This window comes from Choloepus didactylus, chromosome 16 (genome assembly GCF_015220235.1).
Source record: "Choloepus didactylus isolate mChoDid1 chromosome 16, mChoDid1.pri, whole genome shotgun sequence".
Classification (NCBI taxonomy): Eukaryota; Metazoa; Chordata; class Mammalia; order Pilosa; family Megalonychidae; genus Choloepus; species Choloepus didactylus.
The window spans coordinates 25,366,949-25,511,127 of NC_051322.1; the positions used below are offsets into that span (position 1 = coordinate 25,366,949).

The 144,179-nt window shown below is 38.1% G+C and overlaps 2 protein-coding genes and 1 non-coding gene across 7 annotated transcripts in view; 1 reads left to right on the plus strand and 2 right to left on the minus strand.

Moving 5' to 3' along the window:
• Positions 1 to 18,712: 18,712 nt before the first annotated feature.
• On the minus strand, positions 18,713 to 18,818 carry LOC119511925. The gene has a single exon (XR_005212271.1). It is a non-coding gene; the product is annotated as a U6 spliceosomal RNA (small nuclear RNA).
• A 3,851-nt stretch (positions 18,819 to 22,669) lies between these two features.
• CCDC68 (coiled-coil domain containing 68) lies at positions 22,670 to 74,842 on the plus strand. Of its 2 annotated transcripts, none has more exons than XM_037805966.1 (11): positions 22,670 to 22,805; positions 36,945 to 37,082; positions 38,231 to 38,317; positions 41,024 to 41,164; positions 42,001 to 42,126; positions 43,282 to 43,410; positions 48,199 to 48,281; positions 61,660 to 61,765; positions 63,046 to 63,129; positions 71,407 to 71,483; positions 74,675 to 74,842. In XM_037805966.1, exons 2-11 carry the CDS (start codon positions 36,966 to 36,968, stop codon positions 74,730 to 74,732), a joined length of 1,008 nt encoding a protein of 335 aa, XP_037661894.1. In that variant the 5' UTR covers positions 22,670 to 22,805; positions 36,945 to 36,965; the 3' UTR covers positions 74,733 to 74,842. The 2 variants fall into 2 exon arrangements, with proteins under 2 accessions (XP_037661894.1, XP_037661895.1); XM_037805967.1 differs by having other exon boundaries at positions 22,732 to 22,805; positions 36,949 to 37,082.
• Positions 74,843 to 92,465: 17,623 nt separating this feature from the next.
• RAB27B (RAB27B, member RAS oncogene family) overlaps positions 92,466 to 144,179 on the minus strand; it is a 54,716-nt gene continuing 3,002 nt past the window's right edge. Inside the window, exons 1-7 of one of the 4 annotated variants that reach the window (XM_037806242.1) lie at positions 125,787 to 125,937; positions 118,290 to 118,423; positions 105,667 to 105,838; positions 103,950 to 104,035; positions 99,352 to 99,455; positions 96,577 to 96,700; positions 92,466 to 94,889 (exon numbers count right to left, since the gene is read on the minus strand). In XM_037806242.1, coding sequence (XP_037662170.1) covers positions 94,700 to 94,889; positions 96,577 to 96,700; positions 99,352 to 99,455; positions 103,950 to 104,035; positions 105,667 to 105,838; positions 118,290 to 118,423; positions 125,787 to 125,894 — 918 coding nt within the window. In that variant the 5' untranslated portion in view covers positions 125,895 to 125,937 and the 3' untranslated portion in view covers positions 92,466 to 94,699. Of the gene's footprint in view, positions 94,890 to 96,576; positions 96,701 to 99,351; positions 99,456 to 103,949; positions 104,036 to 105,666; positions 105,839 to 118,289; positions 118,424 to 125,786; positions 125,938 to 144,179 lie in introns of those variants that run through there. The other 3 variants (XM_037806243.1, XM_037806244.1, XM_037806245.1) reach the window with 3 other exon arrangements.

The following is a 144,179-nucleotide window of genomic DNA, read 5'->3' on the forward strand; positions in this document are numbered from 1 at the left end:
CTACTACACGTCTATTAGAATGACAAAAATGGAAAACATTCACCATACCAAGTGTTGGCCAGAATGTGGAAAGTTGGAACTGAAACTGCTGGTGGGAATGTAAAATACAACCACTTTGTAGAACAGTCTGGCAGTTTCTTAGAAAGTTAAACATATACCCACTGCATGAGTCAGCCATTCCACTCCTAGGTATTCACTGAGGAGAAATGAAAGTAAATGTCTGAACAAATACCTGTACGTGAATGTACATAGTAGCTTTACTTGTAATAGTCAAAGATTGGAAACAATCTAAATATCCTTCAACAGATGAATGGAGAAACAAAACTGATGCATCCCTACAATGGAATACTTATAGCTGGTGATAAAAAGGATAAACATGAATGGGTTTTAAATTATTATGTTGAGTCAAAGAAGCCAGGCAAAAAGAGCACATGCAGTATGATTCTACATATAAAATTCTAGAAAACACAAACCAGTCTATGGTGCAGAAAGCACCTGGGGACGGTGGCGGGAGGAAAGGTAGGAAGAGGTTACAAAGGAGCACAAGGGAACATTGATGTTTCACTGGTGCACGCATATGTCACAATGTATCCAATTGTGACTTTAAATATTTGTAGCTTATCGTATGCTAATTATACCTTCATAAAGCTGTTAAAGTATTTAAAAAATTTAAAGTGAGCAGCATTACAGACTGTTCTTCAATCCTTTGGCGAGGAAGCAGACGGAATGGATATTTCCGTTTCATGCTAGGAGGGCGTACCCATGTTCAAGAATAGCTTCTAAATAGACAGTAGGTAAAAGAAGGGCAGTTTTAATCCTAACCCAGCTACTTTTATCACTATATTGATCATTTAAAATGATTTCTAATGGGCTGTTTATTGGCAATCATTGAGAAAAAAGGCAAAGGGATAATAATCTATCTAGGCTCTTCTTCCCACTTCGGATGTCAGGCTGAGCATCACCAGCTCAAGAATGGATGTGACTGGTGATGGGAGCCCTCTGGGACCATTCAAAGTGCCTGCCTGGAAAGAAGCACCCCTCATGTTGGATCTGTGGACACCATCCAAGGAGCAACCACTGCACTCAAACTTCCAGATCCAGACTCAGCCTCTGACAGTGCTCCCGTCTCTCTCCTGTCCATGCCAGCCAAGCAGCGCCTGACTGCGCCTTCTCACCCACAGCCAGAGCTAGTTCCCATCAGCTGACCCACTTGGAGAGAAGCTATACCTACAGGGGGAGAGAGAATGTAATCAGTGTTGAGAATCCTACCATTTCTATGTTCAAGTGTTGCTGGCCAGAACAGAGTGAGAGATGATCCACATTCTATTAAAAAAAATCTACGCCAACATTACAGGCATGCTCTTACTCCCCTCAGTTATCAAGGTGAGAATATCATAAACAGTATACCATAACAATGTCCCTGGAACAAGCTGTATTCATTCTCTTCACCTCCCTAGGCAACAAATAGAATTTTAAGGATTCTTCTAAAAAGTCTGTGTCTAATCTCTGCTCAGACACAAAGTGGCCGTATGAGCTTGGGCAAGTCAACAATTTGCCAGGCCTCAATTTCCCCAGCTCTAGAAATGAAAAGATTTTAAAGAATGATCTGAAGGTTCACATTCAATTCTATGCAGACACATGTATTCCCAGGCCTTAGCGGATTTACTATCTAGCAGGAAAAGAAGATTAACTTTCCTGAAAGAAGTAGAAAGCATTACTAGTAGAAATACAATTACATTTAATTATATGGTGCAGATTCTGAGTGTTCTAAGAGTTTAGTGCATACTGGTTCTTGAGTGTGGGATTGGAAGTCAAGGCTTCCTGGAGAAGTGGTGGTTTTAGCTGGGTCTTAACATGATTTGTTAGCACTGTAATTCCAAAATCCAATAGGGCAGTGGTTAATTTTCAGGGCAGGGACTGTGTCTTCTAATCGTTATACTTCCCTCCCAGAGCTCCTTGTCTGCACCATTGGATTTAGCTCCAGAACAGTCTATCTTGTCCTGTTTACTGTGGACGCATGTGTGTTAGTCCAACTACTTTGGAAGTTCTTTAAGATGTAGGCCACTGGCTTACATTTCTGCATCCAAACTCATCAATTCCATGGTTCAATATGAGGATAAATCATACTCTTTATGACACAGCCCTTCCCAAACTCTTTTTATAGAATTGAAATAAATTTAAAGTGTGCAAAAAGGGCAGGTTTCAAAGAAAAAGAAGTTATTAAAGAAAAAGCTGAGGAGACTGGAGAGGGAAGGGTGGCATTGGTGGATGTTTGTGTGAAGCAGAGGATAGGATATGTATATATACACACACATATGTCATGGGCTGACTGCAAGAATAAGAGCCTCAAGTTTGGTTTTGCTGTTTGGGTTTACTATGTCCTACCCTGTTTCCTGTCTTTTAAAATCCTTCTTTGACACTTTGGAATTTGAGTACCCCATGCTTAGGTCCTTAGAAAATTGTAGTATAGTTATAACATGTCTGTATCCCTCCCACGGCCTCTAGTGTGGAGCTGGGCAAAGGGTGACGCTTTATAAAATATGTTTCTTCCTCTGTTTACTGATCTTTTAAAATTCTTTTACCTTAGGTAATTGAAATGCTATTTTTTAATTACATTACAATTGTAGCAAACTTCTGAGCATGGTTATTACTGACACATATTGGTGGGGGTAGAAACCCCACTGGACCTAGATGTGCCTGAAGACTGTAGAATTTTGGACATGATGGTTTAGGAGACGCTACCGTGGAGCTTGAGCATGGCTCACCATTGGGACCTGTGTAGAGTATCATCCAGAAAGGAGGTAGCAGAATATATTCATGGCTCCAGTTCCCTCCCTGAACTCACATCCTCTGCCATATGATTTTGTAGTTCCTCTCAGTAAAGACATGAATTCTGTTTTCCCTCCCCTTGAGTCTGGGCTTATCCTGATGACTTGCTTTGGCTAACTGAATATGGTAGAAGTAACAGTGTGCCAGTTCCAGGCATAGGCCTTGGGGGACTGGGCATGTTTCTGCTTGCGCTCTCTTGATCCCCTACCATGGCACAAGTACATGCTCAGATGAACTCGCTAAAAGCTTAAGGAACAAAGCTGAGTTACCCCATCATCCCAGCCAAGGCCAAAGTAAATATAGAACCCCAAACATGTGAGTAAACCCACCAAGATCAGCTGAGCCCAGTCGTGTCAGCTGAAACTTGCAAACATGTGAGCCAAAGAAATGCTTATTATTGTACACCATTGAGGTTGTATGTTACAGAGCATTATTTTGGCCATAGATAAGTGATACAGAGGGCTTCACTGTGGCCATGGAAAGTGGCTGATTCTTGTAGTCAAATCTAACACACCATTCCTGGGATGTTGTCAGGCTTTGTATTACTCAGATGGTCCAACTTCTTGACCTGTCATTTGGAAGCAGAGCTGACCTCTTTTGGACTGATGGTGTTTAAGAGTCCAAACCCTTAAGTGAAGGGTACAAAAGTGCTTAAGATGAAGATACAATACTTCCTACCAAAAAAGAGGGGTGCTTTTTAGGGATCAAGCAATTAATTAGAAAAAAATAAAAGAGCTATGAGCATGTCTTATAAATATTTATATTTACAAATATAGTAAAAATATTACTATATTTTTAGATACCTGGGGAGAGATAAAACAAACAACAAAAGATACTACAATTCCTTCTTGAGAAATGGTGACATTTGGATCTATTTAAATTTCCTGAATGGATGGACTAATCATTCGTTCATGCAACAAATATTTATCAAGCACCTACTATGCATCATCTACTATTTTAGGTATTGGAGTTATATCAGTAAACAAAACAGACAAAAAAATTTCCCCCTCTTGTGGAGCTTATGTCCTAGTGGAGGGAGAGAGATAATAATCTACAAACATAATAAGTAAATCATGTAATATATTGGAAGGTGACACCTTACGGAAAGAGGAAAATGAAAAAGCAAGGTAAGTGGGGTTGGGAGGGTTGGGGGGCACTTATAATCGAAAAGGCATGGTTGGAGTAGGTCCCACTGAGAGGGTGGCACTTAAGCAAAGGCTTAGAGGTGAGAAAGTGAGGTGTGTGGAGAGCTGAGGAAGTGGGTCCAGCTGCTAGTACAAGGTCCTGAAGTGGAATGTTGCCTCATGTCTAAAGAATAGTCAAGAGCCCCCAATGGGATTCCTTAATAAGGAGCAGAGAGGGGGTGAGTGTGTGTGTGTGTGTGTGTGTGTGTGTGTGTGTGTGTGTGTGTAGGAGTAACAAAAAAAGGTTAGAGGAGTAACAGCGGGCAAATTTGTGTAGAGACCTGAAGACCATTATGGGGAATTTGATTGATTCCTTGGAAGAAAATGGTAGCCCTTGGAGGGTTTTGAGCGGGAGGAGGTCATGGGCTGACTTAGCTGTCTTCTGTCTGGGGACAGGCTGCTGTGGGGAAGGGGAGACATGGGGCTGAGACCACTGCAATAATCCAGGTGCCAGGTGTTAGCTTGGGCATGAGCACTCAAGGTGAAGGGGTGGGGGAAGTTCTGGAATGTATGAAAAGGTAGAGCCCAGAAGATGCACTGATGGATGGGATGTGAGGCATGAGAGAAAGGATAACTCTAAGGCTTTTGACCTGAGAAACAAGAAGAATGGAGTGGGCTTCTCAAGAAATCTCCCCAGAGCACAGCTGCTCTTTTCACTCCAGCCCAGGACACACTGGTTTGGGTCCCCTTGCGTTATTTTCTGGAAGCCTAGAGCCCCTTCCAAGTATCTTCATTATTCAATAAACAACATGAAACAACCCCCTAAAACGCCGTAGTTTAAAAACGAGGTCCAGTCCAAGTCTTAGCCCGTGATACACTGAGGGCGTCACCAGTTCCACGCGGACCTGGGCGGTGCAGGCAGGCAGGATGCGCGCAGAGCGCAGCGCCACCGCGCGGTGGTGAGCGACTCCGGAAGAGTTGCTTAATTGTCCTCTGCCCTGGTTTCTTACAAAGGGGAATTATAACAGTACTTATTTCATAGGATTGCTTCCAGGATCATATGAAAGAATCCAGGTAAAGCTTTTAGCCCAGTGCCTGGCACAAAGTGGGTGCTCAGGAAACATTACATTTTTTTTTTTTCCCCCAAACTTTGATCCTTGATATTAAAATTCAAATTTTGATGAGTCTAGAGCCGAGGCTGCTTATGTGTGAAACAGAAGAGCTGTGTAGGACCGTATCTAAGGCCCCCATAAGTCATTTTTTATAATCCTAAGTATACATATTATTGCATCAGGAAACTGGGTGTCTAGACATTTTATGAAATGTCCACTAGGTGGCAACATGTTGTTGTATTTACTGTATTCACTGTCAAATATGTAAAAGAAATCCTGGGAGACCACCTTCACGGCTTCCAATATTAAGAATTCTTTCATCACAAACAAAAAGGGTTTGGCTCCAGTCATTATTAAAAAAAGAAAGGAAAACACCAATTATGGCTTCTTGCTTAAATAATAAAATATTTGTTATTTATATGTTTGAACAGTTTAACCTTATATAACTTATATATATGAGTGAGTACATTACTGGATGTGCTTCGAATATGCGTGACACATTTTATTGCTTGTTTACTCTTACTGAAAAACCTATTTACTCCCACTGATAAATTGGGGGTGGGGAGGGATATTTTATATGAACAAATGAAACAAAACAAGTGCTACCTATGGGCATTCCTTCTGAAACCCCACTGCCTATAACAAACCAAAAGTATGCTAATCCTTTTTTTTTTTTTTTTACAACTATTAATGATCTAATTATTGCCTGGAAAGTAACCTCCAACCTATCATAAAGTTAGCATTCCCAAACTGGTATTTTTAAAGCAACATTTAAAAATTAATTTTATTTTTATTGTTGGGGTTTGACTCATGGTGGAAACTGAAGTATGTTGATTACATTACATATTATTGAGGAAGGGTCATCCATGACATAAACCTCCAATTTTATTGAAAACCCTCCCTGTGGTAATATACAAATATCTGTAGATGTTGTATGGTAGGATTTTATCTGGTTGTTTTGCAAATAACACCACCAGTTTATGAATAGTTTAGAATTATCTGAAGTTGTAGTTGATTAAAACTAGAAACTTGGAATTAGCAAGGACAAAGCATATCATTCTCCATTAAACAAATCTTGGACTTTCTCCTATGAGCCTTGGGAATTCCATGGTATAGAAGTAGTCTCTCCCTCATAAAGCTTGCTCGTAGATTCTAACAGGAAAATGGACACATAAACAATTGGAATATATGTAATGATGATGGAAAAGTAGGCTGGTAAAAATCTGAAATAAAAGAAGTAAGTTTATCCAAAGGTATAGATTGGTATTTGCTTGCTAAAATTAATAACCTATACATGTAGAACAAACAAAACCTATGTTGTTTAACATAATTAATCGATGCTCTTTCAAATGAGGAGTTAAACATATTACTTTGCTAGTTTCTTGGTATCCCACTATCCTGGAAGCTAGCACAGAATTTACAAGAGAAACTTTTTATCTGATCCCCACTTAATTGACTTTAAAATAGAGTGTCCATTCCATTTATACAATTTATGAGTAAAGCTCATAACCTTCTGAATACAATCAGCCAGTAAGTTAACTTCTTAGAACCCTCAGATGTTCTACTCACACCAGTGAGTTTCAGTCTTATGAAATATCAATTATTTTTTCAAACCTGTTTATGACAGTTCTACTCTACATTTTAGATTTGTAATTTATTTAAATCTTATATGAATTGATGAAATAGTGCAAAAGAAGAGTCGTTTTTATGAAAATCAATTTGAATGCTTTGAAGAGACTCAGAGGTGAGTTATTAAAAAAAATTGCTTTCAAAATAGGCTAGCCTACTGCTTCCAGTCTGCCCTATATGTTATTGCCAGCTTACATGCCCTGAAGTCCATTTGTGTTCAGGTCATCCAAGCCTTGCTTGACAGGTCTGTGGGGCCTTGCAGGAATAGGTTTGATGAAGGTGGGTGGGAAGGGGAGAGGAGCATGGCAATGGGGGTGCAATGAAGGGGTTCCAGAGCCCAGTTGTATGGACCATGTAAACCAGGACAACAGAGTTAGCAGATGACTCTAGATTGTGGTTGAAGGGGAGACAGGGTCACAGGTGAGAAAACTGTACCATATGTGGGGATTGAAGAGTGAAATTCAGGGAAGAAACAGGATGGGAAATGGGATTGGAAGACAGGGAGATGAAATACAGTTTCTAATATGGTCTTAATGACAAGAAAGGAATAACAAGAGGGAGTGCTGGGGTTTGCTTCCTCTGAGCTACTGGGTGTGTGGTTTGGGATTGGGGTCAAGTTGAGGAGCTGTGGTGCCTGCCAAGTCCTACACCTCTCTTTGGGGGCCCCTTGGAGAACTATCTGTCCACACTGCATGCATTCTGTGAGACCAGTGACCAAGCTGTGTTTCCCAACCTTGACCAAATGCTGAATAGTTGACACATATAGACCAATAAGACCCTCCTTCTCTGAAATTTGAATCTTGAGAGGAGAGAACAAAAACAGTAGGAGTTGACTCAGTCAGCAGCAGCACCTTGAAGAGCATACTATTTGCTCCTGCCCATTGATTCCTAGTCCAGTAGAGCTGTTGGGTTTCTAGTCTTCCTGAGACCTGGTTGTTGAGCTTTCCCTATGGTTCCATGAACTCCCCCAGATCCTTCTGATTAATTCCATTTGGGGCACAGTTTCTGTTGTTTGCTACCTGAGAGCACTGACTCATTCTTGAGCTTTAAGAATTATCCTGGCCTATGCATATGAGGATTTTCTCTTCCAGACATTCAATGGTTTCTTATGCCCTGCCAAATTAAGTGCACATTCCTGACCATGGAGCTTCAGGTCTACCAAAATATAATGGCAATCTACTTGTGCTGGTTTGAAGCTGTTATGTACCCCAGAAAAGGCCATATTCTTTTAATCCACTCCTGTGGGGCAGACCTATTATGGGTGGGACCTTTTGACTAGGTTGTTTCAATTGAGATGTGACTCTACCCATTCAAAGTGGGTCTTAATCCTTTACTGGAGTCCTTTATGAGAATAAAAGAAAGAAAAGGCCCAGAGAGCTCAGAGAGAAACACCCAGCAAAGTTTGGAGAGAGCTTAGAGAGAAAGGCACCAGAGATGCTAAGAGAGGGCCCACAGAAACTCAGAGAGGAGGCCACTAGAAACAGAAGCTGAAAGCAACGAGATCCAGGTGTGAAGGACCAGCAGACACTGGTCATGTGCCTTGCTATCTGACAGAGGGACCCCAGATGCCAGTGGCCTTTCTTCAGAGAAGGTATCATCTTGTTGATGTCTCAATGGGGACATTTTCATGGCCTTAGAACTGTAAATTTGTAAATTAATAAATCCACATTGCAAAAGTCAATCCGTTTCTTGTGTATTACATTTTGGCAGCTTTAGCAAACCAAAAGATTACTTTTCCAGTTACATTTCCTACCATTTCCTGACTTATATCCGGCTCTCTAGTCAATACATTACCTGATGCTACCCATCTGAGACAGATTGTTATAGTAAAGGCTTCCAATGAGTCATGTCTTCTGATATCCATGGCTTTGTGTGGTCCTTCCTGCACTGACTCTAGGCTTGGCCACGTGACTTGCTTTGACCAATGGGACATTAGTAAATATGACAGATACAGAAGCTTGAAAAGTGCTCGTGCATTGGAACTTGCCCTCTTGGAACCTTGCTGCCACCTTGTAAGAAAGCCTGGTCTAGTTTGGACAGTGTGGAGGAGCATATGATGAAAGAGGCCCAGTGTCCCAACTCTCAGTCAACTGTCTAGCTGAAGTCTTATGCGACAAGCCCAGGCAACCCACAGAATCACATCATGAGAATTGATCAATCACTGCTATTTTAAGCTACTAAATGTTGGGGTGGTTTGTTACCCAACAATAGCTATCTGGAACAGAAATTGGTCCCCTCCCTTTAGTCAGAGCCATCAGTTCATTAGGTACATTTTTACCTTTCAAATTATCTTCCAGGCCAACTGTTTCACTGCTACAAAACATGGGTCCAGCTCACCGTATTTCCAGCTTCTAACAGCAGTTTCCTCACAGCTTTTCTGGAATCCACTAACAGTCTCCTGGCTGGTTCTCTAGCCTCTGTCTGCTCTGTGAGCACAAAATCAATATGACATGCTTTTGTGTTTTCTTAGGACAGCACCCAAATTCTAGGTACCAATTTCTGTCTCTATTGTGAAATATTGAGGTCATGTTTTTTAATGTAACACATCATGTTTTAAGGACACCCTAAATGCCACTTCTTCTGTGAAGCCTTCCTTCATTTCCAGATATGAGTTCTCCCTCTTGAAACCTTCACACTATTTGAACCTCCCTCATGGTTCTTATGTTTGTATCATATTCTTTCCTCCCTTGCAGTTGCCTTCTGTGTGTTCTCCTGAGACGCATTTTATCAGATATTAGAGCAGTCATCTCTGCCTCCCGTATGCTTTGCTACTCAAAATGTGGTCTCCAGATCAGAAGCAATAACATAACTTGGGTGTTTGTTAGAAATGCTTACTCTCATGTCCCAATGCAGATCTACTGGACCAGAATCTGCATTTTAACAAGATTCTCAGGTAATCTGAATGCACACTAAAATTTGAAAGTCACTATCATGTTATGCAGCTACACATTCAAATAATTTGGGGGCTTAAAAAATATATCCCAGTGCCTGGGAACCATGCCAGATGAATAAATCAGAATGTCTGGGGCTGGGGTTCTATCATTGGTAGGAGTAAAAATACACCCAGGTATTCTAATTTACAGTTAGGCTGAGACCCATTGCTCTAATGATAGTTGCCAGATTTAGCAAGTAAAAATACAGAACACAAAGTTAAATTTGTATGTCAGATAAACAGAAAAAAAAATTTAGTATAAGTATGTCCCATGCAACATTTAGGATATACTTATACTAAAGACAAATGGTTGCTTATTTAAATTTATATTTAACTGAGCACCCTTAAGTCAAATCCTAATCCAGAGCAAGGTACTAATTCTCTTTAATTCTGTGAGGACTGAGAGAGGTGAGGAAGCTGCAGAAGAAAAGTTTGAAGCTAGCAGGGGCTGGTTCATGAGGTTTAAGGAAAGAAGCCATCTCCTTAACATAAAAGGGCAAGATGAAGCAGCAAGTGCTGATGTAGAAGCTGCAGCAAGATATCCAGAAGACCTAGCTAAGATAACTTATGAAGGTGACTACACTAAACCACAGATTTTCAGTGTACACAAAACAGCCTTTTAATGGAAGACGATGTCATCTAGGACTTTCACAGTTAGAGGGGAGAAGTCAATGCTGGCTTCAAATCTTCAAAGCACAGGCCGATTTTTTTGTTAGGGGCTAATGCAGCTGGCAACTTTAAGTTGAAGCAAATGTTCATTTACCATTCCTAAAATCCTAGGGCCTTTAAGAATTAATCTCAATCTATTCTTCCTGTGCTCTATAAATGGAACAACAAAGCCTGGATGACAGCACATTTGTTTACAGCATGGTTTATTGACTATTTTAAGCCCACTCCTGAGACCTACTGCTGAGAAAAAAAGATTCCTTTCAAAATATGACTGCTCATTGACAATGCACCTGGTCACCCAGGAGCTCTGATGAAGATAAGTACAATAAGATTAATGTTGTTTTCATGCCTGGTAACAAAACATGCATTCTGCAGCCCATGGACCAAGAATCATTTCAACTTTCAAGTCTAATTATTTAAGAAATACATTTTGTAAAGCTATAGCTGCTATAGATACTGATTCCTCTGATGGATCTTGGCAAAGTAAATTGAAAACCTTCTGGAAGGGATTTACCATTCTAGATGCCATTAAGAACATTCGTGAGTGATGGGAGGAGGTCAAAATATCAACATTAAGAAGAGTTTGGAAGAAGTTGATTCCAACACACATAGATGACTTTGAGGGTTTCAAGATTTCAGTGGAGGAAGTAACTGCAGATGTGGTGGAAATAGCAAGAAAACTAGAATTAGAAGTAGAGCCTGAAGATGTGACTGAATTGTTGCAATCTCATGATAAAACTTTTGTGGATGAGGAGAGGAGTTGCTTCTTATGCATGAGCAAAGTGTCTTTTGTTTTGTTTTGTTTTTTGAGATGGATTCTTCTGGTGAAGACACGATGTGGATATTATTGCAATGATAAAGAATTTGGAAAATTATACAAACTTATTTGATAAACAGCAGCAGAATTTGAGAGGAATTACTCTAATTTTGAAACAATTCTACTAGGAGTAAAATGCAATAAAACAGCACCACATGCCTCAGAGAAATCTTTTGTGAAAGGAAGAGTCAATTGATGCAGCAAACTTCATTGTTGTCTTACTTAAAGAAATTGCCACAGCCACACCAACCTTCACCAACCACCCATTCTGATCAGTCAGCAACCATCAACAGTGAGGCAAGATCAGCAAAAAGATTAGGACTTGTAGGAGGCTCAGATGATGGTTAGTATTTTTTAGCAATAAAGTATTTTTAAAAATTAAAGTGGGTACATTTTTTTTAGACAAAATGCTATTGCACACAATAGACTACAGTATAGAGAAAAGATAATTCTTATGTGCATTGGGAAACCAAAAATTTCCTATGACTCTCTTATTTCAAACTCACTTGATTGTGGTGGTATGGATTGAACCTGCAATATCTCTGAAGTATGCCCATACTTTGGACAGATTTTTCCATCTTACAAAGGAGACTTAAACAAAAACTCAGCCCAAGATGTCTCTTGGAAGCATTTGTTTAACCTTGTTTGAAATTCATAATTGTAAGTGAAACTAACATTTCCCTAGGATAGCTGTCTTGAATCCTATGGCTTTCATTTCTGAGGAAATTGGCCCCATTTAAAAACCAGAAGTAAAAGAGAAAAGGTATCAGTGATAGGCTGAAGTATCAGGTTCTTGAATAAAAATTAAACAGGGTTCTATAACTGAAACCATCATTTATGCTTTTTTACAGATTGGTGCCATGTTTATGCCAACATTGACTTTTTTAGTTATAAAGGTGTCAAATAGTTAAGCAATTTTACAGTTAAAAGCAGAAAAGAAATTCTTTATCAAACTCACTACTAATTGAGACAGAAAAGAAATATTCACAGACTTTTTGTATAATAGCTCTATTTTCATGGTCTAGGAAGGTGAAGATAAAGTCTCAGCGATGGGCCAGAGGCTCTGCCATGTTAGGCTTAGCTATTTTAATAGAGAGGCAGAGAAGCACATGCTGCATTCTAAAGCTATGATCGCTCTGGAGATCTGGAATTATGTTTGAGGTCCTCAGACATGGGTTAAATTTAACTTAGATCATTAACTAAATGAATTTTAGGCTAGGATTTCAGCTGTAAACAATCTGACAGGGTGATTGGCAGCCTCTCATTATAGAGGCGTAGTGATTAATTAACACAGAGCTTAATTAATTTTGTAAGGCAAGGAACAGTATTTCTTTGCAGTAAAAATCAGTATTTGAATACTTGGAGCCCCTTCTCTGGGCTAATTTCACCCAGATATTAAGCTCACTTTAAATTCTCAGTTCTTAGTAAATGTTATATGCTAAGATAATTGGGAATATTTATGATATTCTACCTCAAGTTATTTTCGGAAGAAGGTGAAATGTAAATTAATACAATATTTTATCCTTGTTTCAATGTCTAAAGCATATGTATTATCCTGGTCAGGATGTTAAAGTTACATGGTAAAGGCAAAGATGTATATAGAGCTGTGGAGAATATTTGCCCCCCTGCTTTTGATAAGAATTATCTCAATATTGTGCTCAATGCACATTTAAATCATTTTGCTTTTGCAGAGCCTGAAGGACTGTTTCCTTAAATATTAGAGTAAGTCTTAAGGACTCCAGGGAAACAAGTTCAATTCTCTTGGTGTATGACTTAGCAATAATCTCTATTCTGCAAATAGACCTAGCATGGGTGATTTTCTACAGACTGGAAAAGTAATTTACTGGGTGGATCCAAAGAGAGTTCAGAAGTTGGAAAGGGAAAAGGCTGGGATTCTTGCTCCGGCTGCAAAAGGGAGGTGATACCATACTGAGAGACTCAAGATGAAGACAAAGCTCCATGGTGGTCACTCAGAGCATCTGAAGTCTGAGATCAGAACAACAAATGAAGATACCCCGCTTCCCTGAGGAAGCCATGGGTATGGCAGACCAGCTGCACAGCACAGAAACACAGAGAGAGACGGGCCAGTGGGAGGTGGGCTTCATGACTGCAGGTGCCATAGGTCCTTCCTGGAGGAGGGAGCAAGAACTCGCTACAAGACCAGAAGTCGAAGAAGGACTCAGGGTATCTTCGTGAGCTAGAGCAAAGCATGAGGCACCCTAGAAAGACAGAGAGTAGGAAGCAGGAAGCAGGAAGCAGCTGGTGTTCTGGAAAGGCCAGAGAGGACTTGGGGAATTGATTAGGAGACAGTTTCCAGAGCTAACTGAGAATCCTGCTACACCTAAATTTCATGACATCCTAAATTTACCTTGGTTAGAACTCGTATATTTTGGTTTAGCTTTTAGAACAATTGCAAAACTTCTCCAAAATAATTTGGTCATAGTTTATTTGTTTACTTAGGTTTTTGAGTAATTATTACTCCTTTAGAGTCTCTATAAGGTTGTCGAAAGGGGAGCTGCATCTCCTTGGGACACAGGTATGGGATGTCAGTGTGCCTACAGCCAGGGAGAATCAGTGATGTGCGGTAGGAGGAGGAGGGTAAGGTACCGGAGGGAGAACGGAGGGTCAGCTGGTGGACACTTGAGACCATGACTGCCTTCTGATCCCGAAGCCAGCTGAAATGCTACTCCCCAGGCATCTGTGGCAGCATGACATGGTACATAAAAATCTTGGCTCACAAAAGGGACATTTATTTTCTAGTCAAGATAAGCGGTAACCTTTGATTATTATCAGTTTTCAGGAACAGGATGCAAATTAGATTTCTTTCCAGGTTTAAAATGGATTCACCTGTTTGGGCTGTTCTAAATATCTTCCTTTTTATGCTTAATAAATTATTATTTCACAGATCATCATCATGAATAACATATATTAGCTTTAAATGGTTACATATCATCTCATTAATTAATTGATTAATTGGACTTCTAACTGGATTCATTTTTATAGTGTCAGGGAGTTTACAAAGAAACATGAGACTTCAAAACTACCTCAATCTAGTTTTTCTCCCAACTCATTGACTATTTTTTCTCTAACTTCTTTGCTACATTGTCCTCCTATTTTTGTTCTCTAAATATTTCCTAACTACACTTACTACCTAACTTATTTCATCCAGTCCTACATTTTTCCTATATCTTTAATGATTCATATCTACCTATCTTATCTATCTATCTAAATCAATCAATCAGTCAATTAATCTATCCAGCTATCTAATCTCCAGTTTTGAACTTCAAACTCATACATTCAACTACCTGGATATCAGATAGGCACCTTTCCAGAAAATTTTTGAAACAAAATACTCGATTTTCTTCTAAAAGCTGTTCTTCTTTGAATTATTCCAAATAGATAATCTTATGAGGGCTCCAGAGGTGAGTAGTTCTTACTGCCATCTAAGCTAATGACAATAGTTTAGGCCAAGGAAGTTAGGGTTTCCAAGAACTTTGATAATTCCTGTTACAGAATTTGATTAGCTCTCTTTATTTTTCCTGAAATCTGTCGATGCTATAGACAGTGGAGTAAAAAGTAAAGTTTTAGAGAGTTCTTTCATAACAGTAGCAGTGAAGTGTGTATCTTGATTACTGGAGAGATAAAGTGGGATTCTCCAAGTTGGAAATATGTAATCAAGCAAACATATTTTATGAAAAAGTCTCAACCTTCCCTGAGAGTAGGGGCACAGTAACTAGAACATACGTACAGCTTATTTCTGGGGACATTTATATAAAACTCATTTAGAGGTATTCCAAGGACCCTGAGGCTTTGGTTCCTGTCCATATCCTTCCTTTATAGTCTTAGTGGAATTATATAAGAGGACGTGCACTGGAAACATCCGTGCCCTTAAAATGACCTCACCAATGTTGGTGCAACACCTACGCTAATTTAGCTCTGTTAATTTGGGTAATATCATAAAGTGTTTTTGCCAATTTTCACTTTTTTGTATGCTTACCTCCTTCAATAACTGTAAAGCATCTGAAAGTTTTTTTTCACTCACTCTTCATGTTATAGGGATTCTGGGAGGGGTCAGGAAATTCCTTTGGGTCCAAGCCATTTCGAAAGTCATAAACTAACCTCAAAACATACCCACTATAACTATACATACTTGCTCTTTTATCTTTTGTCAGTTGGCATGTCTGGGCAAGGGCAATTAATTTAACTGTTTTAATTTAATTTCTGGGTGAAGTGAATATTTGAAAGATAAGTTCACATTGGTGATAGCATAATCTGCTTGGAAAGTTTTAGTTTTTCTCTTTGAGTATGAACCATCACCCAACAAAATTTAATCAGGGCTTAAATCTGATTTAAAAGAGTCTCTCGGTCTGTACAGGATATGGATAGTTTCCTCACAGAGGGAAGCAATCATGGGCTTCTTTGGGGGGGAGGAGGAGAGTGGTTGGGTTCAGGGTATTGCAGTAATGGAGAGTGATGTGTGGAGAGAAAGAGACAATATTTCACAGGAGGTCAAGTAACTAGCTATAAATGGCTGGGTGTTTTCAGTCAGTAAAGAAGCCTGTAAAGCATGGGGAACCATGAATTTAGCGGTAGCCCTAGGACTAAGGCGACTGAAGCTTTCACAGGTTCTGCGATGGCTGCTATTGCTTTCAGAGAAGGTGAATTTGTCACAGTTTCTGGACACGTAATGAAAAACTAACAGAAGCAATAAGTCTTTGATGATTTCCATGTAAAGAAGTCAGGGCCTCTTGTGCTTATTTAGACTCTTCATGAACCAAAAGAGAAAAGGATTTGTGAATATAGAATCTTGGAAACAAATATCTCAGTAGACAGTTATTGTCCCAGTCTTTGTGCTTAAACATGAGTTTGCTTTAATTAACTTAAAAAGTATATAATTATTAAAATATATTTTATTAGCATATATGTGTTATGTATTATTAACCTGGGAAAATAAACTCTCATTTTTTATTTTGTCAGTTATTTTTAATTATCGTAAAATTGGTAAACAAAAGAGCTTGCATGACAATTTTGAATTAAATAAAATTTGGGGAATTTTAGTTAAGCCTAATTATTCCTGTTGTCCTTCCTTTCATAGGTGAAGAAACAAATCTTTATGTTACTAATGTCCATTTTAGGAAATGAAAATGTGTAGGCATAAAAGACTTTACAGTTCTATTATTCTGAATTTGGGAAAAGCAAAATCAAGAATAGTCATTACAGAAGACAAGGTATAAGTTACATTTGTCTAAAGAGAAGAAATCTTTACAGGTAACACTGTAAAAATACACAGCAATATACATTAATGATCATAAGAACTTTTTTTTTCCAAAAGTAAGAAATCTTTTAAAAAATTTAAGACTATGTCAAAGAGCAGCAAAACCAACAGACTATTTTGGTAACAGTGAGGAATCTCTGCTAATCTAGGCATAAAATAACTTAGTAATTTTTCAAGAAAAATACCCAAATTTTAATTTTGTTGCTTTTATGCATTAATGTAAGAGTTTATTAATATGTTCATATATATATGCATGTGAATTTTGACATACATATATATATATAAATATGCAGCTAAGCAATAAATTTGAAGTTTCTAACTACAAGTAAGAAAGAGAAATATAGCTCTCAATGGCTACAGCTGAGAGTTGGTTGTAGTTTTTATTTTTGTTTCTTCCCTGGCCCCCCACCTTGGTGATTTTCCAAAGCTCTGTCCAAGTCTGTTTCCAGGTGCCACCTGTCCACACCCTCCCCAAGCTGAATTTTTCAGCCTCAATCCTTGGGTATCTTCTTTTTGCTGGAAGTGTCAATCATGGTGCTGACAACCCTAGTTTCCATTCTATGGGCCTCTGTCATGCTCAGTGTTCCTGGTGAAGGAGGACTCTGGGCAGCAGCGTGTTCTCCATCATGGGGCAAGGATGACACGCAATGGGTCCCCATCCCAATGGCGGCCAGTCCATAGGATGGCCATTGGCTTTTGAGGTGACCTGTTACAAATATCTCGTCCTAAAGAGGAATAAATGGGTTTCATCAGAGCCTCACTCCAGGGAATTGGAATCAAGAAGAAAACGAATCTGGCAGAAAGCAGCAGAAGCTGAAATTGAAAAGATTTACAAAAGTTAGGGCCCATTTTACAGAAACTTAAGTCCAGAAAGGTAATGTAACTTGCTTATGGCCAGCTAGCTTACCAAAAAGGTGCTTCAAACTGTTCCTCCTGGCCACTGAAGACTGACAGAAATGGGGTAATGAAGCCACTTGATAGTGGGAAGAGAAAGGAGAGGGCTTCTCAGAGAATCAGAGACCTGGAAAGCAGCTGAGTCACATTCCTGCCGGGTAGAGCACCAGGATGGACATCCCCAGGCTCTCGCCGTGAAATCCTAAAGCTGCCTGGGACCCAGGTCCAGTCCCAGCCTTTGTACGGTTCCCGCACTTAGACTCTGAGGCGCTCTCCATCTCCCTTCTTGCCACGTGGCCCCTGACGTTAACTCCCACCTTATTTGAGCTAACTGGAGGAAATGCTCAACCAAAACAACAACAACAAAAATTACAGTGACCTTCCCACATCCTTATTCTTGTCTTCATATCCCTCCTCCAATTTTAGAAATACGTAGATAAAGTATTTTAAAATGGACATCTCAGCTCTCACACCCGCTCCCCCACCCCCACCATGATTACTTCATTTGGGGCAAAGGGCTCCCAAAGCAGAGGAAAGTGACATTTATCACTCCAGCTACTGCTGAGGCAGGGTGACTCACAGAAACAAACACTAGAAAAAGCAGAACTTACTAAGTCCCAAGGAATATACCTGACCATGTGCTCTGAAAAGGACATCTAGTTTTGCTAAGAGAGCACCAGTTTTAAATAATGGTGCCCGGGGCTGACCTTCAGCTGGTTGACCTTGGTCTGTCCCGACCACTTGTTGGTGGCCGACAGCTTTTTTGATTGCTTGGTGCCATGTTGAACCAGTGCTTACAAAGTTTGCATATTACTGCTGGTTGTGTCATGGTTTCTATATCCATCACGTGGAAGGAGTCTTAGAAAAGATCCATGTGTTTAGCCAGACTTGTATATACTAGTAGACAATCACATATTGCTCATGAGTATTTGCACATTGTTTTACTAATGGATGCATAACAACAGCCAGGGTTTTAGTTCCTACAATAATTTTATTCTTCTCTTTGTAGTGATGGACAAGAATGTATTTCCCGATCTTTTGTCTGTTACTCAAGGTTTCCTCCCAGCTTGATGCTTTCTCTCCAACTAGTCTCTTGTGACCCAGCCGGTTTGGTCTACTCAAAGCTCCCAAATCTGCCTGAACACTTATTTGTTTCTGTGCCTTTGCCTGTGTCTGACCTTGAAAGGCCTCCGTCCTCTCCCAGTATTAACCTGGTACTTTAGGTCCAGCTTCCATCTTCCCTCCTCTAGAGACCTTCCCTGGGACTTGAACTAAAGTCAACATGCTCTATCTTCTAGTACTTATTAAGTACTCATGATGATTTATTGTTTGGGAATGTTTTAATTTATCAGGTAATTGTCTCTGTAGTTCTTTCCATGTGCAGATGTATTACCTACCCACTTAGAGTGCAACCTCATTGGAACTTTTTTTAAAAATATGGAACGCTTCACGAATTTGCATGTCATCCTTGCGCAGGGCCATGCTAATCTTCTCTCTGTCATTCCAATTTCAGTAAATGTGCTGCCAAAGTGAGCCCTCATTGGAATTTAAAATGATAAAAATGTATGCAAATCCTCAGCATAGCAACTTGCATAGAGCAGATGCTTAATAAATGACTGAGAATGGCATGTTGTCCTAAGCTGGCTAGAGATGTTAGACATGCTGCATTTCCCCTCGCAACCCAGAATGTGGGCTCAGAGCTCAGTCTGCAGGACATAGGGGACCCACAGAGTTAAATTCCATGAAGATCAAATGCCTTAATGTCCATATTGGCATTCTCTTCTCCAGCCAACAAGTCCTAGAAAACCCAAGAAGGCTGCTAGTATCGGGGAGGGGGAAGCACTTGGGAAATTTCCCATAATCAGGCATCCCTTAGTGTGGCATTATGGGCTGCCAAGGGAAGGGTCTCTGGGCTTCCTCTTGAGCTGAGAGGAAAGCAGTGGAAGGCTGGTGGAAGTTTTGCTGAGGATTTTAAATTTGGTGCCTTAAACATGAAATATTTAGCAGTGAAGCATAATTATTGTCTGAATTATGAAGTGATTTAGGAGCACAGCTCTGGTGGGGAATAGTGGATCCCAAAGATGTACATATCCTAATCCCAAGGTACTGGGAATCTGTTCCCTGATCTGGAAAAAGAGATAGTGCAGCTGCGATTAAATTAAGGATCTTGAAACGGGGGGAGCAATCTGGATTATCTGGGTAGAGCCAATGTCATCATAGGGTCCTCGTAAGTGGAAAAGGGGGGAATCGGAGGGAGATTTGAAGATGCTGCTAGTTTTGAAGACAGAGGAAGGGGCCATGAGCCAAGGAGAGCAGGCAGCTGCTAGGAGCTGGAAAAGGCAAGGAACAGATTTACCCCTGGAGTCTCCAGAAAGAAACTCAGTCCTTCTGACATCTTGATTTTAACCTGGTGAGACCCATATTTGACTTCTATCCTACAGAACTGTAAGATTACAAAGGTATATTCTTTTAAGCCACCAAGTTTGTGATAAGCAGCAATAGGAAACTAGAACAATAGCAAATGCAACATATCAACTATTTTATGCTAAGACATAAGTGGAACAACCAATGTAAACTGGAGAGCTCAGGAAAGATTTCCCCAGGGAAGGCTTGGGGTTTAACACAGGGGTAATGGCGAGGCATGGAAGGGTTTTTTAAAATGGTGTGTGTATGTGTGCGTGTGTGTGTGGTGACATGGTAATAGTTGTATTTAAAATTTCTTCTCACATTTTTATTTTCCTGTTAGCACATAAACCTCACACAGAAAAAAATAATAGCGAATTAAAATAGGGGCCCCAACTGAATGTCGTAGGGGTAGCAGCTCTGAATGTGGGTGTTTCATTTGCAATCAGACCCTCTTTCAAGGTGGGCAACACTTTACAGTGTGCACCTGGTGCTTTTTTCTGTGTGCTAAATTCCTCCTTGTTTTTAGTGTCTCCCCCCAAGCCCATCAGGAATAGCAGGGATTTATTCAGTGGGGGTGTCGAGGGTGGTTTAGGGATGCTTTAGACTCCACATAATCATTATCAGACCCAACCCAAGTCATTTCCCAAAACATATAATAATAATAATTTTCCTTAATATGTATAATCTTATGTAAAATGTGAATACAAGCAGCTTTTTAATTTGGCTATTTCAAATGTTTTCTACAAAAAAAAATCAGAAAAATAGCAATCAAATGCTGTGACTCTGAGAAGTCCATAAACCTTGATCCATCCCCTTGTCCCAATTTCTGATTTCTAAGAAAAAGCTAGCTTTATTTCTTTAAGGATGGTTTATGGAGTATCTTGACCAGCACTATGGAGGTAGCTAATATTTCATAATTCTACATTCACAGTAATCCCAAGTCATTTCCTGCTCCTCTCCAGACAGGTTTATTAAAATTACATAGGTAATAATAGTACATTTGCAGAATTAAGGAATAGAATCAGTATTTTGTACTGATTAAAATTATTAATTTCAGTTGAACTCTCCTATCTCCTTCCCCCCCCCAAAAGGCATTAAAACTTTCACTGTCACCTCCAATCTTGTCAATATCTTCTGGGATATGGTGGAACTTAAATTCAAAATGTTTTCCTTTAATGACTACTATTTTTAGTAACTGTCAAAAGTACCTGAAGTTAGAAAATCGTTTCATTCTGTGGTGCCTGAATGCTCACTGAGACACAACAAGCTGGAAAAACCTGAACAAATGAAATAGAGTTCCCTCTCCCAGAAGGATTCAGACAGGAAGGAGAGGTGGGAGGGTCTCAGACAGCAGGGCAGCTCAAATGCTGAGCAAGATCCAAGCTCAGAAGTAGGAAATGTGGTGTTTATGGAACCAACTTGCAAATGCAAACATGAGCAAGCCAAAGCAATGTAACAAAGGATCCTCAACTGCTGATGTCTTCAAAGTTTAAACTGGCAATAAACATCGACTGCTATTTTTGGAACATATGTTTTTAAATTTGCATACATATATCTAATAGAACCACAAGTACTAATTAACCAAAAGTTACCTAAGAACAATCAATTTTCACTTCTTCAATTGGGTCCCCATCCACAAGTTCATCTTTGGGGGCAAAAAAACAAAAAGCCCTTCTTGATCCTTCCTCTGTGTTGGGAATAACTAATTATAGTGTTCCTGTGAAGATTCTGAACAGCCCCCAGATATTGGGGACATCATTTAATCTCTTTGGGCTGCGGTTTCCCACATTTGTTAAATGTGAGAGGACGAGACCAGATGATTAGTGAGGTTTCTTTCCCCGCCCTTAAAGATTATGAAGTTTCAAAGGGACAAAGGAACCAACCTGAAAGCTGGAACAATTTGAGCAATGAAATAAATAATGTATTATAGAATTATAACCCAAAGTATAAAATAGATATTCATGAGTTCATACTGATATAAATAAATGATTGAATAAATAAATAAATGGGAGAGAAGAAACATATCTTTCTTAAAGAATAATTTCAAATTAGATATGGAGATACTCCCTCTTCCAGGAAGTAGAGCTGAATTTGCTCCCAGCTCCACTGAGTGTGGACTGAAGTTACTGACTCCCATCCAAAGAAGAGAATAAGGAAAGATAAAAATAGTAACTTTACAGGGACAAACCTGGCAGACACTACTTTACCCCAGGTGACCAAGGCTAACATCAACAGTGGTGTTATGTTGACATCATGTTTCCCCCGAAAGGATGCGCTGAGAAAAGCATTACACCTCTGGGTTATTCTTCCCCCAAACCCCAAACCATAAAAAAAATCAGACAAAACCAAATGAGGGCTACCTACAAAATACCTTACCAGAACTCTTCAAAACTATGAAGGTCAAGAAAAACAAGAAAAGACCGAGAAACTGTCACAGACCACGGGAAACTAAGGAGACATGACACTAAATGCAATGTGGCATCCTGGACAAGAAAAAGATAGTGGAAAAACCAGGGAAATCTGAATAAAGCCTGGCATTTAGTTACTAGTCATAAACCGATGTTAATTTCTTAGTTTATTACCATCACCACCGTAATGTAAGATGTGACTCATGGGGAACACTGGGTGAGGGATCTACAACTCTCTGTATCACTTTTGCAACTTTTCTGTATATCTAAAATTATCCCAAAATTAAAATAAAAGTTAATTTAAAACAACAAAAGACAGACCAAACCAAAATTTCATTAACCCGGAATGCAAATAGAACCTTCTTCAAAAGCAGCAGCAAATCTCTCTTTAGACGGTTCTACTGAGAGCTGCGCACGGGCGGGCGTTTCGTGCTGGTGTGTCTTAGGGCGCAGGGAGGGAGCCCCGGGGTGCGCGAGGCAGGGCGGGCAGGCTCCGGGCGTGGCGGGAGCCCAGGCTCCTCCCCCGCAGCCTCCGGGGCGCCGGACTGTGACCCAGGCGCCGCGCCCCGCCGGGCGGAGCCGAATGAGCGGACGGCGGCGGGCGGGAGCACCGCCCAGAGAAGCACACCAGGCCGGGAGGCCAGAAAGCCCAGCGGAGGAGCCACGCCGGAGCCGCGCCGGAACCCTGCGCTCGCTGAGCGATCCCCAAGGTACGTGAGCCCTGGCGACCTGCCGCGCGCCGTCACCCTCGCCAGGTGGTTGGAAGGTCCAGGTGACTTAGGAGATGGTTTCTGCAGCGCAGCTCGGCGCACCGGGGCGTTTGCCCTCGGTGAGGAGGGGAGTCCTGCCTGGGAACCTCAGTTCTGGGCTCTGAACCCTGGGCGAGAAGTTTCCTCTCCTGGAAGAGAGGGGTTGCCTTTGCGCTCCTTAGTCCTGATTATTTATTTAAGTGGCCGTTACGCAATCCCTTTTCCAGGGGTCCTAGCGCTTTCGGCCCGCGACTTTCAGGGGTCGTGAAGAAGAGCCTTCGGGAACACAGCTGCCACTGTTAACCCGAACGTGGCGGTTGTCACAGGTCACTGCGCCGGGAGAGCACAAATGAATGAAGGGGCTTGTTTTACCTCTCATTCATACGTGCTAGCTTCCAGCGCTGCAGGTGTACCAAAAGGAGAACAGCCTATTTCTGACAAGTTTTTAAGTTTTCCTTTGAGTGGGCACCATGGAATTTTAGAAATAAAAGTTACAGCGCTCTAGGCAGTTTTGCAAAGGAGTAGCATCATCTTACTAAAAGAATAGTACCAGAACAGTGTAAATGTATTTTTAGGTTTGGATGATGATATTGTTGTGAATTTTCACCTGTCTTAGAAAGGGGGAGGGGGGGGAGAGGTCGAATATAGGGTTAGAAAAAGCAACTAGCCCCGAATATAACTGAAACTGTCTCTGAAAGTGTCTGGTCACTATTATACTGTAATTGTTAATATTGTTTTATTTTAGGAATTAATACTTCGTTTGCTCTCTTGGTATATATAAGCTAGGTGAAATGTCCAGATACAAAAGGGAATTATTCTGCATTCGCAGTAGGGAAAAGATAATCAGTCCTTTTGATTTCACCTAATGCTATTAAATATTCAGCTTTGCAGAAGTCTGGTTTTCCAGAAATTTGACCTGGGCTGGAGTCTCAGGTACCCAGGCAGACACAATTGGTGCTGTGTCACACTTGCTGGGCGGCCAGCTCCCCCTCCCACACACACTCCCAGTTTGAGAGGGAGGCCCCGGACTGAGGAATTCATGCCTAAGGCAAGGAAAACCTGGGCTTGCTGGTCCACTCCTCACGGAAAGAATGTAAGGGGGTTATTTCCTGGGGCTCAGGCAAACTTTCTAAGAAGGTTCCACCCGTATTATTCATAGAATAAATTGATCCCCTGTGCTAACTAAAGAGGGACTTTTGAAATAAAGAAGGTATTTCAGTTGTATTATTTACCTTTATGATTTTATGAATCAATAATGCCTATTATTATAAATAAATAATGTTTATCCACTTATTTATTTACAATTTGCTCAATGGTGGGCTTGAGCTGTAATCTAAGTGTTGGCCAAAGCTGAAAAATGAGGTGTGTATTTGTTTGGGATTATGACTGAAAAAGGAAAGAATTGAAGATTTTGAAGGGAATTTAGAAGTCTTTTAAAACAGTTGCGTCAAAGCTTTTGAACTGATATGTTTACATCAAAATTATATGGGCATCTATTTAATTCTTTTACTGTACATTGAAAAAGTTCATATGATTAAGAGCACATGTAAATGAATTTACAGTTTACTGAGCATCTACATAGATTTAAACATCAACTAACAATGGTATATATGTGTGTGTTGATACATTCCATTTTAGAAAATATTACTTGGTGGACCTCTGGATTTTTGGGCCCTTCACTGAACCACTATTTATTGAGTGCCTGTTGTTCAGGGCCCTTTGTTCTGTGTTGCTGTTACTGGGAGATACAGCCCAGTGGAAATCAGACACATTCTTGTCCTCCAGGAATTTACCCAGCATGGAAGCCCTCCAGGGCACAGATCAGGAACAATCTAATGGCCTTTTGTCAATTTTGACAGTCACTGAAGCTATATGAGTTAGAAACACATACTTCCATACATTGATTTAAATCACCAAATCTAAAAATTGTAGGAGAACTTAAATGTTATCCAGGTCAGTGGTTTTCTCTCTTTTGTTGGGTTAAGGCAGAACTTAGAAATCATGTGTTTTGGGTTTAATACGATGTAATATCGAAATATTAAACCTAAAATAGCTAAATGGAAATTTCATGCAAATGAAATACAAATTAAACTTGTGGTAATGGTTGCCAAAAATTTAAGGGAAAAAATCAGTGAAAGAAAAATTGAGAACATTTTATTCATTGAATAATTTCTTTCCTGTAAATTAGAAAAATATGACTGCAATTAAATTTTTCTCCCCAAGGAAAAGAATAACTTTATCCAAGATATTCGTACTTTTTTTTTTGCTTTTTTTTTAACAATCCACCTCTTACTTGATGCTTTAATTCTTCTGTATGATAATTCCATCATATTGTCCTCCAACTCTGTCGCTTCCCAAATTTTAATCATCTAGAGATCTTGTTAAAGTGCAGAATCTGATTCAATGGGTCTGGGATAGATTCCAAGATGCTGGGGCATTTTTCACCAGCTCTCTGGCGATTCCTGCACTGCTAGTCTGTGAACTGCACATTTCTGGCTAGATTCTGACTTTTCTTTGATGAATGGGAATAACTGGGGATGGCTTGTACTCTCAAGAATTGCTTCTTTCGTGTTAGATGGTATTGCTATATATTTTAATGACTTTTTTAATTATAAAAATACATCGCTGTCATCAGAAAATTTGGAAAATCATAAAATATCAGAACAAAGAAAAAAATGCAATTTCTAATTTCACTATCCAGAGATAACCACTGCTAATATTTATTGCCTCTTGTATACACACACTCTCACCTGTTTGAGATCTCAATGTATAGTCAGCTTGCATCTTGTTGGCTTTTCACCTTATAAAGTGAACAATTCTCCAGTTTCCCCATATCATTATACGGTCTTTAGAACATGATTATTTAGTAACGGCATAATATTGCTTTATATTTCAAACTATATTTTATTTTTGAATATTCCTATCGATGGAGGTTTTAGTTGATTTTCACTTTTGACGATTATAAAGGATACTACAAAGAACAACCTTATGTATAAACTTTGTACCTTTGATATTATTCCTGAAAAAATATTCAGAAATAGATTATTAGAAATGAAACTTGTGTATAAAAATGTTTGGTTATTTTTTTGCACACTACCAAATTACCCCTCAGAGTAGTAGTACTGAGCTTTAATCCCACCAGCTGTGATTAGGTAAGTTCATGTGTTTGTGCTAGTTTCTGTGCTTTCTCATAACTTTAGTCAAATTAAAAGAAAAATTAAGTGACAGGGAAAAATAATAATAATTTCTTTAATAAGTGGAATTAGGTGTCTGCTTTATGTGTTAATTTGGCGTATTTTATTTCTCTTGTAAATTTTTGGGGGTTGAGTATTTTACTTATGGACACAGATTATTTATGTATCATTGAAGTAAATCTTTTCTTCTTTATATTTATGAAAAATATATTATTGATTTGGATTGCTAATATTTCCTGAAACAATGAATTTTATATTCTTGTCATGAAGAGACATAAGTTTTAGAAATTTTACTCTTTTACTTGTCCCCAATGCTCCAAAAGAAAAAGGATTATCTCACAACCCTGGAGAATTATGTTACCACTGGAATAATGAATGATTATTTCCATGACACTTTACTATTAAAAACATTTTCAGCTGTCTCATTTAATAGCATAAAAATTATTATTTAGTGACTTATTTCATAAATCCAACCAGTAAACTGGCTTGGGCCCTGGAAATGAGACTTTGAAATCCAATCAGAATGCAGCAGGAGGCAAAGTGGAAAATTGGAAAGAGCCAGCAGACATGGGTTTGGGCCGCTGACCATCATTAACTAGCTGTCTTCTTTAGTCTTATTTAAGTCTTGCATCCTCATCTGTAAAATGAGAATAATGGCACTGTCCTCTCAGGGTGTATGTAAGAATTATTGCAGGCAGCATACTCTACCCTCCATATGGTAGACATTTAACAGAACCTTGTCCCTCCTCCTCACTTTTCCCCAAATGTGATGGGATCATGTGATTTGCAACTCTTTCTAGTAGAGTTACCTACTGAGCCTTGGGTAGAACCTTCAGCTGTTTTTCAAAGATTCAAGATTATACCAATGAACTATGAAGGTAGACTATATCTTTACAAAGTTATCTGGATTTGGGCTCAGCCTATGTGGGTCCAAGTGCAGAGGTCAATTTATGACCTGGAAAAATTTAATGCCCCTTCTCTATGTCTTAGTCCCATTATCTATATATGGAAGATAATAATAACAGCAACACAGCGTGTTGTTAAGATTGGTAAATGGCACATTGCTCTTTCAATAGTAGATGTTTATGTCTTGTGTTTATACCAATACTTCAATCCTTTTTTTCCCCAAAATAAATGACTTTCATTTTTTACCTAAAAGTTTTCTATAAGACTGGCTCTAATATAGACATATTTGTGTATACAAGTGGTTGAATAACATTAATTCTCCTTAAAAGAATCTTATATTACTACCTGAAAACATGGCATGGGTTCAGTTTTAACATGCATGTCTTTTGCTATATTGGGCATTATTTTCAGGTAAACTGCAAAGTCACCTGAGATTTAGCCAGCTGACACTGGATGTCACCCTTGTCCCGCATAATGTAGCTGAAGACCAGGTGTGCTATTTAATAGTCAGTACATGATTTGTCCCTTCAAAGGTTTGGAGATAACGTTATTTTTCCCCCTCATATTAGGTTTAATTATCCTTATGGCACTTTTGTTATAACTTTCTTTTTCAATTTCTAATATCTAATTCCTATATAATAGTTACCAAGAACAATTAATACTGTTAGCTCAGAACCAAGAAACTGAAAACACAAAAACTGCTAAAACCTGCCGGGGCTCTTGGTTACACATCAGAGTGATTGACTCTGGCTGACTTAAGCAGAAAAGGAATGTATTGGAAGGATATAGAGCTGCTTCCAGAATTGATGGAAAACTAGGTCTGGAAAATGGGCATGTTAATTGTGCTGGTAGCACAGCAAAGGTCAGACCTTCTGTCATAGCCATTGGATCACTGGATAGCACTTTTTTTCATTGTCATTGGTCATTGGATACCACCTCTGTCATTGCCATTGGTCACTGGATTCCAACTCTGTTGTTGACCTTGGTCACTGGATTCCACCTTTGTCATTGGCATTGGTTACTGGATACCCCCTTTTGTCATTGCCCTTGGCCACTGGATTCTACCTCTATCATTGCCCTTGGTCACTGGATTCCACCTCTGTCATTGCCATTGGTCACTGGATTCCAACTCTGTTTGACCTTGGTCACTGGATTCTATCTCTGTCATTATCACTAGTCACTGGATTCCACCTCTGTCATTTCTGTTGTCACTGGTCATGGTCATTTTTGTTGGATGCTATCATTGGCATTCCTGCTGCTGGACGTGAAGTGTCAGACTTCTTCCTTCCCTGCATAATAACTGGGTTGTCACTGCCTTTCACACCAGTGTGCCAGATAGCTGGTCCCTGAGTCTCATTTCCAGGTGGGAGCACTCAGCTGCCTGGGTTTTGGTACCTGAGCTCCTGCTCCAGGGAGTGAGGAGAAACAAGTAAAGGATCTTTCCAGCAAGAGTCATTCAGATGATAATTCTACATGGTTGGGAAGGGGGTTCAGGTGCTGGACAGCTATACATGCCACATGCCCACTGTGGTGCTTGCCAGAGAAGTGAGTTCAGAACCCCTCTGCGCAATCAGCCAGACTTCACTGCCCCTCATCTGGCTGACTTCCAGCCAGTTGCCTGGGCCTTGTGGCACCTGACAGTTCTGCAAACAGTGTTGTGCCCTGTATCTCTTCAACCTTGAGGAAGCCCTATTGGCAAGGGTTAGATCTATCTTAAGATGGCTAAAGAGTCAACTCCTTAAGAAAATTGGAAGTCTCAACAAGTTTCAGTCTACTAATAAATAAATAAATAAATCAAGCTGTGCTACATTACAAGGAAATTTAAAAACTTCATAGAAAATCCATAATAATGGAAATAGAGCCAAGATAATTTACGATAAAGTAATTCTTGAAACGGAAAAAAATAAAAATAATTTAAAACATGCTCATTCCCACTTTCTGGTGTTAATACTGTTATACAGCAATCAGGGATCCTTGGAGAGAGTTATGAGAATTCACTGTTATGTCATTAAGTTTAGCCATATTCTCTTTTAAAAATATGTCATATATATGTAAATAGTACATGTGTTTATATATAAATTTTTTTTTTTTTTTGCCATCTGGCAAGGTTAAAGCTGAAGGTATTTGACAGAAATCAAGCATTGGAAAAAAGTTTGAGAGTTTTATAAAAGTGGGGATTTTTATCTTGAAAAAGATCAAAATGTAGAATGAAGACATTGATTCTTGAGCCTATAGACATTTCCAGTGGGAAATGTAATGAGGCACAAAAGTTTTCAGATTGAAAATTGCTCTTGTTCTGCCATTGTTTCATGGAATTTTTGGCAAAAATCAATTAAGATTGAAAAATGAGCCTAATGGTAGCAGGAGCTTGTGATGTACCAGGTTCTGTGCCATGTAGTTTTTCATCTAATGCTTACAAAACTCCTGGGATATTCGTTATTTTCATCCCCATTTTTGTAGCTGAAGTAATGGAGATACAGAGAACGGTGCTTAAGTCTCCCTTCAGCGAGTGCAGAGCTGGGACTCATCTGAGGCCTTTGCTCTTTATCCACTAGACAATGTGATTCTGCCTCCCTCATGTAGACAGAAAAGCCAGGCATGAACCATATCACGCAAGTTCACAGAGCAGCTGGCTCTACCTTTAAACACGTCCCCAAATCACATTCCTTTTTCCTCCCTCCGACCTCCCATTTGGATCCCAGCTGCCGTCTTCCCTGCTAGGACTCCCTCCTGACTCGTCTGCACCTGCTCTTGCCCCTACAGTTTCTTCTCCACACAGCAGCTAGCATGCTCCTTTGACAGGTCTCCAATGCCTTCACATCACATTTGGAATAAAATTCAAAGTTTCCCGTTGCCTACAGAGCCCCACGTGATCTGGCTTGTGCCTGATTCTCTGATCTTTTCTTCTCCACTGACCCCCTCGCTTTCTGCCTGCTTACTGCCTGCTCTGTTCTTAGAACACACAAAGCGAATTCCAGCCCCCAGTCCTCTGCTCTTGCTCTCCCCTTTGCCTGGAACCCTCTTCCCTGGGGTAACAGCGTGGCTTCCACCTCCTACATTCAGGACTTGCAGTCCAATGTCACTCCCCAGATTGGTCTTCCCTGCCTACTCCTTCAAACTAGCACCTCCTTTCACCCCATTACCTTGCTTTGCTTTTCTTCTTGGTACTTATCCCCACCTCACATTCTACTCCCAAATGTTTGTTTGTCCCATGTCTGTCTCTCTGTCTGTACTGAAAGTTCCATGAAACTAGGGACTCTGGCTCACCTCTGTTAGCCACAGCTCCTGGCACAGCCGCATTTGATAAGTATTTACTCTATGAACAAATGAATCAAGGGTTAAGTAAAGAAACGAAGCACATTTGTCAGAGCTTCTAGGATATAAACAGTGTCATATATGAATTTATTGCATAAACTCATTCCTGAGCCATTCTATGTCATGAAACAATGTCATAGGCTAACTAACATTAATTATCCTGGGTGTCCGATGATGTGTTGGTTTGTCACACTGATTACAATTCACAGTAACCTGTGTGAATTGTTTCATAAATTGTAAACTGTTCATCAAATATTAGGATTGTCAGTTGGGGATGTTGATGCATTATTGATGCATTAACAATGAAGTATCAGTATCATGAATTTGCTATTCTTAAAATTTCCCAAAGTCAATTTTCCTTTAGAGTGTGGTTCAGTCTGCTGACTGTTTAGAATATCAACTGTTTCTTTGTTACAGGGAAGAAAATCACTTAGACTTTGTGGACATGGTTTCAATATTACTTATTTGACAAACACGTACAAATCACTTATTATGTGCTAGGCACTGTTATAAGGGCTTGAAAAATGTTAACTCATTTGGCCCTCAAAACAACCCCGTGAGGTAGAAGCTATTATATCCATATTTTACTGAGAAGGAAACTGAGCACAGAGCAGGTAAGGAATTTGCCCAGGATGACACTGCTACTGAGTGCAAAGCCGGGCCCTGAATTAAGCATTCTACCTCCAAACTTCTGTTTGTAGCACCTGCTTTCTTCACAGAAAATTCTATGCAGAAATTCAGCATGTGAAACAGAGCAGAGCAGAGCTGTTGTGGTTGGAGGGGAGGTGGCTGATCCCTATCTGCTCAGCGCCTCTCCTGCCCCCTGGGAGCCCGGTTTGAAAAGCCCTGATCTAGGAAATAACACCTCTTGGCGTGATGCCACTTAGAGGCTTTCTTCTATCCATTCTGGCATAAAACAAAATTCTTTTCTCACTTTAATGAACTGCTTATGTTTTATTTTGGAAATTTTATCTGCCTAATCTACCTCTGGTTGACATAAAATGCTAAGATGGATTTTCCCCAGCATGGTAATGCCATATGGCAATTCGGATTTGGTCGGCTAAAGTTCCCCCTTGGGTGCAAATGTTTTCTGTGGGTACGAATGTCTTCTGAACCAAAGAGAGAGATGGAATTTGATTTCACAGTGGGTAGAGTTGGGTTTAAGGCTTTGCAACCAGATGGTCACGAACTACCTCCTTTATTGTGGAATGCTTCTCTTCTGTGATACTAATCTATAATAGCAGCAGCAACAACGGGGACAGCTGCTGTGCACTGTCTTCTACAGCCAGGTAGTCTCATAACATTAGGTATCACCCTTCTTTTACAGATATGTAAGTTGAGGCTAAGGTTTTGTGAAGCTTGTTTAAGAGGGCCCAACCAGTGAGTGGTGGAGGTGGCATGTTTTGAGAAATATCAGTGCCTCAGGAGCACAATCCTTTGATGTTAAGAATAAAAGTCACTTAAGGGTATATATTTTGGGAAAAATCACGAGGCCCAAGGCCACTCTCAATTATGAAAGTCTGTGAAGAAAGCCAGGAACTGCGTGGACTGGACACCACAGAGCAATCTGACTTTGGGCATACTTCATACAACACTCATGAAAACGTGGAACTGCTGAGATCAGCGAAATCTGTAAGTTTTTGTGGCCAGGGGACCCGCGCCCCTCCCTGCCAGGCTCAGTCCCGTGGGAGGAGGGGCTGTCAGCTCCGGGAAGGAGAAGGGAGAACTGCAGTGGCAGCCCTTATCGGAAACTCATTCTACTGATTCAAACTCCAACCATAGATAGACTGAGACCAGACACCAGAGAATCTGAGAGCAGCCAGCCCAGCAGAGAGGAGACAGGCATAGAAAAAAACCAACACGAAAAACTCCAAAATAAAAGCGGAGGATTTTTGGAGTTCTGGTGAACATAGAAAGGGGAAGGGCCCTGAGGGGCATATGCAAATCCCGAAGAAAAGCTGATCTCTCTGCACTGTGGACCTTTCCTTAATGGCCCTGGTTGCTTTGTCTCTTAGCATTTCAATAACCCATTAGATCTCTGAGGAGGGCCCGTTTTTTTTTTGTTTGTTTGTTTTTGTTTTTTTTTGTTTTTTTTTTTAATCCTTTTTTCTTTTTCTAAAACAATTACTCTAAGAAGCCCAATACAGAAAGCTTCAAAGACTTGCAATTTGGGCAGGTCAAGTCAAGAGCAGAACTAGGAGAGCTCTGAGACAAAACGCAATAATCCAGTGGCTGAGAAAATTCACTAAACACCACAACTTCCCAAGAAAAGGGGGGTGTCCGCTCACAGTCATCATCCTGGTGGGCAGGAAACACTCCTGCCCATCGCCAGCCCCATAGCCCAGAACTACCCCAGACAACCCAGTGTGACGGAAGTGCTTCAAATAACAGGCACACACCACAAAACTGGGCGTGGACATTAGCCTTCCCTGCAACCTCAGCTGATTGTCCCAGAGTTGGGAAGGTAGAGCAGTGTGAATTAACAAAGCCCCATTCAGCCATCATTTCAGCAGACTGGGAGCCTCCCTACACAGCCCAGCAGCCCAGAACTGCCCTGGGGGGACGGCACTCACCTGTGACATAGCACAGTCATCCCTCAACAGAGGACCCGGGGTACACGGCCTGGAAGAGGGGCCCACTTGCAAGTCTCAGGAGCCATACGCCAATACCAAGGACTTGTGGGTCAGTGGCAGAGACAAACTGTGGCAGGACTGAACTGAAGGATTAGACTATTGCAGCAGCTTTAAAACTCTAGGATCACCAGGGAGATTTGATTGTTAGAGCCACCCCCCCCCCCTCCCTGACTGCCCAGAAACACGCCCCATATACAGGGCAGGCAACACCAACTACACACGCAAGCTTGGTACACCAATTGGACCCCACAAGACTCACTCCCCCACTCACCAAAAAGGCTAAGCAGGGGAGAATTGGCTTGTGGAGAACAGGTGGCTCGTGGACGCCACCTGCTGGTTAGTTAGAGAAAGTGTACTCCACGAAGCTGTAGATCTGATAAATTAGAGATAAGGACTTCAATTGGTCTACAAATCCTAAAAGAACCCTATCAAGTTCAGCAAATGCCACGAGGCCAAAAACAACAGAAAGTCTGTGAGAATTCAGCGGGTTCCATTTTGAAGAGTGAATTATTGCTATGATAAAATGCCCATTCTCATTGGTTAATGTGCACAATACAGAAGATGTGACTTACAAAAAGGAAGGGAAATCAATCAAGTGGGAGGATAAATCAAGGAGAATTAAGCAGCAGAAAAAAAGCAACTAAGGCCAGATTGATAACTTTGCTTGCCTCCATTTTCCCACTGCCCTTCCCCACCGCCACCACTCCCTGGCCCGCGGTCAGCAAACCTTTTCCGTAAAGGGCCAGAGTGCAAATACTTTAAGCTTCCTGCCACTTGGTTTCTCCCTTGCAAAGCAGCTATCGGTAATGTGTAAAGGAATGGTGGGTTGTGTTTGAATAAACTTCATTTATCGACACTGAAATTTGAACTTCGTATAATTTTCAAGCCCTGGAATGTTATTCTTTTGCTCCCCACTCCCCAACCATTCAAAAATGTGACAACCATTCTTAGCTTGCAGACTGTACAAACAGGCAGCGGACCAGATTTGACTCACGGGCCATGGTTTGTTGACCCAAACCCTAGCCTGCTCACCAGCCCTCTGCTTCCGAATGTGGTTCCTATTGTTTCTTTTACTCCCAGCATTTAAGTGTTGATTTGGACCAAGAACTTAATCTAGTAAGAGACTTCAGAGAGTGAAACAAGACTTCTTCCACTCACATTTCACAAAAAAGGAGACCTGCAGGTTGTTGCTGCCACATCACCTTCAGCTGAAATAAAGAGAAGCCAAGGCTGCTGTCAAAAAGGATTTAGAATAAAATGGAAAATTCTTGGCATGCTCTGTCAGTTTCATTGAAGATTAAAGAATAAATGCTGGACTTTGTGGTAACCCTAGAAGCTATCTTGTTTCAAAGTGATGCCAGCAAACATGAAAATTCTTTGGGTGTGTTTTAACAGCATGGGTCATTGCTAGATTTTGAGTATTTTTTGTCATTGTTTCTTTCTAGGGAGGCCAGCCTTGATGTGACGGTACAGTCCTGAATTTAGTGTCAAAAATACCAAGGTTTGATTCCTATGAGAGTCCTTATCAATTCAGTAAAATGGGATTACTAATCCTACCTCACAGGATTTTTAATTTATTTTTTTTGTTAGGTCTTTACTAATTATTATTGAACATTCACACAAAAACAAAGATTTATATAACAAACCCTATGTGCCCATCACCCAGTTTTAACAATTAGCTACATTTTGCCAAACTTCTTTCATCTTTACCCCCATCCCATTTTTCCCTCCCTACTAGAATATTTTGGAGCAATTCCAAATTAATATTATTTCACCTTCAAATATTTCAGTATGTATTACTAACATAGAAGATCTTTTAAAAAGAACACCACTTTTCCATTATCACACCTAACAAAGTTACGTAATTGTTTAATATCATCGAATATACTGTCAATGTTCAGATTTCCCCAGTCGTCTCAAAACTGTCTTTGTGTAGTTGGCTTGTTTGAATCAGGGACCGAACAAGAGTCATATAATGCATTTGGTCATGTCTCTCTTAAAACTTAATTTTTAGCACTTTCCCCACTCTCTTCCGCGTCTGTCTTCACCATTTCTGGAAGCAACTTTAATTGTCCTGTTGAATTTTGCATATTTTGGATTTGGCTGATTGCAACCTTCCCCCTTGTAGTGTTATTGAACCTTTTATCCTCCTTATATTTGCTGTAGTTAGATATAGAGGCTTGATTAGATTCACATTCCTTTTTTGGAAGCATGCTTCATATATGGTGCTTTGTATTTCTGGCTTCATATCTAGGGGACATTTGTCTAGTTGTCTTTTTTTTTAGTTATGTTAAAATTGATTAGTGGGGTCTCTCAGGTTAATGCTTTCCTCAGCAACCTTTCACTAATCTTTCTAACACTGGTTGATGATTGTTGCATAGAATCAGTACTGCAAAAGGGGTTGCAAAATGTAGATTTTCCAATTCTTTTACTCCTTTTGAATTTATTAGCTGGAATAAATTAAAAGAATCAGCTGAAATTCTTTCCTCACAAATATTTGTTTACCATGAAATTCAGTTCAAACAGTAAAGGCAAGGTAAATGCCTTTTAGTTCCCTTTATTTGCCAGTTTTTAGTATAATGGCAGCCTCTCTCCGTTGAGTTGGAGCTCTGTCAATTTCCAGAGGTGGACAATGAGGGTTGTTGTTTGTGGTGGTGGTGATGGTGATGGTGGTATTTTTTCTTTGATCATAAATTCAGGGATTGAAATTTTTCAGTATGTTTTAATCTATCACAGTCATTTCTCTTCATGTTGTCATCTATCATATTACAGTAGTATTTGATCATTTTGTTGCTTTTTAGTATGACAAGTTCGCCTTATGTATTTCCTCCCCAGACCCGAATCAACTAATTTCCAAAGAAGCCCTGGTTTCTTTTTAGTAGGAAATGGCATATAGAGACCATAGTCTGGTTCTTAGGGGTGGCAACTGCTAGTTGCTTGTCATTATTTCTAGGTTTTTCAGTGGATATAGAGAGAATATAAGTTTTTAAGGAAATAAATCTTTATTTTATACTGATTAATTCCAGTATTTTACCTAGTATCTTTGATTCTATATTTGTGTTTTTCCTCTTATTCTGAAAATCTTGATTCCTAATGACATTAAGATAATTACTTTAGTCCACAACACCTGTGCACACACATCTACATGTAATAGTTTCAAGATAACAATACCAATATTTCCACAAATGTAGTTTGATAATGTTAATGAATGTGGTTTAAGATTGCTTTGATTCTTTTTGTTCTCAGGCTATATCACACCAGGGATAAATGGTCCTTGGTATGTGTTTTAAAGTCACTTAAAATAATTCATGTGGTTATGCCACCAACTTGTTAATTAGGTTTGTTTGTTTCATTTTGTCTTTTATTTTGGAGGATTGTGGTTTTTTTTAAAAAATTTTAGTTTTGTTTTATAATTAGGTAAAATAATTACATGATTCCAAAATCAATCCTATTTCTCTCCCATCTTATAGAAAATATGATACAGTATATTACTTTCCGCCCCATTCTTTTTCATTTAATCACATATCCTAGAGAGGACTCCATAGAAGTAGTTTGTTTATTCAGTCAGTCTTTGTGGACATTTTAGGTTACTCCCCCCCACCCCCCGCCATTCTTTGGCTATTACAAATAGTTCTTCAGTAGCCTTTACAGGTGATTTAAAAATTAAATAAAATGTGGTATATGAAAGGGCTTTGTAAAGTATAAAGTGTTATTTGTATGTATGTGTGTGTGTGTGTAATATTTGTTATAATTATATATTTGAAGTTCCAAAGACATTTCTAAGCACTTCAGTGTTCCAGGTACAAGAGTTACAAAGATGAGTAAGACATGGTCCCTGCCCCTGTAATTTTTAAATACTGATTGTTTCATATGGTATTACTATTGTGTTAGAATAATTCCTGGATTTATGGACATATACTGATGCCAACAATTGACAATATTTTCTACTACAACTGATTACTGTGGGAATACAGAACATCTTTCAGTTAATGAATCATGTAAACACATAATCAGAAGTCAGTTTAGCTTAACTGATTTATGTCTTCTTAAAGCCAGAATTAGACTGTTTCACAATGACAACAGTGACACTGACCACAGAAGTTTCTCCAAGGAATAAGAAAGAAGATAATTCTGCCTTGTATGAGTCCACATCAGCTCACATTATTGAAGAAACCGAATATGTGAAAAAGGTATGTGTGTGCTGGAAATCATGTTAGCAGCATGTGGTTTTCTAAAAGTTAATTCTAATACAGATTGGTGGACTTTGTTTCCACTTCCATGGAACATGAGAGGAAGAACAAACCTAGTTTGGCAAAGGATGGTCTTTATATCTGAAATTTAAATGCATGTTTAGTAATTTCTCTGGAGGATATGAAATTCTGTTCTTATAGGTGGAATAAAATGATTCTCTTCACTTGCTAAAATTGAGTAATGGGCCGGGAGTGTTCAGAACACCCATCAGCATTTAATTTGTCCCACACTATTCACCACTGGATTTCCTGCTGTTTTATATCATTTCCCAGTTGTTTCATGAGTGTTGATACTGTGTTCCCAAGTGGATATCTGTCTCCTGCTGAGTTTGTGTTGCTTGTTACTGTGTTTCTTTTCACAGTTCAAGGTGGGTATTGCCAGTGAATATATTTAGGGATGGTATCTGATTAAGAATATCAAATCTTGTGAGAATCCAAGATGATCATGACTGACAAATGTGTATATTTTTAACTGTTTTATAAGACAGATGGAAAAATTCTGACATAGATCATCACTTATCCTCATTAATTAATGAATTTGTCTTTGAGTGTGTCTTGCCATTCCATAGGTCACATAGAATAAGGCTTTTATTTTATGTATAAATTTGTATGATCTTCACTTAGCAATTATCCTGTAGTAATTACTAAATAGTAATTGTTTTGTAGTAATTACTAGAGAGTAATTGTTTTGAAGTAATTACTAGAGAGTAATTATTTTATAGAAATTGTTAAATAGTAACTGTTTTATAGTAATACTAAATAAATACTATATGGAAAAATAGTGCTAAATAATATTAAATAAAATTTACAGAATGGCATTTTGTAATGTATTTTGTATATCATATTACTTTAAGAGGTCGTATTTTAGGTTTGACTGAAAAAGAGTTGTAAAGACCAAGTGGTGATTTTCTGCAATCTAAACATTATTAGCCTAAATGCAAGTTAGATTGATGGTAATTATTTAAATTTGAAGGTCACTATATAAGTATTACTTTCTAGAAATGAGGTTCCCTGTGACTGGTATAGAGAAGAAAGCATTAGGCATTAAATATCTTTGAAAAAAATAAAATAAATATTTTTTCCCCTAGATTCGAACTACTCTGGAAAAAATCCAGAAGCAAATATTTAAAGATGAAGTAGGATATCGCAATACAAATGACAAACTAGATGCAAAGGTAATGAATTCATCAAAATGGACTACTTTTATTCCTTCAAAAATAAACATAAAATCACATGGACTTCAACTAACTTTTTTTTTGGTAATTATCAAATTATTCTTTGAAATGGACAGTGAGTGTTAAAATATTTTGGGATCTGTAAAGATGTTAATGCTAGACATATGAAATGTTTAACTACAGATATCATTGGTAAGATCAGACTGGAATGACCAGACCTCACTTGAGTAGTTTAAACAGAGTTTACTTATCTAAAGTTGATGGGAAGATGCCAGCTCAGCTAGGATCCATGGCAGCAACATTTTCCAATGACAAAGATGTAAGTTTTAGGTTCACCTGGCCACACTGATGGACACACAGTGGAAGCTGTTAATCTGAGTTAGTGAGGACCTGGTCAGACCATCTGTAAGCTTGAAGGGGCCCCTCCCCCAAGACTGGACTTAAGGCCAAGCAATCTCCACTTAGCCTTGGCTGGATTATGCCACATGGAGCCTCACCTGAGCCCAGCTCAGCAATTCAGTGTCAGTGTTATTCACCATGTGTTAAAGCCACAGAGTACACCAGAGCTTAGTATAGATACATAAACATCTTCCTTCCATGCTAACACTTCCAGCTCCAATTATTTTCTTATATTCAGTGCTCTGAAACTAGAAAAAAGGTTAACTGTGGGAATGACTGGAAGGTCAGTTTTGGCTAAGTTGAGACGTCTGTTGACCTCTAAGTGGCGGTTTCTAATGGGCGGCTGGATATATGATTCTGAAATTGAGGGGAGAAGTCTGGGTTAAAAGGACCAGGGTAGACATTTGGGAAGTAATCAGTGGTATTTAAAGTTCTGAAACTGGAGATCACCAAGCTAATGAATGAGTATAGAAACAAGGAATATCTAAGGACAGAGCCCTGGGGTTTCCAATGTTTAGATGTTGCAAAGAAGAACCAGCCAAGGGGACTGAGAAGAGCAGCCAGTGAAGTAGGAGGAAAAGCAGAAGGGAATGGAATCATGAAGGCAAGTGAAGGAAGGTGGGAGGGCCGACTCTGCCAAATGCTCTCCATGGGTCAAGTCAGCTGAGGACTGATAATTGACCACTGAATATAACGATGTGGAGGTTGCTGATGACCTTGATAAGTGGAGCTTCCTAGGAATGGAGATAGTAGTTTGTTGCCAGTACATCTGCCACGGTCATCTCAAACCACAGAAGATTAGAAGACCAGCCGAGCTTCAAACTGCATACCCTTGCCCTTCGGTCTCATGGCATTCTCCTTGTAGGGATTTAGCCATGGTTTTTCTAGGTTCTTGCTACTTGAGGTATAGGTCTTTGGCCCCAGCAGCATCAGTATCCCCAGGGAGTTTGTTAGAAATGCAGCATCTGGGACCTCACTCCAGACCTACTGAGTCAGAATCTACATTCTAAAAAGATCACCAAGTAACCTATGGGCACATTAAAATTTGAGAAGCATTGATCTATGATCTTTGGAGCAATCCACCACTGCCAGTCTACGTTCTACGAGAGTCTTTCTATCAAGAATGATTTAATGAATTAAAAAAAGGATTCCTTCACTGTATTTATGGAGAGAGTATGCACTAGAGATTGGACTATCAAAAAACGTAACCATGGCAGAGTTATGGCAAGTATATTATTTACATGCATGATATTGTTTTCTTTTTTTAACGTCTATAAATGTAGTCAGTATGTTGTAATGGAAAGAACACAGACTTCATTGTAAACAAAACAAAACACCTGAAATTGAATTCTGGTTCCAGCAGTTATTTCAGGCATACCCTTGGGCTGGTTAGTTAAGCTCTCCAATCTTCACTTCTCATCTGTAAAATGGGCATAAGGCTTTTACGGTGCTATATGTATTCATAGAAAGGAGTGTATGTGAAACATTGAAACAATTACCTAGCACATAATAGATGCTCAAAAAAAATAGAAATGGCATCATCATAGGATATGTATAGTTGTATAATAATCCCTAAGTCTGTCCTGAAGAGCAGAAAGGACAGTCAAGAGTCTGCCGTGAAGCCTGCCACTACCTTGCTACATATTGGCCTTGGACTCTGGTCCTCAGTTTCCATATCTGTAAAATTGATGGGGTTAAGCTAAATGGTTTCTAAGCCCCTTTCGGCCTCCAAATCTTCATGATTCCAGATGGCATTTGTTTCATGCTTCAAGTGTATTTTCTGTAAACTGGAGTTTACGTAAGCTGAAGTCACATTGGCAGTGACACTTGGCTCTGACATTTCTGATTGGAAATTTAATTTCAGGTGATTCCAGCAAAGCATCATTGAATACTGAATATTATGTATTGAAACTATAATGTCTAATTATATTAGTCTGTCATAAAATATAACCAAAATGCATTTATGTCTACAACTTAGACAAAAATTAAAAATCCAGCCTTGTGGCTATTATTTATCTCTTAAGAAAGGCTTAACTGTATATTTGAAACTGTAGGGATATGGAAGGCATCAAAGATGGGTTCTGTGTCTTTCTAATGTAAGCATCTGTTAAAATTTGAGCAAAAATAGAGGCCAATTGCTTCATCTAGAATTCCTCATTGATCAATTTAAGATTCAGAAGTTTTATTTTATTTGTGCTGATATAAATTCTCCTGGATATATGTAATACTGGGTTATACTTATTGTTGTTAAAGTTTGTAGAGGAAAGGAATAGTCAGGTCTATTATTTTCATGTTTGTCCATTTCAGTGCTTTCAAAACATTCAAAATGGCTCCAAATCTGAAATGGATCCCTCTTGTTGCAGTTTGGACCAGCTCATGGAGAAGATGAAAGGAAAAGATGTACAGCTCTTAGAAATGAACAAAGAAAATGAAGTATTGAAAATCAAGGTATAATCATTTGGAGAAATTTCTAATTTTGTATTTTGAACCTTTGAGCCAGTAGGATAGATTGTTAGCATCTGGAGACCTATGGAATAAGACAGCTATCTGTATAAATCCAAAAATCCACACACATGCACCCATCCATAGAGAGATATTTTTACATTTCACAAATCAAATTTCACTGTTTTATTTTGGAGATCACTTTTATCATTCTAAAAAAAATAACCAAAATGTTTCCATATTTAATAAATATATTAATAATCAAATGTTTCCTAATTTGTTCTTCTCCTATTATGAGATATTTTATAGTTTCCTTTTTTATTTATTTTATATACAGTGCTGCATTGATTTTCTTGGTAGGAAATCTTTACAGACATCCTTGATTATTTTCTTAGGTTGAATCCTGGCAAAATTCATGACACTTTAGCTTTACTGCCCTAAATACCATAACCTTGTCCCATTTCTATTTTAGGAAAATACACCACTTAATACTGTTGTGAATGAACATTGGTGGTGAAATGTTGGTGAAGAAGTCCATAAGCTGCCAGGGCATGGTGAAATCCTTAGAAGGGCATGGTCTGTCTGTAAATGGAGGACACTGATGTGTGCAGAGCTCTGGTTGGCCCGGCTGGGGCAAATCTGCTGCTCGACAGCCCCGTAATTAGGGGGTTTCTCATTTTACGTTTTCCTTACACCAGATGACAGTGTCCTCTGCCATCCATTCCCTCTGTGGTGCCAATGGTTCCATTACAGCCTCTGTGTTTTAATTCCCATCAAACTGTTCTACCTTTTACTCTTTTTATTGAATATGTCAAAACATGAACAGTGACATTTTTTCCTAGCTGGAAGCCTCCAGAGAAGCAGGAGCAGCGGCTCTGAGAAATGTGGCACACAGATTATTTGAAAACTATCAAAAACAGTCTGAAGAAGTTAGGAAAAGTCACGAGGACAGTAAACACTTACTCCAGGTATGAAGCTAGCAGCTTGTCTATTGGAGAATTATCCATCCCCACCCACCCTGCCCCAGCCATGTAAGAGGCTCTTTTTGGAGAAATTAGATGTGGTACAAGCAATGGCCAGGTCACTTGGCAAGCTCTGGGAAGGGGCAGGGTGCACATCTTTTGTGCATATCTCCCACACCCCTGGGTAGCCTGGCGCCCAGATGGAGCTGAGCTGCTGTGTCATCAGTCCTGCCCCCTGCCCCTGCAGGGTGCACAGGTGGGAGGCAGGCAGTGCCGCCTTGCCTGGAAATCAGGGCTGGCCCAGGTGAGACTAGCAGGTGCCTTTTCTGGTTCTGCCTTGGACAAATTAGACGACCCAGGTTGAGTCATTCTGCCTCTCTTGACATGGGTTTTCTTATCTCCAAAATGAAAGAGTTGGTCCAGATAAGTGAGTTTTGAAATTTTTTGGTCCTAGCATTCATTCTAGAATAGATTAAAAATACACATGTATCCTTTATTTGTGTATATGTACACTATATGTATAATATATTTCTATATTATATATATTTTATTTATTTGTTTTTAACCTGAAGAATGTACTCTAGGACCAGAGTGGGGAGAAACGTGTTTGCCGTAATTCACAATATAAAACATTTAGGAGGGAAGCTAATTACTGCTGGGGTAGAGCGCCTGGAGCTCTGCCAGCTCAGGTCCAGGAGGGTCCTCAGGGAGCACAGGAAATCCACCACATAGGCAGAACCCCCTCATGCAGATACTGAACATAAGTGAGTGAGGTGAGCTGGTATTTGTGGACTGGAAGTTTACTGTGTGAGTAAGTAAACTTGTGGGGACACAAACACACAGTCCCTTCTCAGGGGTCTCGTCTTAGCCCCCGTTGCCTGGTAGCAATGCCTGCCTAGTCTTTGCAAGAGAAGTCAGACACCTTTAAGAACACAAACGTTCTAGAGATAATATTTATTTATCATTAATTCTCTACTGATTAAGTGGTGGTGTATTCCATCAGGTTTATTTTGGAGGAAATACTAATTCAACTCAGCAATCCGAAACAAGTGTGAATTACTTTTTTTTTTTTTTTTTGCCTAGTCAGAAAGTTAGAAGGAGAGATAATATGTGTATAGGTTTATTGAAAACAAGATTATGACAACTGTTTTCCTGACCAAGGTTAACAAGCTTGAAAAAGAACAGAAATTGAAACAACATATTGAAAATTTGAATCAAGTTGCTGAAAAGCTTGAAGAAAAACACAATCAAATCACAGAACTGGAGAACCTTGTCCAGAGAATGGAAAAGGTAAGCCCTTGGAGAATTAAAGGGACTCCTTCCTGACAGGGTTACTGTGAGAATTAAGAGAATAAACTAAAATTAAATAGGACATAAAATAATATAATATTAAGTAAAAGTACCCTTTACAGTGCCTTGTTTTAGGAGGTATTCAACTATGTTCATTTCTTTCCTTAAACGTTTAATATGATCTGTACTGTGGTTACTGATTTTCCCCTCTTTGTCATTTTCTCTTTCGAGTAAACGTCAGCCTTAGAAAGGGGAATCAGGTGAAGTTGTGAATGGAAATAAAGGTGGATCTCTGAGAATCTTATCCTTTTTGTATTAGAATCAGTGAAGTGTCCATTTTTGGGCACCTAAGTCCAGTTTAGGTTTGTGAAAACCTGTGGCTGCTCTAGGAGAGATATAGTTCACAGTAAGAAAAGAGATAATTTAGGAAAGAGTAATAATATAATGAAATTTCTAATTAAAAGTTTCACACAGCGTACAAGTAGCTAGCATTCTGCATATATACAAAAGGTGAGCACGCAAATTTAATTATGCATGCCTTAGAATTTAGAAGCCAGACAAATCAAGGAATGGTGCTTTTTAAAATAGCAAAACAAACAGAAAATTGACATCTCCAAAACTGAATGGGGTGAATAAGAATATAGGCTTTGACTTCTTACTAATATTGCCTAATAAATTTGTATATTTATCATATTAATTCCTTGATGTGCCTCTGCTCTTCTCAGCCTCAGTTTGTTCTATGAATCTGTCTTGGTTGATGCCATTTTAGAAATGCCCCTTCAAAAACATCAGGTTTCAAGATTCAGGTTTCTTATCAAAGAAGTTTTAATTAGTTTCTAAATATTTCTAAGAACTTTAAGTTTTGGCTGAGTTTGTGATCTTAGTGAAGGTTCCATGAGAAATCACAAAAATTTAATAAGTCCAAACCTAACTGGGTGTAATAATAATATACCTCTCTGTTTTCTATTGGGCTGCTAAATGTTGTATTTTAGCACAGAATCACTAGGCAGCTGGCTTGTCCACTCATGACAGTTTCTGATTATCCTCTTTTACACCAATTATTGCATTTGGATGAATATTTTGTAGTGTTAGAATATTTTATATGATAATAAATAGTTTAACAAAGCACAAAGAATGTTTGCATTTTGGAAAGGAAGACAATTCTGGAACGCAAATGGAGTTATTGAACCAAAAACTTGACTGACTACCTTGAAATTTAAGTTTAGACCTGTGTGATCACCCTACCTCAAACCCAGTTATACTGGGTCAGGTTTAGGGGCCACCTGTTACTCCTTGAACATTAACATAAGAACAATGGAATGTAATTTCTATTTCCTAGCAACCCCAGAACATCTCTACTCATTGTGAGTTCAAATCAGTTTCTGCTGTAGATTTACTCAATTAATACCTGAGCTCCTGCATGTGTGAGGCACAGATAGGTGCTAGATACATATTTGAGAATAAACCAGACACAGTCTCTCCTTTTGTGCAGATTATAATGTAGCATATCTGGATTATGTGGGGCTCAACGAACTTCCCAGATTTCCCTACGTTCATTCTCCTGGGGATTCTTCAGGGAGGTTGAAGGCAGGGGGCTGTACCCCAGAATGCGTGTAAGTGGCTCAGAAACTGGCAGTACATTTTTGGGGAGGTGATGGACCAGCACCCCCTCGATAGTGACGCTAACTCGGCTGGCTATAGGAGCGCCATGAGCTTACAGAGTAAGTGAACAGGTTTCCCGGGGCTGTGCCCAACCTGCAACCTCCCACAAGCCCCGAGTTCAGGAACTTTCTAAATAGCCTGTTGAAATCTTTGGAAGTTGAAGGCAGGTGGGGATGGGGCAATGTACCAGAAATTTTTTTAAACATTGTATAAAGATATTATATATTTGTAAAATAGAAGCAAGGAACAAATAAAATATAAAACCAATAAAAGTAAATCTTGGCAACATCTTCTTGGTTTAAGAAGATACTGAGAAGACAAACTGTGATGAAGGGTTTCTCAAGCAGGCAGAATATATCAGAATTGTGGGAGGCAGCACTGAGACTTTTGCATTACTTGGAAGAAAGTATGAGTTCAAAAAGGAAATGAAAATTAAAAATGAGCAACCACTACAAAGGTTTGATAAATTCTGCCCTGGTAGTGGGTTCCCCCTGGAGAGATTCATTTTCTACTCATTTGAACAAGCTGCTGCTCCAGTAAATAGCCATTAGTGGTATGAGGTCTGATAATGAACACATTACTTAAAACCTTCACCATCTGTCCCACTTTAATCAGGAATGCAGTGAGAATGAATTCCATAAACACAGTGATAAGCCAGCAAAAACGTCCAATAAGAGCATTTTAATATGGCATATGTTCCTTTTGCTAGCAGTGCAATTCTGTTGCATCGTATTTGTTTTCTGATGCCATTGATTTAGCTCTACTAGAACTTTAGAGCTCAGTGGAGCTTTCAAGACCACTTAGTTCCTCTCTTCATCATTTTATAGATGAGAACAATTTAAACACTAATGCTGAACAACCATTCCACAATTCCCTTTTACTAGACCACAACTCTTTCCACTATGCACTGATCTCCTCTGATGCAGGCTAGAAATGATATCCTGGTTCCTAAATCATTCAGATGTTCAAATTTGGTAATGATTTAAATCGGTGTCCCCTCCACTCTGATCAGTGGGGAGCTCCTCAAAGAACAAAACCTGGAGCTCTTTAAAGAGATGTAGCTTTGGGCACAGTGGATAGCCCACTGGGTGGTGTTTGGAAGTCTTCCTTTCTGGTATGGTAGGGATTTCTGTGTTGTCAAAGAGGGGGAGTTAAGAACCCAAGCTAGACGCTAGACATCTGGGCAAGGTAGAATATTTACTTGTCTACGTGTCAAGCCTCCTTGAACCCTGGTGATGAAGATTCATTAATTAAGAGCGAGTGCATTGGGAAGAATATTTGTTAAATACCATCCCCCACCCCCACAAATTCAAAATATATATCTGTGATGTGTTCTTTTGATTATTCAAGCCATATAATAAGCTTGCAAGGCATATATGTGTTTCTTCAGAAATAATTCAAAGACAGTGAAAGCTACACAGGGACAATTTCTATACATGACAAGAATGCTATAAGGGAAACTTGGAAAAAGTTAGGATAATTTGAAAAAATAATGGAACACGTAAGATATGAAGTATATGTCATCTTCACATTATTACATATCGAGGTCCTACTTTGTGCCTGGGAACCACATAGGCCTTTCCAGTCACTCCAACATTTCAGTATAGGCAGTATTATCCCCTTTTCTAGGGATGTTCAAAAAATTGAAAACGTGACTCATTGCAAATATGGAATGAATACATGTCCAATATTTTGTTCAACTCATTAATTAATGAGGGATCCAGTAAGATGTATAGCTAGTTTAAATTAGAAATTCTGAGAAAATGGCTTTTTATTGGCATTTTGGAAAAAGGAATATAAACTACAATTGCTAGGTTAGCTACAAACCTGTTTAATGTGCTTTAAGGCAATAAACTATAACCTTTGGGTTTATCTTTTTCCTCCCGGACAGAAATCTACAAATTAGCATGCAACTTCATAAAGTCAGGGCTCAAATCCAAAAGCAAATAAAGTCAAACAAACACAGGGAAGTTCTCCTAGAGAATTAAATAATCCTTGGGTGTTATTATTTAACAGTGACTCCATGTGACATTGAAATGACATGCTGGATACTGTTTTGATTTCCAAGTTTTGGTTAATTTTTCTTAACAGCAATAAGGCCCAGAGAGGTTAAAACCTTGGCCAAAGTTACACAGCCACGAAGTTTCAAAACCATGTCACTCCATGTCCAAAGTCTTTCTGATTTTTCTGCTATACATCATCACTTTTATTGTACCCATGTAAATAATGCAGCAGGAAATTGTTTTAAATGGCACTGTAAATAGTTTTAAAATATCTCTTCCAGTTGATCCCATCCATGTTGCCAATTCTTGCCTTTTTTCAGTCTCTTCTCCTTATCCCTCCCAACTTGGCAACCCAGATAAGCAGACTAGAGCTCCAAATTCCTTTTCCAGCATCATGCCATCCAATATAAAAGAGAATGCCATCATCCCAGCCTAGTTTTTAATAGACTTGTCTGTTTTCCTTTCAGTTTGAAAGAATTAATAATTAAATTAAGACATTTCTTCAGCGATTCCTTCTCAGTGCCATAGTGTCTCCTGTATCCTCATTAGGAAGGGACTTTATTATTTGTGGCATTGAGCCTTCAATAAAATTACATTTTCTACTTTACTGTTTTCTGACAGTTGCCATGTGAGCAGCTAAGGGTATGCAGAGAAATGCAATAGTGTCCTGGGATGCCAACAACTCTGTATAATGTGGGAGAAGCGGGTGTCAGGCGGGAAAAACAACAGCTAGAGAGAGAAGAGCAGGCAGTTTGCACTTGGAGTGTGATGGAGACAGTGGGTGAGAGAGGTTTTACTGTGGAAGCTGTATTTCAGCAGTGGGCTGGAGCAGGAACTCACTAGGCAGGTGGGGTGGGGCGGGGTGGGGGCGTGGGGAGATTAAAGATGACATCATTCAGCTGCTTGTAAACCATGTAGGAGGATGCCTCCAAGATTCCTTAAGGGTGGGATGAAACAGCTCCTTTGAAATTAGTTCTTTAGCTCAAGCCATAGTTCTGGTATGATAAGAAACAGCTTTTGTGAACAGTTAGGAAGTCTGCCTTCCCAAACACACACACACATACACACACACACACACATAAATGAATAAGCAAAAAGAAAAATGTATCTTATTTTCTCCTAGGAAAAGAGAACACTGCTAGAAAGAAAAGTGTCTTTGGAAAACACGCTGCTGCAACTCAAATCCAACGCTACATATACTAAGAGGTTTGCAAATCTACCTCCTAAGAAAAATCAGTTCTTAGCATCTTTCCTCTCCACTGGTCCACTGGCCACTGGGTAGAGGGATTTCCACTCCCCAGGGATACAGGATGACGGAAAGCACAGGTGGGAGGGAGAACACCTGTGATTATCAGCCTGTGTCCCTTCTTCCCAGCCCACTGAGGAATCAGGGATCAGGAGTCCCTGCAAATATAGGGGAACTTGTGGAAAGGCAAATCCTTCCCAAGAGTGAAGGAGCCTCTCACCTCCCAGGTTACTCTTGGTGCTAACGAGGATGCTGTGGAAGTCTCCATTTCCCATGATGCCTCTGTTTCGTTGGTGGAATTCTGATAAAGCCAGAGTTAGACTGATCAATCCACAAGTGCCTTCTCAGATAGTTTGTAGCACGTCTCAACTTGATAGAGAATGAAGGAATGTGGAAAACATCCTTAGGCCTGTGGAATTCCTTACAATTACTCATAACTTAATTCTAAGTAAGTCTTGGGTTTTTTTTTGTGCTGCAGCAGAATTACTACCTTTTACAATGTGCCTTCCACTAAGAGTCCAGGCAGTCTGTTTGAATTTTCTTTTTAAAAGATGATTGTTTATTGATAATAGGGTTTTTGCCAGTCTTTGAGGCAGCAATGGAACTGTTTTAAAAACGAAACTCATCTATTCTTTCAATTCTTTTATATAGAAATGGCTGTTATAAGGGATTCTCAAAAACCTCTTAAGAAGGTTTTAGAAATTTCGTGATGGAAATGGATGTTTTGTGTTCCAGAAAGGTGTTTGGACATCCAGGATCATGCGGTTTTCATAGACTGTGGGTGTCACAAATATTTATCCAATTTATTATTTTTTCTGAGGTTGTGGAGGTATTCACTTTTCTAAGTGACAAGAAAATAAAATGACTTGTATGAAATCAGACTCTTTTGGTTGAAGCAGTAGAGATTTGGTTAAGCTACCACAGTAAAGAGAATTTCTGTTTAGTTAGGATTGGGTAGACATAGCCGTAAAAAAGAGGCATCTTATGGAAGAACAGAAGGGCCACCCTTTAGCATCTAATGCTATTAACATCTAATTAAAAAAAAAAAAAAGAGGTTATTTTATTACTCCTATTCAGTCATGGCTGTTTGTGCATCGTCCCTCTTGTTCTTTGTTCTTACTATATGATGTATATTTTTTCCCTTTAGGTCACTGGTTTAGATTCTCTATAATTTCCTTTCAAATTTCAAAGGAAAGAGTCTGATTGGCTTAGTACTACTTCCTATACTGCCAACGCCTACAGTGGCAGCCAACCAATGGCTTTTTGGCAGGTAACCACCTCCGGCCCTATCATCACCTCCCTCTACTCTAGGAATATCCCAGGCTTCCTTCCCTGAGCAGGGGACTATGGCTGATTTGATTTCCCTTAGACATAGATGGTGGATTTGACAGGTTTCATGGCTTTCTTTTAACTGCAGTAGGCTGCATTTTGCTATTTTCATAAAAAGATTCAATATGTTCTAACAAGTCACTTCTCATGTTAAAAAGCATCTCTGACGATGATCATTTTTGAACCTTCATGATTCAAGAAGAAAGTGACTGTTTTTTTCTTTCATTTGGAAGCATGGTCCTTCTAACATACTAAGGTAATCCTTTTAATTACTTTTGAAGAGATTTGAAAGATTTGGCCGGAGCATCTTTTATCTTAAAAACAAGGTTGGATCCACTAATACAGATATATATGTAAGCTGTGCAGTTCATAGAGTAATCCCAGATACTTTAATTTAATCTTCCCATTGGCCTTTTGGGATGGGAACTGAGTTTCTAATTGATTAAGTGATTTGCTGAAGTATACTCAGTCTCTCCAAAGTTATAGAGCTGGGAGCTGGAGCTCTAGTATTCTCATAGCAAAGCCTGTGTTCATTCTGCTAAAGAGGGAGTTGGGGATTTGACCTTCTTATTCACATTTTTGGGAGACTTCCCACCTTTTTGGGAAACAAGTTCACTTGTTTCCTCATGACTATGAGCAGAAGGCAATTCCCCAGCTTGCTCTTTGTCCTGCTACATCACGACAAACACACAGTTATCTTTTGGGGAAACACATTTGGTGTTTATCAAACAAGCAGCGTTGGCTCCTCAGTATTTATGTAGAAGGTGCCTCAGAGTGCCAAAATCCTTTGAGGAGGAAGCTGGATTATCTTGAAGCTGAGGATACGTGTCAAAGTACATTGTCATGACTTAAATTATCTGTGGCAGTTTGCTGAGGCTCTCTCAAGCCACCCCTGGGCCTCTACTGAAAATAACAGTGGGGAAGATTTTGATGGAATATGTGTTCCTAGTTTTATTGAAGTGTAATCAGAGATATGTCTCCTTCCTAGCTGATTATTTCACCTCCGTCTGACTTGGGAATGGGAAGAATCTGACCTCTTCCATTCTTGTGGTTATAACCCTCAGTTTTCCCCTCTTCCACTGGGATCCACTTAGTGACTCCACCCTAGAGTTCCAAAGAAATATTAGACAATAGCAGGCAATTTGAGTCCTTGTGGACTGATTCTTTCATAGCCTTAAAGAAGCTCTAGGTTGCTCCCCATTTCACCATCTTCTGTCTCCAGTGGGAAGTCCTCGCAGGGTTATTCACACCAGTTCACACCAGTGCTTGGGAAATGAGAATCTGCCCAGGGCTAGTACCCCAGGGCATGCATCGTAGGTTCAGCTGACATTTTTGCTTCCTTCTGCTTCTTTTATCTTGCTATGTAGCTCTTTGCTTCTTTCCTAATTTTCATTCCTATAAACATGACAGTGCATTGATTCCTGGTAATAAGTGTACTTTGTAAAAACCTAAAAGGGTAATATGTTGGGGTTGTGTATATATGGCCATGCGAATGCTATTCTTACCATTTATAACTATTTATTTACATGCCCTGGTTTCCCAGAGAATATAAGATGGTTTATAAAACTATGTAAATATAATGATTATATAAGTTGGAAATGCATTAGATGATGAGTCCAAGGAGAATAGATATATATTGAAATTGCTCCACCAAATGTGCATCATGAAGTACTGTAGACTTTCTCAGACTAGACGACTGACTCAGTTCTATGCTTTCTTGAAGCCAATCCAAGTAGGAAATAATGATTCATTTTATAATTCACAGTATCCACATGACTATAACCAACCAGGTCTTTGGGAGAAGTTCACTTCTAATCTACCTATAAGATCAGAAAGAAAGCTTTCCAGTGCATGTTCATAAAGAAGACTCTGAATAATGTCTTCAACTGCATCCTTACAGTAAACTCCGAGGCTGTACTTCATAATATCCTATTTAAAAAAAGCACGATGCCAAAGAACAATTCGATCAAAGCAGTTATAAAAGCAGGGATTAGAGGACAATGTGGCAAGGTCCAATAATGCCACCCTCTAATGGTGTGAGTAACCCAAGACAGATTTTAGAGTAATCGTGAGGAATGGATGGAGACACAGTCCTCCGTGAACTCAGTTTCCTTTGACCGAGACTTTGACAGACATTGGGAAACAGAGAGATCGAAGGCAAGCTTCTTGTCAAGTAGTCTATAATCATCTCATGTTAGTTAAAGGTAAAGCCATTCATTTTTGCATTTCTGTAAATTAAGGATCAGATTGACTTCCTTTCTTGAATGCTGAGGAATCTGGCAGGAAGAGCACCAGAAGGAACCAGAAGGAAGATCTGCTATAGGACAGGGTAGATGCTCTGCAGCTTTTGTTGGGGCTTTTTTTTTTTTTTTAATCTGAACCCATTGCCATTTCCAGGTGGCTATCTCCTTCAGGTTCAAGTCTGGACATATGAGACAAAAAGAAAACATAGGGAACTTACCATTGTGTTGTTTTCTGGATCCCCAGGTCCTGAGACATTCTTCCTTCTTTTAGACCTTTTTATATTTGTTTATATAAAATGTCGAAGGTTTTTGGATGTACGTTTGGGAAGAACAGGCAAAAAGTACATCTACCCCATCTTTCTAGAAGTGGAAGCCCTTCGATTCTACTTTAACATTTACTTATATTGTTATTTTGCTGCTTGTTTTGTGGAAAACACTGGTGAAAGATTATACGGAAGCCCTGGGAGGCAGAGCATGGATCTTAGAAGGACTCGGTAGAAGGGCTGTGCGTCCTCCATCTAGGCTTGGCCCTTCATCAGCTGTTTTCCCTCCCACTTTGCTTTAGTGCCTCTTTATTAAAATGAGACACTCTGACTGAAAGGTAAGTAATAAAGCTTAAAGGAAGCTCAAGAGGCAGCTCAGTTAGATATACTCTCACATTTAAAGACCTTAAATGGATGACTGGATTTCACGTTTATTGAGCAATCCTAATGGAAATATTCTGTAGCTTCCTTTAGTCAGTTGTTCTGCTATATTAATGCAGATAAGCTTGAAAGCTGTGTTTTCAAGAGTGATTCTAGAAATCCTTTTTTTTTTTTCCCCATCTTGAGACCTATTTCAAATTTTTATTTATCCATAGTGAACTTCATGGTCATACCTTCAAGGAACACATGGGGAAATTTTCTGAGCTTGGTATTTTGGGGTAGCATAACCACCCCATCCCTCCCCACTTTAGAGCCACCTTTCCCCCTGTGGTCCAGGAGTTCTGGTTTGCCGTGGGAACCATTTTGAATGCTCACCTTTAACAATTCACAGCGTTTTTATATTTTATGGATATTCAAAGCCAGTCTGCCTCTGCCAAGCTTCTGAGTTCTTTCTCATTTTCCAGGGAAGTCCCAAGTCAGACCATTCAGTAGGTCACTGCTGCTCTTTCCTCCTTTTTCTTTTCTTCTCTTTCCTTCCATACTGGAGGAATTTTGAATTTTAGTGCCTACTGTGGGGCAGATTGCTGATCACCTGCCATGCTGTTTGTCCCCACGTCATCTTTCCCTAGTGCTTGAATATTTTTTCTTCTAAGGTTCCCCATGTCCCCATCTTCTGCATGTTCTCAGCTCCTCTGCTCTCCAAAGGTTCTGAGCATCACTCCCAGATTTCTCAGCCCCTCTCCTTGGAGGATCCCAATCTCCAGAGTTCCGAGCATCCCCTACCCCTGAAGATTTCTTTGTGGGCTGTGAGCCCCTCTCACTCATGGTTTGACCTGCAAACCTTCAAAGCCTGGCCTCTCCTTGGAGGGCTGTGAGCTCTCTCCACCCTGAACCCCGTCCGCTGCGTGATCTGAAGATCCCTTAGTCTCTTGAGCTCTTGGCAAGGAAGGCTTTGAGCCACCAGCTCAGGGGTGACTAAAATCTAATGTTAATACAGGCTGGTACTGAAGCAGCTCTTCCTTGAACTTGAATTTCAGAAATGCTGAGAGGGCTGCAGGTGCAGTGATGTTGTCAGCTCTGATGAATGCAAAAGTTGTTTTCATCAAGATGGGCCGTCAAATTTTTTTCTTTGCAGACACCTCCTCACCATGAACCATGGCAAGAGAAACAAGGGACTGCTAATTTACTTGGTTCAAATGCCCCATTGCTCCTCTCCAAGGGAGTACAATTGCAGGTTAGGGCTTTCTTCTGAGGACAGGGTCCTTTAAAGAATCATGTTGCAAAAAAGCAGGAAAAATCTATATACAATTGAACTAGTCTTCCTTCATCCTGAGTAGACAATCTAAATCTCTTCTGAAGATTTAGATCGAAGATCTCTTCTGTAACTTTCCCTAATTTTTTAGTTGCTTGTAGTTTTAGTCAGGCTTGAGGAAGGAGGAGATTTGCTGAAAGATTTAGTTGTGCAGTTATGATAATCAGGCGTGTCTTTATGACATGACTACTGCACAGTGTATATGTTCCATCATCATTTTGTACCTTCTCTTCCTCTTCTCCCTCAGGCCTCTCATTTGTTTCCTTCACCTTTCTTCAAGATTGCAGGCATCCTGTTCTCCTATTGTATCCTCATAACCCGAACGGCATTCCCCTTCTTCCCCTTTCCTTCCCCTTCTCCCTCTATTTTTCTAGAACATATGTAACCAGTTGACATACAGATTCTGATTTAGTGCTTTCCCTACATTTAATCTAATTTTGCTTTGATAATTTGTGTGTGTGTTTAATTCAGTTTTATTGCGATATATTCACATACCATACAATCATCCATGGTGTACAATCAGCTGTTCACAGTACCATCTTACAGTTGTGCATTCATCACCCCAATCTATTTTTGAATATTTACTTACACCAGAATCAGAAGCTTTGATAATTTTTAACATTAACAGTTTTTGTATCTTGATTGCTTTTCAATTACAAAAGTAATACAAACCATCTATTTACATTTTAAAAAAATAATACAGCAATATTCAAAGATAAAAGAGACATCTCCCAAATTCAGTGGCTCAAAGATAACTATCATTAATTGGTTGGCCCATATTCTCTAAGTGACTTTCCTATACATGCACAAATATGGAAACACACTTATGAAGTATGACACACATACAGAAAAGTGCCTAGAACATGAATATACTGTGTAGAGAATTATTTCAAAGCAAATTATTTTCAAAGCAAAAAATACCGCCCCCCAAAAAACAGAACATTGGCTCTGCCCCAATTAAGAAGGCTGAGTAAGACTTTTCAGGGCTCCAACCCCCAAAGAAGCTTTGAACAACCAACAAGAACTGGCAGAAATATCTTTCTAAATGCCCCAGAGAGCAGTTAAAGGTTTGTAGCAACAGAGTAAGTGACAGATCAAGAAAAAGGCCACTTAAAAGTGGTAGGGTATCTCATGGTGCCCTGGCTGGCCCCTCCCCATCCCCTTACCAGTTCAGCGCAGAGCTGACCTGCACTCCCAGTGTGGTCCCAGTTTGAGAGGGAGCAGAGTAACCCTCATGCACATACTGAGAGTGTGTATGCCCAGCCCAATCTGTTTGCTGGTGGCTTGAGAGGCTTACTGTCTAAGAACTTGCTGTTTGTGTAGAAGGCATCTCACTGAGCTTTTCTACACTATGCTGTGGGAGAGCAGTCAAGTCATATTGCCTAGGGCAAGGGATTGCAGTGCCCTGACAATGAGGAAGCTTTTTCATAGGGAAGAGAGGATATTAGGAATTCTGTAAATAGGGGAATTCCTAGGGCTGCACATACATGCCCAGGGTGGGCAGAAAGGATCAGGGAGGGCCCTATGCTCATGGTTCGAATATGACCTGAAAGGGAGAACTCTCAATCTGCAAAGATTGGGAAAGTTGTTTCCTTTTTTGTCATCATCATCATCTTCTTCTGTTCAAGGAAAGCTTTATCCTAATACTAGCTGGATTCAAGCTTAAGGAGCAGACATGTCAGATCTAATTCCAGTGATAACACACTAAAATATCAAAATGTCTAGGTTTCATTAAAAGATTACAAAACATAAAAAGAAACAGGAAGTGATGGTCCACAAAAAGGTGAAAATTAAAGCCTTGGAAACCATCAATGAGGAGAATCAGACCTGGGCATTCTAGACAAAGACTAAAAATTTGTCCTCAATATGCTCAAAGAGCTAAAGGGAAACACGACCAAAGAACTACAAGAAATAAGGAAAAGTGTAGATGAACACAAAGAGAATATCAGAAGAGAGATGGAAATTATGAAAAGGAACCAAACAGAGCTGAAGACGGTAGTAACAAGAATTAAAAATTCCCCTAGAGGGGTTTAGCAACAGATTGGAGCTGGCAGAAGAAAGAATCAGTGACCTTGAAGATGAGACAACTGAAATCATTCCATCTGAGAAGCAGATAGAAGAAAGAATGAAGAAAAGTGAACAGAGTCTAAGAAACCTGTGGGACACCGTCAATCATACCAGTATATCCATTGTGAGAGTCCCAGAAGGAGAAGACAGAGAGAAAGGGGCAGAGAAAATATTCAAAGAAATAATGGCTGAAAACTTCCCACATTTAATGAAAGGCATGCATATACAACATCCAGGAAGCTCAATGGAATCCAAATAGGATAAACCCTAACAGACTCATACTGTGCCATGTTATATGGAAACTGTTGAATGCCAAAGGCAGAGAATTCTGAAAGCCACAAGAGAGAAGCAACATGTCACATACAAGAGAGCATCAATATTAAGTGACAGTTTCTCATTGGAGACCATGGAGGCAAGAAGGCAGTGGGAAGACATATTTAAAATGTTGAAAGTAAGAAAATTGCCAACTAAGAATTACGTATCCATCAAAAAGTCTTTCAAAAATGAGGGAGGAATTAAGACATTCCCAGATAAACATAATCTGAGAGAGTTCATCACTACTTTACTGGCCCTGCAAGAAATATCAAAGGAAGTTCTGCAGGTTAAAAGGAAATGACACTAGATGATTGAAGCCTCATGAAGAAATTAAATTCTCTGGTAAAGATAATGACATACGTAAATATAAATACCAGTACTATCGTATTCTTGACTTGTGACTCCACTTTTTACCTCCTACAGGATCTAAAAGGAAAATTTATAAAATGTAATGACTAATCAAGGGTTTTGGACTCATGACATATAAATATGGATTTTGTGACAAGAACTACATAAAGGTAGAAGCTTGAAAAGTTATAAGAATGTGGTTTATCCTTGGGAAGACGGTTGCTGCAAAGGAGAGGCTAGGCCTCCCTATAATTGTGCCTAAGAGCCTCCTCCCGAGTGCCTCTTTGTTGCTCTGATGTGGCCCTGTCTCTCTAGCTAAGCCAACTTGAAAGGTGAAATCACTGCCCTCCCCCCTACGTGGGATCAGACACCCAGGGGAGTGAATCTCCCTGGCAACGTGGAATATGACTCCCGGGGAGGAATGTGGACCTGGCATCGTGGGACGGAGACTGTCTTCTTGACCAAAAGGGGGATGTGAAAGGAGATGAAATGGGCTTCAGTGGCAGAGAGATTCCAAAAGGAGCCGAGAGGTCACTCTGGTGGGCACTCTTGCGCACAATTTAGACAACCCTTTTTAGGTTCTGAAGAGTTGGGGTAGCTGGTGGTGGATACCTGAAACTATCAAACTACAACCCAGAACCCATGAATCTCAAAGACAATTGTATAAAAATGTAGCTTATGAGGGGTGACAATGGGATTGGGAAAGCCATAAGGACCACACTCCACTTTGTCTAGTTTATGGATGGATGAGTAGAAAAATAGGGGAAGGAAACAAACAAACAAACAAAGGTACCCAGTGTTTTTACTTCAATTGCTCTTTTTCACTTTAATTATTATTCTTGTTATTTTTGTGTGTGTGCTAATGAAGGTGTCAGGGATTGATTTAGGTGATGAATGTACAACTATGTAATGGTACTGTGAACAATCGAATGTACAATTTGTTTTGTATGACTGCGTGGTATGTGAATATATCTCAATAAAATGAAGATTAAAAAAAAAAAAAAGAGTCAGTTTGGAATAGCTAGAAGGAAATACCTGAAACTGTTTAACTGCAACCAGTATCCTTGATTCTTGAAGACGATCATATAATTATATAGCTTACATGGTGTGACTATGTGATTGTTTTAAACCTTGTGGCTGACATTCCCTTTATCGGTGTATGGACAGATAAGCAGAAAAATGGAGACAAATAGAGGGGGTAGGAGGGGTAGGAGATATTTTGGATGTTCTTTTTTACTTTTATTTTTGATTTTTTTCTTATTTTTATTGTTTAGAGTAATGAAAATGTTAAAAAATTGTGGAGATGAACACACAATGATATGATGATACTGTGATCAATTAATTGTACACTTCAGATGATTGTATGGTATGTGAGTATAACTCAATAAAACTGCATTAAAAAGAAAAAAAAAAAAGAATGTGGTTTATGTATGCTATTGATGTTAAGATGGTTTCAAAGCAAAGGAGATTGTTATGGATTTATGATGTGAAAGTTAAGCACCATGACAACCACAAAGAAAATATTGGAGATTATGCAAACTCATAGGAAAAAAAAAAGTAGAGTACATGTTTCCAGGGGTGGGGGCACAGGCAAAGGGGAATTAAGGCAAAATGAGCATAGGGTTTCTGTTTGGGGTGAAGGGAAATTTATCATAATAGGTGGTGGTTATGGTACTACAACATTATGAATGTCATTAGTCCTACTGAATGGTTTACTTAGGAAGGGTTGAGATAGGGAGATTTATGTTGTATTTATGTTTCCACAATTAAAAAAAGAAAGAGAAACTAAAGAGATAATGACTATTAAATGGGATCTAAGAATGGAGGAGGCAGGGCTCAAAAGGGCATTATTGGGATATGAGAGTGTAAACTTCATATCAATGTTAAATTTGATCTTTATTACTATGCTTAAGGTGATTGCATAAGTGAATATCCTTCATAGGAAATGTACATGGAAGAAGTATGTGATCAAGGAATAAGATGAGAGATAGGGATAGATAGAGATAGAGATAGAGACAGTGAAAGAGAGAGAGAGGGAGAGAGAGAGAGAGGAAGGGAGAGAGGGAGAGGGAAGGGGGAATGGCAAAAGTGGCAAAAGATTAAAATTGGTGGATCTGGGCATTTGGGGAGTTGGTGGGGGGGATGCTGGAGTTCTCTGAATGGGGTTTGTATTATTTTTGCAACTGTCCTGTAAGTTTGAGATTATTTCAAGGTAAAATGTTAAAAAAAGAAGAGAAGAGGACATTGTCAGATTCCCTGGAGCTGCCCTACTTGCTGTACCTTTGGCCATGTACCTTTCCAAACACAACTCCCCCTTTCTGTCTTAAAAAGTAACCACTATCCTGACTTTTATGTTTACCATTTCCTTGCTTTTCTTTACACGTTACCGCCTAAGTGTGTATACCTAAACACAACAGCTTACTTTTACCTACTTTGTATTTTTAAGTTTTTTTTTAGTGGTACCATGTGTCTGCTTTCTTTTGCTCCATATTATGTTTATGGGATTCATCCACAGTGTTTCAGGAACCTGTAACTCATTTTCATTGCTGTAAATAGTCCACATTTATAAATATGGACATATCATAAATATGGTGTGAATGTACCATAATTTGCTTATCTATTCTGTTGATGAACATTGAGTCATTTCCAGGTTTCAGAAGGCAAATGCTTCTATAAACACTCTTGAATGTATCACCTGGTGCATATACAGGTCACAGTTCAGCTTTGATAGGAAAAAAACAGTTTTATGAAGCAATTATACCAGTGTACACTTCCAAAAGCAGTGTATGAAGTTCTGCTTCTTTGACTCTTTGACAACAATTAATATTTTCAGTCTTGTTAAGTTTTAGCTATTTTGATGATTGCATAGTGATATGTGTATGTAGTTTTACTTTGCATTACCTTATTAATAAGATTCACCGTTTTTTCATACATTTTTGGCTTTTTGGATTGTTTTTTGTGCCTGGTGTGAAGTGCCTATTCAAGTCACTTTCTAATTTTTCTCTTGGGTTATCTGACTCATTGATTTGTAGCTGTTTTTTATATATTCTGGATACAGTGTCTTTATTATCAGCTGTGTTGCAAATATTCTGAGAGTCTCGCATTTACTCTTGTTTGATCACTGGAAGTTCTTAATTTTTATCTAGTCAAACTTTAAAAAACTCTTTCTCTCTTCTCAACACATGAAGAAATATCTGAAAAAAAATTTTAAAATATCACAATATTATCCACAATCTATATGGAATTAATTCTTATTATGGGGTGAGGTAGGGGTTCAATTTTCTTTTTCTTTTTTCATATGAATATCCAGTAGTCTCAGCATCATTTATTGCAAAGACCATCCTTATGCAATGTTCTGCAGAACCACCTTTGTTATAAATCAAGTTTATTGGTCTATGTCTATGATTTATATATATTAAAAATGGCATAGATGTATCATAATTTATTTTATCAGTCTTCTACTGATAAGTATTTCAGTTGTTTCCATTTTTTACAGTACAAACAATATATCAATGAATGTCACTTTAGATATATATTTTGTGACATATATATGGTTTAATTGTTCCTACCATAGGGAAATAATTATTCTGTAAGATGAATTCCATGGAATAAATAAATAGTAATGGCCATCATTGTACATTATTTGTACTTGTGCAAGGATTTCTATAGATTTTTAAAAAACACTTTCTTCAGTAAACCCAACTTCCATAACATCTCTCATGCAAAATCAAAAGATGGAGACAATTAAAATGTCCTTACATTGTGTGTTGCCTCCAGTTTACTTGAGTTTGAGAGACTGTATTATATACCCAAAGTTATTGAGATGCTCTTAGTGGTTTAGTGCTGCGCTACTCAGCTTGTGGACCACAGACCAGCACCTTCAGCTGCACCTGGGGGCTTGCTAGAAATGCAGAATCCAGGGCCCCGTCTGCCCACTGAATCATCTGCATTTTAATAAGACCCCCAGGTGATTTGAATACACATTAAATTTTGAGAAGCAATGTTTTAGTACATGCCATTCAACAAAATAGAGACCGATAACTCTACTAAGCACATATTCTGAAGTTTCAAATTAATTTCCATGATCTCTGTAATATATGTAAAGGCTGCAGAAATAAAGAATTGTGATTGAATTGGATGAGGGCTACTAATTATGAAATCTCAATAGGCTAAAATAATGTTAATTCATTCCTTTGTAAAAAGCTTGTTTTCAAAAAGCACACTGACTTTACCTTATTGTATCAAAAAAATAATCCTGTCAAGTAGTAAATGTAATAATTATTAGGTGTTATACTGAGGCTTAAATAAGTGGAATGACTTTGCCAAGGTCACATGGTTCTTTGCTTGGTGGTTTTGCCACAGTGCATGTTGCTCATACTCTAATAATATTTGTGAGAAGAGAAACAACCAAAAGCTATATAATCAATTTCGTTTACCTAAATCAAGCTTTGAGAAAGTGTGAATAATATAAATTCAAGCTTGTCACCATCTTGTATCACAATGGTTAATGTCAACCCAAAGTGTTGGTAATAATTTAAATTCTTATTCTTGTCCCACCTACAGGCAGTAGAATTATGAAAAGTAGGAAGCCAAAGAAAAAAAAGAGAAACATAGGGGCAACTTGGAACATATACTAAACAGATGTCATTGGTAATTGGTTTCTGATGTACATGTAAAAGTCCTCATTCCTGTGCCGTGTTCTGACCCTCCATCCATCCACATGTCTTATCTTTTTTGGTCGGTACCAGGTCTGTGGGTATTTGCAGGCAGGACAGTTTTGATTTCTAAGTGCTTCATTTGTGTCAGTACTTGACTCACCTATTTACTGGAGGGAGTCTTGGCGGCCAGAAAGGAGCTCGTGATATGAATTGAGATTCTCAGTTCATGAGCAAACCTGGGGCTGCTTTGTAGCTGTTTCCCCTTGGTGCATCTTTCCTGGCCCTATTGGCAGAGCCCTGTACGCCTTACCCACCTATGGAGTGCATGGGGGAAGCCTGGCAGCATGGGGAAGGAGATAGAACTGAATCACTCCTTAGTAAATCCTGCTTTTCTTTTCTCTTTTTTTCCTTCTCATCCCCAGTTGCCAAGATCTTCAAATGGAGATTTCCACTCTCCAGGAACAGATCTCTCACCTGCAGTTTGTGATTCACTCTCAGCATCAGAACCTGCGCTGTGTCATCCAGGAGGTCAGAGCCATTAAGTGTAGTTCTCTGGTAGATGATGTTTACAGGATGAAGACCAAACACAAGCGGCCTGCCTGGACTTTAGACATAATGGGAGTTTTCTCCCCACTGACATATTCCTTTTGTTTCTCATGCAACATGGCTCTGTTCTCAATGCTCTTTCGTGTCTGTGTGCCAACACCTGTAAGGAGCTCGATGAAGATCAGTTAGGAAGTTGTTTAACTGCTCCTTAGATGTTTCAGTGATTGTAAGTGTTCTGATCCAGGTAATGTATACTGTTCTTTAGGAGATTTTGTAGATCAGGGGGTTTAGTCCTCTCTTAAAGAAGAGAAGGCATTTATAACCTCATTAACAGGACATTTATTTCAGGGCTGGTTTAGGGCAGTGACCTTATTCCCTGGGGACATCCTGGCAGGTGACCGAAAGGGTAACAGTAGCTGGCTGGTGGACTACATGAGAACTTATGATATACTTCAGGATATATATTTATCTGGTTTGGGGAGTCTGCTTTAGATGTAAAATTGGATCAAATTTTTTTTTTTTTTTTTTTTTTTTACAACCAAATATTTGTTTCCAAAAGTTCTCCAAAATAACTCAAGTGCCTTTCTGACATAAATGCATAATCTGTGCTTGCTTGGCTTTGACCTCACTGAAGGGCCACAGAATTGAGTTGTGGCATTTGACAGCCAGGAGGATCCCTGGTGTCATTTTACAAATGAGTAAACTGAGGCCCAGGTGTTTAGGTGACAAAGCTGGTTCGATAGAAGCAGAGCCGGGTGCCCACACTTCATGCACCATGCTGCACCTCCCCTCACTACCTCCCTCCCAGTTCCACCATGCCTCCCAGCAGATGCTTTTCTTCAGCCAAGCGGTTTCTCATCACTATGCTCTGGAGGCTGAGATGGCCTCAGGGAGCCTCCCCTGCCAGGCAGCAGCCTTGCATCTGTCCCCAGCAGCTGGGAATGCAGGATGAAAATTCTACATTGCTGAGACACGGAAGGCTAGCAAACGCTGCTTTCCACAGGATGCACTCCTGCTGAACTTGGTTTCAGCAGGTTTTCTAAGGTTAAAATGTGTAACAGCATCGTCTATGTGCTCTCATCCCCATGTAGCAGTTAGGCCAGCTCTTTTCGGGAACCTGTTGAATCTGCTAATGCTTTGGGATTTCTTTTTTTTCTATTTTATGAAAATCATTTTAACTCAGAAACATGTACGATTTATGATTTAGATACTATTCCCTGTTGTCTGACGAGGTTATTCCCATTGTGTTTCCTAATTCTTAGATGGAAGGATTAAAAAAAAATATAAAAGAGCAAGATAAAAGAATTGAAAATCTGAAAGAAAAAGTTAACGTCCTTGAAGCCCAGGTAAGGAGGAAGTCTGTCCTACATTTCAGTGTGAGTGTGTGAGTGTGTTCAGTGGGCATGGAGGTATTGTTTGAGTGTGTGCACAAGGATGTGTCTTTTGTGAGTGTGTGTGTCTCTGTGTATGAGTGTTCCTTTTGTGAGTGTGTATATGATTTTGAGTGTCTTGTGTATGAGTGTGTGCATGTGAGGGTGTCTACATGTGAGGATGTATGAGTGTGTTTTTGTGATTGTGTTTGTGTGTTTGCTATGCATAAGAAATTACAGCTTTTTGGAGGAGGTACTTATACTAATGACTAAAACTATATAGTAACATATATCCACATTTCCCAGAATACTTGCGGTATTAGTGAAATAGAAGATACCCTCTCCCCATATAGACTTGAATTAGAAATTTGGTGTATTAATTTCCTTGGCTGCTCAAGCAAATACCAGGTGATGGTTCAGCTTAAACAATAGGAATTGATTTGCTCACAGTTTTGAGGCTAAAAGAAAGTCCAAATCAAAGAGTTATCAAGGCAATGCTTTCTCTTCTAAGACCCTAGAGTGCTGGGACTTCCTGCCCCAGTCCTTGGTCCTTAGTTTGTCACATCGCAAGGCACATGATGGTGTCTCCTGGTCTCTCCCTTTACTTCCAGATTCTGTTACTGTTCAGCTTCTGGCCACTTCCACTGGCTTTCTTTCTATCTGAATTTCACTCCACTTGTAAAGGTCTTCGGTAATGGGACTAAGACCCATCCTGATTGAGGTGGGCAACATCTTAACTGAAGTAGCCTCATCAAAAGGTCCTACTTACAATGGGTTCACACCCACAGGAATGGGTTGAGTTTAACAACATGTTTTTCTGGGGTGCACACATACATACAGCCTCAAACCACCACATTTGGTCCACGCCACTCTTGTGTAGGTTCAGCGCTGGTTGAAGAGCCAGCATTTTGGGCTCCTGCCTTTGCTCCCACACGTGCTCCATTCCTTCCTGAGATGCCCCCTCACCTCCTCTGTCTTCATTCACACCCATCAGGGCTTTAAAGCTCTGCCTCAGCCTTCAGGAAGTCTGCTGTATTCCTCTTGCTTTTCAGTGTTTTAAAACTTAGCATATCACTTTATAATTTACTATGATAAGACATGCTTTTCTTTCTGTCCACACCTTCCCCTTGACTTGGGACCACCTTTGGCACGTGCAGCTGTAGCCCTAGGCTGGTAGTTCTCCTGCTCCCACAGGCAGTGCATGGAAGCTGCCTACAGGGGTGGGACTGCCTCCGGGGACCCCCACTGTGTCACCCCACCTCAGCTCTACTTCTGGCTTTGTGTCACCTCTTTTGTCTCTGTCAGAGGGCTCCTCACTAATTGCCTGGACCTGGTCTCCTTTTCTACTTTATCCCTTAGTACTCTGTCTTCCTGCCTGGTGTCTCTCTGAAAGCTAGAACTCATCAAACCTCACTCTTTCCTTAGATTCTCACCCCTTTTATATTATATGGGACTGCTTGTTTGGTAAAGACGATGCTCACAGCTCTGTCCAGCAGAAAAGGCAGTTACTGTGGAATAATTGGCTCAAAAACTAGTACCTATTTAAGTGCCCAGTAACAGCTGGTTAATTTATATCAGGGAACCTCCAAGATATGTGATTCATGTCTCCTTGGAACCTCTCCTTCCTAAGAATGTTCTCTGAAGGCATTTCCTCACACCTTTATTTTGTAGTGGTCTTTGACAATGTTGCTTGCTAAAATATTTTTTCTTTTTTTCTTTCCATTACATTGATGACATATACTCATTCATCCCATACAAACTAGGAAATATGGCTAAGCAAATATAATAAGAAAAACCATTCACAGAGGTCCCATCCATGGTTAATAACTCTTAGCATGGTTGTGTCTATGTTTATTTCTGTGCGAATCTGTGTGCCTGTTACACACCTATGAGTATATATATAGAAAGGTAGACTATATATGGCATCATCCTTGCATATTGTAATGCGTTTTAAAAAATTTTCTATTCATTTCATTAGTTTGTTCATGTCACTAATTATGTAATTAATTCAACACATATTTATTGAGGGGTTACTATGATGTAGGCTCTGAAGTTCAGGAAAATAATGTTGAACAAGATAGAGATGAGCGCTTCACTCTGGAAATTACTGTCTAGTGAAGGAGACAGATTCTAAACAAATGAACAAAGTAACTAAAAATATCAAGAAAAGACTATGCAGGAAAAGAACTAGTCACTCCAAGAGAGAACTCCTGGGGAACAATCTCTCTAAGAAAATGGAATTTAATCTGAACCCAGTGAGAATCTGAGTGCTGGGGCCTGCCAGGCTGAAGAATCAGAATATGTAGGAGACTGTTCAAGTACTTATAATCCAAAAAGGCTGTGGTGAATAGCATGAGACAACAGGGGGAAGCTAGAAGGGGCTAGATAATAAAAGCCTTTAGGTCATGCTAAGGATTTCTTTTCCTCTATTTAACAATATACTTAGAAAGGCTTTGCTTACTAATCAGATTACATTTGCGTTATCTTTTAAAATAGACACCAGTGTTTCTACTGTAGTGATATACAATAATTTAATGAGTGAATTTCAGTATTATTGATGCGACATTGTTTTTCAATATTGCTTTTATAAACCACACTGAATTGAACAGACCTGAGTAAACACCACTGATCACTTGTATGACTAATTCCTTAAAATACATTTTTATAAGTGGAATTGGTAACTGAAAGGGTGTATTTATTTTTAAAGTTTTTGACATGCATTTTCTGATTTGCAGGATTCTGCTGGACCAACTATCTCCCTCTAGCAATTGACCCTTTACTCACTTTCAGTCCTTCAGTCTTGATGTTTCCAATCCATTCCATCTCCTCTCCTTGTTCTCTTCACTATTAAGAGATTTTGATAATTTAAAAATCTTTTGTCATAATTTTAATGAAATCTAAGAAGAAAGAGCTAATAAACACATTTGCATAGATTTGGCTTTTGGACTGGGCATCCCATTTAAATCCAAGTTTATCTGTAATTATGGGGGCTCATGGGGTAAGGATTTAACTTTTGAGTTGTTGCGCTTTCTCAAGTAGTCTGTCCTTTATTTATAGACTTTAAATGCCTGTCCTAGAGTAGGTTAGGTTGGGATTCTGTTCCAATGGCATGTCTGTCCATTTGGGTTCCAATACGCTGCTGCTTTAATTTTTGTACATCCATAATACATTTTATAATGGAGAGATTATTTCAGGTTCGGCATTTTTCTCTGATCTCACCTAATTCGGTGCTAGCTGTCATCACAGAATCAAAGTATTGATGGCGCTACTTCTATTTCAGCTCTCTTCTCTTTTGTTGCATCTGTTGGTTTATTTCTGTCATCTTCAAAGTGGATTTCATTTGTAGGTCCTAAATAGACTGTTCACTTCATCCAGAAACTGTACGTTAATTAGCCAGTTGGCCTTTGGGTCCAATAGTTAAACTAGGGAAGTGTATTTGCTTCCATCCTGCTCAGCTCTGTCCCAAAATTCAGCTAAGAATTCCTGGCTAACCGTGGGTTGTTGGTATGAGATAGCAACAGATTTGTGTCCCCCTCCTGGGAACTTCTTGGTTGGCTGCAGACTCTCAAATTACAGCAATGTCTTATGTTCTCAAGATTTATTATCTTCAGTAAGAAAATCTTTCCCTTCACAGCAGTGAATGTTAAAATATCCATTCGGGTTTTAAAAAGTTATGAGTGTTGGGGATCGGGGAGGGCATCTCCAAGCCAATGCTATTTGACCAGGTGCAGAATGCAGTGTGTATTTGGGGTGTAGTGTTGCTAGTTCTAGTGTGTCCCTGATGGATGCTTTATTAGGAAGGTCTTAAACTGGGAGGTTATATGCACAGATGTACTATCGACAGTGCAAATTTAAGACCACTACCCATTTCAGACTTCATTAAATAACTAGGTGGATGATCCAGCTCATGAAAAATGGTCACCATAGCTTGAACAAGCCTTCTCAACTGATCACCTTTCTAAATCAAACAGACAATGTACTTTTCATATCCATGCTAAAAACATGTCTCTTTAGGCATGCTGCATACTTCATTTTATTTAATCCTCAAAGCTGCTCTGGAGGAAAGTTATTAGTTACTCCATTTTATGAGTGATAAAACTGAGATTCAGAGAAGTTAAGAAATGTTCAAAATCACTCAGTTGACAAGTGGTAGAGCCCGCATTTCAGTCTGCTTGACTTTGAAGTACATGCTTCCCACCCCAAAATAATATATGTTTAGAAATTAATAGTTATAACAAATTTCCATGATCATTTATATTTATTTTAGGCATTGTCACAGTTACAGTGTTAAAAGTTTTCTATTTTGCTCTAGGAGTTTGTCAAGTTATATTAAAAAAACACTCTTCCCATAGTTCTTCCTATCTTAGTAAATTATTTTACCTTCCACATGGGGGATACACTTGGAGGGAAATCTTTCCTTTTTTTTTTTTTTTTTTTTTTACCATTAAGGTTTTTAAACCTCTTTTAAAGATCATCAGAAAATTTCTGCTCAACTCAACCCAAATTTTTTTTCTTTCTACTTTTGCATATTTATCATAATTTAATTTACAGCTTCTGACATTCATCCCATATTTCATGCATTTCTGTCTTCTTCACTAATGACCTGCTCATATGGAAATGAATCTTCAAAAATTACTCCATTTTCTAAACTTTGAAGGTTATTCTATTTTATATAATCACTATTATCCTTAAAATTTCATTTAATTCCAAGGGTGTCTTGATACAAGATTACACACACACAAATTAGGTTCTTCTGGAATACTGTGTCAATAAACTATCCTTGGATAGAATAATAATAGCAAACATTCTTGCCAGTGATTTGTAGTTTTGTAAACTAACGATTTAACACAACTCATGCATATGACTGCCCTAGTGACAGGAAAATTACAAAAGCTCATGAACCAAGAATAAATACCTAAATCTGGTAGGTGAGCTAAAGTCAGCATGGAAGTTGAAATAAATTAAAATAAAGACCATTTAATCTGATTACTTTTATTCTTTTGGTACTTGACAACTTGAGAAACTAGGATTACCTTTGAAAAAACATCCAAACAGCTTCTAGGTAATTGCCAAGGTACAGGATAGTTTTATTCCAATGTTGTCATCGTGGTGTAAGGTACAGGATAGTTTTATTCCAATGTTGTCATCGTGGTGTTTGGTTTCAAATTGCTTTGTAGTTTTAAAAGTCCTTTGTAGAGTGGCGTTCTCAGCTACATACTTGGCCTAGGATATGTCTGCGTGTATTTGGAGTGTATACTAAGTCTGTCTCCATTATACAAGGGATATTATTGTCAGTTTATGAAATCTGAGGTGTATTGCTTGGGTGAGATGTAAATGCTTAACTCTCAGAATATCACAGTGAAATGATTGTTGTGTCTGAAGATGTTGGCTCCATCTTTTTTTTGGGGGGATTCAATATAGAAGCCAGGGGCCAAGAAAGGGCAAAATCCATATTTTGACTCTGCTTTCCTTACTCTAGTGGTTTTTCTTCTTGACTGCACATTAGAATCCACTGTAGAGTTTTGAAAGCACATGATGCCCAGAATGCAACCTAGACAAGTTACAACAATCTCTGGAAGCATCAGTAGATTATTAAGATTCCCCAGATAATTCCAATGTACAAACAGGACTGAAAATCGCTACCTTGATCTAATGGGTCTCAAAAATCAGAATCCCCTGGAAGGCTTGTTAGAGCCCCGCTTGCTGGGCCCCATCCCCAGATTTGCTGACTCAGTAGTTCTGGGTTGGAGCCTAAGGATTTGCATTTCTAACAAGTTCCCAGGTGACCGGGATGTTGCTGGTCCCTGATTGCACTTGAAGAACCATTGCCTTTGGCTGCCCGTCCCACCCCCATTTTCCACCTAGCCCAGTTCACCTTGTTTTCAATGTGAGATCATGTCTTCTTCTCTATGAAAATGTCCTAAATTATTCCAGTCACACTGATTTCTGTTTATATCTTCTATGTAGTAATTAATTACCTACTGCTTTTCAGCACCTCTTGAATTATCATTTTACTTTTTTTATATTCATGTTCCGTCTGTCCTGGCTCAGTGTTGTGGACATGGCAGGAAATGAATAATTAGGGGTGTGTGTGTGTGGCTGGATGGTTGGTGTACACTAATTGTTGTTTAATTTTGCTTTCTTCAGTTCTATATTTTTCATACCTGGGATCCCTTCAGAAATCACTAAGTCTCTGTATCTCCTGGGGGTTCACAGTTTTCTTAGTTTAACATGAGGAAGCTGGATTATTTACACATAGTAAAATAACATCTTACAGGGAAAAGAGCATGTACTTTGGAGACAGGTCTACATAAGGCCTCTGCATTTGTGTGCCATGTGTATACCACCTGTGGGTTATCAGAGGCAAGTTACCTAGTGAATTTATGTGCCTTATTTATCGTGCATAACAATAAAACCTACCCCACAGAGCTACAGAGCTGAGCTCTGTCAAAGGAAAGAATAAATGTAAAGCACCTGGTAGAGGTCTTGATATTTGCCAGCCATTCCTTAAGTATTAACTCTCACTTTCTATCAAAATTCTAATGTTTATTTCCCAAAAGTGGGCATTGGTGTTAGCTTATTCCTTAGAAAATGCCTTTTAAACTTTAATGATAGACTCTCTGAGTTTTTAAAAGCCCCTGTACCACCAGTCATCCTCCTCTGCTTCATTTCAGTCCCCAGGCCCTTTACCCAGTTGTTGTAGTTTCCTATGCTGCTCAAAACAAATACCATGAAATGCGTTGGGTTGGATTAAACAAAGGGAATTTAGTCACTCACGGTTTTGAGACTGGGAAATGTCCAAATTGAGGTGTCATCAAGGCAATGCTTTCTTCCTGAAGACTGGCAGCCAGAGATCCTTGGCTCCTTTGTCACATGGCTCGGCCTGTAAGCTGCATCCGCTGGTCTCCCCCTTCTCTTCCGGGTTCCATTGATTTCAGCTTTGCTTCTGTGTTTCTCGCTCTCTCTCTGTGAATTTTATTCTCTTATAAAGGGCTCCAGTAGCAGGATTAAGACCCATCCTAACTGAGTTGGGCCACACCTGAACTAAAGTAGCCTCATCACAAGGTCCTTCTTACAATGGGTTCACACCCACAGGAATGGATGAAATTTAACAACATGTTTTTCTGGGGTGCATACAGTTTCAAACCACCACAATGGGTGTATCCTTTAAAGACCTTGGGCCTGGGTTTCAGCTGTGCAGCCAGTTGGCAACTCAATCTTGGGCAGTGACTCTTCACTGTTTTAAGTCTTACATAGATGTTTCAAATGAAATTGCTCCCAGTTGGCTGTGTTGTTGAGAAAACACCAGCTCTGGGCTCAGAATACCTCTGACTTACTCTTAGCTTCACCATAAACAAGATGTTGCACACTTACCCTCTTTGAACCTCAGTTTTTTCGTTATAAAGATGGCACATGGGTGAAAAAATCATAAGCAAATGTCTTTTAGTCATGAAATCTGTGCCAGGCACTGAGGTGAGCACTTTACATATTTTTATCTTATTTCAAAACCTGTGAAGTGGGAACTATTAGAGATTTATTATGCAGATGAGGAGATTTAGGCACCGAGATGTTAAGTAACCTGAATGAGGCCACACAGCTAGTAAATAGCTGTGCCTGGATTTGTACCTGAGCATTCATACACTTATCCTTCATATTATTAACTATTATATTATCTCCCAGAATTATAAAATTGCCTCCAGACCTAAAATATTATGTCTATGATATTTTACTTGTTCATTCCAACGAGTTATTCAAGATAGGTAGGGCATGTATTATTTACTCTTGGTATAGAGACAAAGAAGCTAAGGCTGTGATAAGAAAGTTGAGGCTAACAGTGCCATGAACTGTATAGCAAAGAACAGATGGTACTTATCTTCATGGGGTTTATAATCAAGAGTTTATGCAAGAGAGACAAACATGTAATGAATATTGTGGTGTCTTTCATAAATTTCTTTGCTTCTATCTCTATAAAAGAAATTGTAAAATCAGACAGCTCAGCTGTTGCATTTCAGAGGCTAAATTAGAATACTGTATTTTAATCTCTTGGTCAATTATGCATTTTTCAGCATGCATTTGTATCTTCACAGATAAGATTTAGTTACCCTCAGAGGGCTATTTTCTGTGTTCTAATAGAGTGTCTGCAACTACAAACTGACTGCTAAGGAGGGGTGCAGGTGATGGCTTAAATAGAACCATTGAATACATGGCTAATGTGCTATCTGATCCCTGCATATTTTTTTTTTCTAATTTTAGAATAAAGAACTAAAAATGATGGTGGCGCTGTGGTCTGAAACTCCAAGAACAAAGGTATCTAAGGCGGTCTCTAAGAGGTAAGGTCTTTGTCCCCGTACCCCCTTGTAACTGCTTCATGACCTCTTCTGAGTGTTTGATAGTCATACCACTTGAGAAGGAGTCTGATCTGTTAAAGTTTATATCACCCTAATTTACTTGACTTGCTCTCTATTTCCTTCTGAGACCCTGTCTTTCTACTGCTTGATGGCGCCGAGCTCCCAGGGACCTCGTAACGGGTTATGAACATCATGTTCTAGAAGCTTTTGAATTTCCCCTCACCCTGACCCACTCCAGCCTGGCTCACCCCAACTCATCCTCCAGGTTTCAGCTTTTTAAGTTTCATTGCCTCAGAGTAGCCTTCCCTGTCCCTAAGAGTACGTTAGAGTCTTCAGTTATATACTCTTAAAACTCCTGGTCTTCTCTAACACTTGTCATAATTGTGATTAAATAATTACTGTGTAATCATTTGTTCATTGTCTGTCTCCCTCAATAGAAAGAAACTCTTTGAGAATAGAAACTACATTAATCTTGTTCACCACTGAATCCTCGAAGCCTAGCATATAAATAAATACTGAATAAATGAATGAATAAATTTAAATAACTTTTTTTCCCTCTTCTTTGCCCTAAAACAAGTCCAGTATCAACTTGAACATTCTCCAAATGTTACAGATCATCTCCTCCATTGTCCTGGCTATTCTGTTTTCTATGACATTGTTAGTCATAAATTATTTGCAATTATTAAAATTTCCCTATTTGTATCTCTCAGATCAAACAGATTGTAAATATCATCAGGGCAGGAATAGTTCCCCGTATTGTACTTTGTTTTCCCCATTGCTAAGCACAACTGTCTTCAGTAGCCACCTAATAATGAATGAATTCAAGCAATGATAATGACCCACCAAACCCCATCAAAAAGATGTTTGAAATATCTAAGTCTTTTTTTTTTTTTTTTTTTTTTTTTTTTAATATATTTTGGGCAGAATCTGCAATGGCAAATTGCAAAAAGACTTCTGGGCGCAAATCTCATTTCCATAATACTCTGTGAAATTATCACTTAAAAGAAAACATAGTCTGTAATTACATGTATCATTTTTTAAAGTGACTAAAAACTTCATGTTCTAGCAGCTTTTGAATTTCCCAGTCTAGTCCCCCGAGGGCAGAATCCCATTTTCTGACACTCTCTTCGGCTCAGTGCCTGAGGCAGAGAATCAGGCCCACTGTGATTAGCATCAGTCTAGGAATTCAGATGGAGTCCTCTCCCTCTTTGAAACTCCCTGTCACAATGCTTCACTTTGCTAATGATATATATAATTAGACACTTTAGATGAAACCCTTATGAATCAAGACTTCTGAAAACTTTAGTCCACCAGCTGCTAAGTTATCATCATTTTGGCCACTAGTCTTACAACTTCTATAAAAGAAAAGAAATGAAGCCTTAGCAGTATCCAAAGAGGAAGTGAAATGCCCACATTTCAGAAGCAGGGAGAGAAGTAGGTCACCTCAGTTAGGGAAGAGGTGAAGGGTTTGGAATAAGAGGTCAAGCATCCCTTTCCAAGGGAATGGAGGTTGGTCAATTTTTTGCTCCTTTACACCCAAGAAACGGTTTTCCTTTGAGGTATGGAGCCTCATGGTGAACCTCAATTGCTTTACCCCTGGAGGGAGTGGGGCCAGAGTACAGTAGAGGAAGGAGCATTTTTTTTTCCATATTGTAACTGCTCTAGTATTAAATACTGAGACTCTGGCTGGTACACAGGAAACATATTGGAAAACATGACTTCTATGGCCAACTCTTTAGCTGCAGTTAATTACTAGTTAAAGGTCTATTGGGTTTAAAGATGTTTTTCTCTCTATGACTTGGGAAAGGTCAATGGGAGAAATTTCCTAATTCAAATTCGGAAACAACTGAATATCCCCTTCGTTTTGTGATTTTTGATTGAAATGTCAGGGTTAATGATGAAAAAGATAGTTTTCACATTTGTAAAATATAATATGGCCAGCTGGCTGCTTTGAGAATGTAAGTGGTAGTGTTTCCTTAGTTGCTCAAGCGAATACCATGCAATGGGTTGGCTTAAACAACAGGATTTATTGGCTCATGGTTTTGAAGCTAAGAGAAGTCCAAATCAAGGCCTCATAAGGACAATACTTTATTCTCAAAGACTGGCGTGCTGCTCATGTTTCTTGGTCCTTGACTCCTCTGTCATATGGCCGTGTACATGGTGGCCTCTCCTGGCCTCTCCCTTCTCTCCCCAGCTTCTGGCTGCTCCCTCTGTGGTTCTCTCTCTCTCTGTGTCTACATTTCATTCTGCTTATCAAGGACTCCAGTAATAAGATTAAGAACCATCCTGATTGAATTGGACCACACCTTAACTGAAGTAACCTCATCAAAAAGTCCTGTTTACAATGGGTTCACACCCACAGGAATGGATTAAGTTTAAGAACATGTTTTTCTGGGGTACAGCGCTCCAAATCACCATAGGTAGTATACTTTGGTAAGTCTGTCTGTAGTCGCAAATATATCATGGATTTATAACTTTTGGGGGGGAATTAGAGTATAAAAGCAGCAATTAAGGCAAAGTTGGAAAAATCTCTTAAATCACCCATAAAATATAGTTCTAAGCTATGAGTCAGTAAATACACACAAACGTATTTTTTACTTCCCTGTCAGCATTGGAACAGATAGATGTTTCTTGAGTTGAACAACAGAAGTGATTGCTTGAAATTAGAGGCTATATTGTGTTTTTAAAAATTACATACACATATGCATATATATGTGTGTGTGTGTATATGAGTGTAAATTTACACACACAGTCATAGTTTTAAACACTAGAATCACACTCAGTAAGAAGAGAAGTTCAGGCTATGAGGAAGCCACAGAACTAAAACACCCTGAGGGACCAGTGGATTTGTGTTTCTGATCCACAACACCCTCCGTTACCTCCCCTCACCTAGTGGAAGAGCAGCAGGCTCCAACCCTCTCTCCTTTCTCGTTGCCCTTCCTCACTCTTGTGTTCAATCTGCACACGTAAAAGGTCTCCATGATGTGATTCTACTCGATCTCTTGGGGAATTGGTGAGAAACAGTTAACTGTGATCCCTTAGATCAAAATAATTAGTTCAGACTTGGTAGAATGATGGCAGTGGAGGTAGTAATGGTGGAGGTGCAGCAGTTAAATGACTTCAGTTTAATGTGCTGTTGCTTAATTTTGATAATTGTGTGCTCTCTCCTACAGTGAATTGAAGACTGAAGTCAACTCCCCCTATCTGATGTTGATTAGGCTACGGAAATGAACAGCCTAATTGAAGATCTATTGACAAAGATCATTATGGGTCTTATTTATTTCTTGCAATATGTCTGAACTTGCACATTAAAATGGCACAATGCCAGTATTTAAATGGAATTCGTTGTAAAGACACATCATTTGTTTAGCAGGAAGATGACATTCCAGAAAAGTGAAACAAATATATATATATTTTTAAGGAAGAAACTCCTTCTTCACGTTCTTCAGAACTTACTAAATGGGTAAAGAAACTGGGTGCTTTCCTATGATGGATTCTTTCTTTTAAACTTAAAAAAAAAATCTGAATCTTGTTTTCAGATTTTTGCTGAAGGGACAGGTTTAAAGGGTATCAGCTTTGACTTTTTGATAGTGGTCTCTGTTAATATAAATAGAAGGAAGAGTGCATATGTATTTTGGTAAACAATATATTTAAAAACTGGCCTTTGGATAATGAGTAATTTACTCCAACCGAAGCACATTTCCTGACCTGTTGTTGGTGGGAGAGTTGGTCCGTACCAAATGGGGGGCAGGAGAAGCTCATTCCTCACCCCATACTACCCTTCAAAGCTGAGAATCACGGGTGATGCACTGCAACTTAGGAAGCCACTGATCTTTGGTTTCGCTGGGGTCAGAACTCATTGGGAGCAACCGCTTGAGGCCACCCACAGGCGTAAGTGCGCAGGAATGCACGCGGTGTGCTCCGCCTTTGTGCCTAACTTTCTTCGTGCAGTTTGTTCATATTACCTGTTTCTTTTTCCTGGGCTGCTCAAAGCAAATACAATAAATGATTCGGCTTAAACAATGGGAATTTATTAGCTTATGGCTTGAGGCTGGGAAAAAGTCCAAATCAAGGAATCATCAAGGTAACCCTTTCTTCCCAAAGACTGGCTGCCAGGCGATCCTGGACTCCTCTGCCACATGGCAAGGTACATGACCATGTCTGCTGGTGTCTCCCTTCTCTTCTGGGTTTTGCTGCTTTCAGCTTCCTGTTTCCATGGCTTTCTCTCCCTCTGTATTCATTTTGTTTATAAAGGACTCCAGTAATAGGATTAAGACCCGTCCTGATTGAGGTGGGTCACACCTTAACTGAAGTAGTCTCATCCAAAGGTCCTACTTATACAATGGGGTCACACCCACAGAAATGGACTACATTTAAGAACATGTTTTTCTGGGGCACATATGGTTTCAAACCACCAAATTACTAAAATAAAATATTTGGGGGGAAGAATGGAGCACAATGCTGTTAGCTCATATCTCCATATAAATGGATATGTTATGGGTTCAAAGAAGAGTGGCTAATGTCCACAGCTAGGAAGAATCTGAATTCATAAATTGGAATCCTGTGTCTAGTGCTTTTGTGACGGTGTTCTTAAATTTAGATACATGCCTTAATTACAGGTGGGGTTTGTGATTGTTATGAGTAACATCAACTCTAACTTGTAGAAACGCAAACATACTGACAAGAAAACAGTACACAATTCAGTTAAATGAATAATGAGAGAACTTACTCACTGTGGCTTTGATCATTCTCTCTGATGTGTAAGTCTAAATATTTTCTCAGAACAGATACTTCAAGCCTTTCAATGTGGAATATGAAGTATCAGTATTATCTATAAAATATTTAAGGGTGTGCACAATTGGGATGAAGTAATATCTTCATAAATCCATCCAAGTACTGTAATCCTTGAAGTTGTTACATAATTATCAATATGTGAGTTTCATGCTCCAAGCTGTCTTTGTAAATGTTTTTTGTTGCTTCCTAGTTTCTGAGGTATAGTTTCCTAATAATAACATTTAGGGCATACTTAACGCTATGCGAGGAATAAGTCTAAGAATTTTACCTTTATTAAGTCCTTTAGTCCTCCCAATCCTGGGATGCAGGTAATAGTATCTCATTTTACCTAGGTGGATTCCAGTAGAGGTTAAGTAACCTGCCCACCTGCTAAGTATGGAGATGAACCCTTTAACCTGACTATTGATAATTTGTTCTGCCTTCTCACTTACTGGTCTAAGGCATTTCCCAGCTTTAGAAACACTTCCCTTTTTGCTAGTTTAACAATTACCCAATTTCCTTGATGACTGTCTGCATTACCCTAGGGATAACAAGTCAGAAACAATACTTACTGATAAAGTAAATATTTTGCTGAAAGGAGATGTTGTACTTTCCTCCCAAGAAGCTTAGTTCAAACAAATTCCCCTGCTGAAAACCTGCTTATTTTACATTTATTATTTGTTCTAGTTTGCTAATGTTTCCAGAATGCAAAACACCAGAGATGGATTGGCTTTTATAAAAGGGGGTTTATTTGGTTACACAGTTACAGTCTTAAGGCCATAAAGTGTCCAAGGTAACACATCAATCAGGTACCTTCACTGGAGGATGGCCACTGGTGTCTGGAAAACCTCTGTTAGCTGGGAAGGCATGTGGCTGGTGTCTGCTCCAAGTTCTGGTTTCAAAATGGCTTTCTCCCAGGATGTTCCTATCTAGGCTGCAGTTCCTCAAAAATGTCACTCTTAGTTGCACTTGAGGTAGTTGTCCTCTCTCAGCTTCTCCAGAGCAAGAGTCTGCTTTCAATGGCCTTCTTCAAACTGTTTCTCATCTTCAGCTCCTGTTCTAAGTGTCCCTTTTGGCTGTAGCTCCTGTACAAAATGTCAGTCACAGCTGCACTGAGTTCCCTCTGCCCATCAGCTCATTTATATGGCTCCACTGATCAAGGCCCACCCTGATTGGGTGGGGTGACGCCTCCATGGAAATATCTCATCAGAGTTATCACCTACAGTTGGGTGGGGCACAGCTCCATGCAAATCTAATCAGCACCAAAACATCTGCCCCACAAGATTGCATCAAAGAATGTGGCTTTTTCTGGGGGACATAATACATTCAAACTGGCACATTTCACCCCCTGGACCCCAGAAAAACATATTCTTTCCAAATACAAAATACATTCATCCCATCACAATATCACAAAAACTTTTTCTCATTTCAGTAACAATAGGTAAGTATGAGATCCCATCAAAATCAATTATAGGTGTGTTCAGTCCTAAGGCATACTTTTCCTTTAGCTGTGGTTCTGTGACCTTAGAACAACTTATGTGCTTCCAATATACAAAGGAGGGACATTCATAGGATAAACACTCCCATTGCCATAGGAGAAAGAGTAAGGAAAACAGGGTTAACAGCACCAAAACAGTTCCTAAAACCTGCAGGACAAACTCCATTAGATTTCAAAGTCTGAGAGTCATTTACAGAATGACGTTGCATCCTTGGGGCTTGAGAGAGCAGGAGTCTAACCCTTCCTAAGGGCCTTTTCAGCAGCCCTTTCCTCTCCAAACGCTTGGGTGAGTGCTCCAACATATTCACACATTGGGGAGACCACCTTCTCGGCCCCGCCCTCTTCAAACATCAGGGCAGCACCTGGATTCCCTTCCATCTCCAGGGCACACTCTCAACCCCTTTGGAACTGTGTGATGGCAGCCAGGCTCTCCCCAATTCCCTGGGGATGTGCTCCACCTTCTTTGGGACCTGGGGTGGCAAAACTCTTCCAGAGCATCAAGGTGGAATACCCACCCTCAACCTCCAGGGCAAACTCACCCTTTCCATGTGTGTGGGCCACTCCGCTCTCCCAGCCCAAGGCCTCTTGACTCCAGACTTCAACCTCCATGGCTCTGTCTTTGAAGATATTTTTCCTTCGATTTGTTCCTTGTCTGTCTCCTCCAGTCCAGACCGGCAACGGCTCTGTCTATAAAGATCTTGCAAAAATTCTGTTGGCTTTGCATGAAGCACACAGGGGTCAAAGCCCTCAGACAATAGGACTTTCCACAAATCCTTTCTGCTTAACTCCTTCTCCAATCTTGGCTTGCACTGAAATGGTGGCTGGGTTCCATGTTTGGTTACATCCTCACATTGGGCTATAGCTTCTGGGGTTTCACCCCCTGGAAGCCCAGAGTTTTTCAGGCCATCAATTTCTGTTTTCTTTGAAACCAAGAGTTCATTTCTCAGCTTATCTCTGTCCTGTTGCATTTTACTATAAGCTGCAAGTAGAAGCCAGGCTACTTCTATATTTTGCTTGGGGATCTCATCAGCTAAATATTCCAGGTTGTCGCTTTCAAATTTTTCCTTCCGTCTGACACCAGGACTTAATTTTGCTAAATTCTCTGCCACTTTAAAACAAGGATTGCCTCTCTTCCAGTTCGCAACAACACATTCATCATTTCTGTTCAAGGCCTTGTCAGAAGTATCTTTAGAGTCCATATTTCCACAAACAGTCTCTTCAGAGCAGTTTAGGCCTTTTCTATCAAGCTCCTCACAACTCTTCCAGAATCTTCCCCTTAAGCATTTAACAAGCTGTTCCAACATATTTGGTATTTGCAAATTCAGCAGCAAAAGCACCCCACTTCTCTGGTACCAAAATCTGTTCTAGTTTGCTAATGCTGCCAGAATGCAAAACACCAAAGACGGATTGGCTTTTATAAAAGGGGGTTTATTTGGTTACACAGTTACAGTCTTAAGCCATAAAGTGTTCAAGGTAACACATCAGCAATCGGGTACCTTCACTGGAGGATGGCCAATGGTGTCCGGAAAACCTCTGTTAGCTGGGAAGGCACGTGGTTGGCATCTGCTCCAAAGTTCTGGTTTCAAAATGGCTTTCTCCCAGGATGTTCCTCTCTAGGCTGCAGTTCCTCAAAAATGTCACTTAGTTGCACTTGAGATAGTTGTCCTCTCTCAGCTTCTCCAGAGCAAGAGTCTGCTTTCAATAGCCGTCTTCAAACTGTTTCTCATCTGCATCTCCTGTGCTTTCTTCAAAGTGTCCCTCTTGGCTGTAGCTCCTGTACAAAATGTCAGTCACAGCTGCACTGAGTTCCCTCTGCCCATCAGCTCATTTATATGGCTCCACTGATCAAGGCCCACCCTGAATGGGTGGGTGACGCCTCCATGGAAATATCTCATCAGAGTTATCACCTACAGTTGGGTGGGGCACATCTCCATGCAAATCTAATCACCAAAACATCTGCCCCACAAGAGTGCATCAAAGAATATGGCTTTTTCTGGGGGACATAATACATTCAAACCAGCACATAATTCATGACTTTATGGCACACTGAAGATTTTTTTCTAAGAAATTTTCTGGCACATTTTATAGGGCAGCTGGGACCCTGAATTCTGCTTCAACCATTTACAATGTGTTAGGAGAACTCACCTTTCACTTAGTCCCTGTTAGAACTCAATCATCACACAGGATTTTTAGAATCTTAATCCTGAATTTTTAGAAAGGATCAATCTAACTGAACTAACATGATGATTTTCCTTAGATAAGTCTATTCTAAAGCAAAAAATGGAAAGACGTTGGATATGATTTTTCATTTCATTATACTCATTTTTGAACATGGAAGTACAGTTGGATCTAATACAAATAGGACCTACTCATGAGGGCTACAGGGTCACTGTGGAATGGTCTATGGAATTTCAGAGAATACAAATAAGCAGCTTTAGAAGCCTAAAAAGATCTGAACTGATTCAAATACAAAATTATCTTTATATTAGTATCAGCAGCATCATTATTTGTCATATATGGGTTATTTCCTATATCCTTATTGTTTCACCTTTTATCTTTTAAACACTTCTGAATGACAAAAGATTGCAATGAAGAATGAAATTTATTAGTCTAAAAGTAGTGTGACCCACACAGTAAACTTAAAAAAGTAAATCTATTGCAATTGTATTCTAAATAATTAAACTTATAGTAATCAATATATTGGATGCGAAGGTCTGAGGTGGGCCTTGGAGTTAATGCATGAAGGTGGGGGAATGAAAAGAAATTTAGTTCTACTTTGATTACATGCATTGTTACAAATTATCATGAAGAAATGTTCAGACTAAACAATTGATGTATGTTTTGAATAATTGCTTATAATGTGCTTCACAATAAACAAAAATCATGTTAGAGAGTGTGAATTTTTTGTTTTGCTACCTTGTTACATTAAAATTATTATGCACAAATGAAGTAGTTTTTACCTGATTGCTCATGGCAAATCATAATAAATGGATTGTTTTTACCAGTGCACAAATATTTAAATATCTCCCTGAATTTTTCTACTAATTAACAGCAAATTTACAAAAAAAAGAAATCTATTAAGATTTTATTCTAAATTCAAAAAGAATAATTGAATTATCAAATTAAGAGGCAGACATACACTTCTCAAATTATTTCATACTTCGCCACTTTGAAAATCCTTGCCTCTCCTCTAAACTGCCAATAAATACAGAATCATCGTCAATATTAAAGCAGTGACCCCATCCACAGGTGAAAAGAAAGAGGGCAAAATGGAGTTACTATAGCTAAGAGATTTTAAATGGGCTCAGGAGGCTGTTCAGGCTGTTAGGGTTAGGGTTAGGCCACCCAAGTTATTCTATGAACGTCTCTGCCGGATATCACAAACTGCCAACATAGGCATAGCTATAAGCAACCCTCAAAACCCTGAGGACAGGTGGACACCATAAACAAACCACAAGATAAAGAAATCAGTAAACTATCTAACTTGAAGGATATTTGGAATACCCTAAATATCCACCAGTTGCAAACTTATGTAATATTTTTCTTTAAAAACCTTTGCTTGGAAATCTGAAGACAGGATACAATTTGGGTTGCTACCTGAATCTTGTGCTCCTCAAGTTGCAATTCTAAAACTCCAAACAAATGCTTTTGTTGTCTTTGTAGCTCACTTCGTTTTCTCAGTTGACACACCCCAAACTGAAAAGCCCCCATCTAATTCCATAATCATGGTAGCCTCCCTTCCCTTCCCTTTCTTTCTTTTTTTGATGCAAGAAAGGTTTAAATTGTAATATTCAATTTTTTTTTATTATTAATGTGTGTACTTAGATGTGTGTAAAGATATGGTAGAATTATGGAAAATTGGAAGGGATTCTAGAACTAGGTGCTTAATATAAATTGTCTTCCTTCTCTCATTCCCTAAAACAAAACATCCCTGAGTTAGATGCTTCATCTTACTGAGTCCATTGGAGTCCATTCTCATGTCAGTATTCCCTTTCTCCACTCTCAACAGTATAGTTGTAAAGAGGGTTAATTCTAATCCACAATAGAAGTTTTAGCTGAGGAATCATCTCAAAGAAAGAGCCTACCCTATTCTCCACACATGTCACTCTAATAAAATGCTAAGTACCATTTATAGTAGAACTGAAAGGATGAGGAACTGTCAAAGGAACAAAAATATCACATTTGATTGAGTCTTAACTGTATTCTAAGTTCTAGGCAAAAGACACTGGACATTTCTATAGTTTTCTTATTATCTTGTGTATAGTAAGTATTATTCCCATTTTACAAATGAAGAATCAACTTTAGGGAAGTTAGCTAGTCAAGGCTATGTTTTAACCCTAAATCTAGTGTTATTTCCACTTAGATTGCAGACAATCCATAGAAATATTCTGTCTGAATTAAATGGGTCTGTGATGTGTTCCTTAGATCTAGTTGCTTTAAGAAAGCAAGAGATGTGTGCCATGTATTTTTAGCCCATATTCTTAAACATCTGTCTCTTGGATGTTAAAAGCACAATTTTAATCCTTATTACAAAAATATGGGTTTATTATTTATATCCAACTTACATTTCCAAGATGCCCTTCCTCATTTCCTTTCCCTTTGCATTTATAATATGGCAATATTTACTTCAGGATTGAAGCTTACATTAGCAAAGTTCTGCCTTTGGTGTGGAAGTTTATAGCCTCTTCAAATGAATTCTGTCACTGATAGGACCTGTAAACTTGGGACAAAACTTTTTTTAAAGTGACTTCTGAAGATTCTGAAGAATAAACAAAAGAAGATCAGTTTTGGAGGGGAGACAAAACATGCAACAAGAAACAGAATAGAGAAGAGTTTTCTATATTTTCAAATGCATTGTCTTGGGGAAGACGGGAGTTGGAAAGCAGAGAAAGAAACCTTGAGAGTGTAGGGGGGATCTTGGAGGGTAGAGAGCTGGATTGAGATCCCCAAGTTTGTCCTTGCATTGCACAAGTCTCAGGCTAAGCCCTGAACTACACGTGAATGCAGGACAGACAAAGCAACACAGCAAAAGCTTAAAGAGTTCAACTGAGATTCCAAAACTCAGTACACTAGCAGTTTATCCTATTGGTAAAAGGATAATTTATCAATGGACAGAAAAAAGAATCCATAAATAGATGCGTAGATATGTGGTTAATTGATTTGACAAAGGTGCCGAGGCAGTTCACCGGGGAAAGGAAGATGTTCTCAATGATGCCGGACATATGGGATATCTGTATGGACAAAAAAGAGCATTAGTCCTTCATACTATATGCAATTAATTAACCTGAAATGTATACTATTCTTAAATGTAAAGCTGAAACTACAAAAATCTCTAGGAGAATATAGAGTAGATTGTCCTTGCAACATTAGGGTAGGCAAAGATTCTTAAATAGTACAAAAGAGCCCATCCATAGAAGAAAAAGATATATTGGACTTCATTAAAATTTAAAATGTTTGCTCTTTGAAAGTCACCATTGAACAAATGAAAAGGCATGTCAGGGAATGGGAGAAAATATTCACAACTTTTATAGGGTTTTTATCAGTAATAACTGAAGAACTCTTGAAAGGTAATGAGAAGAAGACAAAGAATCTAATAAAACTTGATGAAATATGTTGGACACTCACTTCACAAAAAAAATAAATCAAAAACACACTTCTTCCAAAAAAAATTAAAGAGGTTAATATCACTCTAGTACAAAAGCCAGATAGCAATACCCCAAGAAAAAATTACAGCCAAATATCCTTTATAGATGCAAAAATCCTCAACAAAATACTAGAAAACTGAATTCCAAAAAGAATTATATACCATAATCAAGTGGATTTACCACAGGTATGCAAAGGTGGTTCAACATAAGAAAAGCAAGTAACGTGATACACTACATTAATAGAACAAAGGGAAGAAACACACATGATCATCTCATTGACACCAAAAAGGCATTTGACAAAATTCAGCACCTCTTTTTGATAAAAAAAAAAACAAACAAACTTAGAGATCTAGCAATAGAAGGCAATTCCCTCAACATGATAAAAGGCATATATGAAAAACCCACAGCTAACATCATATTCAATGGCAAAAGGGTGAAAACTTTCCCTTTAAGATCTGGAACTGTCTCCACTGTTAGTCAACATTGCACTGGAAGTTATAGCCAGAGCAATTAGGCAAGAAAAAGAAGTAGAAGACATCCAAATTGGAATGGAAGAAGTAAATTTTACCTATTTGCAGATCACATGATCCTATCAATAGACAACACTGGAAAAAATCCACAACAAAGCTACTAAAGCTAATAAATTCAGCAAAGTGGTGGGTACGAGATCAACACACAAAAGTCACTGGTGTTTCTGTGCACTGGTAATGAACAATTTAAAGATGAAATCAAGTTCCATTTACTACAGCAATGAAAATAGTCAAATATCTAGGAGTAAATTTAACCAAGAATGTAAAAGTCTTATACATGGAAAATTACCAAACATTGCTGAAAGAAATCAAGGAAGACCCAAATAAATAGAAGGACTTTCTGTGTTCATGGATTGGAAGATTAAATAGTGTTAAGATGTCTATTTTACCTCAAGCAATTTACAGATTCTATGCAATCCCAATCAAAATTCCAACAGCCTCCTTTGCAAAAAAGGAAAAGTCAATCATCAAAATGCATATTGAAGAGTAATGCCAGAGACTTGTTGAAAAAGATGAATGGAGTTGGAGGAGTCACACTTCCCAATTTAAACTTATTACAAAGCTACCATATTCAAAACAGCATGGTACTGGCCCAAGGACAGACACATAGAATAATGGAATCAAATTGAGAGTTCAGAAATAAACCCTCACATCTATGGTAAAAGGATTGTTGACAAGGGTGCCAAGTACACTCAATGGAGAGAGAAAATGGCTTCAACAAATGGTGCTTTGAAACCTGGATATCCATATGCAAAAGAATGAAGGTGAACACCTAACTGACACCATATATGAAAATTAACCCAAAATGGATCAAAGACCTAAATATAAGAACCAAAACTATAAAAATCTAGAAGAAAACATAGGGAAGCATCTTCATGACCTTGTGTTAAGTTTCTCAGACTTTACCAAAAGTGTGAGCAACAAAAGAAAAATAGATAAGTGCAACTTCATCAAAATTAAAAACTTTGGGATATGTGAATATATAGCAATAAAACTGAATTTAAAAAATGTGAATCAAAAGACTTCATCATAAAATAAAACATAACCTTCAGAATGGGAGAAAATATTTGGAAACCACATATCCAATAAGGGCTTAATATCTAGAATATATAAAGAAATCCTACAACTCAACAACAATAAAGACAAAAAAACACAATTAAAAAAATAGGCAAAAGATTTGGATAAATAGACATTTTCCCAAAGAAGAAAAATGACCAATAAGCACATTAAAATATATTCAGCATAATTAGCCATTAGGGGACTGCCAATCAAATCCATCATGTGATATCATTTCATACCCACTAGAATGACTATTATAAAAAACACAGAAAATAACAAGTGTGGGAGAGGATATGGAGAAATAAGAATACTCGTTCATTGTTGGATGGGAATGTAAAATGGTACAGCTGCTATGGAAAACACTGATTGTTCCTCAAAAAATTAAATATAGAATTACCATATAACCTGGCAATCCCACTCAAAATAATTGAAAACAGGTACTCAAAACAGATATTTCAACACTGATGTTAATAGTGGCAGTATCCACAATTACCAAAAGATGGAAGTAACCTAGTGTATACACACAATGGAATATTATTCAGCTGTAAAAAGGAATGAAGTTCTGATACATATGACAACATGGATGAACTTTGAAGATATAATGTTTAGTGAAATAAGCCAAACACAAAAGGACAAAGATTGTATGCTCTCACTTACATGAAATAATTAAAAGAAGCAAATTCATAGAGTCATAAACTAGAATACAAGTTACCAAGGACTGGGATGGGGGTAGAGAATAGGGATTTCATGCCTAATTGTTGCAGAGTTTCAGTTTGGGTTGATGGAAAAGTTTTGGTAATAGCTTTGGTAATAGTAACAAATACCACTGGATTATGTATTTGAATGTTGTTAAAATGGGAAATTTTAGGTTGCATATATGAAACTAGAATACAAATTTTTTAAGAAACCATAAGTCTGTACAACACAAAGAGTGAACCTTAATGTAATCTGATGTAATCTATGGACTATAGTTAATAGTATAATTATGATAATATTGTTTCACCAACTGTAACAAAGTTACCATACTAATCACAAGTGTTAGCAGTAGGGAAAATTGTGTGTGTGGGGGGGGGGCAGGGAGGATATGGAAACTATTTTCTGTGTGATTCTTCTTTAAACCTACAAATTCTCTACAAAAAACAAAAACAATTTTGATATACATTATATTCTGAAAGTCGCATTGTTATCAAACTTGATTTCATTAGTTAGTGAGCAAGAAGCCAGTTCATTTGTGACATAATAAAACGTAACTATTGATACATACATTGCTCATCAAAAGTATTTTTATAGGCATTTAATAATGGACATTTCTAATTATCTCATAACTTTTGTTTATTTTCACTTTCAGAATTAATAAAAAAAATCACAGCAATTCTCCATGCTAATTGCTTCAATGTACAGTTTCAATAACCTTGTTCAGTTTTTAATTGATTATTTATTTATTGTTGTTTTTAATGCAGTTTTATTGAGATCTATTCACCTACCATACAGTCATCCAAAGTGTACAATCAGTTGTTCAAAGCGTCACCACATAGTTACACATTCATCACCACAATTTTTGAACATTTTCATTACTCCAAAAAATAAAAGTAAAAAGAAGAAAAACACCCCAAACATCTCACACCCGCCTTCCCCCATTACTTATTTACTTTTTGACTCCATTTTTCTCCTCATCTGTCCATACACTGGATAGAGGGAGTATGAGCCACAAGGTTTTCACAATCACACTGTCACACCATATAAGCTGCATAGTATACAATCATCTTCAAGAGTCAAGGATACTGGATTTCAGTTCAACAGTTTCAGGTATTTCCTTCTAGCTATTCTAATACACTAAAAACTAAAAAGGGATATCTATATAATGCATAAGAGTTACTTCCAGAATGACTTCTTGACTCCCTTTGAAATCTCCCAACCACTGAAACTTTTTTGTTTCATTTCTCTTCCCCTTTTTGTCAAAAAGTCTTTCCCAATCACATGATGCCGGGTCCAGGCTCATCCCAGAAGTCATGTCCCATGTAGGGAGAAGGGCAGTGGGTTTACCTGCAGAGTTGGCTTAGAGAGAGAGAGGCCACATCTGAGCAACAAGAGGGTGGGGCCACAGAACAGCAACAATGCAGGGTAGGAAGGGAGGATGGAGAATAAGTTCCAGTATCAGTTCAAACCATTTCTGAGCAACTTGTTCTTTCAAATTTCCTTTGCTTCAACCATTCTTTTTATTGCCTTTCAGTTCTCCTCTGAAGTCTGAGCAGTGAAAAGCTACAATTTTTAGGTACTTGTATCACAACTCCCCTCAGCCTGTATTTCCTTAACATGCTGAGAAAGCCTATGCTCTCCGTTTAGGGGCAGTGAAGAGAAAATGCCAGATGATTCAGTTGAGTGGTCTCATTTTGACTTACCCTCTTGGCCTAGAGGCCTTTTAAGGAACTGCTCTTGTAAGTCAGGGGAGGAGAGGAGGGCCGGTGAGGCTGCTCAGAGTGGGAGAAAGGCAAGCTGCACTTGTATTCCAATACAATAACTCACACGGGTCCGAATCACTGAGTATGGTTCACTTTCTAATGGAAGATATTAATCAATCAAACAGATTAAGTTCTTCTGCTGGAAACTTGCTGTAGTGTTTTTTGTTTGTTTTTTAAAGTCATTTAGTAATCAAAAGGGTCTTTCTCTCAGACACTTGTGAAAATGGTGCAATGCTATATTAATCGCAAACCTCTGATTACTATCAGAAAGACTTTCTAGTTTAGCTGAATTGTAATTAGTGTGTTGGCATCCTGAACCATAATGCTAACTGAGGTTCTAACCATAACCTAACTGAGGTTCTGACGGAACAGCAATTCTCACATTTATTACAATTAGTCTTTCCCCACACACAGCAATCCATGTTAGAAATGAAATTCTCCTTGGTACAGAGAACTGGGAATAATATAACATACCTTGCATCCAGTAATAAAAACAGAAATTCTAGCACTGCGAATAGTCAATCTCAGGATGCTTACTTTATTCCTCAGTATGGGGCATTCTACAACTACTTAAAAATCCCTTGAAGCCACTAGGGAAAGCAAATTCTCTCATGACTTATCTTGAATTATTTAAGATGAACCCAGGAGAAAACAGTCCTGCCTGAGTGAAACAGCATTACTGCTACTAGGGAGTAAAGTTGAGAGAATGGTACCAAGGACATATTTGCTTGCAGTGGGAGAGTTGTTTATCTTTAAATTAAAAACACATCATTATCTTGGCAAAGCCTATCTAAGTAACATATGGAGGGAGAGCATCTCCCGGGAAAAGACAACCTTTGCAGATGAACATTTTAAAGGCGGCTCTATAGTTGTGGTCTTGAGTTGGCTTTGAACACCTGTCCTTCCACCAGTCTGAAATTAGGGGAGAAACCACCACCTTTTGTTATGGGTGAAGAAATGAGTTATAATACGTGGGCGTGTTTGTGTACCACAAAATACTTCATAATGTGTATTATGAATTTACAATTAAGAAGTATTAGAAAATTTCCCTCCAAAGCCCAATGTTTAAACAAATAATAAATGAGAAAGGTTGGGAAAATGGATAAAAATCACTTGGCTGCGTTCAAATGACTTCTCATGTCATAGTTCTGAGTAGATGCCATTTTCAATGTGATACAACTTCCACATTGATCTCAAACTTGATATTTCCCACACTCCATGTATTCAACTTCCACCCAGAAATAAGCCTGCTTGGAGTACACAAGATAATTGATAAAAATGCATTTTTATTTGAAAAGTGTGCAGAAACAATTACTGAATACAATTCTCAACCATGGTATTCAAACCCAGACACCAAAAAATCTTGAATGCTATGATTTTTGAAGCTGCTTGAACTTTGGTACAACAAATTAATGACTAACAATGTTTGTCAGGCACCAGTCTATTCAGGGGCATAAAGAATAAAATCGCCATGTTTAAAGTTTTAAGTTACATCCATAGCACTAGACAAAACAGATCTGTGTAGAAGACAGACAAAACAACCAAACATGCTTATCTAATAATGAGGATAGCATGGCTCAAAGGTTGTTGGGACACAGTGAAACACTGCAGTGCTATGTCAGAACATTATCTACTCACAACACATTAAAACAGGATAGTTGACTTTTCTTAAATACTTTCAGATACGGTCAGTATATTTTACAAGGCTCTATTGAACTAGGAGGATTTTGACCAGACTGTCATAGACTATCCAGAATGTCCTTGGTCTTCTTGTAAGAAATACAAGAAGACATACCAAATGAACTAGGACTCATTTTTTTTTCAATAACTTGAGAAATATTAAATATTTCAATCAAATATGATGAGCACAAGTTGACTGCCCATTTGTAGTTTCCAGTATCTCAACTAAAATTAGTGTTTTGTCCCTGCTAATGACACTCCTTTTCATAACAAGTGGTTTAAATCATGACTGTGGTAAGAGTGTCTCTTAATGAAATGGAACATAAATAACAAACCACCCTTTTATATACGCTCTCATATGAACTTGACACTAACCAGGTCAGACCCACGGGGATTTTAAGCCTCACATGAGGAGAAACCAGTAAAGTATTTAATGATATACCCACAGTCACCAAATAGCACTTTCTGGCCATTTTCCTTTGTACAACTTTAGGCTTCCTCTCAAAGAGTATTTGCACAAATAACCTGGAGAACGAAAGATAAGCATAGGCTGTTACTTGGCTATTTTGACATACTAACAGATATAAGGACTGTAAGCCTCTGGATAAATAAGGGATCCATTTGGTTAAGGACTACATGCTGGCTTCTTTGGAATTTGCCAATGGTCCTGAAAGTCTAAGTCAGTTGAAGGGTATTAGCCATGACTTCCATGATGTGTTGGAAAGGAAGGGAACCAGAACACCAAATTTAAACCACTTAACCCAAAGATGTCCTTTGTATATTTTTTTCCCAAAATATGATACTGTTTTAAATTGTCTACTATTGGATACTAAAGTTTGTTTTTTTTTCCTACATACAAAGTTAGAAAATATCTCAACCATAGACTGCTGGTACAAAGAACTCTCCAGTAAAGCATCTTTGTAATGCTATTCCTTGCAAAATTAATCAAAGTACAATTTATGAGAAAATTAGATTCGTATAAAATAAACAAAATATTTCTGAGTTTCTAAGATGTTGATACCAATAACGAAATATTTGATTTTTTAAATCTTTTTATTAGCTTTGTTCTAAGGGCATAAATCTCTAGTTGGTAGGTAAAACTGATGGATAAATATTTGCCACTGATCTAGTTTAAAAATCTTCCTTACTAAACCTTTTTTTTCCTCTACCTAAAAATCAACCTTTTAAATATGGCCTTCTCCACGTTCTTCCATATTTAAGTACACTATTAAGATAATTTTTCTTTCTTATCTCTCTTTATAGTTCTTGCTCAACAATGTCATTGTGATTTGGTCTCCACACAAGAATTCTAAGGCAATACATTTATACATATCTAACAACTATTTTTATTAGTTCTATTCTATGAGACAAATAGCTTCATGAATTTACAAAGCATTGAGACAACACTTACCTCAGATAATATTCTATATCCATTTTCCATATTTAAGACAGCTCAGATGCTCCACAGAAATAAGTCATCTTGGTCAAAAGGTCAAGAAGAAAATAGAGCTTATGCTGAATACTTAGACAACCTTTTCAAATATAACAGCATCTTGGCATCTTTGAAAATGATAAAGCTTTCCCTAAAATATCAATTATACTAGACTTTACACTTCAAAGCTTGATAATAGAGGATGAAATACAACTTTTCTCTTCCATAACTTTGGCTAACATCAGCTTTCAGCTCTTCCTTTTAATGAGTAAATATCCCAGGAAACCAGAGACATGAAATATTTTTTTGTAGTTTGAGTTTTAGATTGTATTTCTAAAATCCTTTATGGATGAGGGTTTTTCTTCAATTTTTGGTGTGATACACAAGGAGGAAAGCATATGTGCCTTTTTTTTAAGATAGCAGACACACCAACAATGAACCATCTTGCTCCATGGACACAAGCATGTTGATACATATGGGTCCAGATTATATTCTATACCTCAACATACACTGCATCTATTGCACGATATTGCAGTAGATGCACCGCCATTGGTGAGAATACATATGGGCTTCTTCAGATTTATGGATTCCCAGTGGACTGAATTTATAGTTAAAGAATATTTTGGTTGTTATTAATTCTTAATGTAAGCATGTTCTTCTCTATGATCGAGTTTCTCTCTCTTATAAAGGAGGTAGAGATGATTAAAAACTCTTGCCCTGCTCATCCTACCTGTACATATCAACAAAGAATAACTTATACTACAAGCATAACAAAGACGCCTCTAGTCAAAACTACAGATTCGACATTTACTTTAGAAAATGCTGGTTTTGCATTTTTTGCAGTGTGATAGCTGATAAGGTGGAAATGATAGCAAAGTGCCTAAGGTGGCAAATTGGAAGAGTTTTATAACTCACGTAGAGATCCACAAGCTCAACTCTCAGCATTTAGCATTTTCTCTGCCAAGTCATGACTTGTCATCATGGTCAGACCAAGACAAATGTGTTTTTTTGCCTATTTTTTTCCCCAGAGGAGTTTTCTTTTTACATTAAAAGCTAACTCTGTATCTCATTATACTTAGGATTCTCAAGGAATAACTACTCCATGAGAAGTGAGCTAGGAGACCAGGAAATCTCCAGATTCCAATAAAGTCCTTGCATTCTTTGCTGAAGACATCAGAAGGTCGTTAGCTCGTCTACCTCCATAATAATAGAACATTATAGAAAATGAGCTATGTGGTTGAAGACAAATTTGGTCACAGAGGTAACTGAGGCACTGTGTTCGAGCAATGTAAACATCAGTCGATACAAACACTACAGAAATGGTTTCTATATCATAAAAGGCATTTCATGTACATTAAAAATTTCTCCAAAATACAATATGGTTTACTAAAGCATTTAGGAGATAATCTTGGCTAAAATAACATGCTGTCATGGGGTGAAGACAGTCTGCAACTATTTAAAGCAGTGTGTATTTCATGGCACCAGATTAATTTGAAATTTCAAAATGAATGATATAGAGCTATTCTGAAATAATGAAAGAAGGACTTTCTAGTACTGGTTATATAGATTGGGGATCCAATGTCACACTCTATGGGGAAAATTTTTTTTATATTAAGTATTTACAAGTAGAATATGTTTAATTTTCTTTTATCCTTTAACTTTCATTCCTTTTGACATTATTACCCAATAATTCTTATTTTTACAGGCATAGTTCTATAATTATCAGCATTGCCACTCTCTGCCTCATGCTATGGCTATCAAATAATATAATCTTAGAATAGACCCTCAGTAAATGCTTGTTAAATAACTGACAATGACAGAATCTTGGCATAAGTCAATCATATAACTGGGAGATTAACAGAAATAAAAAGACATATCGAAAATAGAATACCTTTAGGGTTTTTAATAAAGTGTAAACATTCCCATTAAAGAAATGCAGGACATCACAATTTAAATGTAAAGAAAAAAATTGCTGTAATAACTACAAAAGTTCACCAAATTTCGCCACAGCAATGGTTATATTGCTTCTGCTTACTTTTCTTTCAGAAGAAACATCTTAAATGTTATCTAGAAGCTTTCTATCTTTATGGCACAGGCCTGGAGATCAGGAAGAGTATCTTAGAGAAAAAAAACCATTGGAGGGAACAGCCAACCATGATCAATCTTAGAGGCTGGGAGGGTGCTGAAGAGAGCAGAGAAGCTGCTGAGAATTTCACAAGGGCAAACTCCATAAAAGCTTCCAAAGTACTGTGATTCATAGCTCATTTCTGGGTCTGTTCTATCCTAAGAACATTATTAAAAGACATTTCCTTGGATGTGTCTGTGTTTTCTAAAACTGATGCAGTGCCAGGTGGGTTGGGAGAGTTTGAATGAGGGGCTGTGACTTAGGTTTCCAATGCTTTGGTAACTTTGAAAAAAGCATAGAATATAGTTAAATGACGTTTAATTGGCAAAAATAGATGGGAAGAGGAGCCATCCTGTTGAAAAATCATATATTCACAATAAAAAGAGAAAACTTGAAGTAGCTTGGCTTTGTTATAGAGAATGAGTCATAAGTCATTGAAAAAAATTAACTGAAATATTTAAATAATAATCAGTTTGATAGGCATGGTTTATGTTTATCAGAAACTAAGATTTTAAAAAATGTAATATTTATTTAGACACAATAAGAGGAGGGTAACAATAGTTAATATTTTTGTGATCGTTTTTGGAAGAAAAGGCAGTTTTATGTGCAATACAAATCAATTACATTTCTGGTGAGATAAGATTCAGTTCAATGCCCACTCAACCCCTAAATATTGTTCAACCGTGGGTGTTTTTCCTCTAATAAGCAAAATGAAAACAAATGCTAAATGTATTGTAATACAGCATGAGGTATCATCAATTAGTATGTGATAAATGACATGAAAATTCAGTGACCACAGAACTGATCCATTATTATTCTGAAGTTGTTGATCCACAAAATGACTCACCTGCATTTCTGATATTGATCAAACTGGGGTGGGTATGGAGTGGAGGGAAGAAATGTGACTTAGGATTTTCAATGCTTTTGTAAATTAAAAAGAAATCCATAATAATAGTCGGTTTTTGTTTCAAGGAACATCAACATATTTTACCTAGACCAAAAATATTTAAGCCAAAATACTTTTTCTTGATGGCATTTTTGAAAAGTATTTAATTAACAGCAATTTTTAATTTTTTCTTGTGTCTATTTATCAACATTTGCTAAAGAAAATGAGATGTGATGCTAAACCCAGACTTGACTCTGAAAATTTTTTTTTGAAATGGAAACCTCTGGAGATTCCCTTAAACCTAACTGATAATGTTCAATTCTAATTGGCTTGAGTAAAATTTGGTTAAATAACTCCTCTCAAACATCTGTAACAGATACATTTTAATTTCAGCTGAACCAATGCCATGTTTCTATAATTTCACTACCCCCCACCCCCACCCCCAGGTCATTTCTCTTGTACTTTGTCATTCACAATTCTTTCCTTGTCTACAAGAATATAAAAATGGCACTATTACCCAATCCCCTACATTTTAGCAGAAGCTTGACATTCATCCTATCATAATTTTATTGGCAATTTAGTCATTCAAGTATAGCTTATTGGATGTAATGCCATTCTTAATGAACCATATAGAGTTCTTCATTGTGTATCCATATTTGGCTAATATATTTCCCCAATGCAAACTTAAAAGTGTGAATCAGATACTATGTAAGAAGTAAAACCTTAAAGAAAATAAAAATCTATGTTCTCATTTGAGTAGTCTGTCCATTTTCCCATTATGGCAATGTTCTGATTTAAATTTTGCCAATATTTCTTCTTATATACTATCTCATAAATTCATCTTCTTCAGAAGAAAACCAAACTTAGCATCCATGATGCTGAGATTATGTTAGGAAGTATTTGATCTTGTTTGGAGGGGTTTCAGGGGATAGTTGGTCAATTCTTTTGAATACTGTTGACTATTCTGGTTTCTTAAAATAGATTTTTCTGGCAGAAAAAGAGACATGTCAGTGTGCATGGCCTATTCAATAGCAATTTTGGTGTTTTGTCGCTGCTTTGGGAAGTACTACTGGGTAGGATTCTTGATTGTCTGTCAGTTCATACACAAAGTCTAGCAGGAGCATTTCTTCTCTGCTGGCTTTTCCCCATCAAGCTTTCCCGAGTTTCCACCATTGACGGCCTCAGGGACTTGGGTTTTCTCTACACACTGTTCCATTCGTTTCATTATTAAATCCAGAAGGGTTTCCACAGCCTTCTCCACATTCTGTCCAGTCGCTGCACTTGTTTCAAAATATGGGATGCTAGTACAGAAAAGATGACAAGCTGACATCAGAAAAGATACAACAAGATGCACAAATGTGCCACACATGCAAAAACATGGCCGGCTGGGAGACTGTGAAATGATCTTGATTTTGCTGGCTAAGTTGGAAAGCATCCTTGTTTATTCTCAGTAGTTAAAAACTGGTGAGCAGCTCTTTATTACAGATATAGCCAGTTTGATGGACAAGGAAACTTAGACAGGAGGTACTTTGGAATTTGAAGGCTAACGCATCGTCACTGCGTACAAAATATCAGGAGGGGAAAATGCCTAAAAAGTGTCCAATATTACCACTAAAATTGTTTAATCCCTTCCAGTCAATTATACAGAAATCTGTTCTAGAAGTTAGGTATTGAATGAGATGGGATATTCATGTGAATATAGTCTATATTTATTTGGAATTAACTGTTCCAGGAACACATAGATTTTTAACACTCAAGAATCTTTCCATAAAAATTGGCTGATATTGTGAAACTGCTTTAAATTAAAAAAAAAATTACACATTCTGCCTTGGAAGTCAATTTATAAATGACTAATTGACTAAAGATTCTTTTAAAAAATTTCAGAAGAGAAATGTCAAGTTATTTTTATAGCTTGTAAATCTTCTTGACTGTGTGTGACCAGGAAATAACAACTGGAATCTCCCTGTGCCCCCAGCCAGAGCCAGTGCGAGTTTGGAGGGAGAGGTGGCGAGAAGGGGGTGGCTCTCTAGACAAGGTTCTTTTGGCCTTCTGACTGGTATACATGCTGCATGGGTTTAGAGTAGGAAATAATCTGAAAAAGAAGGAAAACTTGGTAATGGTTGTGGAGGGGAAGTTGGGGAGAGGGCAGCTGGGAAGAGAAATGAACTTGTCTCAGCTATGCTTGGCAAGATTAGTTAAATCAAAGTTCTGTAGTCTTCTTCCATTTCTGGTGCTCTTTTACTTACATGGATGGTGGGCCATTGCTATCCCTTTCTGTTAATTTATTCTTTGTACTTTTCCATATTTTGAAAACTCCTCAATGCTAAATACGATATTAAAATATAGACACATATATAAATGTGCTAAGAATAGGGCTGCCAGATCTAGCAAAGAAAAATACAGTTAAATTTGAATTTCAGATAAAACAATGGATTTTTTTTTTTTTTAGAATAAGAATGTCCCAAATATTGGACGGAACAAATATATTCCATACCTTGCCATTCAATATCAGCTAGGATAAGGCTTACAATCTCATTTACATGTCAAATAGCATTCCTTAGAGTTCTACAGCTATTAATTGAGAGGCAGTAGGGTCTATACAGTGTTTAAGAGCAGGAGCTCTGAGCTCGAACTGTCTAGTTGAATTCAAGCTCTGCTATGTACTTCCTATGTGACCTTCTATAAGTTACAAACTCATGGTGACTCAGTTCTTCTTTTGTAAGAAGGGAAATTAATATATCCTCCATGTGATAATGAGGGGTTAAATGGGTTAAAGACTTGGAAGAGTTCCCAACACATAAGTATTCGATAAATGTTAGCCGTTATTATTAATTCATTAAAACCATCACATATACTCCTCTGGAAGATCTTTCTAATTCATGTACCATTCTTGATTCAAGTCCTCCTAGTATAAATCCTATGTCTCTGTCCCATCACTTAAATGGCAGTGTACGGGGGGTCAGAGGCATCTCGGTATAAACAGCTTACCCGTATTTGTCGGCCAGTTCCCGGGCTTGCCGCTCATTGACTTCCCTCTGGTCTGGCAGGTCTGCCTTGTTGCCAATTAATACTATGTCTGGATTTTCACAATAAGCATTTGCTTGTAGTTGGCCTTGGAAAGAAAGCAGATGGAACTAGCAAGTTAGTTATAAACAAGTGATGTCAAACGACTGCTCACATTCCAGGTTCCCAATCTAATTACTTATCTCCAGCTTGTCTGCTGGCGAATTACGTTACATTGGTTAAGCTACTTAACTTTTATCAGCCTCGGTTTCCTCATCTGCAAAATGGAGATGATGCCTCACGAGTTGCAGATCATGAAGGTTAGAAATAATACATATGAGGCACCTGTATAGAATCCTAAAATCTAGGGAAATGCCCTCTGTGGCAACATACACAGTCAGACCATTTGCTCCTTTAATATATGTGGAGATAACAGAACATGATTTTAAAGTCCACAAATTTATTGTCTTCTTTAGAAGGCTGATACACTTCCCTCTCCCAAAGTCCAAAGTGATCTTCTATAAAGAGTAGTTATTCGAACCACCACAAATTCATGTAGAAACTAATTCAAAGATAGACAATTTGTTTTTCTCTTACCTCCAAGGACATCACCCCAGGAAAAAAAAAAAAGAAAAGAAAGAAAGGCAAGAAGGAAGGAAAGAAGGGAGGGACAGGGAGAGAGGCGGGGAGGGAGGGGGGAAAAAGAATAAAATAATAGAAGAAAGAAAGCAAAGCAAAGAATACTGTCAACCTGTGCTTTCTAGGTTACAAAGCTACTTCGATGTCTGTCTTAAGGCACATCATGTGCTATCTCGCTCAGGCCAGAGGAAAAAGACAAAGACTTATCTTATAACATTGATTATTTGGGTATTAAAAATGAGAGTGTTATCAGACATGGCAATTAATTATCTTATGTCCCAATACTGTCCTTCTGGAGATTTTTAAAAACAGGGGAGAGTCCCATCTGCCTTGCAAAAGCATTAATGAATTATTCACTGAAAGTCCCTTATCTCCTCAGAATCTAATAATATCATTAAAATTTGGATAAGGAAATGGAAAAATAAAGAGAGACAGATCCTAGGATAAACATTCATCTAGACAATCAATTAAGAAAGTAGGAATTTGTTGATTTCTTCCCCGTTAGTAACAATCTGTTACTAAACTCACATTGAAAACAGTCGTTACACATATATACACACACACGCACACACGTTATATATATACACACACATCTATATGTATATGAATACACATATATTTATATGTGTATATGTCTCTCTCTCTCTCTTCCTCTCTCTCTCTCTCTCTCTCTCTCTCTCTCTCGCTCTGTGTGTGTGTGTGTGTGTGTGTGTGTGTGTGTGTGTGTGTGTGTATTTGAGCATCTACTCTGTGACCATACTCTTCCAGGCTCTGGGGTACTGCATTGGAACAAAATAGACAAAATATGTGCTCTCCTGGTGCTTCCCTTCTAGTGTGGAGAGAGCCAAAATACAAGTAAACAAAGAAATGTGTAATATAATATCAGGTGGTGGCAAGTGCCCAGATGAAATATAATCTGTGCTGAGGGGATAGAGATGGAGATGGAGGTGCAATGGTCAGGCAAAGCCTCTCTGAAGAGCTAAGGTTTGAGCGGGAAACTGAAGGAAATGCTGGAACTAGCACAAGGGTAAATGGGAGAAGAGTAATCAAGGCACAGGAAACAGGAAGTGCAATAGCCCGTGGCAGAAATGTGCTTTGGCCTGAGAAACAGCAAGACAGCCTTTCTGGCTGGAGGCCAGGGAGCCCGGGCAGAGCCAGAGTGAATCAGAGAGGAAGCCAGAGAGGATGCCATAGGCCTGACTGCACAGGTTTTCATAGCTGAGGGAAGGACTCTGGATTTTATCCCAAATGAGATGGGAAGTCAAGGAAAGTTTTTTAGTAGCAGAATAAGATGATCCCAAATTTTTAGACAATCATCCTGGCCACAGACAGGCCCAATAAATCTGGAAATAAGAGCAGCACAAGCACTGCAGGACAATTAATCTCTCCCACTGCTATCTATCCCATTAGGATCGAAATTCTTATTGCTAATAAAAAATACCAATGAAATATCTCTTTAGTGCTATATGAATTAAAAAGAAATAAGGGAAGAAGTCTAATAACACTCTGTTCTGTTGGTATGTCAATCCAGCTTTGATAATTCACTAGGCACCTTTTTAACTTCATAGTATGTGTAGATTCCCATGGGCTGAGGAATTTTCCATACAAGATTTCATCAAGTAAAATGTCAATGTCCCTGACTGACTGACATACATCATCCTCATGTGGGTGGGCCGCTCTGGATAGTTAACCCTTTAGTCCTTGAACACATTTCAGGTACAAGTGTTTCCTCTCAGAAAACACCACTTGTTTTCTCTGTGCCCTCTCTAGGAGATGTAGTAGATGTTGTAGTTCAACCAGTTGTAAGAAGTCCTCAGGATTTATACCATACAAGTGAAATTAATTGCCTTTCAATTACAGTAATAAAGACCTTAAAAAAGGTGGGGAAGAAGCCAGATAGGCTTCCCTCTAAAAAGGGAGTCAAAGGAAAATACAATTCTAAGCCACCTTGGGTGAGTCACATAAAAGCTGCCACTTTGCAGGTGACATTAGACACAGTGACCTCGTGGCCTTCCAAAGTCAATCTGTGGAACCCAATCTGGTCACATCTTATAAGGCAAACATGCAACTATAGCTGTTATGTCTCAAAGTGGCTAATTCAAGTAACTTGATCCCACTTACTCATCCAGTTTCTGACATTTAGGAAGCTCTGTTGACTGGTGAGGTCAAACATTAATAAAAAGCCCATGGCATCTCTGAAAAACGCAGTGGTGAGGCTCCGGAACCTGCCAAGAAAGCACAGCAAGGAATTCTGAAAGTCAGTCCACACACTTAAGAGGATGATGACACAGACAATAACCTCCCTTTCAAATACCAAGTCTCCATGGCTAGCCCGTATGGGTTGTCCTACAAAAATGGGAGAGCAGGCAGAAAGGCTGCTGGAAGACCGGGAGAGAGATGTGGTTGTATATTTTTGCTTTTATTTTTTCTTTTAAGACCATTTCCTGACTTTATGGTTCCATAGCTCATAAACACACAGAGTTTGTAACATTCAATCATGTACTTGCTTACAAGAATCTTCTCCTTGTGGGTTCATAGGCATCTTGTGGACTCCACTTTAAAATGGAGATTTCAATACACACACACACACACACACACACACACACACACACACACACACACACACACACACACATATATATATATATATATATATAGTTTTTTTTTAATCTGCCTTGTCTGTGTCCAGAAGAAAGCTTTGCACATAGTAGCCTGAAAATGAATGCCTGTGTGATTATATGAAGAAAACCACAATTTTTTTAGTCACTGGAACTAGAATTATTTTGTAGGGAAAAAATAACTTTGATAGAAGCACTATTTTATAAGAGTTTTGGGGTGAAACTTGAGACTTCAGCTGGCATCCAGGTCTTATGAGGAAGATGGAAGATGCTGAAGAAAGGAGAAAGAGGAAAATGATGAGATGAACTGAGGGAGGTTCAGGACAGAAGAGAGATTAGTAGCTGGGGACGTAAAGTGAGAGCCCTCATTTCTAATGGAGGTTTCTGAAGAATATGGTGTCCCATGCAATGTAAAGACTTTCTCCACTACCCAAAGACTCCTAACATCTTAAGTGAAGTCCACACTGCTGACCAATGCTGTGGGTGTGAGGGGGATTACGAGGTGGATGCTGAGATGGTGCTGAGATGCACTTCTGGGCTAGCAATGGGCAAAACTGAGACCACACACAGGGACAAGAAGGGGTTTTGGTTATACCCACTAAGGAAGTGAACTTGGTGATGGGTTTTTAGAAAGGCATATAACTTTTTGGGGGGAAGGGGGGGTGGATGGGGACATATTATTTTGAAATGGAGAAAGATATCACTTCCTCCTAAATGTCCTCCTAATCTTTGGTTTTTCTCAGTCTATCTTTAGATCCTTTGGGTTAGACTCCGCAGGGTTCTGTTCTTGACCCCTTCTCACTCTACAAACGCTCACTGTGTGATCTCATCCACTTTCCTCACTCCATCATTTTCTATTGTTGAAGACCCTCAAATTTATAGTTCTAGATGCTCCCTGCCCTTCACAGAGTGTGCCCAGTTACTTGTCAGATATTTCCACTTGGAGGAATCTCAGGCACCTCCAACTTCACAGTCCAAAACCAAACTGGCCCTTCTTCCTGATTTCTATTTGCCAGTTGGCATCACAGGCCTCCTGGTAGCTCTAGCCTTTTTCTCCTCTTAACTTGCTATACGTAAACACTGAACACAGATCTCTCGACCTGCTCATCTCTGCCCACCCACCTGTCATCACTCTGGTTTCAGTGGCCATTGTTTCTCATCTGGATAACTTCAACAGCCTTCTAAATGGGCTTCCTGTCTCCAGTTTTTATTTAGACCTCCCCTCCCCCACATTCACACTTTCCTTCCCATTGATGATATTATTAACCATTTTGAACATTATACATGTAAACATCTTAATGATTATGCCTTGCCCTTAAAATAACGCCCTAGCTCCTTAGTAGACTAGACTGTCAAGGATCTGCATGAACTGATCTTTGCTCATCTATCCAGCTTCATCTCTTGATTCTCTTTTGTTCTTAGAAAGTTCACTCTCTTCCCTGGGCTTTCACATATGCTCTTCTTTTTGTGGGTAATCTCTCCCGGTTGCTTCCCTCATGTCCCACTCCTTCTGCCTGGATAATACTCCCTCAGACATCATACATAAGTATATACACAGTGGGACCAGAGGAAGTATCACTGCCCTAGCAGCCTTCCCGACACCCACGTCTGGGTTCTGGGATTCGGGCTTCTCCCGGTGGGCCTGCCTGCTGCCTTTTGTTTCCCTATTACTGTCCTAAGTCTGATTGCAATTGTTAGTTTCTTATCTGAATTCCACAGTAGAATCTAAGCTCCAAGGGGAAAGGAACTATATTTTAACTTGTTCTCCATTATATTTTCATGGTCTGTACTATCGTAATTGCTCACTAAATATTTGCAAAATTAAAGAAAGTAGGAGAAAGAGGGAAAGAAAGAGGATAGCAATGGATATCAAATTATTTGATTAAATGAGATTTAAAATGACTTTGGTTGAGATTAATGCTTTTAATACCAAAGCAGGGAGAAGAGACATTTCAACCACTATTTATTTCCAAATTAACATTTCTATTGTAGGGCATTGCTGTGATCTAAAGATGCTGAGTAGAAATACAAAAACAAAACAAAACAAAACAAAAAAAACTCAATTTTTTTCTGGTGGATTTGTTCCTACCATTCACCGGATGCTCACAGAATTTTATTGTTTCTCCCTCTTTGGGGACAAGCTGTACTCATAAAATTGTCTCTTAATTATACTGGTGTCATGGCTAAGAAAACTGCTCACTCTCTGTTCTAAGTGTGTGTGTGTGTGTGTGTGTGTATTTCATTGGAGGACAAAGTTGTGCCTTATTCCCTTCTCACTGCCCACAGCGCATGACAAAATTACTCACAAAATGCTTGTTCTATCAATATTGGGGCAAATATTTCCAGAACTTTTGCATCCATAGCAACATAGATGCAACATAGATAGAAAGTCCACTCATGCACTGCATTGGGCTCAGACCCTGGATGATTCTTCCCAATAACCTTGTTATCCCCTAGTCTTCCCAGGGTTTACTCCAGGGAGAAAGGTAATTGATTCCCAGCTTTCCCCACCCATCTCGTTCTGTCCTATGAGCTGGTAGGGTGGGGAAAACTAGGATCACAAACAGAAACAGATCCCAGAGGAGCAAAATCACTCTTTCTCCCTCACTGGGTACTAAGGCTCTGCTCTGTATCCTTTAGCTTTACACAAGGGGTGTGGTTTTTTCCCCTCTGCACAGGATGTTACTTTTATCAATAACCATTACCTTATATGGGTTGCACTGCCAGACGCCCTCAGGCATAGGGTTGAGGTGTGAGGCCTTATTTGTCTTGTTGCTTAGCTACACCTTATACATAAGAGTGCAAGTTCTCGAGGGATGAATAATCCAAGTGTTACTAAGCCTCTCCCTAGAATTTCCCATTCCCTCTTAGAGCAGCTGTCTTAGGGGACAGATGAGAGAAGGCTAAACTGACATATCATGTGTGAGGCCATATGGGAACCATATTTTCTCATATTACTTCTTCAAAAATGAGTTAAATTGGTCTGTAAAACATACATCTTTGTGACAACAAAACTGACATATGAACAGAGAGTCTTGCAAGGGCTGACTTCAGGGCCCCGCAGTGTTGAAGGGTGTGTGTAAATGGAATTCACAGTCAGAAAAGCTAACAGAGAGGGCCCAGCACCTCTCCTGGCATTTACATTCAGTGAAAGTGAGAATGTTTTGGATGCATTTCAAAAACTCGAGTGTTTATAAGCATACTGTGACATGCGATGCATAATTTAAAGGTATGAGCCTTCTAAATATCTTCTATGCACATTTACGCCCGAGCTTTATTTAATCTAATATTGAAAAGCTTCACTAGCTTGGGATCTTTAACCTTGGACTCTAAAGAAATATATTTTCACTGCATAATAAACTAGCATCTCCAGTCTTTAGAAATCCATACTACTGGCTGCTAAGTAACTTTTTCTTTTTTTGGACACTTTATGAGAGATGATGCTGAAAAACCAGGCCTCACGAGGCTGACACTTTAGTTGGGGCAAAGAAGGCCACTAGGTGAACCGATAAACAGCAGATAGAGACAAAAACAGAAGTTTGCCTTATTACAATATGGTACATGATGAATTTAGTAACTAAAGGAATGACAGGATCAATATATGCCGGAGTTCCGAAGAGGAGGTTTGTTTCAATTGGGGTGTTCTGAAAGGCTTCACAGAGGAGTGAAATGTGAGCTGAGTGGGGTTTCTGGGAAGGTGGAAAGGGAGCAAAACATTTTAGCAGGAGGACCATGGTAAGACCAGAAACTCAGAAGGAGAAGTATGGGGCAGAGGGGCTGCCAGGAAGAACAAAAGGAGGTAAGACGAGAAGGGTCTAAACACTCTTTCCTTCAATTCCCTATTCAAGTCGTGCTCACAATAGTGCTAATTTCTCATCTTCATTCAATTAAATTCTGAAGACTTTTTGTTCTACTAGAAAATGCAATGCATAACAAGAATCTTCATAGAGAGTTTTTGAAAATCTGATTTTTGAAATCTGGGGCCAAATAAACAATGTGTTCTGAAATCAGGAGAAAACTGCATGTTTGTTTTATTCTAAGTTCACATGCAACAAGTTTTTCTCTGCTATTTATAGCTAGAAACAAGTAATTTTCTATTACCGCTCTTGTCCTGCAGTGTCCCAAAGCTGAAGATGCACCTTAAATGCCTTCCCTGAAGATCCATTTGGTCCTTGCGTATTATACACCTGAAACAAACAGCTTTCATCAGTGGCTACTTCTTTGGATTTTGTCAACATTCAAATTCCTTGGGTTCATTCAGCATGTTTTTTCTCAATTACTATAATCAAAGTTCATAGTGCGGAATAAATATTTGCTCTGTTTTTCCCAAAGTATCACATATACTCTCACTTTTTTAAATGTCAAGTACAAGTAGGATTTTCAACACAATTTAGGCATACTGCAAACTTAAATAGATGCCTTCTGTCATTTCCTCACAGAGGCAGCAAACATTAGATTTAGGACCCAAGTCTAGCTTCAAATACCAAATCTTCATTTAACCTCTTAAAGTCTTATTTTCTTACCCATAAATTGAGATCCATAATCCCTTCCTACTTCACAGAGCACTGTAAACTTGCAGGAAATAACAGATATGGAGGCACTTTTAAACTGTAAAGTATTTACCTATATCTGGGTATCTTGTACGGTAAAATGGACTTTCAAAATTACTTATCCATGTAATAAATATGCAAAGAATTTCTCTATAAGTTGACACAAGACATTTGAAGCCTTCCTTTGCTGGCCATTTCTTCAAAGGTTCTTTTTAGTAAAGTTTAAACTTTTAAAATTACAGCTTTTCTATTTATATTTAATCAAACCATAACACTTTTAATATTTCATCAAATCCCCTAAAATACAATTGAGTGAAAATATTTCAAAGGGAAAATTTTGGAAGATCAGTGGGAGTGTGGAAGATGGCGGGGATATGGGTAAGACAAAAAACACTGGAGGGGCTGGAAGCAAGTTTGCTGAGACTACATACTACAAGATATTGACTTTCAGATAAGGTGCAAGATATTACAAGGAACCATGATTTCATTTCTTAAGCAATGGCTTTCCAACCACCATTTCCTTCCTTTTCCTTCCTGATTCTCAAGGAATGAGCAATTTTGTGACATCAACTGGAAGCGGCTGCCATCTTGGCAGTCGAGGCTGCCCTGGGTGGCAGTAAATCTGGCTGAGCTTCTGTGCCTATGCTACGTGTCTCACATGTCACAATATCCTCATTCCTGTCATTAGCGTCTAGCATAGGGGAAGGAAGTGGCTGTGATTCTCACTTAAACCCCTTATCTTGGAAAGTAGCATGGATTGGTCTCACATTCTGTTCATAATAAGCCCATGATTGATGGCTGAGTCTACACATAAATAAAAATGCAGCAAGTACGTATAAATCTCATGTTGCAGCTATTTGCCTATCATACTTTCAATCTCTTAAGACTACGGAAGTGAACAGTTGTTCTTATGGAGCAATTTAACACAGATCAGAGTTAATGTTTTTGGATTCTAAATAATTCCAATTTTAAAAGATTCCCTTAGAGTTCCTAGAAAACACATGATCCCAATCTGCAATTTATTTATTTCAGTTGCCCTGTATACTTTGGGAGCCAAAAGATAGTGTCATTTAAAATAACTTTTCCAAGAAAAACGTTATTTATGTTGAGAAAGTAAAAAAACCAGTATTTTAAAGTAAATTAAAGTGACAGGTTACAAACGTCTTATAATAAGATCTATGCCTTGCCAAGCAGTCAACATAGTTTCTCAATTCTTATTTTATATGGGGGAATCAGCAGCAAGGCTAACTTTATGGTTAAAAACTCACCACGCGTTTTTCCCGAAAGTCTATTCCTACTGTAGTGATGAATTTGGGATTGAATTTATTGTCTGTGTATCTATAGAGAAACGTCGTCTTCCCCACCCCTGAGTCTCCGAGGGCCAGGAGTTTGATCAGATAGTCATAGTCTCCATCGGTCATAGTGATGCTCTCGGTGGGCCTGTGTAGGAACGGAAAAACCATGATGTGATGATCAAAGTTGGTGTTCCCTTTGCCTTAGATCAAAACACCATATAAATCTAGTTTATAAGGTTTAAAAACTCAAACACCTATAATCTGCTGAATTCTGAAATAATTTGTCAAGAACAGCTTGAGAGGCGAGGGCACATCTATTATTCCACTCAGTACAGATCTTTTGAAATCATGACAGTCAATAAGGAACAAAGAGTTATGTGATACTCAAAATTGTCATCACTACAGCCATACTAGAACTTCAAGTAGAAAAGTCACAGGTTTATTTTATTTTATTTTTATTTTAACTGGTATCCTATGGGATCAGGAATATCCCATGCTATGAAGAGGAAAGCGTCCTGGAAACAGAAAAATCAGTTGGAGTTGATGCAGGTATGCTAGAGAGAGATTCATATTATTTATGGATAGTAAAAGAGGAAAGCCCAGGGGAGTATTTTGCATTTAGACATGCAGGATGAGCTACGTATTATTTACATACAAAATATTCCTTTTATAATTTTAAAAATGTACAACTAGTGCGACAAACTTTAAAAACATCTGAAATAATTTCAAAGGTAATGTTTAAAACCTGTTCTGAAACACCAAAGCCTCTGCTTTCCAATGGCAAATCTGCTGTGGTTGGCTGCAAAGTAGCATATTTTCCAGGCCTTGAAAACAGGGGAAGAGCTAGTCAGAGACAGTTATGATAATCCTGCTGACATTTCTCCTGGATGAAGTAACAGTCACCTCCTGCCGTTTCTTCAGAGCCCTGACCTCTCCTCCTCAGCCTTGCTTGCTCTGAGGATGAACCAAGAGAACCACAACCACCTCTGAACAACACCATCACCTATTCACCTATTGGATCCTTGGCTATGTTTCTCTCAACTCCTGAGTTTAGCAAAACAATTTACTATTTGGTATAATCTTCTGATTTGTCTGTCATAACCTACGGAGTGGAAGGCCTACAAAGATTTTTCTAGAGTGGAAAATTTTCTCTCCTTGTTATGTGGTGGGAGGAAGATTTCCCCCACCTCTGCAGACAAAGAAAACATTGTTCTGCTCTTCAAGAGTCTTGGGGTGATTAAAATTAAATTTCAGCAACAGGTTAGTCCATGGACATATCTAAAAATCACCAGATAATTCTAATCATTTCTACCTATAAGAAAATGAGGTATATGATACACATGTGCATAATTTAAGACAAAACTTACTATTCCACACCATCCCTTCAGTTGGTAGTCAGCACTAAATGAGTTCAAGTCTTTGGGTAAATAACGGTAAAGATGTTAACTGGGAATTTAGCAAATAATCCAAGATCACTTCCTAGTTTGGAGGATTTACATTTCTTTTTACATTAACGTTTCTTTAAATTTGAACCATACTGCTGCTAAATAATACTACATTTATCATGGATATGTTTCCTTTTTTGTTTTTGTTTTTGTTTTTTTGAGATAGAGTTTTATGAGAGCTGCCAATACATACTTTTGCTCCAAAGCTTTCCTCCCCTCCAACATGCTTACTTCACTGAGTAGACTCTCAGGGAGGATAGTTGCTGATTATGAATGTTCTCTCATTCTCTTTTAATATCTAGACAAAGCATAATCATTGTTCAGGAAAAGATGCATAGCAGCCATCAAAAACCAGCCTTCCTTAATAAAAGGAAACAAATATCTCAAATATTGACATGAAGTTTTTCTTAGAAAATGTGTTGGCTTTCTTGTCTGCATTGATTGAGAGCCTGGCTGTGCCAAGTTCTTAGTTTGGGCAAGTCTGAAGGTCCTATCATGATTTCACAGTTGAAGATGTTCCTGCTGATAGTCTTTTGGCCAAATAGATTGCTGGAGGAGATTGTTGCCAAAACAGAATGTTTTTCTTCTATTTAAAGTCAGTCACCACCACCACTACTTCACCATCTTCTCTTTTCTCCCCAAACATGCTCACCTGAAACTCTTCTGAGTGATGACAAAGTCTGCCATTTTGCTGGTAGAATTGGATGAAACTGTTAATTCTCTTGGGAGTAGAAAGAAGCTAAATATATTCTCACTCAGATATAAGCAACTAAAGCCAAAATTCTTCCCTGGGCACAAGCCTGGATGGTCAGGGGAAGAAATTGAAGCCACTAGCTGCTCAGATAGAAGATAAAGTTGGAGAACACTATGGCTCCCAGAAGAGTGAAATGAATGGAGCCAAGTATCATTCCAGGACTATACCATACTAACAGTGAACCGTAATATAAACTGTGGACTATAGTTAATAGTACAATTGTAGTAATATTCTGTCATCATTTGTAACAAAGGTACCACACTAATGCAAAATGTTAATAATGGGGGGATTTACATGGGACATTTGTATTTCCTACATGACTTTTCTGTGCACCTACAACTTCTTTAATAAAAGAAAAAGAAAAAAAAGAAGATACATTTGCAAACTTTGAAACTTTACATTAACTATGTTTTTGGCAATATTTTTTGTGACAGTCCCAATACATACTGTAAGGCCCAAAGATGAAAATTCAAAAAACTTAATTCATAATCTAGTTCCTGACAAGGCATGGAAACACACAAAAATTATAAAATGAAACAAGAAAATACAACATAAGTTTGCAAGACAGAACATGATTAATTGATAAGTGAGTCAACTAGGTGTCAGGCTGTGAATTCAAACAATGCAGTGAACTTCATGGAGCACCGCAGACTAAGACTGTATAGAGGAAGATGAACTTGCACTTAACCTTATGGTATAGGGAGGAGTTAGACACCAGGAAGGAGGGGGCCAGGCAGTCCTGGCAGGGTCGATGTACGGCAGATCACTTCTCACCTGTTGAATGAGACAATCACTTCCTGCCATGTATTCCTGATGGGCAGCCAATCTGTGTGTCTGTTGTCTGGACACAGCTCTGTCTGAGGCCAAAACCAGGGCTGCCTCCAGGCAAGCTTCAGTCCAGAGAGAACTGATCCAGGCTAAGATAGCTCAGTTCACTCTGGCCAGCCCTGGCTCTTTTCTGTAAGTGAAGGATAGCACACGCTCTGTGGCTTTAACACAAAATTCACTCAAAATGAATGCAAAGCTTGACACTGTGGAAAACCTTAATTTAGTGTGCCTAATGTATTATTTAAAGAAATGTATGTAGTAGGCTAGCTAAAAGATAGTCTGCCTCTAAGTTTCCCTTTACAACAAAGCTTATTTCTCATTTTAGATATAAGGATACTATTTTTCCATATATGTTACAAATAAATATGTAAATATAAATTTATATAATTCCTTTGTATTTGGTTCTGCTCCTCGTCATATTACTATGCGATTTTCTAAACCCTAAAAGCATATGACCTCCATGTTCTTTCCTTGGCACAGCAAACACGACACCACAAAGAGAAAAATAAAAGCCTTGGCTAGGTTTTCTTTTCCAAGAACTCTGCTAAAAAAATGAACTGGGAAGGATCAAAAAGCTGACAAGTTTAGCAGTATTGTTTTTTCCTGTACAATGATTGGTGGTCTTGTCAGCTCTTGGCTCTTTAGACCTAAAAGGGAAGAAAAAACTAGAAGATTGCAGTGTTTCAGGAAATGTGTCCAATTCTCAATCGTTATCACTGTGTCACAAGCTATACCACAAGAGGCAGGAGGTCCTTTGGATACAGAAACTAAAATGTCATCTCCAAAGCCCTTCAATGGGGAGAAAAGGGGCTGGGAAGAGTGGAGAGAAGAACTGAAATTCATGAACACCCTGAGGCTCTCTTTAACGAAGGTCTTGAAGGTAGAAGGGAAACCAAGTAATATTGTGGTCTAGTGCCTCAGTTTACCAATGAGGAAATCCTGTGCAGAAAAGTTATGTGACTTACAGGGATAACAACTACATATTAACAGAGGGAAATCCAAGACAACTGTTTGTTATGATTTGAAATGAACAGTGGTTTAGAAGGATAGAATGTAGAAATACTTTCATACTCTAGGTGGTAGGGATTTTCTCCTGGATATTAACAGGAGCATAATTTTCATAAGTAGCATATCTCAAGTAAAATTGCCCTTGGTTTCTCTCTTTTCCCCCTACTGTTTTTCATTCTTGTTCCATGTAAGTTCCGTTTCTGCAGGGACTTAATTGCCTTTGTCCACGGCTGGATCCACATAGCCCAGCATTAGTAGGAGCTTAATATGTATTGACTGAGCGTATAAATATATTTGAATAATCTCTTCTCTGTAATTTTTCTTTAGCCGCATTGCCTGTATGTTTAAGTCACTTGGACCAGCTGAGGTTTTAGATTTTAAATGTACAACTTAATGTTCAATATGTAGATTAATCTTGAAATATTTAGTATTTATAAAATTAATTTCATCAACGAGCTGTTGGTAGAAATGGTATCCTTCCAAGTTGGCGACTTGAATTCTCCTAACTTCCTCCTCTGAAGGTGAGTGGTTTAGATAAAATGATCACTAGGTATTTTCCAGGTTTAGCTTCCTGAGCTCACTTTTCTATTTTAAATTGCACAAGAGTATAAAAACCATCTCAAAATACAATATTTATATCTTTAAATGAGCAGTTTCAAATAACCTGGAAAAAGAAAGAGAGGGAAGTTGGCTCCAGGTGGACTGTACTTTTTTAAAGTAAGATTTGTGCTGGCAGAGACCATACAAAGTCGGCAGTTGAATGGGTCAGGGCTCGGGGAACAAGTCTCCCCTAGGAAAGCATCCATTCACCCATCTAACACATACTCCCCAGAGCCTCTTTTTGCATGATATTTTGCATGGCTCTGAGGATACACTTGTTGCTATCTGGTGGGGAATTTAACAAATGCTACAATTATTTATCAACGACTACTTTACAGAGGGAATCACCCATGCAAACTTTCTTTGCTAGTCCACAGATTAACAGTCTCAAGGTTACAATGAGAAGCTATGATGAAATCTTGTGACTTTTAACATATTAAGTTAATAAAAACCAACTTAGTATGCTCAAGGCACTTTGAAAAGCTTAAAACAGCAGACAAAGTATGAGTGATCTTACTTTGCATTCAGTGTATTTGGTTTCAGCAAAACAAAACTTGCAAGCATAAAATGGACATATGTTTAATATTTCCTCATTTACCATTTTTGATCGCCTTGTGTTGAATGCCAGTAGATATATTTTGAGGTCTGGGACCCTTCTAGCAGGAATTTTATGGTTTGAATGATAGCTTGAGGATGGTACTCCGTAAATAACCTTGAAATAGTGCTCCCAGTAACCACATTCATGTACTGGAGGTTAGAGATAAAATATGGATGGCCTGGACATGTCACCTGGTCATCAATAGTACAGAAGGCATATTTGGGGGGTGGGGTGGAATTTTTTTTTTAAAAATTGCTTTAGTGCGTTAATTTTCTCCTGTTTGGAAGGTTTATTGCTGTTACTTTTTATTTCAATTTTTCTTAAAAGCTATTTAGAAGTAATGGATATGAGCTTATAGGGAAGGATCAAACCAAATTGCCAAACCAAATCCATGTCAATTTAATCGAACCACTTTTACTTAAGCTGCCAGTGGTGGATGTGTCCATTTTAGCAATCTAATCTATGTTGAAAAAGAAGTGTCCATTTTGTTTTCCTCTCTGATCAAGCAATCTAACAGAATAGAGATAAACAAAGAATTTTTTGAGCTCTGACATTCAGCTTATTCGCCCTTAAAGTAAGAGATAAAAATACTAACACAGGTCAGCTTTAAATTGATTTATCTCCATTGACGTCATTTTTCTCACAAATTAAACTCACTCTAAGTCAATGAATAATTTTCTCTCTCTAAATTTTTTTCCTTCTAAAATAAGATTTTCCTTTAGCTTTATTTCATGATATCCTCTGAAACTATCTGAATTTCTTCTTGTTTTAACTTTTATTATGGAAAGTTTAAAACATATACTAAATTTGAAGGACTGGTACAAGGAACCCCCACATATCTATCACGCAGGTTCTAAATTATCAATCCATCACCAACCTTATTTCATTTATCCTAAAACTCTCCTTCTACCAGATTATTTTGAAGCAAATACCTGATATCATAATACTTTTTCATAAATAATTTGTTATATATCTTTAAACAAGATTTCTCAATCTCAGCACTATTGGAGAAGGTTGTTAAGCATTTGGCTTTTTGATATAATAGATCAAAAGCCATATAGTAACACTATTTTAACCTGTATTTCTCTCTCTCTCTTTCTCTCTCTCTCTCTCTCTTTTGGTAAATTGAACCTTTTATTATTATGAAATTATCCTCTGCAAGTCTTTTTGCCAGCCTATATTTCTCGTACAGTGATCAAGTTCAAGCATGTTTTCATTTGTTTAAGGGCCATTTGTATAGCCGTGAAGGGAATGCTCCTAACTTTTGCCCATTTCCTAGAATGGCTTTTTCTGTACTGCTTTTGGGAACAACTTGCATATAAGGAGTATTAGAACTGTTATTTAAATTGGAAGTACTTTCTCCAGTTTGTTCTCTTTACTTTGTGATGTTTATGCCACTCAAAAGATTTTTAACATTTTTACGTTGTTTTAGGGAAGAAGGAATCAAATTTTGAGTCACAGTTAGGAAAATGTGCCCTCTCCAAGTTACAGATGAATTCATCTATATGTTCTTCGAGTACTCGTAATGGCTTCAATTCTACATTTAAACTCATTTGGAATTTATCATAATGTATTTTATGAAGAATTTATTTAAATGGATCTTTGTCTACATGGATGCTGAATAGTCCCAATACAATTTACTTAAAAATCCATCTTTCCATCATTGATTTGAGTTGCTTTCTCTATCATATACTAAATTTCTATATATAATTTTATCTATTTTTGGATTTTTCTCTTCTGTTCCACCAGTCTGATTGTCTCTTCATGTGGCACTACTGTAAATATGATTATTCATTAAGTATTTTAACATCTAAAAGAATTATCCCTTCCTCATTGTTCTTCTTTTCTTGACATCTTTATGATATTGAATCTCTGCATCCAAGAACGTGGCATGTATTTTCATGTGGTCAAGTCTTCTATTGTGGCTTTGAAGATAACTTTATAGTTTTCTTCATGCAGGTTTTGGATATTTTTTTTAAATTTACACCTAAGTGTTTTATTTCCTTTGCTTTCATAACTTGGGGTTCTCTGACATCAGTTTGTTAATGTTGTTGTTTATATGTAGATTATTGATTTTTGTGTAGTGATTCTATTTCCCAATGCTTTGCTAAATTTCGTTATTATTTATACTGATTTTTCAACTCATTATTTTGAATTTCCAGATATTCAGTCATGTTCTTTATTAACAGGTAGAGTTTTTATCTTCTTTTCAAATTTGTATGCTTCTGTTTTCTCTTGCTTACTTTCACTGGCTAATACCTCTATTATAAAGCTGAAGAGTAGTAGAGAGACTAGGCATCCTTATCTTATTCCTGATTTTATTTGGAAGTTCTTTAGTATTTTCCCTCAAGCAAGATGCTGTCTGCTTTTAACATGTGGGGATATTGAATTTGTCAATTGCCTTTTCTTTCGCTATTAAGACATGATTTTTCTCCTTAGCTTGATTTTATTGATAGATTTCCTAATATTGAACCTATTTCTTATTATTTATAGTTCTGAAATAAATCTCACTTGTTCATGATGTATTAATTTTTTTTTTTGATTTTTATTGGGATTGTTCAGATACCATACAATTATCCAAAGATCCAAAGTGTACAATCAGTTGCCGCTGGTACCCTCATACAGCTATGCATCCATCACTGCACTTAATTTTTGTTCAATATTTAAAACCTTTTCATTACTCCAGACAAGAAATAAAGTGAAAGATGAAAAAAGGAAAAAAAAAAAAAAAAAAAAAAGAAAAGGAAACGCAAATCCTCCCATATCCCTAACCAAACCCCCTCAATTGTTGACTCGTAGTGTTGGTATAGTACATTTGTTACTGTTTATGAAGGAATGTTGAAATACTACTAACTATAGTATATAGTTTGCAATAGGTATATATTTCTTCCCTATATGCCCCTCTATTGTTAACTTCTAGCTGTACTGTCATGCATTTGTTCTGGTTCATGGAAGAGTTTTCTAATACTTGTACAGTTAATCATGGACATTGCCCACCATAGGATTCAGTTTTATACATTCCCATCTTTTGACCTCCAACTTTTCTTCTGGTGACATATACGACTCTGAGCTTCCCCTTTCCACCTCATTCACACACCATTTGGTGCTGTTAGTTATTCTCACATCTTGCTACTGACACCTCTGTTCATTTCCAAACATTTAAGTTCATCCCAGTTGAACATTCTGCTCATACTAAGCAACCACTCCTCATTCTTAAGCCTTGTCCTATATTTCGGTACCTTATATTTCATATCTATGAGTTTACATATTATAATTAGCTCTTATCAGTGAGACCTTGCAATATTTGTCCTTATGTGTCTGGCTTATTTCACTCAGTATATTGCCCTTGAGGTTTTGTCATCAACCCACTTTTTTTTTTTAAGATGGTTTTGTTTACACAACATACATTCCATCCTAAGTAAACAATCGATGGTTCTCTGTATCGTCACATATTTATGTGTTCACCACCTTCACCACTATCTATATAAGGGCATCTAAATTTCTTCCACAAGGCAGGAGGGAGAGTCAAAGAAGGTAGAGAGGCAAAAGAAAGAGGAAAAAAAAATGACAGCTAGGAAGTAGCAAAAGGAGAAGTAACCTTAAATCAAAGTAAAGAGTCGGACAACACCACCAATGTCAAGTGTCTAACATGTCTCCCCTACCCCTCCATCTGCATTTACCTTGGTATATCACCTTTGCTACATTAAAGGAAGCATAATACAATGATTCTGTTAGTTACAGTCTCTAGTTTACATTGATTGCATCCCTCCCCCAGTGCCTCCCCATTTTTAACACCTTGCAAGGTTGACATTTGCTTATTCTCCCTCGTAAAAGAACATATTTGTACATTTTATCACAATTGTTGAACAGTCTAGATTTCAACAAGTTACACAGTCCCATTCTTTATCTTTCCTCCTTTCTTCTGGTGTCTCACATGCTCCCAACCTTCCTCTCTCAACCGTATTCATTGTTATCTTTGTTCAGTGTACTTACATTGCTGTGCTACCATCTCCCAAAATTGTGTTCCAAACCACACACTCCTGTCTTCTCCTATCACTCTGTAGTGCTCCCTTTAGTATTTCCTGTTGGGTGGGTGTCTTGTTCACAAAGTCTCTCATTGTCTGTCGGAAAATATTTTGAGATCTCCCTCATATTTGAAGGACAGCTTTGCTGGATATAGGATTCTTGGTTAGTGGTTTTTCTCTTTCAGTATCTTAAATATATCACACCACTTCCTTCTTGCCTCCATGGTTTCTGCTGAGAGATCCACACATAGTCTTATTAAGCTTCCTTTGTATGTGATGGATTACTTTTCTCTTGCTGCTTTCAGGATTTTCTCTTTGTCTTTGACATTTGATAATCTGATTATTAAGTGTCTTGGCATAGGCCTATTCAGATCTATTATGTTTGGAGTACGCTGTGTTTCTTGGACCTGTAATTTTATGTCTTTCGTAAAAGATGGGAAATTTTCATTGATTATTTCCTCTATCATTGCCTCTGCCCCTTTTCCCTTCTCTTCTCCTTCTGGGACACCAGTGATACATACATTCTTGCACTTTGTTTCATCCTTAAGTTCCCAGAGATGTTGCTCATATTTTTTCATTCTTTTCTCCATCTGCTCCTTTGCATGCAGGCTTTTAGGTGTTTTGTTCTCCAGTTCTTCAGTGTTTTCTTCTGCCTCTTGAGATCTGCTGTTGTGTGTTTCCATTGTCTTTCATCTCTTGTGTTGTGCCTTTCATTTCCATAGATTCTACTAGTTGTTTTTTTTTGAACTTTTGATTTCTGCCTTATGTATGCCCAGTGTTTTCTTTACAGCCTCTATCTCTTTTGCAAAATATTCTCTAAACTTTTTGAATTGATTTAGCATTAGTTGTTTAAATCCCTGTATCTCGGTTGAAGTGTATGTTTGTTCCTCTGACTGAGCCATAGGTTCATTTTTCTTAGTGTAGGTTGTAATTTTCTGTTGTCTAGGCATCTGACCTCCTAGGCCACCCCAATCAGGTTTTCTCAGATGAGAACAGACCCAGGTCACAGAAGGAGGAAATATTCAGTATCTGGTTTCCCTGATGGTTTTACTTAGAGGATTGATACACCTGCGCTTTTCTGCCTGGCAGGTGCACCTGTCAGCCTGTCACTGGCTGGTGTCAGAGGGTGTAGCCTGTGGCTCTCCTCCCCCAGGCTTTGGGGTCTGGTTCCAGAAAGGCAGGCAGTAGAGCTGGGCCCCTCCCTTTCCTCTTGGGAAGCTATGCCCCCTCCAGAGAGGTCAACTGCATATCAATAAGTTCTTTGTTTCTCTGACTCTGCTGACCAAAGTGTTTTGATTTTAAAATGGCTGAGGCTGTCTTTACTGCAAAGCGCTGCGGGCTGAAAACAGCTGAGATTTTCTCCACAGAGAAAGGGACAGAAAAGCTCCCAGGTTCACCCATCAGCCAGAGATAGCACCTGATCCTCTGGGCTCCCCATCCTGAGACAGATATGTCCCCTGACTCTCCCAAGGTCAGTTGTCACCAAAAGCCTCTGTCTGCTTGTTGAGGATTCACTGTCTGTATTGAGCAGTTAACATTAAAACCCCAGTAGGAGCTGGGCTGAGAGAGTGCTGCTCTCTAGCACCGTGAGGCTTCTGTGAGGGAGGGGCTCTTGGCTCTCGGCTCTCAGCACAGGTCTGCAGTTTTACTTACAGATTTTATTCTGCGATCTCGGGCATTCCTCCCAATTCAGGTTGGTAGATGATGAGTGGACAGTCACGTTTGTCTCCCCAGTTATTCCAGGTTATTTACTAGTTTTTTGGTCATTTATGGATTGTTCCAGGGAGGGACTAACAGTCTTCCACTCCTCTCTATGCCACCATCTTAGCTCCTGATGTATTAATTTTTAATGTGTGGTTGGATTCCGTTTCTTATACTTTATTGAAGTTTTACATTAATATTCATAAATGAGATTCATCTTTTTTGATACAATCTTTGTTTGGGTTTGAGTTCTGCATTATACTGACTTCATAGAAAAAAACACAGGCTTTTCCTTCTTTTTCTGTGCTCTGGAGTAATTTAAGTATCACTGGAATTATTTGATCTTTAAAGGTTTGAAAATTTTCTGTGTAAAATCACCTTGTCCTGTTGATCTTGTGTGGGTGTGTTTCTTTAATTACTCCTCCATATCTTCTTTGGTAATTGGTGTATTTAAACCTTCTGTCTCTATTCAAGTCAGTCTTGCAAAGTTATAATTGTCTATAACATTAATTGTTTTATCTAGGAATTCAAATGGACTTACATAGAGTTAGACAAACTACTATAACATGATTTTAAAAAAATTTCCTCTGTTTGATGCTTATTTCCTGCTTGACATTTCTAATTTGGTATATTTGTATATATTTGTGATAGACTTTAGAAAACCCATCAAAGCACTAGTCATGATATCGTGAATTTATTTTAACTTTCATAATATATCTCATGGTCCAATACTCTTCCTTATTTTCTATTAATCACATTAATTTTCCCTTTAGAACACCTCTCTAGTCTACTCTTTTTATTTCTAAATTCTATCACATTCACAATTTCCTTGTTCATGTGTCCTTACATTTCTCCAGTTTTATACCCTTTCTATACACCCATCAAGAGACATATGCTATGGGGTCAAGTTCTAACTGACCTTGGAATTCTGAACTTGAAGTTCCTAAAACCTAAATTTGCTTGATGTGAGTTTGGGCTGAGAAACCTCATAATTAGGGTCAGTATGAAGCTTCTCTCTCATCCAAGACATTTTTACCTGACTTGAAAGTGCTTTGAAGTCACTCTATTTACTACTATCAATCTGTTCAGATCAGTACCTTTCAGGCATTTCCTTACTAGTGGATTGTTTCAATTCTGCAGAAGCCGGCCAAGAACAAAGCTATTTTGTCCCTAGTTGCAGCTCAGTATTGACAGGTGTTCTAAATTGAACCTTTCCGAGAAGGACAAGAAAGAAAAGGCCCAGCATGATCCCTGAAGTTCACTTGTACCCATGCATAGAAAGCAAATCCCTAACTGATGTGTGCTTAAAAACTTTGTTTAGCAGACATGACCCAAATCTCACGGTAGTTAAAGCAATTCAGACTCTTTGCCTTGTTGAGTAAAGAGTGCCTTAGAAACTTGCTATTTCAGATTGAAAGCAGCCTCTCAGAGGGCCTGTGTTTATGGGTAAAAGGTAAGTGAGGACTCTTCTCTAACCGTTGATAAGCTGAAACACCTACTAGTGAGGAGAGAGAGCCTAAAACTTCACAGCTTTCTTGGGAACTTAAAGGTGTGCGATCCCAAAGTGGGCTTGAGGTCCTGCTGTGGGCACCGGCTGGTTGAAGCTCACATGTGCTGTCACTGATCTGTGGACTCACCTTGGTGGCACAGAATGAAGACGGGGTTTGCCGTTTCTCCAGCTCCCACAAGATCGCCTTCTTTGGCTTCTCTGAATCCTGGGTGCGATGTGTGTGCAGCTCCGTGGTGAAGGCCCCAGCTTCTGACAGGTCATCTGCACCGTTGAGGGTGGAGGTGGTGAGAGACAAGGGTGAGTTCCATCATCCCCCTGGGTCCCAGTTTGCCCCCAGAAATTCCTGTCTGACCCTGCTCTACCCACTTCATGCCCATTTTTCTTTCCATAACTTGGTTCTGCTGATTTCAATTATAACACCAGGCATAAAAGCAACAGGCTATATCTGCAAGTTCATGGATACACTCCATAGTTTTCTCTACTTTATCTTTGCTTTTCTGATGCCTGTTCTTCCTGTGCACCCCCTTCATCTCTATTTGTAGTTTACCTTTTACAGCTTATCCAAATGCCAATTCCTACAACATGCCCCGATCTTAGCATCCTTCTCCAAATTCACAATGATGATTTTTCATGTTTCTTTTGACATTTACCATAATAAAAAACACAATAAGTTACTTGTGTGTTCATCTCCCTTGTTAGCCTTTAAACTTCTTGAAAGGAACAGCCATATCATAAATATCTTTGTATGTTTTTTTCAGTTTCCAATATGGTGTTTTGCCCATTGAAAATGCTTAATAAATGTTTATTGAATAATCTCTTTAAAAAAAAGCAACAAGCTAACCTAGTCTGCCTAGCCAGCTCCCACAATTGCATAAGATCTCATCTGATTAATAAATCCCTTATTCTATGTCACCCATATTGTTCTCCTTCTCTAATTGAACCCTCTCTGATATCTGAATACTTCATGTAAGGCAATAACAAGGGTTGGTGAGGATGTGGAGAAATCAGGGCCCTCATATATTGCTGGTGGGAGTATAAAATGGTGCAGCCACCTTGGAATTAATTCCTTAAAAAAGTTAAAAGTTTCCAAATGACCTAGCAATTCCACTCCTAGATATATACCCCAAATAACTGAAAACATATGTCCACAAAGAGACTTGTACACAAATGTTCATAGCAGCATGATTCATAATAGCCAAAGAGTGGAAACAACACAAATGTCTATCAGCTGATGAATGTACAAATAAAATATGGCATGTCCATATGGTGAAATATTATTTAGCCATAAAAAGAACAAAGTACTGATACATGCTACAACATGGATGCACTTTGAAAGTACCGAGCTAAGTCAAAGAAGCCAGAAACAAAAAGTCACATATTATATGATTCCATTTATTTGAAATGTCCAGAATGGGCAAATCCATAGAGACAGAAAGTAAATTAGTGTTTTCAAAGAACTTGGGTGTATGGGGGAAAGGAGGAAGAATGGGGAGTTACTGCTGAGTACAGGGTTTTTTGTTTCCTTTTTTTGTTTTTTTATTTTTGTTTGTTTTTTTGGGAGGGTGATGAAAATGTTCTGGAATTGGTAAGGATATTTGCAAACTTTGTGAATATATTAAAGACTTCTGAATTGTACACTTTAAAAGGGTAGATTTAAAGGTATATGAATTATATCTTATATCTCAATCATATTCTTATAAAAACCCAACAACCCAATAAGGTAAGAATATTATATTTCATTTTACAAATAATTTTTAACCTAGCTCCATTAGCTTGGTGTTTATTAATACTTGTTTACAATGAAGTCACCTACTTATTAGATAGTACCACGTATAGTCAAAACAATAATACCCTCTTCAAACCTAATGGAAAACGCCTCTAGAATATACTGTGGGCCTAATTCTCACAAATGAAATAATTTCCTTTTTATAAAAAACTTTGTTATTTGATAGGGTCTTGATAGTCAATTTACTGTGAAAATGGGCTTACAAATCACAACTGTGTATTTGAAACTCATTGAGAAAACCAGGGCAAGTTGGGTATCAGGGCACTGTCAAATAACAATACTGGAAAAGAACTTGTGTGCACATACAATCTGTTGGGTCCCAGATCTGGCTGATGTCAACATCTCCTGGGGAGTTTAAAGACATAAACTCCAGAGCCTCTACCCAGAGGGCGAATAAGAATCTTTGCGGGCAGGTCCCAGAACTTGGAGTTTAAAAGTTTCCTTAAGGTATGACAAAGAACAGCCAGTTAGGAAATCATTGTCACCTACCAAACTTGAAGCATGTCTACAGGGAACTATTCCTGAAGGTGGAGACTCTGTAATCTCTTTCCACAACCCATTCCAGTATAGAACAATCCACTGATAGAGAAAGAAAACCAGCATATCTAATTTGATCATATTACATTTGATTACATTGAGAGCAAGTTCCTCTTACTGCTTGCCATCAACAAATCTTAACATACAGCTAAATGACCCCTTCTTCTGCTGAAAACTGCTATTACAAAGCCTTTAACACTCTTTCCTGGCTACATATAATTTTGTTCCCTCATATATTCAAATTCTTGTTTCCTTGAAAAATTAGGAGTAGCCCCAGAACATTATAATTTTGCTCACTCAAAACCCATATAGTACATGCACTGGAGATGTTACATAAATGTTTGGGTTAAATAAACTAAGCTTTGAGAATTTTTGGAAAGATTTAGAGTTTTAGCTGAAGAGCTTTACTATCTGCCTCCAACAGTGGGCTGCATGATCTCTTTTTTTCTAAGGGAGTCATAATTTTTTTTATGCTTTCCTAGATCCTTTTAGCCAGTACTTCAGTTGAGGTGGAAGAAAAAGAAATGTAAAATCCTTGACCTTCTGTAAAATCTTAAATTGAAAGAATCTTTCGCGTATATTTCTTCCAAAATTCAAAACAACCTTGTGATATAATAAAGCAGAAATAATCCCCATTGAACAGATTAGGAAATAGACACAAATAGAACAAAGCCTTGCCTGCAATCCGTCACCAGGACCAGAAAATGCGGTTTCCTAACTGAGGGGCTCTCAAACTTGGCTGATTTTAAAACTCCCTGATTCCCAGACCACACTCCAAACCAAGACATTCTGCATCCTATTGGCAACACAAAAGCATTACGTTTTTGTTTTTTTTTTTTAATGCTCCCAAGATGATTCCAAGTGCAGCCAAGGTTGAGAAACACCGTCCAACATCCTAGTCCAGAAACCCCTCACTGCCAATGACTTCTAATACGAGCATCTGGAAGAATAGACCCTCCTCATGCAGGCACATCATTTCCTGAGATGTTCCTTTCCCACCACAGCACCTGGTTCAATGGGCTGCACAGCACCAGTCGCAGGACAACTGCTTTCCCTTGTCATGATGAGGACATGCTCTCCTCCGTGAAGGCAGTCAACCCATTCTTTTCTCTGTTCCCTTCTTGTTAGGAGGACAAGGGCATGTGTGCAGAGGGTAAAGGGCTTATAGAATTATAGGATATATAAAAGGATATTAAATTTGTATATGTAAATTGAAACTTCTATTCATGAACAATGTCTCCATATAAAGATATGATTTTAAGTTAAAGAGATGCTTATTTTGTAACTTATTTTACTATGTTTTCAGACATCAGCCTAGTAATCTTGCATATTGGGTTCATTTTCTAACTGGCTATTTTTTTGAGGAAGTCATGGCAGTATTCCACTGCTTTGCCTCATTATCTGAGAAAGGGCAAAATAACCAAAATATCTGCCCACAAACTTTGCCTCCATGAGATGCGAGGGAGCCAAATTAGATAACATGTATGGGTTCATAAGCAAGCATCTATGAAAATAAGATGACTACCATATCATTAAAATTTTATAAATTATTCTAGATAATCCACAGAGCCATGTTATCCCAAGAATATGAAAGATGAAGTCCAAGACCTCTTTAGAAAAGAATGTTGGCCAGTCATTGTTTTAGCTGATATTTAACAAGAAACATTTCATGAGTTTAATAAATGCTGGAAAAGACAGATTGTATCTGGAGAATGGAATTAGTCCAAAGAAAGTGCTTATTTGTCTCACAATGGCTCGTTCTCCATTATGTAGATGTTTATATTCATCAACATTTCTGAATTGGAATTTAATTTCTGTAATATGTATGATAGGAGGCTGAATAGAAAATAAGGCCACTCTACTTGGTTCTTAACCCTTATGTCATTGGGGGGAAAATAAACAAATGTCAAGTCCCTCATTTGTAAGTTATTTGAAGTGAGGTGAAATCCAGAAAATCTAGGTCTCTGAGTCTGACAAGTGTTCAGAGGAGACAGAAACTCATAAAATAATCAGGAGGTCTTCATGGAGGAGGTGAGATGAGAACTAGGGTTTGATGGGGAAAAAGAAGGCAGGGGGACTGGGGTGAGGAGAGCACAGGTCCAACAGGCAGAATATTCACCAAGTGTCACTGGCAACAGAAGATTCAGTTTAGAGGGAAACAGAAGAAGGGTTCTAGGGAGTCTTGGCTGATGAAGTTGGATCTGTAGGGTCAGGCATGGACCATGGTGTAATGGTAAGAGCTGGGCTTTGAAATCCATAGTCCTGGGTTTAGCTATTTACCAAGGATGCAACCACTAACCCTTGATTCCTAGTGTCTTTCTATGCAGTTTAATTATGCAAACAACTGGCTTGATGCATTCAGTCACCAGGAATTCCCCTCCACGAAATCCTCTCCACTTTTGACTTGCCAAGATATGAGAGCCATAAAAATATTTTGACCAATGATGCAATTATAATAAAAATACAAAATAATTAATCAACATACATTATTTTACAGCCTAAAATGAAGTCAGCAAATTTCTCTTAACAAAGATGGTATGGAAATCCTAAGGAAAAGGCATGGTAAATTTTAAAAAGCTGTCTTTGCCTTTACTCAACAAAACACTGGATTGTTTCAGCCACTTCATCCACTGCTGGAGTTCTGATTAAAAATACAATATGTCAACAATGACTAATTACAGTTTTAATGAGCCTATTGTTTAGTTCTCGGTGGTAACCTAATCAATTGACCATGTCTGCAACTCACCTAACATTTTCCAATATAAAATATTCATAATTTTTTCTTTGTCAACTTTCCCCCCAACTGTTACTGCTGAGAAAAGTCATCATTAGCACAAAGACATTTACAGCTCTGCCCCCCACCTTCCCCTGCTGTTCGGTGCATTTTAAAGTTGAATCAGAACAGAGCTGAAGGCAGCTTACTGGTGCCTCATCCAGAGCCTGCTGATGTTCCAACAATGGAGGAGAGAAAGTTTCCCTCCCTCTACAATGTTTGTTAACTTTAGAAGCGGTGAATACTTTCAGGCTCATAACTTTTTTGGTTGAGAAAAGTCATGAAATATTCGAAAGCGTGAGTGGATTTTTTGAAATTACACTTAAAAAAAGGATGCTACTCAGAATTCAGAATTATGTTTGCGTCCATTTTTTTTTCTTAAATCGAGAAAGGGAATTTCACATCAAAACATATTCTTCCAACTGCTCATATCCAGAGTGACAGTTCTCACTGAAAAAGAATCATGACGTCAGCCAAGAAATAAACGCCAAAAGTTGGAATTTTTATAAACTAAGATTTGTTATGACAGTTCGTATGAAATTAGCTCTGCCTGTACTCTCCAGAGTTGGTCTAAAAGGAGAAGGAAGTTTGTGGCATGCTGAAAGAACACAGCCTGGGCTGTTACATTTCATCTCTGCAAACCACTCCTGAAATCCACTCCAGACCAAGGGAATGTGACCACATTTTTCATTAATGATCAACATTTTAGCTTTTGATATCTTTAGACAAACAGACAAATATAATAACTTACTATCTTAGCTCAAAATACTCAAAGGTAAATGTTAACATTTTAGTTGGGGGAGAACCCCAATAAACTGTCTGTCACAAATAATACATTTGCTGTGCACTTTCCAGTTTACTGAGACCCATGAGTCTCAATGAAATTCTTGGGAATCAATTTCCCCAACATCAAAGAATGCTCTTCCTATATCATTTCCATCAATTTCTTAATAGAAAAATTGCAATTTCTTTCTTTCAACATCTTATTTCATAAGGTCCCATTAACCTTAACTGCACATGAGGTGTTCCTCATAGTTAAACTGAAGGTTTTCCTATTGAAACCTGAGCCCATCTCGGTAGACATTATTGTTAAAAAAAGAGACAGAATTATGAAAACAACTAAATGTTTGCAATATTAAATTTCAGAGTATAAATTCTAATTACAAATAACAAAATAGAGAAGTTTCACATTTGCTCTATTATATGTTTGCTGAATATATTAAGTTGAATGTACCAAAGCATGCATATTTTAGAGGGTTTATATTTTAGAATAAAGTTGGTACTGTACTTCTTTGATAATGTCAATCAAAAGTTAATCATCTAGTCCATATTTATACAGTTAGAAACAAAGGCTAATGTTAAGTTGACTGCCTTTCCCCTACTTAAGCAAAGTCTGGGTGGGACTATGATAATCTGTACCTTAAAATCTTCCAACATCATCTGAAAGAGCTGACTTTCCCTATGATCTAAAACAGAAACTTGTTTTATAACTCCAACTAGAGGTGAGATGTACTTGATGAATAATCACTAATGTCAGCAAATGAAATACCATATCTCATGGTAGATAGTGTTACATTTCCTTAAGCAATATAAATAAATAGGATAAAATATGCAAATAAGTATAAGGATGCATGCTGGAATATTTTTTCCCCAGCACAACAACATTGACCAAGTTATATTAGGTATTAATTGTAAAGATCAGCAGGGTTATAGTGAGCTCATACGTATACAAACACACACACAGGCACATCAAGCATATGAAGATATTAGGTCACAGTATGCATTCCCCAAAACCAATCTTCTGTTTAACCTGATATTGTCTGAAGATACATCTGCTTTGAATATTTATGGAATAAGACAAAAATATATACAATTTACAACCCAAATTTTATTAAATATGCAAATTTGGAATTTTTCTATGTCCATAATTCAAATTAGGAGAGTGAGATATTTTTTGATTGAGAATTTGGTGTTCAATCATGATTCCTTATCCCACATGCAAAAGCTACTCTAGCTATAAAAAGTGGGGTGGGGGACTATGGAAATGACTCCCAGTCTCTTTACCTGGGAATAAAGTGGTACTATTTCCTGGATGGGCAGAAGAGGACAAAGGAGAGTTCTTTGTAAAAGGAGTGTGGGGAATGTTAGGGAGCCGAGTACCCCCCACCTTGTTAAGTGGATGGGTGGGTGCCTCATGAGGTTGGACACTGTGTGGGGCACAGGATGCTTCAAAGGAAAGATCAAAAAGCTGCCTGGAGACTCTACACTATCCATAGCCCCTGATTCCTGCCTTTGACAAAAAAGGAATACAGCAAACACATTTATGGGTCATCTATATGGAGCCCACTAAACCCAGGTGAGAAGAGGAAATGAAGGAAGATAATGGAAATACATGCGAGATAGCCTAAGAACACTGAAAAGCAAATAATGAGGCTTTAGGTAAGAATAAGCTGGTAGCAGAGTTCCATTTATAAAGCAAGGATACTAATTTCTGCCAGATTCACTCACTGACTCAATTGCTCACTTACCCAGCAATCATTTTTCAGGCACCCACTATGCACTGGACACATGAGGTTTCCTGTGGGAATTGAATGGACTGATGGCACCTGCAGCTTCCACTGCTCTCCTCCTACCATGACAATGGTCACAGCCAAAGCAGCCACACCCTGGTAGCTAAGCCCAGGCCCAGCAGATGCCTGCTCTTCTGTTAATAGCCCTCCTTTCATTATCAGAAGGCTCCTAATTTGGACAAATTGTATGGTCATCCCGACAAAGAGCCTCCTAATATCCTCAGGCCTCCAGTTTTGCCCTCTCCCTATCCACTCTCCACATGACTAGCAGTTATCTTTTTAAATTGTAAGTTAGACCATGACATTCTTCCACTTAATATTTTCCAACAGCATTCCATCAAACTCCAAATAGAACCCAGATTCCTTCCTCTGGCTTACAATGTGCCATGAAATGGGGCTCTGACGAGTTCTCTACTAATTCACTGTTCTTCTAGTATTTGAAGGAGCCAAGTTTCATCCTGCCTCAGGGCCTTTGTCTTAGCTGTTCTCTCTGCCTGTAATCTCTCCTCCATTCGCACAAGCTGTCCCCTTATCTTCATTCAGTTCTCTGCCTTCTGGGACCACCAGATCTAAAGCGGGTTCCCATTTACTTTCTATGACATCGCCCTATTTTAATCCTTCGTATCACCCTTCTCCCTTGCTGACATCTGTCTTGGTTTTGGTCACTCTCTTTCCCCTCTAGAAAGCAATCTCCAGGAACACAAAACCCTTGAATGCCTTGTTCACTTTCAGGACTAGCTCAAAATAAGTGCTGAAAATGTGCTTGCAGAATACACTCACATATGCTCTGTCAAATCTAATATAATGTGGTACTGCAATAATGACTCGGCTGGGCTGGGAGAAATCAGGTTGCCTGTAAAATGAATACCTTATATAAGAAAAAGTACCTTTACCAACAAAGTTACTTTACATGCTGAATCCAAAGAAGAAACCAATCTAAAAATCACAAGTTAAATGTGAAACTACTGAATTAAAGGATGCTGATGGGTGAGTTACAATTTCCAACCCCTTTAATTCAATGGTTTCATATTTAATCTAAAATGTTTTTTTTTTTTAAGAGAGTAAAGAATTTATTGCCTACCATTGCATCTTGAGCTTTCAGAAGCATGTCCAATCAAAATATGTGATGGACGATTTGGAAGAGGTGCTAGAAGACTGTTATTTAAGTGCTCCAGGATAAGATTACTGAAAAGGGAATTTCATGGAAGAAAACCATTGGCTCAAACTCTTACTTCTACCATTGCATATGCAAAGCTGTTAAAAGAGCAAAACATTATCCTGGATATCACCTTTTGAGGATACATAATACAAACCATCTGAACTCCGAATAAAAGCAAGAAACATGTTTTAAAGGTATAACATTGCTGGTGTTTCAAGAAAAAATTTTCACAATAAGATGAAAATAAATCAGATTATATGCAAACTGGAAGACAAAGCCATTGTTTTTACTTTGAACTTGATTCTTCCACAGTTGATAAATTAATTGCCCTGTAAGGGACTGGACTCCAGGAGAAGGTCTGCCAGTGGGCAAATTTAAGTCATGTCAATTTTCAAAACCTCTAGAATAGGGATCTTGTGGCAGATGAGGAAATTTTGAACTTAATCTACCTGCTTTATTTTTTTTTTTACCTCCACATATTTCTAAAAACAGGGTTATGGTTAATCTCCCCCGTGTGATACAAAAGCAAACTAATAGAAACCTCTTGTGTTTTCCCACATTTTTTCCCCCATAGTTGCTCTCTCAAAGTGGTCTCTGTAGACAGCTTTTTGAGGTGTATTGAAATATCTTCCTGGCTTCCAGCGTTTGTCCAGCCACAGTGCCCCAAACTCTCATGAAATCCTCATGAAAATACCTATTCCTCAAGGGTCTAGTGGAAAAAAGTAATGTTAACTGGATTAGAGCAAGAAGTCAACAAAAGGTAATATATTAACTAGTCCACTCAGTGTTGATTAGGTTAATTCATTTAACCTGTTACCTTTCTCAGTCACCAAGAGTCTTCCAAGGCAAGTTCTGATAAGTGGAGTACCTGATAAAGAAAGGCACAACATACGTTGTTGAATGGATAATGAAAAAAAAAAAGGATTAAAAAAGGACATACGGAAATTCCTGAATGGGAAAGGAGAGGAAAAACTTACTTGAATAAGGTCAATGGGCCAATGGAGGGACACTAAAAAAAAGGGTGTGGGGGGGAGTTCCAAAGAAAATCCCATCTCCCCTCCCTCACAATTTTATTCATAGCTGGCCTTAAAGATGTCATAACAAATTCTAAATATCTGTACAGCAACTGGTCTCAGCCCACAATTGTTAAGCTCCTCAGATTCTAAAACCTATTGTAAATCATTAACTTGGGAAAACCACTCTGCCCTTTACCAGTGGCATTTAATTTCATCTATAATAATCTGTACTTTTGCTAACACAGTAAGTCTAAAGCTATATATACTGAAAGGGGATACAATAAAGTGGTGGGGAAGGAAACAGGTTATATCAAACAGCTCAACTAGAATTTATAAAGATATATTACTAGATTCCAGATGTAAAGGAAGTTGCAGGCATAAAGCTATAAAGTTATGCAAATGAAAGTGGAATGAAGAAAGAAGATGAAGTAAAGTGAAAATGCCAGAAGGAAGATAATGAAGAGTCTGGGGTGGACAAAGGGGATTTTTTGAAAATCTTTACAAAGAGCAACTCATCATTCTGAACTTATAAGGCTAGTCTTTCAATCCAATGGAGGTTTACTTACAGGCCACATGAAGAGAACCCACTGAACATGTGTGAAAACACAGGCAAGTTTAAGATACTTCTCAAAAAGACAGAATCAAGGAACTTCACACTGATGGGTAGAGATAAGAGAAACATTAAGAAGTTATCCTGGTTTCCAATTTTCTCCTTTTTTCATAGCTCTTAGGACAAACTATACCAGAAAAAAGTCTTTGTTGCTGCCACAGCATTACCCTTCAGATTCTGGGCCAAGATCCAATTCCAAACTACTGGAAACAGTCAAATTGTAATTTCACAGATATATTTCTTTATTGCTTTTATTTTTTTATTTTTTTCATTTTTTAGCAAGTCCACACTTGCCACAGACTGTTAGGCATCAAGCTCTCCTTGAAATTCACCAGACTTTAAAGCATTCTTTCCTGTTTACTTTTTGTTAGAAGTTACAATTTCAAGTTTAGTTGACCTTCAAAAGATCTTCTATGTGAACTAAATGTCAAAATTAAAAGAATTTAAGATCTCATTGCAGCTTTACTGTCTCAGATTCCTGTATGATAACTGTGTATGCAAATAGAGTACCCACTTATATCCCTGCATTGCCAAACTACCCAGGACACAGAATATTGTGTTTTGAAAGAGAATGCCAAGACAGTTCAACAAATATTTACTGAAAACCAACTACATGCAAGTGCTGGAAATATAAAGACAGATGAACATTAGCAATTAAGATAGGAAAAGAATTCAGTTTCTTCTCTCCTTCCTGAATCTACTCCTTAAATTTGTGGGACAATATCCTTACCAGGAAATAACTTTGAAACAGATACATCATGTTCTCCGTTGTAGAACCTAGAATGGTTTTGCTGTCTGTCTCTACATTATGCACTTCATAAAACACATAGATAAAGGAAGAGAAAGTAAATATTTGGCATGTCCAGGAACAAGTTATCCACCCCTTGTGAGTTTTCATTTTAGTCACACATCAAGACATGGATATGATATACACGTAATTTGAGTGGAAAGATAAGGTTCATTAGCAAAAGACACTACTTACTTTTACCCTAAACCACAACTCTTTTTTTTTTCATAAGCCCTTACTGCTCAGGTGATCCAGGACAGGTGAACCAACAAACACAAAATCCAGAACCACCTGGTAAAGGCTTGAATAGAGAGCAAAGAAATTTGAGCCCAAAGGAATTTTACCTGTTGTTTCTCTCTGCTGGCTCTCTCTAAGATAGCTGCTGAGAAATAGAAACAGCTGTTCTGAATTTTTTTTTTTTAATTAAAAGTAGGAGTTTCTACATAATCCTAGGAAATGTGGAGTCTTAAAATTAGGCCAGGGTGAGATATGACCTTAGCAAGATGCTGGGGGTCAGACATGTGATTTGAAATCCCAGCTCCTCCTCTAATTACTAATTTATTCAACCTGGGTCTCAGATTCCTGCTGTAAATGGGGGCAGGGGCATAGGGTTGTTGCAAGGATTATGTCATGCAGAATATATGAAACACCTGGCATCAGGAGGCAGAGTATAAAAACACACAGGCAAAGACGAGACACCAGGTAGGTGGAAATGATCTCTCGCTATAAAGCACTGTCTGCATCATTTACTTGCAACAGACAATCAACATCAGTGATATTTCTCATTTTGTGCCTCATCCTAAACAGAGAATGACTACAATAAAGAAATCTGTCATTGGTCAACCTGTGCTTACCTAAAACCCTTAGGAGCGCCCAAGTCTTATGAAGAAGAGAAGCAACATAAAATAGAGTTTCTGCTCTAAAGAGCTTTAGCCTTAAGAACTGATCTTGAGTGTTATATTGTTAGGTAAAAATGGGAGTATACATTTGTCAGAACTCCCCAATCAGTACACTTTAAATGGGTGCATTTTGTGTGTGTGTGTAAATTGTAGCTCAATAGAAGATGAACACTGAAAAAAAACACCATTGTCCAAGTACCACTCCTGGAGATTCTCATGAAATGGTCTGGAGTTTGGCTTGGACATGGGGCGTTTAAAAAGAATCCCAGGTGATTCTAATGTAAAAAAAGGTCAAAAACAAAAAGTAAACAAGGTGCCAACTAGTGAGACGAGTAATTTAAAATTACCAGATTTAGCAAATAAAAATACAAGACTTCCAGTTAGATTAAAATCTCAGATAGAACAACAAAAATTTGTTTCAGTATTTACATATGTCCCAATATTGCACATTTAACTGGACATCCTGTATATTATCTGGCAGCTGTAAAGAGTCTGCTAACTTTTGTGCACAAAAGGAGGGCAGAAAAATATATATATACTTGTTTATTTAAACATAACAATACATTTTGAAGGTTTGCTTATGGGGAAGGGAACTGGGGCAGGAGGCAAGGAAGGGAAGAACATTTTTCACTATATTCTTTCTGTGCCTTTTGAATTTTAAACCACACTAATGTATTACATATTTAAGAGATAAATAAAATTGTAAAATTTAAAAATAAATAATTTCTAAAAAGAACTAAGAATCGAGAGAGGGAGACAAAACTAACGCATGTCATGTAATTAGAAAACAGAAGTGATAGGAAATTGCTCAAATACTTTATTCTATTTTACTCTGATTTTTCAGTGAACTTAGACTATAAGTAGAATTACTATTAACAATCACTAGTTGAATTGCCAGATTATAATTAGAATTAATACTAACAACCACTTGTTGAATTGCTCTTGTGCTAAGCACTTCACATATATTAGTTACTTCAATCCTCTTGATAACCCTTGTAGGTTTTACAAATGAAGAAACTGAAACTCAGAAAGGTTGAGTGACTTATCCAAGGCCACACAGCTAGTGATTGGCAGGGCTGGGGATTTAATTCAGCTCCATAAAAATCCTCAACTTGTTGCTTTTAAACACAACACAATATTGTTTTCCAGAGTATGCATTCCTATGGTCAGAAAATTTATCTTTAGGCATGAAAATGAAGACAAGAAGGAAGAACAATGAGTAAACACTTTCAAATACTAATATCATTCACCAAGCTATAAGACATGATAGATCTGTAAGTTTTGGTTTGTTTCTCAGTAAATACATAGGTATACTGCACTTTATACAGTGTTCATGTTCCAGGAAAGTTATTTATAAACGGTATTGATACAAATGTAATCACATTTAGAATGAAATTGAGAATCTGCTTTTTTAGACAAAACCTCTGATAAATTATTTTTTTAGAAAGCAAAATATTTTTGTTATATCACTGACCCTGATTCATTTGTTTTGGGACAGAGCACACAATAGATAATCCAGGAGTTTTCCAATTAACTTTCAGAGTTGGGGTCTTAATGGTTTGCATGTAAACAGAGCACTTTTGCTAAATTACAAAGAATTTAACTATTATATTAAGTCTCTAACTCAAGCCTACCTTTAGCTAATTTACTGTTTCAAAAGTATGAGTAAATATTTGCCAGGTAGAGGCGGAATCTCACAGAACTTATCAAACCAGTACTATTTTCATAGCTTATCAGAGACAAGAATATGTTAGAGGGCTATTTAGTTTTCTTTTGTGAAAGAAGGATTTTAAAAGATTTCTCCAAACTCTATTCTATACATTCCCAAGTGATCTACCTGCTTTATACTGCAGAGTGGGTTTGTGAAGTGAGATCAAAAGCTATCATCCCACTGAGAAGAGGGCCACAGACTTCCTGAAGGGTGTTTGGGATTTCTGACAGACAGGATGGCCGTTAGGCAACTAGCCTGTCGCAGCCCTCTCCAGCCTCGTGCAACCGAAGTGGGGTGCCGGAAGCTTATGGCACGCCTTGACCTCACCATGTTCAAACTCTGTACTGACTTTCTCCCATCATACATCAACACGCCTGAGCCACCAGTATTATGAGTCCAGATTTGGCTTTTTTTAGAAACAGCTCAGCAATGGACATTTAAAACTCTGCCCCAGAGATGCTGTTGGCAGGCAGTGGCTCCATTGTCAGTGTCACCATTTTGGATAGCAGTATTTGGGCCATTATAGGAATATTCTATTTATCTTCTTCTTCATTTCTTATAAAAGTGATCACCTTGAAAGAACAAAATTGAAGAACACATATAAAATGCTAGATATACATCATCCAAGAGTGTGTCTAAAAAGCAATGAGTAACCGAGGATTTTATATTACTTTTAACTCCCTGGGAACAGACATCCCTCTGCCACTCTGCCCCCTTCCCCCATAAGATTAAAACTATTTTTTTTAAATATTTTCGTATGTTTGAATCAGTAGACATTTTCCAGAATGCATTACGTATAAGGGTAGGGCAGTGGATGCAGTTAATCTGCATAAAGCCCATATTATTTCTGTAAAATCAGATTGCATTTCCATTTAATTGTATTTGTTATATCTAATTGAATCAAATTGTTTTGTTTACTCTTCTTAATTTAAAAAATAGGGAAACTAAACTGTATGTATATTTTATAAATTACGAGATTTTTAAAAATCTTTTTTTCCCTCAGTTTTCCCAAGCCTCATTTTGCCCTGCCTGTGAGCAGCCTGTTCTTGTTTAAACAGCTCTTTATCTAGAGTCTGGAGAAACATATATACATTTATTTATTAATAAATCTCATGAGTTTTTCCCAATTAATATTTGAATGATATGAAGGACAAGACAATATAAAAATCTCTATAAGAAAAATTGCTGATAATACAGAGTTATGAAAGAGCCACCCATACTTATTTTTCTGATTTCTGACAAGACTTGAGTTAATAATGACATTTGGAAAAATCTGGACAAATTAAGCTCAAGAATTTGGGCATCAATAATCAATCCATGAAATATGTGTAGGGAGGTTTAAAAGAGTTTATAAACTTTCGCTGAATCTTTTTCTTTTTTTTTTCCTTAATGTTTCCTAACTCACTATGTGAGCCCCAACTTTGCACCTTCCTCCAAATCATATCAGAAAATTCATATCATGTGTGATAGAATTAATGAAGAATTAAAAACAGGCATGAATAGTTAAAAGACACAAGGACTTGGAGGGGGCAGTTCAGGTATACCGAGCCTCATAATTAGCATATTTCTAATTAACATCTCATTGCTAATTGGAGTAGCCTGTTATGGGTTAGAAGCCATAACTTTCCTCATTTTTCTGGGCTGCCCCTTGTTGACGCTCTAATTCATAGGAAAATATAGATATTATCTTATTATAGTGATTTTAGAGATACAGCCTGCACAAACGTATCTCCCCCTTCCACTTGCCAGGTAACTGGGTATTTCCACCATTAAAACAATTTCATCTGAAGCGCTTTGGAATGCAACTGTTAGCATAACATTCATGAGTGATAATGCTGCATTTCATGTCAGAACCCATACAGTACTTTAGATCTCTGTAGAAATGCCTCCATAGACAAACAGGCATTAGTGCCTTGGCCTTTGTTATTGTCAACAGAAAAACAATCATATAAAGTCCATGGCTGCATCATTTATAAAATTGCATTAAAAATATTGTCCATTGTGTGCTTTGCGCAATTAAGTAGTGGAATGACTTTTCTTCTAATTCTGTGGCTCTGATTTTTCCTGTCCTTCATTTGAACTGTGGTCAAAGCTACTGGATATGCAATGAAGGGCTATACCACAAGAACTCTTAGGATATAATAATAGAAAAGTGTCTCTTCCAAAAATTGGTACACTGACCTTAGTTTGGTAAGAAAGTTATGGTACTCATTACCCTTTTTTGCCTCTGCTGCCAGGGAGCTCGGGGTTCAGTATTTTGTTCACATGTAATAACCAGCAAAGTTTCTCTGGTTCAGCTGCTTCCCCTTCCCTCCACTTCTGTACTGTATTGCTCAATTCTTACTTGTTATTTTAATCTTCCTTTAGGCACCTGACTGCATTTGTATTCCTAATCCTAAATTATTTCAAATCCTTTTATGGGAGAAAGTGATATAAAGAATGAATGTTACCTTGAAATTAACATTATTATAGACACTCTTTCGTCCCTCACCACAGCCATCTCAGGATGGTGGGATGACTTTTTTCTAATTCTGCTTGGCTCTTATTCTTTCTCACTTTCATTTGAACTGTACTCCTAGGCCCTTTTGGATGAGTAATCAACACAAATTTCAGCATGTGATGGGTGGTTGCTCCAATATTCCATATTTTTAAAAAATTAAATATTTTAATCTAGATTATCTTGAAAAGGAAGGCTATGTATAGCTCCATTTTGGCCAATGTATAGAATTTGAAGAAATATTTCAAAGAACACTTCATCTTTAACATTTATTTCATATTTCAAAAGAACAAAAATAATTCTCAGATTAGTATATGATTTCTTATTAGAGAATTTTTAGATTTACAGAAAACTCATGCATAACTTATGGAGTTCCTATATACCATTCTATTATTAACACCTTGTATGTGTGGTACATTTGTTACAATTCACGAAGGAACATTTTTATAATTCTATTAACTTTAGTCCATCATTTACAATAGGGTTCACTGTGTAGTATATGATACTTTAAAGTGTTAGAATCAAGTGTGTTAGCTAGATGGAGCTGAAGGTTAGAACATGTCTGATTTCCAAATAAGCCAGTTTGCTCTGGTTTATTTTACACTAGTTTGACATCGATCCCCTGGCCCAGCTGATTTGTAGCAAATACATACCAGTGGGGCTTAAATTTTCCTACTTATTCGGATTGGTCAGCAGGTGCCATGCTAGATGTTAGATGCTTTAGAGTCACCGTTGGGGAATCAGGGAAGAAACAGGAAGATGACTGTGAATCCCTCCCTGACACCATTTTAAAAACAACTACAAGGGTGAGTTCTTACAGTGAGTCAGAAGCATTGTCTTAATATAGGGCAGTTCACAACTGCTGAAACAAAAGACTGAGTTTTAAAGAAAGTCAAGAATTATAGAATGCTGTTACCACCAAACTGCAACAGTATCAACTGTGCAGGGCACAAATTTATTTTAGTGCCTTTCTGAGCCTCAATCATCAGAGAAAGCTTTACCACAAACTCGAGTCAAGTTATGTTACCTACTGACACAATACCCAATGACAATGATAGAAGTGAATTTGAATGATAGTGACTGACTTTATAGAGGTTTACAATTTCTGTTCATTAAACAATAACAATGAAAATACAAGAAATCAACAAATATTTCGGCCTGAAACTAGCAAATATAAGTTGAAAGAGTTAGTTGTAGCAGTTCTCCAATTAAGAATATTTTTATATAGGCATATTGCTCTTGATAGTAGATAGAGGAGACCTTAACGGCAATGGGCAGCTTAAAATGTATTGTAGTCCATGTTTTCATTTCTGTTTTGACCCACAGGAGAAAAGGATTTCTAACTATCCTATTGATATGTTACCAATGGTTATTTTCTTTGTCTTTCTTGGTATCATCTAAGCTCTAATGGACTTGCGAATGTCTTGATAAACCAGGTTATACGTAAAACTCAGTTGAAAATATCTATCCAAATTTCTTTCCACAGATAAAGCCTTATAGAGATCTTTATCTGAAAAACAGTTAAAAAAACCTCATGTTCTTAAAAAGAGGCCAGAAACAATTTTGGTGCATTTAATCAAGTGTCTCACTAAGAACGCAAAGAAAAACTCATAAAATCTTTCTAAGAATTGTGGTAGTTATCTGAGCTAGGCTTTCCTTATGATGGAATAAATAAGAAACTGTTTAATATCCTTCCTTACAAACAAGTGGCCAAGTACTTTACTTCAGTTTTCTAAATTTCACTGACTTGAAATTAATTATTGTTTGGAGAAAGCCAAGTACAGATAAAAAAAAAAATCCAGGACTGAATTTTCCATAATGAACTAATTCATTTTACATAGGGCTGTTTCTTGCATAGTCTGCAAAAAAAAGCCATTAAACACTTGACCTAACTTGTTACTTGACAACACTTCCAAACATGTTAGTGTGGTGAATACTGGACTCCATTTTGCTTACTATGTTCGATAAGGCAGGATGTATGTGTCTCTAAGGAAAGTCAAGCTATTATTTCTTTGTGTTTGCTGTGAACTGTCCCAATCCTCATTCTGGAAGCATTTTATTTTATGTAATAAGTCTGTTTCTCTAGGCTGGCAGGCTGGAAACTGGACTGAATAGTATGTTGGGGTCTATTTCTGAAGGTAACAACTCAGGGCAAAATGGTGTTAGGGATTACTCTAAATTACTGATTTATAATCAACTGAGAGATCCTTTATTCTCAGGTATCTATGAGGTTGGCCATTTTGTTTGCAATTGTAGAAGTGTTTGGGGACGTTTCAGTTATTTACAAGCTTGCCTCTTATACTAGCAGTTGGCTGAGGTTGGCATAGAAAAATGCCACCATTTCCTGGTGGAAAAACTGCTCAGGCTGGTTGATCGGTTCCTACTGCTTTAGTCTACAGACTTACCACAGCGTCTACTAGCTCATCAGCTGTATCTGCGTTCACACTCGTAAAATATTTACCCCACAGACAGGACAAGAATTACTGTTTTGATTGGGACTAAAGTTCTCTTTTCCCCAAATTGTTTCCCTACAACTCTATTCTGAAGCCTGGAACTTCTAACATTAGACATGCCTTCGGGTTTTTGTTACATGTTCAAAAAGCAAATATGCTTACTGGGAAGAGTATATAATTCATTAAGCTCTTTTCAGCCATTGCTACTTTAGTGGAAATTAATTCACTACAAAGACTGGTCGACAAATCCTCAGCTTTCTAACCTGGGAGCAACACAATGGTACCAAGTATGGGAGAAGAAAAGTGGGTTCTTAGAGGAAGTTCTGAGAAAAGTCAAATTTATCAAAGATCTGCCTTTCAAAAAATTTCTTTGCTCCACCCTCAATGAATGTCAAAGAGAAAAAAGACTGAAGTGGACAATCTTACCTCTATGATTAAATAAGCTTCTAATTAAATTATTTGCCCACATGGGAGGTTAGGGGCCTTGGGGAACGTTTAGCCTTATTAAAATCTTCATTATTTCCAATTAAGTAAGAGAACCTTAAGATACATTGTTTCTCTGAAAAATCTGCCAAGAAACTGTCTCTTGTTTTTTAAGTTTCATGACCAAAGTAAATATTCTTAATATTTTGTATTTACACATAGTCACTATTGCTACAGTATATAGTTCTGGAAACTCATCACTGGAATGGATATCATACAAATATCCTCTCTCCTCTTTGATTCTAATATCAGTTCATTTCAGATTGAATTAAAGTTGTTAATTTTAAAGTCATAGCGATAAAACGATATTTGCTGCTGAAAAAATAAATTACTGTTCAATATCCAATCTACTCCTTAGACTTTCCTTGATTAGTGTTGGCATTTGAAATATACTCTCAGTATCTGTAGGTGATAGATAATATATCATATAATGATTAAAACTTTACTTATGCCTTTATATATTCTTTTCCTTGGGATCTTCTGGGTTGGAGACAACCTGAATTGTTGGCTAGATCAACCAATTCAGTTTTATCTTTAAATGGTTCTTTAGGCCAACTCTGGAAATTGTGTTTAAGGAAACTAGACTCAGAAAGACTGGCTAGAGTGGGAGAAATGTTGGTTTACTTTAATCCTCTTTTATATTTGTCATGCTTTGACATATACACTCTATGAATGTTCTAAAGCTTCACAAGTTATATGTAAAAAAGTATTCCAAACAGGAAGGAATAAAAAAAAAAAAAAAGTAGAGTTCACAAAGTTGTTTGGTTTAAAACAAGTTTTCAAACTTCCGATTATTTTTACTCAATGACCTAGATGCGAAAATTGGTGTATTCAGTGAATACATGCTTTTGGGGATAATATTTCAAAGCTGAGAATGATGGCACTTATTGTCAGTCTTTATTTAAGGGTTTAATATCAATGCAGCTTTTCACCTCAACACCCAAGTCCCTTTTTCTGCATGATAAATATTACACCCTCACATAAGTCCCAGTACTCTGCAAAACAGGAGATTTGTGCCCAAACTGTCAGTTTATCTAGAGTCAAAACCCAAACAAGAAAAAACACACTGATCTTTCCCAACGGAATATGAAATATTGATGAATTTCCAGAGGGGGATAATTGAGAAGATTCACAGTTGGATAATAGTTCTTGAATAATGGAAGTAACCAAATGCTTGAATGAAAAAACCAAGAGGATTAAAGACAACATGGTTCCAATTAGAAATCTTGACTAGGATTTTTGTAGACACGGATTATGTGTCTAACTCACAGATGAGTCATTTAAATATATTTTAGGATTTTTCTTCTCTATAATAATCACATGAATAACTATGCTATTGACATACTATAAGGAGCTTTTATGAGAAAAATATTTGTTCAGAACTAGATATCTCAAATGATGTTTCACAACAGAGAAAGCTTTGCACACCTAGAATTCAGAAGGCACATGAAGAACCTCTCAACTGGATAAGTAGACATGTAGTATGCTCACACGCTAATTGTTTACTAATCAGAAATACTTGTGGTGGAGAATGGGAGGCAGCCAGAAGGTCATATAAAGAATTTCCCCTAATTTAACAACAATAACAATAACAATAATGATACATATCTATAATTAGGTGTATAACCTTACATTTTTCCCAAGTCCTTCCCAGAACCTATGTATCATTAATAGCCAAAACAGATCAGTGCTTAAGAAAAGAAAGGAGGCCATTAGTCCTATGTTATGGCTACTAATCCTCCCTCTTTCCAAGGTCTCCGGAAGATGGCATTTAGTCTCACTGATTTTGGCCATCATCTACATGCCAGAATTTATCCGTTTCTATAAGCGCACTGACCTGTCCTGGGAGGTTCAGATTCCCCAAGTCATTTTCCTTCTGAACATGCCCAAAAGTGAACTCCTCTTCTTCCTTCCCCACCTTGCTTCATCCTCTCTCTGCCTGATTTTAATTAATGGGACCACTATTCATTCACCTATTCCATCATTCAAGCCAGCAATACAGACTTTATAAAAGTTTACCCTTCCCCCCATACTAGTCAATAACTCATTCTTGCTAGCTATTTCTCTAACCCAACTTCTTCTCTCCAACCTTTCAATCTCTGAACTAATTCCAGGCCCTTTCAATTTCCCACTACTAACTGTTCTCGCTGTAGTTTTAACCCCCTTAAATTTATTTTCCCCTTTGCTACCACAATACTGCATTCAAACCACTAATTTAAATCTTACCAGATGACACTAATATTATCTCCTTATGTTATCTCTCTCTACCTGGCCAGATTCTAAGTTCTTCAAGAGCAGGAAATATGTTCTTATCATCTCTACAACCACAGGGCCAAGCATGATGCTAACACATAATAGCTATTAATGAACTTGTTTTTAATACAAAAATTCAGATAGACAAAAATAGTACCAGAAATTATATTGCCAGGATCAGGTTTAACATGGTGAGCAGATCTTTTATGGTAATAAATAATGTTGTTAACTTTAATGTAACTTGACATTTTCCCTAAAGTATTTGCTCTCCTGCAATAGGCAGAATTTTTTCTCCCTAAGGAATGTCAACAATTCTTGGATTTGTTCTTTTCATCTTTTGGGTCAAGTGATCCATGTACAAGAATATGTTTATTGTAGAAAAGATCAACTAGAAAGCTGTTTTGAACTAGTTCTTTAAGCAGCATGTCCAATTTCCACACACTTTTGAAAATATGATTCCCAAAAAGTAAGACAAATAAAAAGGTTTATACTGGTTATAAAAAAGTATGCTGCAAACAGAACACCTTTCTTTAAATATATAGTTTATTAAGTTGTTCCTTTTTCTTTTGAAGGAATTCTCTGACACAGGCACACAGTTCAAATGTCTACTACGTTGATTCTGAGAATCAACACTACTGCTCTAGACTAACTGACCCACATTTTATGGCTATATTTCACTAAAATCATACAAAATCTAATGCCTTCCAGGAACTTAAGGACAGGAAATGGATTTCTGGTTCCTTGGACCTCATACATGAGTCTAATCTAAAAGTCAAGATGTACTTTGAAAGAGTGAAAACTTCAAGAAGTCAGAACCATGAAAAACACACTTGATTATAAAAACTGCTGGGAACCAAAAAAGAGACTATGATGATGCAAGAGGAATTTATCTTCATGGTAACTCAGTTATTAAGTTATTTCACAGAGAAAACCAAAACATACAGTTCTTTAAATTCCTCACAGCATGCACAAGAAATAGATACATGCCAGGCCTTCCCCAAGTCTGCAGAGGAGACCAAAACTGCAGGTTGGCTTAACTTTCCCATTCGGAGACAAAGGTTTCCTCAATTTTTCATCTCACCCTCACCTTTATCTAGGAATACTCTGCATTGTGACTTCAAACAGAATGAATTCTCATCCTTTTGCCAACTATGTAAACTCCTAGGAGAGGGGTTCCTAAATTAAAGAGGGATCCAGAAGCAGTGCTAATGAAGAAAACATCCAACTTTGCTTGCTTACTTTTTCTAGTAGCTAAGTGAAACACTGAAATCTTATACAGGACATTTTGAGATATCATATTGGCAAATTTCAAAATAACTAGTACCTGATGATGGCCTGATGATGGCCTAATGAAGGCCTGAGAGAAAAGCAAATGGAAAGTTGCTCATTTCATTTTATTGCTATTATGCAGTCTTTATCAACCAGCATACCATTTCCAACTGAAGATGAAAGAATAGGCTTCTCACATATGTTGGCCTATTTACCCTTTTTATCTAACATCATTAAGTTGTAACCTTCAGTTATGAGCATAAGAATATTTCATTAAAGTGATTTTTTCTAAGATACGTCTTGCAGTATTGTTTTTGGTATTATATTCGATGGAGGCATTTTATCTCAAAACACTAAAAGGCAGAGTTTGAAAATAGGTATTGCCAATCTTAGAAAGATTAAGATCTAGGATACAACCCGGGTGGGAAGGACTCAGAATGACAGTTTCCATAGAGTTAGTTGTGGTTATCTATCTTCAGTTCCTTCAAGGAATTAAGAATTTAGCAAATGGGTTGTATTGTTCCTGCATCCCCAAGCATTTGGGGAAAACTTCAGAAAATTAGGGGCCTAAGTACGACCAAGGAGATACCCAAGTCAGTATGTGGTAACTCTTGACACTGGAAAATATTTCTATGGTTTTTTTTTTTTTTCTTTTTAGCACGAAGATACGCCTACATTTTTCCCATTCTTCAAAAATCTAATTTCATTCCATATCTTTAATATTCCCACATATTTAGAAATATTTATCAATAGAATATTTTGTTTATGAAAATAACATACTTTGAAAAACAGACCAAAACAACTGAGTTATTCTTTTAATGAACTTCTCAGGCTCTGAGGATCTTGCTTATGTTAGAATGGACAAATATAATTCAAACCAATTTTGATCTCTTCTAATTATTCTTGTTCTAGTGAATCTCCCAGGTCAGAGTTTCATTTTGCTGAACAACAAAAAAACTCCAGACTGGGTTGACACCAATTTCACTAGAATCAAAATAAATTTATGTGCTCCAAAAAGAAGACAAAAATAAAGTCTTGTGTTTTTCCTACACTTTTTAAAATGAAATATTTCTCTTTTTTATAGAGTCTATATATTTCCTCTCCCTCCCCCCATATATTTGCATATGTATCTACATATACACATATTTCTCTCTCTCTCTCTTTTAAAGAGTGAATAGATACATAAATGGAAGGAAGGGAGGAAAGAAAGAAGGAACCAAACACGAAGCAAGAATTGTAGGTTATTCAGGTTTAGAGTTTCACAATAAGGATCTTACAATAATTAATCCATTCTTTGTATTTTATATAGCAGAAAATCAAGGCCTTAACTCCATGCCATAGGTATATGCTAGTCAGCACAAGCAGTATCTGCTCAGTGATAATCTTCCTAATGGCTTGATTCAAACCCCACCAGTTTATGACATCTATATCTGCCTCCTATGAAATTATTCCCAAATTATGTGGGTGGGTTGGTATCCTTGAATATGGCTTTACCTACTTAAAAATATTTTTACTGCATTTCTGGATATTAAACATTTGGTTTATATGGTAGATATAGTTTAATTTACTTCGATCTGTTTTGTTATTTTTACAACTGTCTTAACTAAATATTAACTATCATTTCTTAAGGAATGACCTAGAATATCTATCAAATATCAAACAAGTTAATATTCTTGTGTTTGTAGAATCACAGCTTTGACAATAACGTGAAGGTTGTTTAGTCCACCATCCTCATTAGTTCTTTTAATGTACCAAGCTCTTTCTCTGATGAGCACTTGGCAGATGATTTCCCTCCATCTGGATTGTTCTCTTCCAACTCTTTACCTGCTGAGAAGAATCCAGACATCCTTCATTTCTCAACTGAAACGCTATTTCCCTATCCAGAGGGGTTTTTTTGACCACACCCACCGTTGTTCTTTCCTGTTAAAGAAGTTACTTGCAGTCATAACACCTTTCAACTCTCTTTGATTTTAATTTTTTTAGTGTTGTCTAATCCTTCCCATTTTTGAACACTATTTTCTTTTATGTAGAAAGAGCAGGGCAGCAAAATAGAAGCTGAGTAATCCTACTCTCACATCTACTAACATGGTGCTTCCTTATTCACCTTATTCCTTATTCTTTGCTCTAAATATGCTAAAAGAATCTTTAGCTCTCCTTGGCATTTAGCCAAGCTTCGGCCAATTTTGGGCTTTATTCGCCATACTATGCTCTCAGCTCTGTCCTCATCTAATTCTTCACCTCAGCATCGTTTGACACAATTGGGTTTTGTCTTCTTGAAACACTCTCTTCCTTGAGTTCCATGACAACACCTCTCCTGGTTTGCCTCCTACTTCATTGGCTCTTTTTCTGGCCTCACCTATGCAAGATCCCTAAATACAAGAATAAACCAGGGCTTGGTCCTTAGTGCTCTACTCTTCTAGACCATGACTCTAAGTAGCATCTATAGGCAGCTGAATCCCAAATGTCTATATTCAGCTATGACTTCTTCCAGTTGCTCCAGATTCACAAATACAAAAACCCAAATTGACATTTCCACTCAAATATCTAAAAAGACCTCAAATGGCTGGAAGTGAACTCTGATTCCCCTTTCAAATCTATTCCTCCCCTAGCTTTAACCATCCTAGGAAATGGTTTCACCACCTACCCAGTATCTTCAGTAAAAAAACTAGGGATCATTTTGGTCTTTCCCTTCCCGCATTTCTCACCCTTTATCCAGTCCATCAGCATGTCCTGTTGGTTATCTTCAAAATCCTTCCGGAATCCATCCACTTCTCTCCATGACCATTGTTCTGACACTTATCTAAGCCACCGTCATGTCCAGCCTCCTGGAATAGCCTCTTAACTGGTGAAAGACCACTTCTACTCCAGATGCCCTACAATCCATTTTCTTCGAAGTAGACAGAGTGATCTTTTAAACAGAGTGTCACCCTTCCTGAGGCTTTTCCTGACCACTGAATCACACAGAGTCTCCTCAGGTCACTCACATTACCTTACCCTTAAAATATTTTCCTTAACACTGACATGTTCAGAGTTGTTTATTTGTTTATTTACCTGTGGTCTATCTCCCCACACTAGAATGTAAGTGCCAGGATAGCAGAGGCTTTATACATTTTATTAACCTCTGGTGTCCACTGTGCTTAGAGGATAGCAAGGGCCATGGGGTGCTCAGTAAGCATTTGTTGAACAAATTGCCAACAGGTTGTATCTAAATCAA

Bases quoted from the DNA above. Each gene is read 5' to 3' on its own strand.
- CCDC68 (XM_037805966.1), top strand. From the start codon at position 36,966: ATGACAACAGTGACACTGACCACAGAAGTTTCTCCAAGGAATAAGAAA. The intron at 43,411-48,198 runs GTAAGCCCTTGG...ATTTTCTCCTAG, and splicing joins TTGTCCAGAGAATGGAAAAG to GAAAAGAGAACACTGCTAGA. The intron at 63,130-71,406 runs GTAAGGAGGAAG...TTCTAATTTTAG, and splicing joins TTAACGTCCTTGAAGCCCAG to AATAAAGAACTAAAAATGAT.